Genomic DNA, 144,179 nt, shown 5'->3' on the forward strand with positions numbered 1-144,179 from the left:
ACATTGAGAGACAGTACTTCAGATTATCAAGTGCTCTTTATAACTAAGGAAGAGTTCTCACTTTTATCTGACAAAAAGAAAAAATTGTCTCAGCAACCATTGTATCATGTTATTGTCCTCAGACCATAATACAGGTCTTCAATTGTACGCAGTTTCAATAATGTTGTTACTCTATTTTCAACCCCTAGGATCTATTCCTTTCAGTGCCAAGCAAAGACCTGGTTTTTAATGTCCCACCTCCATATTGTGTATGCATTAATTAGTTTTATTTCTGCTATATTTGCATTCTTTGTTTGTGTTTTACTGATTGTTGTATAATTATTGTTTTTACAGGTTTGTATATGCGGATATTGTACATTAGCTTTTAGCTGAAGGAACATAATACATTTTATGAAAGAAATAAACAATAAGCATGGTATACCTCCATGGTATACCCAGTAATGGGCAGCCAATTTTTACTGCCACACTGTGGGTGTGGTTTATTTTCAGGTATGGCTTGATGGTCACGTGACTGTGTAGGAGTGGCTTGTCAGCCATGTGACCAGGTGGGAGTGGCTTGAATTATCATCATAATTCAAGTGAACTGTTAAGTCCTCGACTTACAACCTCACCAGTGTCGCTCTCTGGGGTGACAATTAGCTTCGCATTGCCCGCGCTCTCCTTCCTGGGTCATTCCCTGCCTCAGGCTGGGTAGCTAGGCGAATGGGTGCCAATCAGCCGTTGAGAAAAGACGGGGGAGGAAATGAGCCCCCTGCAACTCCTGCCGGTCTCCCTGTCGCTTTCCAATGAGGAGGAGGAGGATGGGAGGGGGGATGGTCAGCTGGAGCTGGGCACACAGCTTCATTTATGTTGTGAGCCACCCCGAGTCCTCGGAAAGGGGCGACATACAAATCCATTAAATAAATAAATAAATTTCCACTGGTGGAACTGTGTTCCATCCCGTCCTACCTGCTGCCCACCTCTAGGTATACCCCGCCACATACCTCCCAGAGACCAAGTAGATCACACAGGATTGCCCTTCTCCAGATCCCATTGACTAAGCAATGCCGGTTGGCGGGCCTGCGGAGGAGGGCCTTCTCTGTGGCTGTCCCAGCCCTGTTGAACCAACAACACACACACACACACACCGATGTCTGTACTGCTCTCACCCTACTGTCCTTCCGAAAGGACATGAAAACCTGGCTTTGCCGGCAGGTCTGGCAGCAGTGACTGTTAATATCTAGTCAAGACTGAATTGTGACTGACCTGGTCTGCATGTGTGTCTGACTGAATAGTTTGCTAAAGGTTTTTGAGTCTTAGTATAATTTTTACTGTTTTTACTATTTAATATTTGACTTTTTGTAACACTGTATTGTATTATTTATTGTTGTAAGCTGCCCTGAGTCCCATGGGATTGGGCGCATAGAAGTCAATTAAATTAAATTGTATCCATGGAGAATCTTAATATAGCATGTATCAACTCAGTTGATTCTTAACTGTGTGAGTTGACATTCATTTGTAAATGGGGAAATTTGAAAAGTTTGAAATAAATCTCTTTTCTTTTTAGGTAATACTGTATTTATAGGCATCAGCAGATATTAGAATTGGAAAATGTTCTCAGCAGCTTTACCTTCAAGCATTGGCTGCTATTCAGCTTCTCATATACTGGTTAGGCCTACGGAATTCATATAGTATTCCCATGGCATACTGGGTGAAGTGGCTTTGTTGGTTCGACAATGTTGCAGGACTTCTAGCATGGCTCCTGCTCCAGAGAAAACATTGCAGACAGTTTCATTGCATTTCCTCTTCTTCTGGGCAGGTAATTTCCCATTAGTAGCACTTCACATCTCACCCTGCCTAATCCTTCCTGGGATTCCCCTGCACTCTCAGCCATCTTCTAGTCCACAGTTGCTCCAAGTGCTGATTTTGCCATTCTTTCTGCCATTGGTTACTTGTGGTTTTTTTTTAAATTGCCCTGAAAAGAAACTAAAAGAAGAACAAGGGAGCAGAGCACTGAATATGTGGTGCTTTTAACATTCCTTAGTTAGCCATCTACAGAGAGAATTGTACAACCCATGAGAAGATGAGAGCATTATATGAGGAAATGGATGGTCTTCAAGATGCTTTACAATTTCTATATTATATAATTTGTTGAACACTGCAAAAATGTTGCCATGCAGTGCCCCAATTTCCCCCTTTGAAGGATGAGAGAGAAAAATATGGAACTCAGAAATACTTTGTACTGTATATTAAAATAAAAAGGCCCCAAATTAATTAATTGGGGAATAAACCTTCATATTGATTGATGAAGTATCCAATGAAGTCAGCAGACCTGATGCATACAATCTAAATATGGAGATAAATTATGATTGCCAAATACTTGTATACCACATTAGACTTTGAAGATAATAAAACTACTGGTGAATATTAAGAATTCAATCTGCATTTATAGTTTAGGAGTGGCAAAACTTATTTCAGTTAAAGAAGAAATGTTCACATTGCATGAATACTAGATTTTGAGCTGGTCTCTAGAGAAAAGTTTCCTCATGAACATATTTATTAATGACCCCCATATATTACACATACACATTATTCCTGAAACTTTCTAGGTGGCTGTGGTCCAATCACCATTTCTTTGATTATCTCAAGATGGTATTATGAGGACAAAACTGGGGAACATGTAGCTATGTATCACTTTGAATACTTTCATGAGATAAGGAGATATAATTTATGCACTTAAATGCACTCTATCTAGAGAAGTGCCTTATACCTATTTTCATGAGATATTATTGCAAAGTGTAATGCAACTAAAATCCACCCAACATTCCCTTGATTAAGAATTGTATAATTATACTGAATAGACAGAATATGTGGCCCCAATAATGTTCGCAGTCAAAAAATTAGTGTAGTTTATTTGAAACCTATACTTTGAGCAAAAAGTGAAGATTATCACAGTAAAAATATCAAAAGATATAGCTGTCTATTTTATCACCAATGCATTAACATACTGATGCTTGGCTTCTCTTGTTAGTAGGAATTGCTAAACAACTAATGAAAACTCCATATTTTGTTTAAAATGCAAGTAGGGAATCCTCTGGCTTATTAACCTCAAGCCAAAACTGAGAAATAAAAATAAACCATGGCTTTTAAAATTGGTTTCTTAGGAAGGAAAATGTCAGAAAAATCTTGTTTGCACATTGTAGTCCATAAACCAAAAAAGGCATTTCCACAGTTGTTCAACCCCCATTAACAGGAAGAAGGAAGCCATGTATGAAGTTTATCCACTTGATACAGGATTCTTAGTCATGCCAGCAGTGACTTGTGAACTATTAGGTGACATTGCCTACTGACATTGTAGCTTAATTACGGTACATACCTTCCCCAGTCTTGTACATTTCAGATGCACTGGGACTAAGGGATGTCTATATCTCCAGAGTTTTCCATTTCCACAATCCCTTAAAAGTAATTTGAAGACTGTTATGCTGAAAACAAAGAGCAATGAATAACTGCTCTTTCCCAAGCACTGCAGGTCCTGGATAATCAATTTTCCCCCCACTCCTGCTTCTTTTACAAAAGGGAAATAAAATAAATGGCTTGCAGCATCTCCAATGCCCTTATTTCAAGGTTGCTGGCAAAATAATTTGAGTGATTCTTATGAAGATATGGCTATCAGATTTGGGCTCCAAAATTCTAGATAACCACAAGATAGCAATCAATGGATATAACACTTTTAATTCTTTGCTACTATCTACCAGTAATCTATTTATTTTTAATAGCTCAGACGTTAAAGTCAAGGGAGCTGCAAATGCAGCTGAATTCCAAAAATCAAAGTATAGAAATAATTTCTGATGTGGAAATGGACTGTCCATATTGCCACAGAGTTTTAAAATTTTAACAAAGTATTAGATTTACTAAGCTTTCAAACACATTGTAAATCAGAAATAAATAATATGTGCATCTAAATACTGCTTATGTCATGGGATTACTCATATGTGAAGCTAGTTTTGAGCTGGTGCACAATTCTCTAATGGAACTGCTTATATATATATTTCCCAGAATTCCTATAAAATAATTTAATCAACTACCTTGTCCCACAGAATTCTAGCATCCTGGATATTTGATAGCTAACAGAAAAATATATGTGCATATATCTCTATATCTACCTACCTACCTACCTACCTCTCTATATCTATCTATCTATCTATCTATCTATCTATCTATCTATCTATCTATCTATCTATCTACAGTATCTATCTATCTATCTATCTATCTATCTATCTATCTATCTATCTATCTATCTATCTATCTATCTATCTATCTATCTATCTATCTATGGGGCGTACATAAGTGCACCAGAGTGCCTACCGTCCCGTCCTATTGTCTCTCCTATATCTTCTCTTCTATACCTATATTTTTTCTGCTATTCTCTCATAGTTATATTTCACTCCTTTATTTTCTCTATTCCCCCTTTAATACATTCTACCTGATTATATCCTCTATAACCCTCATTGTGTATTAATGTATATTGGACAAAACAAACAAACAAACAAACAAATAAATAAATAAATCTTCATGATTAAAACAGAAAGGCTGTTTCATATAACAACCACTAGACTCCCACCGATCCCTGTTGATGAATGTATATCCCTTGTGCCCTAAGTAGAAGTTGGGTTGGCTTTACTACTTCACACAGGTTAAAAAGTTGCCTGTGAGGAGTTCAAAGGACTGTAATAAGCATCTAAGAAACAGTGCTGTTATCTTGATATTCTATTACCTAGGTTCTCACTCTCCCTAAACAGAGAACTAATGGGGCTGCAGTAAATGTGTATTCTGCTCCAGGGAGCCTGAGCAAAGTAAAAGCGATCCTTAGGTTTAGCCCCTCCGATTAATGTGAACTGCCTTACATTTACCAATAGAGAGTTTAACTGCTTCTGGAAGTAGCAGCTCTCCTCTCTTCTATCATCTGAGCTGTTTTTGGCTCTGGCAAAGGAAGGAATGAAGAAGGAGTTACCGATGGGTGTTTAAGTATGAAGAATTAAGTATTTAAGTTTAAGTATGCAATCTAGCAGCAAAATAGCATAAAGATTATAAAACAAAAATAATTAAAATTATTCTACTATACACATTTATTACAGAGATGGAAGGTTGCACATGCTTCCCTTTGGTACAAAGTGTCTTTTAACATTGCTTACCTGTACGCTCATGTGCATATCAGATATAGCCCTTTCACACACAGAGGTTAATAGGTTAAGGTTAAGGTTAAGAGGTTAAGGTTAATAGGACCCCTGCCTGAACCTTACAATGTATAAACAGGATCCAATCTGGATTGGTCCCCGGGACCAGGGTTTAGTCTTCCAAACTTTCAGACTCATGCGGAGTCCACCCTCAGGGAACTTCTCCCCTCCTCCCATTCTGGTCACTTTAAACATAATTTAAATATTTACAAAAATTTAAATGTTAAATCAATTAAATACTACATGCATAGAATAGCCCAAAGCAGGAGGATGGGCTCCAGCACAAGTCTGAAAGCTAGGAAGAGTAAACCTGTGACCAACCCAGATTGGATCCTGAAACATTACCCTGAGATACATATATTTGCCTTCAATGTATATGCAGAGTATATATTATGTTTGTAATATTTTTCAAAATTGTGTTGAGCTATGGGAGAGTGGGAAGAGCAGGGTGGGGTGGGATTGGTAGTGGTGTTAGAGACAATGTATTTTTGTTGCCAAAAATGCTAAAAGCATGATCTCAGGCCAGGTGTTGCTCTAGTGATACTGACATTATCCAGCCTCCAGATCACTATTCATTTTAAATCTGCTATCCTATTTACATATTTTTGGGGATAAATGGAACATGCTGTTAATAGTAATTTTAATGTCTATGTGCTATAATAAATTTAATAATCCAATATGTTCTTTTAAAAATATATCACCATTATATCTGGTACAGTGTAAATTTTTAGAATAAGAAAAAATGGTAGATAGCAGAATAAAAGCATGTTCCTTTAAGCAAGGGAATAAATGGATATAATGAGAAAGATGCTATTCGTTTAAAAATGTTATCCATTTTCTTTATTTAATAACACTAAAATACATATCAACAGTAGAGATTTTTGTATGTAGCTTTCCATGCATGTTAAATATCAACAGGGTATGGGACATTTTGAAAGATAACATAAAACATTGGGGTCAATAAGCAAACCTCTGTTACATTTAAAATAAAACTTTGTATTTACGTTTCAATAGATTCTTGGAATACTTGTATGGACATTTAGAATAAAAATATCTGATTATTTTAGATTGATACTGTATTTCAGTAAGTAGGTTCTAAATCCCATCGCTACCGTTTCGTGTTTACGCTTGTGCGTGGTGCATGACACTTTTGCGTATGCGCAGAAGCATTCTGGGCGGGTGGGCGGAGCCTCCCACCACCAATACCGGTTTGCAGAATCGGGCCAAACTGGGAGCAACCCACCATTGGTCTATTTGCATGTGCTGTAATCATTACATATAGTGTTATCCACGTGTACTTTCTCCACATCTCCGTGCTATCAAACTGTCAGAAGCAATTGCAGAAAGATGAAATCTGTCTTGAGGCCTTATAGTAGTCAGACAATAAGGTGTGACTTCCCATGTCCCTACTGCAGTGTTTCCCAACCTTGACAATTTGAAGATATCTGGAGTTCAACTCCCAGAAGTCCCCAGCCAGCATTCGCTGGCTGGGGAATTCTGGGAGTTGAAGTCCAAATATCTTCAAGTTGCCAAGGTTGGGAAACACTGCCCTGCTGTATAGGAGTCTATGAAAGATTATGGGATGTGCAGAGTCTGCATCATTTGAAGGAGGAATAGAGATTCCTGGCAGGCTTTGCTAGAGTATTATGGGATAGGCTATTGGCCCTATGCCCCCAGTGGTTATTATGGTCTGTGTGTTCAGTAGGGGGATGGGGGTACATTTACAACACATTTGCCAAGTGGTTTGGGGGTGTTGCTCTCTGTAGGAAGGTGCTGGTCCAAAGGTGTCCCTGGGTGCCTTAAATTCTGGAGCAAGGTCTTCTTTTACCTGCTGCTTTTACTTGTGGGGGGGGGGGGAGAACAGTGTGGCAAGTGATTATTATGGGCTGCAGGGAAGGAGAGTGAGATGCAGTAAGTGCGAGCATTGTAGGCTGTGGTTAAGAGTTGCTGGTAGTATTATGGGATGTCTCACTGGCCAGAGACTATTATGGGATGCCTGGCTAAGGGGGAGGAGAGAGAGAGAGGTGAAAATCCGTTGGTATTATGGGATGTCCTGGGTGTGCCTATTATGGGATGCCATGGGGGCTCTCTGAATATTTCAGTGAGGCAGGGCTGGATGCAAAAGGGAGGGCTTGTTCTGGGATCCCAGACTTGGCAGCCAGCATGCACTTATTATGGGATATGCCAGGGAAGGAGTGAGTGGGGGGAGATTCCCGGGGGTGGGTGGGTTGGAAGAGCCAGACAAGGGGATGAGGAGGGTAGGTAGTGGGGAATATTATGGGATGTTCAGGGCAGTGAGACGGTGCCTGTGGGAGGAGGAGGGGGGGAGAGAAAGAAGAGAATGTGACTATTATGGGATGCCTCCATGGGGGGAAGGGTGGCTATTGTGGTGTGTATGAGTAAGGGCGAGTATTATGGGATGTTTCCGCATGGGGGGGAGCGTGTATTACTGGACGGTCACACACCCCCCCGCAGAGACTATTATGGGATGTTTTGGAAAGGGGGAGGGGGGAGTGGTTATTATGGGATGCAGAGCCGGGTTCCGAGCGGGTACTTTGGTGGGCAGAGAAGTATTATGGGATGTCTCAGTTGAGGGGGGGGTTATTGAGGTGACGGAGGTGGGACCCGTCTCCTAGGCACCGGGGGCATATTATGGGATGGAGGCGGGAGTGCGTGGGGGGGGAAACAGGGGGAGGAGCTTGGCTGGGGCTCTTTTTTTCCCCTTTAAGAGGCGGCGCTGGAGCCGGAGCCATTTTCCCTTCAGCGGCGTCGAGAAATAAGAAGCCGGGGCGCCCGGAGACGGGTGAGGGCGGGATGGAAAGAGAGGCCGGGGCGGGCGGGCCGGCGGGCGGGCGGACACCGTAGAGACGTGGGGGGGGGGGGAGAGCGCGGCAGCCGCTGCCCCCCCCACACTGGTCTGCCGCGCTTCCCCGGGCGACCGCCGCCCGGAGCGCCTGAGGGAGGCGGGGTGCCTCGCTTGCCCGCCCTTCCGCGAGCCCCCCTCGTGGCCCCGAGCCAGCCGTGGGGGCCCGCTGTCTACCGCGCGACCCCGGCCGGCGCACGTGTCCGGGGAGCGCTTTGGGGCGCCTCTGCTCCCCAGCCGCGCTTCCCCCTCCGCGTCCCGAGCCGGGAAAAGCGGCCTTTCCTCGCCATCTCCCAGACCCGGCCTACTCCCGTCCCCGCCTCCCTCCCTCCCGTCTCTCTCCCCCCTCCCCCGCTTGCCCTGCTTGATTTCTGCCTTCGTGCCCACCCCCATCTCCCAGGGGGAAGCAAGTTTGCCTTCCTTCCCTTTGAGCTGACTGTGCCTTTTGTTTGCTATTTTGCTTAAAACGATCCCTTGGTATATTTTCCCTGCAGCTGGACTAGTGGTCACAGCCGAAATGTAAATCTTAAGGAGCTCTTCTCTCTCTCTCTTTTTTAAGTTAGCAAGAAGGGAAGCCCTCAGATAGTTTATATCTTTTAGCAAGTATAAACCAGGTTATTCCAGACATTTCGCCTTTCCTGCCACAAGCTCCCATCCGAAAAGAACCTGGAAAACCCAAAAAGTCGAAGTTCCTGTCAATCTACTCAGAATGAAATAATTGCTGTGGATTAATTTAAGCAGTGCCCTCAGGACCACTTTGGATTGGTGCTTGGCCCAAGTTGTTGACTTCTTTGGCTTTCCCTGGTGCTGCCTTTTTTCCCCTTAATATTCTATGGAGTCAATTTGGGCCATCTGACAACTTAGTAGGAAAGGTGTTGGGACTTTGAAGTCTTATTGCTTGCTCTTCTTTCTCCATGTAGCACGTTACTGCCATTCTTAATAAGAAAGTGCCAAGATAGCACAAGCTGCTTGAATCCCAGAAGCCCTCTTAATCAGAGGGCATGGCGTCGGGCATAGGATCCCCATCGCCCTGCTCTGCTGGCAGTGATGAGGAGGAGATGGAGATCCTGTTGAACAACAGTATTCATCAACATCAAGGTACACAGGAATGCTGTGATAGATAGAAGGGTTTTAAGGCAAAGAGTAAAACAATATGTCTGTTAGCTATCTGAACCAGAACTAGATACAGAGTCATCTGTTTTATATGGGACTACAAACACCGCAACACTCCAGATTTATTATAGGGCTGACATAGAAGTAACAAGTTACCCTTCATCTAATATATAATGATAACTTTATGATAAAAACACTATAAGCAGAACATAGAAAGTAAAAGGTGAGGTTAACCCCACAGTATAAAAATTACATCAAACATCTATTTAGATTGCCGATGAAACTGTGGTTACAGCTACTGCTAATATTTTGTACGTCTTCCTTCTGTATCCATTGCTTCCTGCAGAAGTTGTGTTCTGCTGTGTTTGGGAAGAGCCTTTTGTAGATCTCAGTTATTTTGAATTAGTAATTTGTCATTTTTAAATGTATGTGAAAATGACAAAAAAAATTCAGAAGGTTTTGTTTTGTTTTGTTTTTGTCCATACATGTATTACAGAAAGTGTCTCTCAGGTGTCTGCATCCGTTTTCTAAAACCTATATGATTTATTTCATTTGTTGATGTGCAAAGGGTACCTTGTATAGATGAGACTGAAAGGTATGGATAATGATTCCTATCAAAACAAACATTTCACCCTGAAAGAGTGAATCTAAGGGACAAGTGCACGATTTTCTTTCTATTGTCCACTTGAAAGTTCAGTATTTCTGTATCCAAAGTGATCTTTGCTTTGGGTAATTGTATGACCCACTTTTGTTCCCAGCCACACCTAGCATAGTTTACTTTACAACTGTTCACCTTAGTCCTTTGGATTGAATATGGCCAGCATGATGCAGTGAATGAGCAAAAGATTTCGGTCACATTTAAATTGTTTTCAGAAAACTTTTTTTGTGTTTGAGATTTGTTATTTTCTGCAGCAACCATGTTTTTTTTAAAGAGTCATTGCCTTTGAAGTGCCTATCTTAGTTGGACCAATTGGATATTACCTCTTCTTCTTTTTTTACCTTAAGAGAGCCAGCTCTTCTTTTCTCTCTTCCAAAATTCAAGCGGGAAGTAGATTATGAATGTTATTTTGTGTTAATCATTTGAAAAGTGAGATAGCTATCTTTGTGGGTGTTAGTTTGCCTAGGATAAGGGGTGGAAAGAACACTTGGTCCAGAATACTTAGGTTTAGTTTAAGTTAAGAAATGTTTGTAGTAAGAAAGATTGGGAAGAAGGGGTGTAATAAAAAATATTTCTGGCACAAGATGTATTTTCTGGTTTGGGAATACGGGACTCCACCCAGAAGTTTCCCTCTGCTTCTTGTCCTTCGGTTGCAGCAACTGCTTTGACCTGTGGCTTCTTTCATCCTGCCCGGTGCCTGTGGTTAGGAGGCCATTTTCCTTGGAGGGAGAACTAGTGACTCTAGCTGCGTGTAATGGGCGGGGGTGGCTGATGAAGGGGGAGGGGAGAAAGAATGACTGGGTTACTGTGGATCCTGTCACAAAGGAAGCTGGTTACTGACCGTGTCCCTATGTGCGCTGGGGGGGAGTAGGAGATTGGAGGAACGGATGGGATTGTGGTATTTGGGAATGAGGAATGATGTGTTAATTAAAAAAAAAAAAAGAGTAAGGGAGAAAGAATGAGTTATAGCTTGCATTTACATTGAGAAGATGTGACTGAACTGGAAAAGTACCAGTATCCAAATGAACATCTAATGATTGAAATGGAGGTTATGTTTCTCCTTTTCTGACACTTGCTGAACTATTGAACAGCTAAGTGCTAGGCAGGGTGGTGGAGTTCATGCAGTTTCCTATCAAGTTTGCTGTGAGGGTAAAGGCTTCAAAGTAGAGGCAAGAACTATAATTTGGTAGCTGCTTCATATGATTTTTGTTTGTTTGTTTATGAAGGACTGTTCTTATGTAGAAAATGGATGCAGAAAGCCAATTGACTGTATTGTAGGGATTAATTCCCTGGAGATTTATAGGGAAGTTAGTATGTCCAGTTACATCAATTTGGCTTAGAAAAAATGAGTACTGTATAGAAATTCCTTCTTTTAATGAAAGCCTCATATGTGTAATTTTTAACAGTTGATTGCATCTGCCCATTTAAAAAAATCTTCACTGTTCTTTGAATATTACGTTTCATTTATGAAATATATTACTAATACAGGTAGTCCTTGACTTATGACTACAATTAAGTCCAAAGGTTACATTGCTAATTAAGTTGTTAAGTGAGTGGGTTCCAATTTTTTTATATTTTTTGCCACAGTCGTTAAATCAATCCTTGCAGTTGTTAAGTGAATCATGGAGTCATTAAGCGAATTTGGCTTCCCCCATTTACTTTGCTTATCAGAAGTCAGTTAGGAAGTTACAAATGATGATCATATGACCATAGGACAGTGCAACGGTCATAAATGCATGCCAGTTACTAAGAGCTCAGGTTTTGATCACATGACCATGGGAATGCTACAATCATTGTAACTGCAAACTGGTCATAAGTCATTTTTTTCAGTGTCATTATAACTTCTAGCAGTCACTAAACAAATGGTTGTAAGTTAAGTACTACCTACATTACATGGTAGGGAGAAACACAAACTAGAAAGAGTTTAGAAAAGACCAGAATTTAAAGATTAGAGAAGTTATTGCCTACATTGGTTTGTAAAAATGGTCAGGCAGCTTCAAGTAAGTATAGGTAGGAGGATGTAATTAGGAGCAGAATATGATGTCACATTTGACTTTTAGAAACTCTCTTGCTGGTTTTAATACTTATCTCAGAGCCTGAAGAAGAGCCAGAGGAAGAACTGTTATCTGAGGCAGAGTTGCCAAAAATCAAGAAAAAGAAGAAGCCCAAGAAACCGAAAGAACCTAAGATACCCAAGCTCAGTAAGCGCCAGAAAAAAGAGGTAAGAAAATAGAAAATCTTTGTATGTGTGGTGGCGATTGTAAGGGATTGAACATTTTTAAAATTAGCTTATAGAATAAAATACAAAAATACAAAAGCAAATACGAAAATACAATGGGAGAAGGAAGCAAGGGATTGAAGAGAGAAAAGCCTTTTTTCTGAATAGATGGGACTTCATGTTGATGGTAGAAAGTCTGGTGTTCTTTTTTAAAAGCACAAAGGTTTGATGCTCATTTTATCTTAATTTTTTCACCTGCCTCCATTCCAGCTTGGAGATAGCTCTGGTGAAGGAAATGAATTTGTAGAGGAAGAAGAGGTGCTGTTACGCTCAGACAGTGAGGGAAGTGACTATACTCCTGGCAAAAAGAAAAAGAAAAAACTTGGGGCTAAAAAAGAGAAGAAGAACAAAGCCAAGCGCAAGGAGGAAGAAGAGGAAGAAGATGAAGATGATGATTCCAAGGTGAATCTGAAACATTCTCATAAAGTTATTTCTTTAGTTTGAGAATATACTAGCATGGACTAATTACAGTTACAGTTATTGTTCTACTTACTGAACTTTGTAGACTTGGCTTCTATCTTGTACTTTTCCTTTAATCCATTTCTAAATCTCATTGATAAAATGCTCTTTTGGTACTGAAAAGAGTTTTCTAGTTGAGACTATCTCTGATAATACTAACTTCTGTATCCTTTTTTTATTAGGAACCTAAGTCCTCTGCCCAGCTTTTAGAAGACTGGGGTATGGAAGATATTGATCACGTTTTCACAGAAGAAGATTATCGCACACTAACAAATTACAAGGCTTTTAGTCAGTTTGTCAGGTATGAGTTTATTTATGTCTCAGTAATACTGCATTAAATTATGCATAACTAGTTTTAATAAAGCATGAACTGTGAACTGAAAATTAAATAGTTGTTAAACTGCTTTTTAAAAGGCTCAGCTACTTTTTCCATACCTCTGTACCTTATTTGCAAAGTAACTTAATAATAATTTTGAGCTGTAGTACAGGAAGCAAAACTGGTAACTTATATACCGTTATATTTTCCATACATTATTGCAATATCTTATGCCTGAGGATTTAATTTTTAGATGTTGAGTGCCCTACAAATTGGTTCAATATTGCCTATAAGAGTGCTAGAAACGTTTTTCCATTTTGATTATGTTAGTACTGTATCTCATTTTGGGGAGAACTTAGCCAATAAACAGAAAATGATCTTGTTTAGTGGAAAGTCTTCGGAGAGGGACGGCATACAAATCTAATAAATAATAATAATAGTAATAATATTACTGTTGTTGTTGTTGTTGCTATTATTATTATATGATGTGATTATTAAGTTTATTAGAGCTTAAATCCCATGTAGTCCAGTGTGACCTACTAGTGCTCTTTTTTCTCTTCTTCCCATAGGCCGCTTATTGCTGCAAAGAATCCTAAAATTGCTGTCTCAAAAATGATGATGGTTTTGGGGGCCAAATGGAGAGAGTTCAGCACAAATAATCCCTTCAAAGGGAGTTCTGGAGCATCAGTGGCAGCGGCTGCTGCTGCTGCGGTAGCTGTAGTGGAGAGCATGGTAACTAATGTGGACGCTGTTCTTCCTCAGCCCCCTGTTGAAGTGCCACTTCGAAAGGCCAAGACCAAAGAAGGAAAAGGTGAAGGGAAAATGTATCTATAGAGGTCCTTTTTTAAATATGTGTTTGGCAATCCTAATTTCCTTAAATATTGTTAATATACTGAATATATTTGAGTTCTAAGTGCTATTTAACTGGGTGGTGATATCTTCCAGGCCCTAATGCGCGGAAAAAACCCAAGGCTAGTCCTCGTGTCCCTGACATCAAAAAACCCAAAACCAAGAAGGTGGCACCTTTAAAAATCAAACTCGGAGGATTTGGCTCCAAGCGTAAAAGATCATCTGTGAGTTTTTTACTTTTCCCCCCCCTGGTACTTGGGTATAGAGAGTAGAATTTATTACTTCAGGCAGTAGCTTCCTTCAGCATTCATGAGATTGGGAAGAGGTGACTATTGTTACATTTGCCTATCTAATGTATTTGTTCTTCAGAGTGAGGAGGATGACATGGATGTTGAATCAGACTTTGATGATGCAAGTATCAATAGCTATTCTGTGTCAGATGGCTCTACCAGTCGCAGCAGCCGCAGCCGTAAAAAATTAAAAGCTGGAAAGAAGAAAAAGAAAGGTATTGAACTCTGATTAAAATGAGCTCCAAGGAGTTCCGGATTCAAGAATAGGATGGGTCTATGTGTTTGAGGTTGGAACCTGCCTCAAATCCATAAAAGGGAACTCTTGCTACTGTTGGTCTAGAGAAAGAATCAAACGGAAAGATTCTGGAATGAAGCCCTATTGAGAATACAAAGGAAATCTTAATTGTTGGTTGGGTCCTCTTAGTCTATACCTGTTTCATTGTTGTAGTCCTTGGAAATCACTGTTGGCATTCAAACTGCCATCTCTACAGCTGTTATTTGAATTTTCAATTGTAAATCTTTTAGATAGTTATCTACTATATGTCTGAAATGCATTTATTTTGCTTGAAGAACCTAACTAATTGATCACTTTTGAATGTTTCGAACACTTACCTCCATTAGGAGAAGAAGATGCAACTGCAACAGTGGATGGCTATGAGACAGATCATCAGGACTACTGTGAGGTCTGCCAGCAGGGGGGAGAGATCATCCTATGTGATACTTGTCCTCGTGCCTATCACATGGTTTGTCTGGATCCTGATATGGAGAAAGCACCAGAGGGCAAGTGGAGCTGCCCCCATTGTGTGAGTTTGTGTTGTAGAAGACAGGGAAAAGGGTGAATGTTGACTAGAACGTGCAGCACTTGGAGCTAACAGTTTGCCTCTCCTTTTAGGAAAAAGAAGGTATCCAGTGGGAGGCCAAAGAAGATAACTCTGAGGGGGAGGAAGCTATGGAGGATGTTGTAGGGGATGCAGAGGAAGAAGATGATCACCACATGGAGTTCTGTCGTGTCTGCAAAGATGGTGGAGAACTTCTCTGCTGTGATGCCTGCCCTTCATCTTATCACATACACTGTTTGAATCCCCCTTTGCCAGAAATCCCCAATGGAGAGTGGCTTTGTCCACGCTGTACTGTGAGTTCTTACAATAATCTGTAACTAGGGTAAAATGTTGTATACTGTTTTTTATGGAAGAGGTGCCTTTATGAGGTAAAAGGTGTCTTACTGAACATATATTCCTAAAGAGAAGTATGTGAGCGTGGTTTTGAATGATTCATTGTAGATCTTATATACACTGCTCAAAAAAATAAAGGGAACACTTAAACAATAGAATATAACTCCAAGTAAATCAAAGTTCTGTGAAATCAAACTGTCCCCTTAGGAAGCAACACTGATTGACAATCAGTTTCACATGCTGTTGTGCACATTCAACTTTGTACAGAACAAAGTATTCAATGAGAATATTTCATTCATTCAGATCTAGGATGTGTTCTTTGAGTGTTTCCTTTATTTTTTTAAGCAGTGTATTTTATTTTAAAAATGAGCAATGAATATCTTTGTGAACAAATTGATATTTGCTACTAGATCATGGAGTGGAAGGAGTTATAATAAAGATAATTAGACTTTGAAGCCAGAATTTTCAAGATGTCAGCAGAAAGTCTATTTGATAATGGAACTTTATCAAACCAAGAAATCTTAATGAGAATTTGGTTGCTTATAGAAATATCTGGACCACACAATATTAAAACAGAATGTATACTTGTTCATATGAACCACTCTTGTATTAACTAAAATGGTTCACTAGTTACAAGCTATCCCGATTTTTCTCCACTTGCTAATTTCTAATGGTCCAAATATTGAAATGCTGCTTTTATGCTGTACAAGACAAGTTGTTACGAAGTCTCCATCTTGAAACTGGCTAAAAAGATTTGTAAGCCATGCTACAATACCTACATATTAGATAATTGTTGTTCTTCTGTTCTGGTTATTGAAGATACCTAATATATTAAGTTTAATTCTGTGGTTCTCGTTGTTGTTCATTTTTTATTGTTAATCCTGAAAAGGAATATACAATGTTCTCCATAGTTTAAAACTTTCTAAAATAGAATATAGATGTGTAGATCTTGTTTTTCCAATAGTGATATAATGAAAGTATTTGGAAGCTTTAGCAAATGATAGAGGACCCAGAGCAAACATTTTCTAATGCCTTTACAAACCTTTAGTGCCCATCTCTGAAAGGCAAAGTGCAGAAAATCTTGACATGGAAGTGGGGACAGCCACCATTACCGACTCCAGTGCCACGCCCGGCTGATGCAGATCCAAATGCACCTTCTCCTAAGCCTCTGGAGGGAAGACCTGAGAGGCAGTTCTTTGTCAAGTGGCAGGGGATGTCCTACTGGCACTGTTCCTGGGTTTCTGAACTGCAGGTAAGTTAAAGCTGATTTTTCAAGTAATCGGGGAAGGGAAGCTGGCAGACCATGTTCAAACGATGTGTAATCTGCTTGTATCCCAGCTGGAACTGCATTGCCAAGTAATGTTCCGCAATTACCAACGTAAAAATGATATGGATGAGCCACCTTCAGGAGACTTTGGGGGAGAAGAAGAGAAGAGTCGTAAACGGAAGAACAAGGATCCCAAGTTTGCAGAGATGGAGGAACGGTTTTATCGATATGGGATTAAACCAGAATGGATGATGACTCATCGAATTCTCAATCATAGGTTAGGCAAATGAGGAACTATTATCTGGAAAACAAACCTGTACACGATTATTTTGAAAGTAGCAAAAAGTGAACATGCTTATTTGGCAGCCATTACTGCTGATATTCTTTTAGTAGGAAATCAATCTACTTTTGCAAAACTATCAAATTGTTTTCTTATCTTATGATTATGCACAAGGGATAAACTATTGGTGGATGCCTGTTGTTTTTCCATTCTTTAATTAGTGAGTTTCCAGGAAGGGGGGGGAAAGATGAAGCTTAATCTTCTGCTTATGTGGACTAGATTTATTTAGAAGGTTATGTTTTTCTTCCAGTGTGGATAAGAAAGGGAATGTTCATTATCTGATTAAATGGAGAGATCTACCATATGACCAAGCTTCTTGGGAAAATGAAGAGGCAGAGATACAGGATTATGATATCTACAAACAGTCATACTGGAACCACAGGTAAGAATATGAACATAACTGAACAGTAAATTTTTAAGGGAAAAAGGGAAGAATTGTTCTTATTAGATTGATATCATTAAGGAAACTATCTGGAATTTATCTAGCTTACTTTCTGAATGTATTGGAAAACCTGTTACGTTTATTGTCCATATACACTGCTCAAAAAAAAAATAAAGGGAACTCTTAAACAACAGAATATAACTCCAAAATAAATCAAACTTCTGTGAAATCAAACTATCCACTTAGGAAGCAACATTGATTGACAATCAATTTCACATGCTGTTGTGCAAATGGAATGGACAAAAGATGGATTTATTGGCAATTATCAAGACACACTCAATAAAGGAGTGGTTCAGGTGGGGACCACAGACCACATCTCAGTACCAATGCTTTCTGGTTGATGTTTTGGTCACTTTTGAATGTTGGTTGTGCTTTCACACTTGCGGTAGCATATAACCCACACAAATGGCTCAGGTAGTGTGGCTTATCTAGGATGGCACATCAATGCGAGCTTTGGCAAGAAGGTTTGCTGTGTCTGTCAGCATAGTGTCCAGAGGCTGGGGGCGCTATCACGAGACAGGCCAGTACACCAGGAGATGTGGAGGGGGCCGTAGGAAAGCAACAATCCAGCATCAGGACCGCTACCTCTGCCTTCATGCAAGGAGGAACAGGAGGAGCACTGCCAGAGCCCTGCAAAATGACTTCCAGCAGGCCACAAATGTGAATGTGTCTGCACAAACGGTTAGAAACCAACTCCATGAGGATGGTATGAGGGCCCGATGTCCACAGATGGGGATTGTGCTCAAGGTCCAACACTGTGCAGGACGCTTGGCATTTGCCACAGAACACCAGGATTGGCAAATTCGTCACTGGCGCCCTGTGCTCTTCACAGATGAAAGCAGGTTCACACTGAGCACATGTGACAGACGTGACAGTGTCTGGAGACGCTGTGGAGAGCAATGTGCTGCCTGCAATATCCTTCAGTATGACTAGTTTGGCAGTGGGTCAGTAATGGTGTGGGGTGGCATTTCTTTGGAGGGCCGCACAGCTCTCCATGTGCTCGCCAAAGGTAGCCTGACTGCCATTAGGTACTGAGATGAGATCCTCAGACCCCTTGTGAGACCTTATGCTGGTGCGGTTGGCCCTGGGTTTCTCCTAATGCAGGATAATGCCAGACCTCATGTGGCTGGAGTGTGTCAGCAGTTCCTGCAAGATGAAGGCATTGAAGCTATGGATTGGCCCGCCCTTTCCCCAGATCTGAATCCGATTGAGCACACCTGGGACATCATGTCTCGCTCCATCCACCAACGTCATGTTGCACTGCAGACTGTCCAGGAGTTGGCGGATGTTTTAGTCCAGGTCTGGGAGGATATCCCACAGTAGACCATCCGCAACCTCATCAGGAGCATGCCCAGGCGTTGTAGGGAGGTCATACAGACACATGGAAGCCACACACAATACTGAGCCTCATTTTGACTTGTTTTAAGGACAGTACATCAAAGTTGCATCCGCCTATAGTGTGTTTTACCACTTTTAACTTTGTGTATGACTCCAAATCAAGGCCTCCATTGGTTAATAAATTTGATTTCCATTGATGATTTCCATGTGATTTTGTTGTCAGCGTATTCAACTTTGTACAGAATATTCAATGAGAATATTTCATTCATTCAGATCTAGGATATGTTATTTGAGTCTTCCCTTTATGTTTTTGAGCAGTGTATTTTCTATAGCTCAATTTCTGTGGGTCTCTTTCTTAAACAGGGAATTGATGAGAGGTGAAGAAGGAAGACCAGGGAAAAAAATAAAGAAAGTGAAATTACGAAAATTAGAGAGACCACCAGAAACACCTACAGTGGATGTAAGTTAATGGATTGATGCAGCCTCATGACCATACCGTCTTCAGTTTGGGGGATAATATTTTTAGTAGGGTTTTGATATATATACTGTATTATGAAAATTCTTTTTATAGTTTCTGTGTTTTATGTGGCAGTTTTATAGTTTCTGTGTTTTATGTGGCAGTTTAGTACTATCAGAAGTACGTTAAACTAAGCAAAGCAGAATATTGTCTCTGATATGTTTTAGGTATCTAGCTATCGCCCTCCAAGCAGCAACCTCTTTTCCAAGGTTACTTAACTGTCTGCAACTGAAGTATGATATTGGGAAATGGCTTTCTTGGGTTTAAGGAGTTGCAAACAGATGCAGTGGATGTTTTCTAAAGTACCTTTATGCCTTTGAATCTGAAGCAGAACTCTAATAATACATAGGTTTGCTTTGAAGAGATGCTTCAGTAAAGTAACTCTATGCCTTGTTAAAGAAGTACCCTTCTGTTGGCCAAAGTTAAATTTTTTCTACCCTCAGCACTTCTGTGAGTCTCCACTCTGGTCATCAGACTATAATAATTATGTTGTGTGTTCTATACACAAAGAATCTTATTAGTTAAATTCAGGGATGAGTGTAATAGGTGATGTCTATGGTTTGTTAAGTAAGTGCAAATACCATTTTATACTGCTGTGATAAAATACTGTGCCTAGCTTTGGTCACAACACAAAAAAGATGTTGAGACTTTAGAAAGAGTGCAGAGAAGAGCAACAAAGATGATTAAGGGACTGGAGCTAAAACATACCATGAACAGTTGTGAGTCTATGGAGAGGGGCAGCATACAAATCTAATAAATAAATAAAATAAATAAATAAATATATCTAGTCTAACAGAAAAGGGCTAGAGATGACATGATAGCATATTTGAAGGCCTGTCATAGGGAAGAGGAGATCAATGTATTCTCCTTAGTTTCCGAGGGCAGGACAAGGAATGATGGGTTGAATTTGTTAGAAGGACATTCAACCTGGAACTAAGGATAAATTTCCTGACAGAACAGTTAATCAAGGGAACTGTCTGCTGCCCAGAGTTGTAGGTGTTCCAACACTGACGGTTTTTAAGAAAGGATTGTGTAACCATTTTGTCTGGGATGCTATAAGAACTTCTGCCTTGGGCAGCAGGTTGGACTAAAAGACCTTCAAGTCCCTTTCAACTCCTGTTCTGTAATTCAGCAAATGCAATTTGATACATTTTCACTTTGTCAAAAGTAAAACAATTATCACACCATCTTTTCCCTCCAAATGTCTTCATTTTCTTTTGTTATTTGTAATAAACCTGAAACTTGCACCTACTCTTAGAGCAACATTGTACAACCAACTGAATTAAGTACTACATGTAGTTCTAATTTTTTAAATAATTTAATTATTATGGAATTATCTTTCAATTGCTTTATTTCTAAAGGTGCTTTTTTAAAGAGGCAACTAGACTTTCTGGTTTTTCTTGCTTCTCAGATGTTTTGCTTCTTATCCAAGAAGCCTCTTCAGTTCTGATTGGATGGTGGAGAATGGAACTCCAGTTAGAGCTGAAGAAGATTCTTGGATGAGAAGCAAAACATCTTCTCATCAAAAAGTTGTCTCTTGAAAAAAGCACCTTTGGAACAACCATGATGACTGAGAATCTCCATAGACATTTGCTTTTTTTTAAAGATAAATTAGATATTTTAAAAACTGTATTAAATGCTATTAAGACTCCCTCAAGCTCCAAAGCTGTTTATGGTGGCAAATTTCAATAAAACAAACTTGTGATACTGAGCTTGAGCTAAAACACTAAACAGTTCCATTTTCTCTCCAACCTCTCTACAGCCTACAGTGAAATATGATAGACAACCAGATTATTTAGATGTAACTGGAGGAACCCTTCATCCTTATCAACTGGAAGGCCTAAACTGGCTGCGTTTCTCTTGGGCTCAAGGCACAGATACCATTCTGGCTGATGAAATGGGTCTAGGAAAAACTGTGCAAACTGCAGTGTTTTTGTATTCTCTTTACAAAGAGGTAAGGTTGCAGCATTCCATATATAATTCATAAAGATCATTCTAAAAATTTGTTTCCTGTTGCCTTTACATCAAGAGTTTATCTGACTCTAGGGCCATTCCAAAGGACCTTTCTTGGTGAGTGCTCCATTGTCCACCATCATCAACTGGGAGAGAGAATTTGAAATGTGGGCACCTGATATGTATGTTGTGACTTACGTTGGGGATAAAGACAGCCGGGCCATCATCCGTGAAAACGAATTTTCTTTTGAAGACAATGCTATACGTGGAGGGAAAAAGGCTTCCAGGATGAAGGTATTTGGGCAACTAATTTAACATTTTCGCCTGAAAATATTTCCACTTCTCTAGCAACTTAGAATTTCTACTAATGTTGAGTAGTATTTTTTTTAAAACAGTCAATACTTTCTTATCCTTGCAGAAAGAGGCGTCCGTGAAATTCCATGTATTGCTTACTTCTTATGAGTTGATCACTATTGATATGGCTATTCTGGGCTCTATTGACTGGGCTTGCCTTATAGTGGATGAAGCACATCGACTGAAGAATAATCAGTCCAAGGTAGGGATACATGGCTTTATTTCTATTTCTCCTATGATTCTTGCTCTATAGCCAAATTTTCTTAGAAGGGGAATTTTCTCATTTTTTTCTAAATGGTCATTTAAACAAGTTTTTCAATGGACTCTTGTCAGCTTCATTTGTCTTGTGCAGTATACATGCACATAAATGCCAAATTTTGATGTAGCTTATTCTTCGTAAAAGATCATATATATTCATATACAGTAGTACCTCTAGATACGAGCTGCTCCACATGCGAGTATTTCAAGTTACGAGCCACGACACGAGCAAAATTTCTGTTCGACACCTGAGCTCAAATTCGGGATACGAGCCGAGCTTCCACTAGGTGGCGCAAGAATCCTTGCTTCTGGTTATCTCAGTGCAAAAAACAAAGTCTAAAGGCATTCGTTCGAGATGCGAGTTGATCGACTTACAAGCTCGGGTCTGGAACTAATTAAACTCGTATGTCGAGGTACCACTGTATTGTATATTCTTTGAATTCTCGTTAGTTTTATGTACTATTATAAATACTTTGCAAAATAAATGTTTATAGTAATTATCATTTTTTTAAAAAAATAATTTTGGAACAGTTTTGTCTGACTCAGATTGGAACTGATTCTTTAAGATGTTATTTCACTGTTGCCAGTTTAGAAGTTTGCTGAAAAATTTCTTGGTGAATAGAGATGGCTTTTATTTTTTGGATCACACTTATGCATATTGTAAAATGTGTCATAATTTATGAAATTGTGCTTAATAGCTCTTTTCCTTTGGTATGCACCTTTCAGTTTTTCCGGGTCTTGAATGGCTATTCTCTTCAGCACAAACTGCTGCTCACAGGAACCCCTCTTCAAAATAATCTGGAGGAATTGTTTCACCTTCTTAACTTCTTGACACCAGAAAGATTTCAGTAAGTCCTGCAGTGCACCCTGAAGTATATATGTACGTATATATGTATTTATAAATAAATAAGCAAACAAATAAAGCAAATAAGCATCTATGCCACTCATGTCACTGAGGCGACCGAAGGTGGGTTATTTTCCTCTTAGCTTGAGGTTTTCATGTTTATTTGAATTCCTTTATAGTAATTTGGAAGGCTTCCTGGAAGAATTTGCAGACATTGCCAAGGAGGATCAAATCAAAAAGCTTCATGATATGTTAGGACCACACATGTTAAGACGTCTGAAAGCTGATGTATTCAAAAACATGCCTTCAAAGACAGAACTTATTGTGAGAGTGGAACTAAGCCCTATGCAAAAGTGAGTGTAACAGAACAGTCAGCTTCTCTTTATTTATTTATTAATGGTTAAGTATCATGAAGAAGAAGAAGAAGAATGGTTAAGTGCCCTAATAAGCATCCACTTGCTTTGTCTTAGGATATTGATTTAAAAATTCTGTCCGCCTGTCTGTCTCTATCTCTTTTTTTTGCCCAGTATCTTATTGCCAGTCTATTTCCTCTTACTACATTTAAGAGGTGGAGAATGGGAGGTAGAGGTAAATTTATTTTAAGAGGTACTCCTAAGATAGTTGCTTGATTTTAAGACAAGACATGTGAAAAGCAGAAACCAATAATGTGAGCATTAACATTTTACAGGAAGTACTACAAATACATCCTAACAAGAAATTTTGAGGCACTGAATGCACGAGGTGGCGGCAACCAAGTTTCTCTGCTCAATGTTGTTATGGATTTGAAGAAATGCTGCAACCATCCATATCTCTTCCCTGTGGCTGCCATGGTATGTTCTGGCTCTTTTAGGATCTTGATTAAAAAACCTAAAACAACCTATTGTTTTTATTGGTCTTTTGGATATTGAGGTTCTTGACTGTAGGTAACTAGCCAATCAATTTTTTCAGGTACAGGAGAAAACTGTTTTGATAAGCACCTCATATATAAATTTAGTAGGTCTACATATTTAATAATTGACCCAATGTTTGTCAGCTATGTTGACTTGGATTTAATAAAACTTCTCTCTCCAAGTGAACTGCTAAGGTTTTACAATGCTCTACGAATTGGCTCAATATTTCACATTTTTAAATTGATATACTTGTTCTTGGATACAGCAATTGAAACTCTTTCTTCGGGTAAAAGTACATGATTATGGCAGCTGTAAAAGAAGTCAGGGCAATAAAATAATAAGGATTACTTGAGCGAGATTAGCAATAAAAAGGGCATAGAAATATGTTCTAAATTCAATTGTAGGGTAATTGTAGCAAACCTGATCAAAGCCAAAGAAACTCAAGCTTTTAACCTCTCTTTTGGTCTCGCTTTCTTTCACACATACACAGGAAGCACCAAAGATGCCTAATGGGATGTATGATGGTAGTGCCCTAATCCGAGCTTCTGGGAAGCTACTTCTGCTTCAGAAAATGTTGAAGAATCTCAAGGAAGGGGGGCACAGGGTGCTGATATTCTCCCAGGTAACTGAAAGGAACAGTATTTTCCTCTTGATTAAGAGTAGTTTACATGTCACAGAAGCTATTCACTTGATTATGGATTAATAACATATTTTCTACTGATTCCATTTATTTCTTTGTACTTGATAGATGACTAAGATGTTGGATCTATTGGAAGACTTTCTGGAACATGAAGGGTATAAATATGAGAGAATTGATGGTGGGATCACAGGAAACATGCGTCAGGAAGCTATTGATCGTTTCAATGGTATGAATATGATGGGTGCATCCAACAAATTTCCTTACCTTGGCAAGAGCTGTGACTCTCCTTTGCATCTTCCTCCCCTCTACTAGCTAATATCTCTAAAGTTAATCTGGAACTGGTTAGACAAGCTTTGGAGGTGAAATGGATATTCCAAATTATTGACACTGATGACATCTTATTTCTTTTTTTTAGCTCCTGGTGCCCCGCAGTTTTGCTTTTTACTTTCCACTAGAGCTGGAGGCCTTGGTATTAACCTTGCCACTGCAGACACAGTAATAATCTATGACTCTGACTGGAATCCACACAATGACATCCAGGTGAATTTGAGTAGTAAAACAAAGATTTCCAAGGTTGAACCTTGGAAAACAATACATTTAGGCAGAATGCTGGATGAAATGGGTAAAAACGTGGTTTGTGAGACTATAGGCTGATTTAATGAATATCGGAAAGCCTATTTTCATCTCCCCTTTTTTTCCTGTCAGGCTTTTAGCCGTGCTCACCGAATTGGACAAAACAAAAAAGTGATGATTTATCGCTTTGTTACACGAGCTTCAGTAGAAGAGCGAATCACACAAGTGGCCAAGAAAAAAATGATGCTAACACATCTTGTGGTAAGACCAGGATTGGGTTCCAAGACTGGTTCTATGTCCAAACAAGAACTGGATGACATCCTTAAGTTTGGTACTGAAGAGCTTTTCAAAGATGAAGCTACCGAGGGTGGTAAGAATCTCTGCAGTGTAACACAAAGTGAGTACTTAATCTACTTTCCTTTATTTGCTTTTATGTTTTGTCTCTTTTTATCTAATAAATGATTCCTCTTCCAGGGGATATTAAGGAAGGTGAGGACAGCAGTGTCATCCATTATGATGAGAAGGCAATTGAACGACTTCTGGATAGGAACCAGGATGAGATAGAGGATGCAGAACTTCAGGGTATGAATGAATACCTGAGTTCCTTCAAAGTAGCCCAATATGTGGTGCGTGAAGAAGAAATGGGGGTAAGTGAATTGATTGACACTTGCTAGATGCTTTTTCCCCCAAAACGGTTCTTGATAAAAGGTTCACATTAAGTTGGCAATTAAATACTTCTTTACTAGGAAACATTGAAAACAGGGAGGCTGATAATACTGAGCTATTGTTACCTTTTGATGTTGTGGTAGGAGGAGGAAGAGGTTGAACGTGAGATTATCAAGCAAGAAGAATCAGTGGATCCAGACTATTGGGAAAAACTGCTTCGCCATCACTATGAGCAGCAGCAAGAAGGACTTGGCTAGGAATCTAGGCAAGGGCAAGCGCATTCGTAAACAAGTCAACTACAACGATGGCTCACAAGAAGATAGAGGTGTGTGACGAACAAGTGAGAGTGAACATTATGGTTTGAAAGCAGTCTTCTTCAGAGAAATTTCACAGCCTTTTTATTTTCCCCAGACTGGCAGGATGACCAATCAGATAATCAATCTGACTATTCTGTTGCCTCTGAGGAAGGTGATGAAGATTTTGATGAGAGGTCGGAAGGTAAATTTTTATGCAGATTTAGGCACTGCTTTCATTCAATTTGAGAAAAACTGTATAATTTTTAAAATTCCAGCCACAATCTAGATGTTTGGGAGATTTGTGAAATATTCATTTCTTAATCCTGAAGTTATACTTTGGCCTAAAATATCTGAGGGTGAAGATTAAAAAAGAGGGGCATGTGAATATGCTGCACAGTCCCTTCCTTGAAAAAAAAGTAGAGTACATATGGAACTAACATATTAAATAAGACACGCATTTCTGTCTTTGATAAAAATTATATATCATATTCTAGTCCTGTGGTTTAAATTGTGCTGTTAACTAACACCTCATTTTGTTTTGTCAGCTGCACGGCGACCTAGTCGCAAAGGCCTAAGGAATGACAAAGACAAGCCATTGCCCCCACTCCTTGCCCGTGTGGGAGGAAACATAGAGGTAATGTATATAATTATGAGAATGTTACAAAAAAGGATGGAGCTAATGGGACGATGAGGATAGATGAGGAACTCATCAAATTTGCAGATGACACCAAGCTAGCAGGAATAGCCAACACTCTAGGACAGGGGTAGGCAAAGTTGGCTCTTCTATGACTTGTGGACTTCAACTCCCAGAATTCCTGAGCCAATCATACTAGCTCAGGAATCCTGGGAGTTGAAGTCCACGTGTCATAGAAGAGCCAACTTTGCCTACCCTTGCTCTAGAAGATAGGTTTAAGATACAGAAGGATCTTGACAGACTTGAACATTGGGCGCTGTCTAACAAACTAAAATTCAATGGTGAAAAAAGTAAGGTTCTATATTTAGGCAAGAAAAACAAAATGCACAGGTACAGTATATGTGGTATCTCACTCAATAGTAGTAACTGAAAGAGATATTGAAGTCCTAGTGGCAGCGTTTTCCTGTAAGCTGCGCTCTTGCGCACAGCGCGCGCCCCAAAATACCCCCCCGCACACCCTTTCCCACGGGCGCGCGCTCCCCATCCCCCTGCCAGCCCGCGGGGGGGGGGAAGGCGCCGGCAGTAGAAGGAAAGGGAGCCGCGGGCGCCCCTGCCTCCCCACGGTGCCTCCGGCCCCCTCGCGCCCCTGGCCTCTCGGCCCTGCCCCCCGCCCGCCCCGATCCGCCTCCTCTCCTCCCCCGCCTCCTGCCTTGGGCCGTGACTTCTCCCGCAGCGGTGGCTGCGGCTTCTCCTCATCCGCGCTCCCAGCCAGGGGGCTGCGAGTGACAGTTTTTTTCCGCGCGCTTCGGGAATGCCCGCCCTGCCCCTCTCGCAGCCCCTTCCCTGGGAGCGCTTTCGTCCCGGATTTTCAGCAAGGGAGCTGCAGTAGAGGCAGGGCAGGCATTCCTGAAGCGCTTGGAGAAAGTGCTCTCGCAGCCCCCTCGCTGACAGAGGGAGAGAGAGAGCAACAGACAGAGCGAGAAAGAAAGAGAGAGGGAGAGAGAAAGTAAGTGAGAAAGAGAGAGAGAGATAGCAAGAGAGAGAGATAGCAAGAGAGAAGAGAAAGAAAGCAAGAGAGATAGAAAAAGAGTGAGAGGGAGAGAAAGCAATAGAGAGAGAAAGAGAGAGAGAGCAAGAGGGGGAGAGAGATAGAAAGAGAAGGAGAAGAGAAAGTGAGAAAAAAGAGAGAGAAAGAAAACGAGAGAGAGAGAAAGAGGGAGAAATGACTCTTGATTTAAAGCATATGGTAAAAAGCACCCAAATAATAACAGAAAAAAAAACCCAAGCCGTTTCTTTGTTTGTTTGTTTGTGTGTGTGTGTGTGTGTGAACTCTTGAACCATTTCCAATAGCTCACCTGTTATTGGAAATGGTTCAAGAGTTCACACACACACACACACAAGGGGGGAGGAGACAGGGATGGAAAAAGAGGAGAAGATAGTAATAATAGTAATAGATTTTGGTTTTGTTTTATTATTAATTTCTTTTAATAAAAAACAAGGGATTTTTTTTCTTATTTGTTTGTTTGTTTATTTATTTATTTATTTATTTATACTTCTATGCCGCCCAGTCCCAAAGGGACTGCCGCTCAGACACTATACTTTTCTGCCCACACCGGAAAAAAATTGGAGGGAACATTGCCTAGTGGACAAGCATTTAAATATGAGCCAGCAGTGTGCAGCAGCTGCCAAAAAAGCAACACAGTTCTAGGCTGCATAATTGGGGGGAATATATAATCAAGATTACATGAAGTATTAATGCCACCTTATAATGCAGCCAGTTTTGGTCGCCACAATGTAAAAAAGATATTGAGACTCTACAAAGAGTGCAGAGAAGGGGACTGGAGACTAAAACATGAATGGTTGCAGGAACTGGGTATGCCTAGTCTGATGAAAAGGGCTAGGAGAAACATGATAGCAGTGTTCCAATATCTCAGGGGCTGCCACAAACAAGAGGGAGTGAAGCTATTTTCCAAAGCACTTGATGGTAGGACAAGGGGTGGAAACCTATCAAGGAGAGAAGCAACTTAGAACTAAGAAATTTCCTGACAGAACAATTAACCAGTGGAACAACTTGCCTCCAGAAGTTATGAATGCTCCAACACTGGAAGTTTTTAAGAAGATATTGAATAACCATCTATCTGAAGTGGGTGTAGGGTTCTTGCCTAAGCAAGGGGTTGGATTAGAAGACCCCCAAGATCCTTTCCAAATCTGTTATTTGTTTTCTGTTAATGTAATGTGTTCTAAGAATACTAATACAACCCTACCTGGGATGCTTGAACATACAAATATGTTACCATTACATCTAAATCTTTTTTCCTGAACCTATTTCCTGTAATAGGTATTGGGCTTTAATGCTCGACAGCGGAAGGCCTTCCTTAATGCCATCATGCGCTATGGAATGCCACCACAGGATGCCTTTACCACCCAGTGGCTAGTCCGTGATCTCCGTGGCAAATCAGAAAAGGAGTTCAAGTGAGTTTGTGTAATAATAGAGAAATCTCTTTTAAAAGCTCAGGAGGAGGGAAAGCCAATGAATGTCAATTGTGCTTCTATGGAGATAAGAAAAGAGCAATATTAGAATTTGGCAAGTACTTCCCAATGAGCATATATAAGGATCAAGTTGATGTAAGCAGAATAGTGGTGCCTGCTGCTCAAGCTCTTCCATGTTAATTTCCAGGCCAATGTTGCAGAGTGATGATGATGATGATGATGATGATTATTATTATTATTATAAAGGTTTCTCCCCTTTGTATTTGACAGGGCCTATGTCTCTCTCTTCATGCGGCACTTGTGTGAACCAGGAGCAGATGGTGCAGAAACATTTGCTGATGGGGTCCCACGTGAGGGCTTATCTCGACAACATGTTCTCACACGAATAGGGGTCATGTCTCTCATACGCAAGAAGGTGAGCTCTAAAATGCTGTTTCTATCTATTCCACAGATTACAAGAAAATATTTTAAAAGGTTTTCTAATCCTTCATACATAAGTGATACATCGATTAGTGTATCTTTTTGCCTCTATTTACTCATTGGAGTTCAGGAACGCAGCTGCTAATATTCTTCATTTGTTTTGATTTTGAAAAGAGTAATATATTTTCTTATTTTTTCCACCTCAGGTACAAGAATTTGAACATGTGAATGGACGCTGGAGTATGCCAGAACTTGCAGAGATGGAGGAGAACAAAAAGCTTTTGCATCCAAGTTCGCCTTCCCCCAAAACCCCAACTCCTTCTACACCAGGAGATACTCAGCCTAATACTCCTGCACCTGTTCCTTCTTTAGGTGAGAGCCTTGAGTTAGTATCTTCAAGAGAAAGCAGTCCAGCTTTCAGTTTTTGCTCCTGCTGTCAAAACTCTGGCAGAGAGCTTGGGGCTGGACGTAAATAAAACACTCTTATCATAGGAGGGCTTCTTCAAGTGTTGAGCTGCCCTCAAAGGCACAAGAGAACATCCAGATAAATATTTATATCAGAATAAAATTATGTCAGGGTTGGGTGAGTAGAGAAACATTGGTCTCTTATGAGAGGTGGGAAGGGGAACTCTTCTAAAAAGTTTCTTTGCTTGTGCTGATTATAGAGGAGGGAGTGAAGGTAGAAGATGGAATCACTACCAAGGATCAAGTGGAACCCGTAGAATCAGAGAAGGAGATCAGTCCTGCGGTTGCTACTTCTGTTGAAAATGAAGTTCCAGTTGAGGTGAGCGTTTGCCAGAGGTTTATTTAGTATCATTAAAAAATATATCCTAATATTCTATTGCTATTAAAAATTATTTAACTACTGCTCAATTTGGTCATTATATCTCTAAATTTGAAGATGAGAAACTACATCTTTACCTAGGTTGCATAGGTATCATTTGCAGTAATAGCAGGGCTTTGCTTAATTTAGGAAGAGAACATCTATAAGTGTCCCTGCATCTTCTGAAGTAATTTTTGGCTTTGAATCCAAAGCTCTGCAAAACTCTATTAAAAAGCGAAATACACAGGCATTCTTTATTATATGCAATTAATTTTAAGATAATGTTTTATTTATTTATTTTAACTATTTATTTGTTTATTTATTTGTTTATTTATTTATTTATTTATTTATTTATTTATTTATTTATTTATTTATTTATTTATTTATTTATTTATTTATTTATTTATTTATTTATTGGATTTGTATGCCGCTCCTCTTCGTAGACTCGGGCGGGCTAACAACAGTGGTAAAAACAACATGCGATAATCCAATACTGAAACAGCTAAAAACCCTTATTTTAAAAACCAATCATACATACAAACATACCATACATAAATTGTAGAAGCCTAGGGGGAAAGAATATCTCAGTTCTGCCATGCCTGACAGCAGAGGTGGGTTTTAAGGAGCTTATGAAAGGCAAGAAGGGTGGGGGCTATTCTAATCTCTGGGGGGAGTTGGTTCCAGAGGGTCAGGGCCGCCACAGAGAAGGCTCTTCCCCTGGGTCCCGGCAAATGACATTGTTTAGTTGACGGGATCCGGAGAAGGCCCACTCTGTGGGACCCTAACTGGTCGCTGGGATTCAAAGGTGGTCCCGGAGATAATCTGGTCCGGTGCCATGAAGGCCTTTATAGGTCATAACCAACACTTTTAATTGTGACCGGAAACTGATTGGCAACCAATGCAGACTGCGGAGTGTTGGTGTAACATGGGCATACAGTATTTAGGGAAGCCCATGATTGCTCTCGCAGCTGCATTTTGCACGAATTTTGCCTTTACTAGATATGCTGTTAATTTTTTTAAAACAGGGACTGGTTTTACTTTCTTACACTCTTAACTGGCTAAATATTCTTACTCTTTTCCGATATAGCAGGCCCCTCCTTCAACAGAGACCAACACACAAGAGGTAAAATCTCCTATAAATACTGTAGAAGCTGAAGAGAAGAAACCAGATGACCTGGAAGTGAAAGAGGAGCCAATGGAAGCCGAAAGTAAAGGTATGGCTGTAGTTAGTTCCTTTGTGTTCTATTCCACAGATGAATGAAATTGTAGAGCATGGGAGTTCTTGGTGTAAATGCAAACTCCTAATGCTAACAGGGTTTAACCTGGATTGAGACTGTACAGTTTTGAGAAAAGCACCCAAGTCACCCATTTATGCAAATGTTTTTCTTTAGCTGATACAGAGAAAGTAGAAGAAAAGACACCAGCGGAGCCACCTGCTGAACCTCCCACAATTAATCTTGATGAGAAAGGCAAGAATTCTTTTTATTGTACATTTAATCCATTTGATAAAATAAGTTTTCTAAGCAGAGGCTGGGGATGTTTGGAATATTAAGATGGACTCCTTGGTAATTGTGGTCTAATTGTTTGTTTTCTTTTCAGAAGAGAAAAAGGAAGATGAGAAGAAAGATATAGTGATGCTGCAAAATGGGGAAACCCTTAAAGAGTCTGCTGATGATCGGCACAAGAAAGCCATAAAACAACGGTTCATGTTCAACATTGCAGATGGCGGCTTCACTGGTACTAACCCATATGAGGATAGATGTTTCCTAAGAGCTTTTTTCCTACTCAGTTGTAAACACTTTTGTCTTTTTACTTCCTTGCAGAGTTGCATTCCTTGTGGCAAAATGAAGAGCGAGCAGCTACGGTTACCAAGAAGACATATGAGATCTGGCACCGGCGCCATGACTATTGGCTCTTGGCAGGAATTATAAAGTATCCTTCCTCTATATCTATGGAGATTCTCAGTCATCCAGATCATGGTTGTTCCAAAGGCAACTGGGCTTTCTGGTTTTTCTTTGAAGACATTTTGCTTCTCATCCAAGAAGCTGCTTGGATCAGCTGAAGAAGTGTCTTGGATGAGAAGTGAAACGTCTTCAAAAAGTGGGGGGGACCCCAGAAAGTCCAGTTGCTGCTTGAAAAAGCACCTTTAGGATATTCTTCCTCTAGGAGCCAATATAGATTTGATTGAGAATTTGACATAGCAAAGACAAAACAGTATGATCTTGGGTTTAAAACAAGTCTGGTATTTGCATTCATATCTCTTAACAAGAATGGATCCTAAATTTGTATTATATTTGTATGCTTTCTTTAATAATAGAAATGCTTGTTTGCTTCTGGTGGGTTTTCAGATTTCCTGCTTTACTTCATTTTACATTTACTACTGCTCTCACCAATTTTTGGATATATACTCTGCCCTCTGACCCAGCATATCTTATTACTTATTGGGATTAAATAGATCTCTCTTTGCAAGGAGGGTCAGCTCTACTGAAGTTTTCAGCAGTGGCTTGGCAGATGAAGTAATAAGATGAGGAAACCTGACAGAGTGTTCAAAGAAAGGATTTTATCTGACATCTTCCCCGTGAATAAATTGGAATCCTACTATAATACATAAATTGAGTGTGATCCACACTACTCACTAATTCAAATAGACCGTAATTGTTACTGATTTGCCACCTTTTCCAGGTTATTTGTTTTTCTGAGCTTCTCCAATTACAGTCATGGTTATGCTCGATGGCAAGATATCCAGAACGATTCCCGTTACGCCATCCTCAATGAGCCTTTCAAGGGTGAAATGAACAGGGGCAACTTTCTAGAAATAAAGAATAAATTCTTGGCCAGGAGGTTTAAGGTGAGCATTCCTTTTAGGACACAATTTCTTTGTAAATGTGGTAAATGAATAGGTTAGAATTTTCTTCAAAAGCAAGTCAAATTTTTTTTTAGGATTGGTGGATGAGTTGAAAGTATCATTCCCTTCCTTGTTTGAAGGGTAAGGATGGGCTTTAAAGGCAAAATGAATGCCTCCTTACTTGATTTAAGGCACCCTTTTTGCGTTAAACGTTGGCATATAAAAACAAAGGGAAATTTCTCTGATTTTATGTGCAGTTAAGTCGGGGGGGGGGGATTTTACATTTTTAAAGATGTCTCAGGTTATGAGAGTATTGTTGAACATATAGTAAAGCTTATTAATTCAGCTCATAAAGAATGTGATTTTTAAGCAACACTCTTAAAATATTCTGTCAAGTTGTAGTTATCATAGGAATGATTCTTTTGTAACATTTTGACTTTGTATTAATAGTCCAGTTGTATTACTTTTATTTTAGTGGTTAGGTTTAAGATTCTGATCGGGGTCACTTTGGGGCAGCAGGACAAAGAATTATTATTATTATTATTATGCTGCTGCTCTTCTCTGAAGACTCGGGGCGCCTCACAGGACAAATACAAAAACAATATATATACAAATCTAATTAGTTAAAACTATCAGCTAAGATCCCGCTACATTAAAAAAGCAGTCAATTAACTCAGTCACATCCACACATAACATTTAATGGTCCGGGGGGGGGGGGGGGGAGAAAGCGAGGAGGGTGGGGGCAATGCAAATCTCTGGAGGGAGCTGATTTCAGAGGGTCGGGATGCCACAGAGAAGGCTCTTCCTCTGGGCCCCACCAGACGACATTGTCTGGCCGCTGGGACCCAGAGAAGGCCAACTCTGTGGGACCTAACCGGTCACTGGGATTCACTGGGTGGGGGCAATGCAAATCTCTGGAGGGAGCTGATTCCAGAGGGTCGGGATGCCACAGAGAAGGCTCTTCCTCTGGGCCCCACCAGACGACATTGTCTGGCCGCTGGGACCCAGAGAAGGCCAACTCTGTGGGACCTAACCGGTCACTGGGATTCATGTGGCAGAAGGCGGTCCCGTAAGTAATCTGGTCTGATGCCGTGTAGCTGTGCATTTGTATCACATGACCTTGCAATTAAAATTTAGTGATATCTTGTTAGACAATTCTGAATGCTTGCTGATAAGAACATTGAACACAGGAATTATAAGCAATATGAATCCTGTACCAAAAATTGAGAACCAACATTGGTTTTTATAGCTGCTGGAACAAGCCCTAGTGATTGAAGAGCAACTACGGAGAGCTGCATATCTAAACATGTCAGAAGATCCATCTCATCCCTCTATGGCTCTGAATACTCGTTTTGCTGAAGTGGAGTGCCTAGCTGAAAGCCATCAGCATCTATCCAAGGAATCCATGGCTGGGAATAAACCAGCCAATGCAGTACTTCACAAAGGTGAGGGCTGGGGAGATGTTATTTAATGAGAATAGGGGTTGACTTGCGTGCCACTTGACACATATTGTTCCACGCACCACTAAATATGTATCCTTTCCTTTTTCTCAAGGGAAGGAGGGCAGCTAGTACTTGGGGAAAGACCTTGTTTCAGTTCAGGAAAAACAGGTCAATTTTGAAATGAGTAGGAAAGCTCCCCAAACAACTGATGCATTTACAAATACAAAACCATATAAAAATTTGTTCCAGAAAATAGAGAAGATGAGATAGATTCAAGGTTAGCCTTTGTAAAAAAATTACCCTAGTATTTGTAATCTATCGGGGAGCATTTTCTCTCCAATAGATATGGTCCAAGAGTTTCTTACATAAGTTAATTTTTTCAATATTTTAGATTTGATGGCATTTCTAATTACGAAATAGTTTGCATAAAAAAATTCCTGGCTACATTTCCAAGAAGGTTTTTAGTAATTAGTTTAGGATAATTCATTGGTTTTTTTAAAAAACAGATCCAGAAGCTAAATTTACAATGGATATAGAAACACAATATATCCTCTTAATCCGGTTTTTGAGATATAAAATAATTAGAATCACTTCAGAATTTTTCCACCTTTAATATACAGTAACATATAAGCTGTCTAATTCAATTTAAAAAGAAACTAAAATCTTTTAGGGGGGAAAATAACAAAAAATTTAGAATAACATGGTTGCATAATGATTCACACCCTTATTAAACAAATGCTTTGTTGAAACACCTTTTGATCTTATGACAGCATCCAGTCTTTGGGGGAAGCATCCTATCTTGCTTTGGGAATCTGCCTACTCTTCCTTGCTAAAGTGCTCCAAGTCTGTCAAGATTGCAAGCTCTATAGGTCACCCCACAGATTTTCAATTGAATTCAGGCCTAGGCTCTGATTGGACCATTCCAAAACTTTGATCTTCTAGTGAAGGCAATTTTTTTTTGGAGATTCAACATTTTAGCAGAAGCCTGAAGGTTTTGTGCCAAAATTGGCTGGTATTTGGAACTGTTCATAATTTCTTCTACCTCGATTAAAGCCCTGGTTCTAGCTGAAGCCACCATCGTGCTTCACTGTGGATATGATGTATTTCAATGATGTGCTGTATTAGTGTTGCACCAAAGTTCATTTTGGAATTAATGTCCCAAAAGTTCAACTTTGGTCTCATGAAGCCATAACACATTTTCTCACATGAATTTGTCAGATATGATGTAGGGTTTGGCAAAATGTAGCTGGGCTTAGATTTTATTTTATTTTTTAAATTTTGGTAAGAAAAGGTTTCCATCTTGCTACCCTTCCCCACAGCCCAAACATACAAAGAATGCGGGAGATTGTTGTCACGTGTAGTATACAACCAGTACTTCACTGGAATTCCTGCAATGTTGCTGTGGCTTCTTAACAGCCTCTTGACTAGTTTTCTTCTTATTTTTTCTTCAATTTTGGAGGGACATCCAGTTTTTAGTAATGTCACTGTTTTCTCCATGTGTTGATAACTATCTTTAATGTGTTCCATGGCTTATCCAATGCCTTGGAAATTTGTTTAAACCCTTCTGACTGATACCTTTCAACAGTGAGATCCCTTTTATGCTGGGTAAGCTCTTTGCAAACCACGGCTTTTGCTGTAAGAGGCAACTGAGTAAATGTCAAACAATCCTACTACAACAGCTGAATTTTATAAGGGATTGATCAGAGTTACTTTAATTGATGGCATGTCTGTACTGATTACTATTTAATATCAGTTTGAATGAGATTGGTTAATTTTGAACACAACCACATCCCTGTGAGTGGTTAATTCTGAACACAGCCACAATCCTATTTATAAGTTAGTGTGAACAATGCAGCCGCATTGTTCTAGTTTTTTGTCATTTACACACACACCCTAAAAGATTTAAGTTTGTTTAATTTCACAGCTTATATGTTACCTTAAAGGTGGGCAAAAAATCTGAAGATATTTATCTTGGTCTGATTATTTTATATCTCAAAAATCTGGCATTTTAATGGGTATGTAGACTTGTTATATTCACTTTAAAATGTTCACACCCTTTTCTAAGTAGGGGTGTGGCTCTGTTCAGAATTCACCAATTACATTTAAACTGATGTTAAATAAAGTCCATTAATTAAAGTAACTTGATCAGTCCGACAAAAAATTCAGTTTTAGTAGGAACTTTCTGACATTTGCCTCTTAGAGCAAAACCCATGCATGGTCTGCAAAGAGCTTACAAAGCATCAGAGGGATCTCATTGTTGGAAGGTATCAGTCAGGAAAAGGGTACAAAAGAATTTCCAAGGCACTGGATATACCATGGAACACAGTGAAGACAGTCATCAACAAGTGGAGAAAATATGGCACAACAATAACATTACCAAGAATTGGATGTCCCTCCAAAATTGATGAAAAAATGAAAAGAAAACTGGTCCGAGAAGTTGCCAAGAGACCTACAGCAACATTAAAGAAACTGCAGGAGTTTCTGGCAAAAGCTGGTTGTGTACTACATGTGACAGCAATCTCCCGTATTCTTCATATGTCTGGGCTGTGGAATAGGGTGAAACACAAGCATTTTTTTTACAAAGAAAAACACCTAAGCCCAGTTACATTTTGCAAAAAGACATCATTTCTCTCAAATGTATGTGGGAAAATGTCTTATGGTGTGATGTGGCCAAAGTGGAACTTTTTGGCCATAATTCCCAAAAATATGTTTGGCAGTAAAACAATACTATGTGTCACCAAAAGTATATCGTACCCACAGTAAAGCATTATGCTTTGGGGTCTTCTTTTCTTCAGCTGGAACTGGGGCTTCAGTGAAGGTGACAGAAACTATGAATAGCTCCAGATACCAGTCAATTTTGCCACGAAACCTTCAGGCCTCTCCTAAAATGCTGAAGAGTAATTTCACCTTTCAACAACTCAAAATACCTCCAAGTCCAAAAAAGGATGGCTTCGCCAAAAGAAGATCAAAGGCTTGGAATGGCACAATCAGAGCCCAGGACTGAATCCTATTAAAAATCTGTGTGGTGACATGAAGAGGGCTGTGCACAGGGGATTCCCTCACAATCTGACAGACTTGGAGCACTTTTACAAAGAAGAATAGCCAGAGAGTCCCAAGGCAAGATGTGCCACGCTGACTGGCTCCTGCCCTGAAAAACTGAATGCTGTCATAAAATCAAAACATGTTTCAACAAAATAATTAGTTTAAAGTGTTTAGTTTACAATCACATTATTGTAAGTTTTTTATTGTAATCTCCCCCCCTTAAAAGATTTGTTTGTTTTTCAGTTAAATTGTACAGCTTAAATGTGATATTAAAGGTGGAAAAAATTCTGAAGTTATTTATCTTGCTCTAGTTTTTTTAAAAAAATCTCAAAAACCTGACATTTTAACAAGGGTATGTAGATTTTCTATACCTACTGTACTTCTTTTGTAGTAGATTCAGGCAACTTGAATATTTCTGCAACAAGAAGTGCATCCTTGAAAATTTTATTATGTACTGCCTAGAATTATCTGATGAGAGGACAACTACATAAATGAAATAAATAAATAAAAATTGGAACTTCTTTCCATAGGATTGAAAATTGTTATTTTCCCCATAATATTCAGAAAATTCCACATAATATTCCCCATAATATTCAGCAGAAATCAGGGAAGAACTTTCTCGAATTTCATTCGCCATTCATCCTTTTCTTCTTCCTCTTATAAGTACAGGCGGAAAGGAAGTATAGAGCAGTGATTTTCAACCTTTTTTGAGCCGCGGCACATTTTTTACATTTACAAAATCCTGGGGCACACCACCAACCAAAATGACACAAATTAAATAAATAAATAAATACATACATACATACATACATACATACATACATACATACATACATAACCCCCTCGTATATACAATCCCATGTAACATCCCCTTATAAATACAGTCAATCATCAATCATCCCTACTCAAATTTATATCTCATTTCTGGGTACTTCTCCTGTCTTTCCCCCTTTTCTCTCTCATGTTTGTCATTTCTCTCTCTTCCTCCCTTTTTCCCTCATTCCTTTTCCCTCTCACTTCTCCTCTTTTTCCATCCCTGTCTCTCTCCCCCCCTTATGTGTGTGTGTGTATACACACTGGAACCATTTCCAAAACCAGTTGAGGGCTGGGGTTTTTTCTCTTTTATTCTTTTCAAAAAGAGGTGTGGGCTGGGGGGCATTTCTTATTATTTGGGTGCTTTTTACCATATGCTTCAAGAATCACCCCTCTCTCTCTCTTTTGTTTCTCTCTCCTCTCATTCTCTGCCTCAATCATTTCTCCTTTTTTCTCCCCTTTTTGTTCTCATTTCTCTCTCTCCTTTCCTCTCCCTATCTGTCTCTCTTGCTTTCTCTCTCTCTTGCTATCTCTTTTTCTCTTATTTTCTCTCTCTCTCTCTCTCTTGTTCTCTCTTATTTTCTTTCTCTCTCTCTTGTTCTTTCTCTCTCTCTCTTTCTCTCTCCCTCCCTCTTTCTCTCTTTTTCTCACTTTCTCTCTTGTTTTCTCTCTCTCTCTTGCTTTCTCTCTCTTGTTTTCTTTCTCACACTCTTTCTCTCTCTTGTTCTCTCTCTTGCTATTTCTTTCTCTCTCCCCTTTCTCTCTCTTTCTCACTTTCTCTCTAACTTGCTGTCTGTTGCTGTCACTCACTCTCGTTCTCTCTCCGTTCTTCTCAGCGGAGGCCAGCGAAGGTGATATTCAATGTCGGGAGCGCGCGGGCGGTTGCGCGTGCTCCCTACCCCGCTGCTAGCCGCTCGGAATATTCAAAATAAGAAAAGCCTTCACCGGCGAAGGTTTTTCTTATTTTGAATATTCCGAGCGGCTAGCAGGGGGGTAGGGAGCGCGCGCAACCGCCCAAGCGCTCCCGACATTGAATATTACCTTCGCTGGCCTCCGCTGAGAACGGAGAGAGAACGAGAGTTGGGCCATTTTTTGTCTCCTGCGTTCCGGGTGCGGGAGGAGCCACGGCGAAAGGCAGGAAACAGCGGAGGAGGAGAGGGGGCGGGCGGGGAGCAGCGCCGAAAGGCCGAGGGGGCCGGAGGCACCGTGGGGAGGCAGGGGCGGCCGCGGCTCCCTTCCCTTCTGCTGCCGGCGCCTCCCCGCCCCCCGCGGGCTGGCAGGGAGATGAGGAGCGCGCTTTCGGGGAAGCGACGGTGCTTTGGGGAAGCGACGAAAAGCCATGGGCGCGAGGGGGCCGACTTTCAAAGCAACCTTTGCCGGCCTCCCGTGGGAGGGTGCCAATAGCGGCGGCGGCGGGGGGGCAATAGCAGGGGGGGCGAACTGCCTCGCGGCACACCTGACCATGTCTCGCGGCACACTAGTGTGCCGCGGCACACCGGTTGAAAAACACTGGTATAGAGCATGAGAATGTTGCTTTTTTCATGGATGCTATAGATCATACTATTATCACTATCTAAAAAAAAATCATGGGTTTGTGTATAAGGGTTAGTGCAGATTGTAAATAAAGGAAATAAATCCTCAAGTTATTGAATATGATAAGCATTACCTCAAAAATATCACTCTTGTCAATGCTTTCTTATATACTAATACAACACACAATTTTAAGGCTAACCTATTCTGAAAGTTATATTTCTAAGTTATACATTAAGAACATCTTTGGAACAGGAAGAGGGGAAAAGCATCATGGTTCTTTATTGGATTACAGATTCTTCAGGAACGTTCAGAAGTATGTAATAAATGATAAAATGTACCGCCTGTACTAAAATACGCCTTTGACTTCGGGACTCAGTTGGGAAGCCGCGCGGCTGTTTTAAAACGTCGCCGCCGGCATGTCCCGAAGCCAAACGAACCCGGGTGGCCGGGCGAGCAGCGAGCAAACGGTGGGTGGCCGGGCGAACGGCGGGCGAGCCGGGCGAACGGCGGGCGAAGGGCGGGTGGCCGGGCGAAGGGCGGCGGGCGAGCCGGGCGGGTGGGCGGGCGAACGGCGGGTGGGCGGGCGAACGGCGGGCGAACGGCGGGTGGCCGGGCGAAGGGCGGGCGAAGGGCGGGTGGCTGGGCGAAGGGCGGCGGGCGAGCCGGGCAGGTGGCCGGGCGAAGGGCGGGCGAACGGCGGGTGGCCGGGCAAACGGCGGGCGAGCAGGTGCTGGGGGGGGCTTCGCCCTCCCGCCAGCAAGAGGGGGAAGACCCAGGGAAGCCGCCCAGCAGCTGATCTGCCCGGCGCCATCTACGCATGCGTGCCCATAGAAAAAAAGGGCGCGCACGCGCAGATGGTGTTTTTACTTCCGGGTTCAAAAATCGCCATATAGCCATTTCGCAATGATCGGGCTCGCAATACCCGGGGGATCACTGTAATGTAATTTTTTCTTCATACAAGTTCTAAAATTAGGTAAAGAAAAGCCAACTTTTGGAGAAAATAATCGAAAGCTACATATTTGTGTGGGGCAAAAATATGTGAACTTTTAGGAATATTAGTTCATTTAAAGTAAAAATTAGGGTAATGTGTCTCAATCAATGAAATGATAATCAAGTATGAATGTAGGCCTGCCTTATTTAAAGAACAGAATTCTGAATTCATTGTCAAAGTCTGATCTTCCAACACAGTTATGTGGAGGAGCGGCATGGGCTGAACAATTTCTGAAGATCTTCAAAAAGCACCAGGCTGGAAAAGGTTACACAACTATTTCCAAAGCACATGGACTCCACAAATCCACTGACAGGCAATTAAAAACCATTGTTGCCCTCTCCAGTAGTGATCAACCAAACAAGGTCATACCAAGAGCAAGGCATGTGGTACTCCAGGAGCTCTCAAAGAAGTCTAAGGTAACATCTAAGGAACTGAAGACCTCTCTTGCATTGCTAAATATTGGTGTTCAAGAAACCACCATCAGGAGAACTGTGAATAACAATGGCGCACAAAAATACAAGGAAAAAGCCATTCATCTCCTAAATAGCATTGCTGCCTGTCTACAGTTTGCAACATAAATAAGTCAAAAAGCATTGGAAAAATGCTCTGTGGATAGAGGACATCAAAGTAGAAATGTTGGGGCTTGAATGAAAATTGTTATGCTTGACAGAGGGCCAAGATTGCATTCCAGCATAAACTTATCCCAGCTTTGAAATTTGGTGGTAGCAGTATCAAGGTTTGGGCCTGCTTTGCTGCTTCTGGATCAGGACGGCTTACCATCATTGATGAAACTATAAATTCTGAATTGAACCAGTAAATTCTACAGAAAAACCATCAGGGTTTCTGCTTATGAACTGAAGCTGAAGAGAAAATGGATGATGTCAGCAAGACAACAACCCAAAGCACACAAGTCATATGACCAAATAATTATTAAAGCAGAAGAAAATGTTTCGGAATGGCCTAATCAAAGTCCTGACCTTCATCCTATAGAAATGTTATTGAAGGATCTGAAGCGGGCAGTGCATATGAGGAAGCCCACCAACATCCATGAGTTGAAACTTGTGTAAGGAGGAATGAATTAAATTTCTTCCAAGCTGATGTGCAGATCAGTTGTTATCAGAGAAGTTGAATTGCAACTGTTGCTGCCCTGGTGGGGCCATACCGGTTACGGAACACAAAGGTTCAAGTACTTTTGCCACACAAATATGTAGCTTTGTATCATTTCAATAAATAAATGAAGTATGTTTTTGACATTTGTTTAATTGGTTTATCTAGTTTTAGGACTTGCGTGGAGAACATTCTAGGTCATATTTATGTAGAAATCAAAATTAAAAAGATCTCATAAACTTTAAAGCACTATTGTAGCTTATTGTATGTTTCCCCAGCTTTCTACAAGATTCTGCTAGTTAATACAGAAACAAACAAAAAAAGGACACACTTTTCATTCTAAAAAGAAACAAAACACTAGAACCAAACTTGGCAACTTTGAGACTTGTGAACTTCAACTCCCAGAATTCTCCAGCTGTGCTCGCTTAAAGTTGCCAAGTTTGGAGACCTCTGCACTTGATAGAAAGTCTGCAAGTCACTGTTTGTTTAAAGCAAATTCTGCATACAGAAATATCTGCATGATTTTTCCCCCCCCTCAGCGAGTGCTCTCTGAGCTTGTTTTCTTGCAGTCATTTCATTAACTCAAATTATTAACATAGTGCTGGAAAGGAGTGAATTTTGCTCTCATTTTATATATTTGCCTTGTCAGTGTTCATGAAAGTGGTCTTGGCAGTTGATGGGGATATTGTTTGCTTCTTGATTGTTAGTCTAATATTGATCTCAGTGTTAATCTCTGCTCCTCTGGGTGTTGCTTGCTAGTAAGGAGGTGTTTTTGTCTTTTTGTTGTCTTTTTTGTTTGTATGTAGATGTTGTTTATGTGTATATACTTGTTGATGGCTGATTTGTCAGAGTTACAGGCTTCCAGGAACTCCAACTTTTTCCCCCTCAGTCTCTATTTACAAATATAAATTGTTGTATTTTTTCACATTTATAAACCAGTATTACCACTGTGAACCAATATCTCGCCAGGTCCCTCATTAATGTTCATTTTTCCCTTGTGGGAGCAAGGATACTCTGTTTATTGGTTCAGTAATAATTACTAAAGATATTATTGCTATTTCTAATTATCTGCTTGATAATTTTGAGTTGGATTTTTTTTCAATCTAGGGGTTAACATGTCTATAAATCAAGTTTCCCCACCAATAGACAATTAGAAGCATATTAGTAACATATTTTAATTCTATCCCTGTTCCTGTGCTCAGCGAAGCTTCTAAGCATAATTCCATATATTTTTAAATATTTGTTCCATAAGAAAAGTGGTATTACAAGTCTTCTTGACTAAGTGCTTTATCTGAATTTAGCAATCACAGTACAAAATGAGCAAAACAAGTGTTAGTTTCAGTGGTTCAGGGAACTTCATCAGATATGATAAGGATCAGGAATAATACTTAGAGATGTTTGACCCAGTTAAGCCTTAGATCAAATACATTTTATACTGTAGCCATATGTATCCTGATAGAGCCCTACTAAACTACACTGAAAGCTCTTCCTTGAACAGTTGGAACACCGGAATAACACTTAATTCTTCCAAGTAGATATTTTTGATTATGTCATTGAATTCATGGATCTTTGCCATAGTAATACCATGCAATTCACCACAGTTCTTGCCACCTGTTTTACAGAAAATGTTCCTTAGGTTAATTCAAGATGCAAAGGGGGGAAGGAGTAATATACACAAAATGTCACTTTGTTCTTTCCATTATTTAAAAAATTATCCAAAATTATCCAAAGGTGGATATAATCTGCAGCAATTTAGATTAAGGGAAGGACCTGTAGTGCTTAAATGTATTTTTCTTTTGGCAACTAATTTCTACTTTTAAGTCTCCAAGATCAAATATCAAAAGATCAACAGCTAGTTATTTGGAAAACAGGGTAGGAGATCATCAATTCTCATGGATTTTTTTAGAACACCATTTTAATATTTTTTTAACATTCAGGTGGCACAAAGTCTTTATTGTCTAATAACAGCAAATTATTTTTTAAAATTGCTATTGTGACTGTCCTATTATTCTCTTGTTTATTCAGCAGCCCCATAATTTAGCTTTATTTCAAATCTGTTTTGTGAGCTGCTCATTCTTCTGCTCTGCCTGAATATGAATTCAGAGCTTTAGTTAAGTTTCCATCTGAACTAAAAAAAAGGGTCCCTCTTTGAAAGTTTGGTCTTCAAAAGTCAGTGTTCATTCTTTTATCTGTACGACAAAATATTCATTAACTCACTCTGAGATGAATTGTGCCTTATGTTGTTTGCTGACACATTTTCATAGATATAAAGATACTGATTACATGACAGCTTAACAGTAAAATTGAAAAAGATTTTCAAGCAACTATTCACAGGGAAATTGCATGCAGCTTTCTTAAATCACATTACCCGGCAAGCTCCCTTAGTTTAGTGTATGGATACATAACATTCTGTTTGTTCAGTTTACTTACTGCACAGATTTGGCTAACACAACTAATGGCTATAAAAGCCTTTGGAAATGCCAACCTGCTCCCAGTGTGCATCATTTTTTAACAGTCTGATAGCTGCCCTCTACCTTCACTTCTCCATTCTTGAAGGAGATTCTGAACTTAGTGAATTTTTATTCTTAAGAAAGGAGGGCAGTTGTGCCAATGTGTATAGTGAATTTTGCATGTCATGGCAAGGATATTTTTATTTAGGGCTGTACTCTACAGCCATTGCTTATAGTTATAGTTTAGACACTTTTGTACTGTTATTTATTTATTTATTTTATTTATTTATTAGATTTGTACTGTTAGCATTTGTGTTTAAGAAGCCAAGTGAACGTGCCCTCCTCCAGTTCAGATTTGTAGTTGCCCTTCTGGTCATGGGAGAGATCTTTCCCAAAATGAGCTGCCTTACAGAGAGAATTTCCTTTTTATTTCTTCCAGTGCTGAAGCAGCTGGAGGAGTTGCTGAGCGACATGAAGGCTGATGTGACACGGCTACCTGCCACAATTGCCCGCATTCCTCCAGTGGCTGTGCGTCTCCAGATGTCGGAGCGCAACATCCTCAGCCGCCTGGCAAATCGTAGCAGTGAACCTCCTCCACCACCACCAAACCAGCAGGTAAGCATCAAACCCTGCCATTCCCACCCTATCCTGGAGGGAGGGGCCCATGGCGACTGCCTTGGGATTGGGGAATGGGCTTTGCATAGAATATACTGTACTAAATGTTTCTCTCTCTCCCTCCCTCCCTCCTTAAACTTAGGTGGCTCAGCAGCAGTGAAATACCTGACTGGTGCCATCAATCCAGTAATTCAACTAAAGTGACACGTATACCCTTGTTTCAGTTCTGACCCCATCCCCATCCCCTCCGTCTGGCACTCCTGATCAGATGATGTCCTCTCAGATGGAGGATATGACTGGAGAAAGGAGGAAGTGCAATCTTCCATAAGCTGCCAGTTGCACTTAGATTGCACTTGGGTGAAAAGGAACATTGGATGGACTCTGTAAATAGTGACTGGAGGCTGCAGCGTCACATCTGTTACACAGACCTGGCTGCAATGCTCATCACCTTGGCCCACTCTTCCTTGATTTTAATTTTATTTTCAGTTCGTTTACCAAGATGAGTGCAAGCAAACGTCAGGACAGACACAGCTACCTCCATCAAGATCCTTTTAATACAAAAAACTGACTGGACTTGTCCTATGAAACAGCTGGAAAAAAGACAAATCTTGATAAAGTTAAAAATAAAGGTTTCCTTGTATTTTCTTTGCTTTGGGCAAAATATACGGGGGATGTAAAAGCTTCTTTATTAAAATTTTAATGTGACTTGTGATCTGATAGAAAAGTGTACATGTGCAAATAATATGTACACTTTCAGTTTAGCCCAAGATAAGGAGATTCCAGGCTGTCCTAGATACTTTTTCCAGTTGATAAACTTTAAAAGGCTTTGTAATAGAAAATAAAACGTGCTGCAATGTGCAATTACAGGCAGCACCTACATGACAGTATCACATTTTGTCTGAATTTATCTAAACTATAGGCTCAGCACATTTTAAATCTCTTCCTTTTATATCACAAATCATGGTTTTGTATCTTGAAATGTCACACAGTGCATACAAGCAACTTACAAGCTTATTCATGCAATTTGTTGGCCCATGAATTGGGTTACTGACTATCAGTGTTTGATTCATTACTTTATTGCTTAGCACAATGTGAGAACCCAGCCATTGTTACTCTATCCAACAACCTCACATGAGATTGTAAAAAGATTGCTAGCCAGAAAAATGTGGTTGATTTACATTGGGAGATGATGTTGACACTTTGTTTCTTACAAAAGCAGTATCCTGCAGAAGCAGTTGTCACAAGGGCTCTTGATAAATATTTTCATCTAATTTTTTCTATAAAAGACATGCCCTTCACGTGTCAATTTGCTTTTTGATAGGGCCTACATAATTCTCTGAAAATATTTTTCTACCTAGAAATTGTAAGTAGATTCAGCAAACATCTTTCATTCATGTGCAACTGACATTAAAAGCTATGTGATCAGATTTCATTAGTGCTTGCATAGGCTACCACCAGGAAGTCCCAGCACTGTAAGTATATTTGGAATGGTTGCATTGAATGATGGCATTTTAAAAGACTAGTAGAAATTGTGACTACCAAGTACATAGAATTGCCCTGAGTCACATGTCATCTCCCGATCCTGGAGATCCAACAGTGTTTTTTTGTAGATGCGGCAATGAAAAACACACAATCCAATTAATTACTTATGCTAAATGTTTCTCAAGTTCAACATAACTTATTCTGGGAGTTGAAAGTACACACATTGTTGTTGCCAGGATGGAACCAATGTTTCCAATCCTGGGTGCAGATCTTGTCTGTCTCAACACACTTTTGGAGAAATCATTTTCCAAGTCCAGTTGACAAAAGACCTGAGAAGGGATACACTTTTTAAACATTTCATAGCAAGTCAGAAGAGAAACACTTCAGATTGTAAAGCGCTCCTGGAATAAGCATGTCTGACTTTTCCTCTGAAAGCAGAAGAGAAAAAATATTGCTAATAAACTTCACCATCTAATACAGAGATCTTCAAATTTGGCAACTTTAAGATTTGTGGACTTCAACTCCCAGAAGTTGATTTGTGGACTTCAATTCTCCCAGGCTGGAAAATTCTGGGAGTTGAAGTCCACAAGCCTTAAAAGTTGCCAAGTTTGTGGATCCCTGGTAATAAAGAATTGGCAGAATTATGCGGAAGTCCGAGGCTTCAGGAAGATACAAGTATAGATTGCTTGAAGGGACATGGCTCTTATTTCCGCTTTTGGAGTCTTTTCCTCCAGGGTGGAAGCCTGGGCCCCTGTGGGAAATAACATTCACATTTTGGAGGTAGCTGTGATGGAGCAGAAGCTCCTCTCCCCAACTGGGAGGATGGCATTGAACATTAGTGGCTCTTGTACCTGGTTTCATTAATGTTTAAAAAAAACATTAAAAATGTAAAAACCATAAAATAAGAAAAAGTATAAAATAGGTGGTGATGAAAAAATTAAATTGGGTGGATAAACGAGATCCCGCTTTCGACTCCCCTCCCCCTATTTATTTCTACGGAGCAGCAACCCCCTATTGGCTTTTCTACATGTGGACTTCAACTGCCAGAATCCCTGGGCTAGCATGATTGGCTCAGGAATTCTGGGAGTTGAAGTCCACAAGTCATAGAAGACTTTGCCTACTCCTTGATACAGTATAAGATAAAAAAGGCACAAAAAAGCAACGATCCCCAGCAAAGCGTTCGCACTTACAAATCTATGACGCAAAGAAAGCGGCACTAACTAACTAATCAAAAGGCCGCACAAGTAAGCGGAGGCGGGGAGAAAGGAGCGGCCAATGACCTTTGTCCGGAAACGGAAGGAAGTCGGGCTGTTCGCATAGGGGGCGGAGCTTACCCACGTGTCCCACTCCAAGCCGAAGCTGAGTCCTCTGAGCCATGGGGCGCAAGTTGGACCCGAATCGGCCGGCAAAGCGGGGCCCGGGTCGGAAAGCCCGCAAGCAGCGTGGGGCGGAGGAGGAGCTCGCCCGCATTTTGCCGCCCGGTAAGTTACTCTGCCAGAACTTCGTGCTAGTGGACAAACCGAGCCGGCATTAGCCTAGGACAGGAGTAGGCAAAATTGGCTTTTCTGACATATGGACTTCAACTCCCAGAATTCTTGAGCCGATCATGCTAGCTCAGGAATTCTGGGAGTTGAAGTCCACATGTCACAGAAGAGCCAACTTTGCCCACCCCTGGCCTAGGATGGTACCTTTTCCGACTAAGCAATTTTATTGGAAGGCATATCAGCTTTGATGAAGTGCGATTCACCTCACCCACGCATGAAGTGGCTAGACTGGTATAGGGTTACAGTGGGAAATTGGGAGACGGAGATCGGCTAGTTATAAAAATGGGGGTTACAGGTAAAGCAGATTACAAGCATTTTAATGGATTAGCAATTGTATTGGGTTAAAACCCTTTGGATTTGTTGCAGCCTTCTGAGATAAATTAAAAGGCTCTGATATAGAGTCCTTGGTGCTCCCTGAGCTTACTTATTTTCTTGTAGACATTTTGTTACCCAGTCAGGTAACCTCTTCAAAGCACTTCCCATAATGGTGGCAGCATGGGTAACGAAACATCTCAAAGTCTCCACAGTTCAAACCTGAGCTACATAGATTCTCTCTGAAATGCCACACTCTGGGTGACGCATGCTTTTTAAAAACAGTCACTTTGAGATTTGTTGCAGAGGGACCTGGAAGCTGAGATACTCTGATATTAATTTGTCCTTGTTTGGAGTTGCAGTGTCTAAGAATTTAATAGGCACATATTTAAGATATCGGCTGAAAACAAGGACAAGTGGAATATCAAGCAGGCCATCTCCACCTCTCAGAACATCTACAGCAGGAGTCAAAGTTTCTATTTTGCAAAAAGCAAGACTTTAACTTCATTGTTTAGAAAAGAAAATGCTGAACTTATAGACATCAAATGTATATTTGGACATAAATTGTTTCCACTCCTACCCTCAAAAGGTCACCACAAGCGCTGCCTTCAAGCTCCATACAGGGCAGCCACAGGCGCCTCCGGCATTCTTCCCCCAGGCAAAAGACATAGCAGTGGAGGTTCTCAGGCACCCTCCTCTGCCTGGGTGAAGGATGCCAGAGGCGCCTGTGGCCACCCTGTATGGAGCTTGAAGGCAGTGCTTGTGGCTCCGTTCTCCCAACCCTGAGAGAAGAGCGCTGGGTCCTAAACGGAGGGAAAAGCGCTTTTGGAACGCAGGCTGAAATGGGGGGTCTGCGGGGTGGGGGTGGGGAGACGGGACTCCCAGACAGAGAATTGGTCATACAAGAGGCTTTGAAACTGGCACAGATGCCACTTGTGTTCTCCCTGATGCCAAAGCGAATGACAGAAGGAGTTCCGCCATCCCCCTTTGCAACCAGGGCTGGTATGCACAGAAAGCGGTGGGATGGCCTCAGATGGCAGCAGTGGTTGGCGAAGGGCACTCCAAATGAAGCTGCCTCCGCCAGGGAGAGGCCCCTGCCCGGTCCCTGCCACAGCTGCTCACCCAAGTCGCTTTTTGGCCTGCCAGGAGGGCACCTCGGCCAACGCCTGCTGGTCTCCTGTGAGGAGGGAAGCAGCCAAGGGCTGCTGGGTGGCCTCAGAGACAGCTGCCAAAGCACGGGAAGGCTGCCGCTGCTGACCACTGCCCAACTCCACGCAACATTTGATGTATAAGATGCACCCAGTTTTTGAGGCACCTTTTTTGAAGTAAAAAGGTGCATCTTATACACCGAAAAATACGGTAAATATTCAGAATTTTGCCTGTTGGTGTGCTTAGTCTGAGGTCAGATTCATGTTCTTGATATTGCTCCATACCTGTTAAGGATATACTTTATTTAAATATCAGATCTCTAGTGCGGAGTTGGCTTTGGGTAAGGCATTAAACTTCAAAGACTGTACTGTATTTCATGTAGTGAAGCAATATCTCTTTTTTTTCCTTTTTTGGCTATTACAATACTTGAAAATATTTGTTGACATGTTTCTATTGAGAATTAGGTAAACCTTCTGCTTGTTTTCTTTTGTATGTTTTCTCTTGAAGAAAAAGACCTAATTTTTGTTAATATAAAAAGAGAAAAAGGCCATTCAAAAAGTTATGAGGGAAAGTATTTTCTGTTGTATGTGTATATACGGTACTCAATTTTGTGTTTGGGAGTAAAGAGGTATGGAGATCAAACTATTATTTACCCATACCATATATCTTACTGACTCAGTAGCAAGATACAGTACAGTACTTCATTTTCTTGCTATAAACTTGGCTGAACCATTTGATGCATGCTTGTTGTTTTGTAAAAATCAGTTTTCAATATTTAATCAATTACACGACAACCGTACCAAATTGCAAACTACATATATCCTTCATTATAAAAAGTCCCAATATTTTGAATAGAAGAATGGAAGACAAAAAGGCAAAAGAATATCTGAGACTTTAGCAGATACTTTCAATTTTATGTGGAGGACTTGGGACAGTAGGATCTTTTGATTCTATCTTTCCATAGATTTGTATTTTGTAGTTTGACAGCTTTTTTAAAAAGTTTGTTGTTGTTGGCATTAAAAGTCTCACTTCTCTGTTCTGTCAAATTCAGATTGGTTTGTACCAGCTTTCTTATAAGATCTGAAAACTACTGCATTATCTACAAAAAGAAACTTTAAAGTCTTTAAATGTCATGAATGTTTTTGTATTTCTTACAAAGATTTTCTCTTCTTGAAATGATGTGGTTTTATTTTTTTTTCTCACAGCACTCGATGACAATGCAACAAAACTTTCCAGTCATGCTCGACGAAGGTTAGTTTAGATTAAAACATATTTCACAATGGTATCTTTTTTTAATATGCCCGTCTATCAGTAAAAATGTTTTCAGCTGATAATTGGATTTATTATACTGGTAATGCTTATTATTTTTAAATTGCCATATTGGGCATTAATGTCCTGAAATATTTGGCCCTCTAGATTCTCAGCTTCCCATGCTAAGTAATCACACTTAATCAACTTTTTCATGTGAAACCCATCAGTTCCTGCCACAAATTGTCTGCTTTATTCTTCATCACACAAATCAATTCTTAGTGGTTCACCATCTTTACATTTTTTTTTAAACTGTCAGGAAAGGGCTCCATACTTTGTCTCTTCAACCAACAATCCTTTCCACCTCTTTTGAGTCAAACAGATATCCACCTTTAATTTGGGGAAAAGGTGGAAGTCACATGCGCTAGTCTACTCTGTACAGCTGATAGAATAAGATGGTCAGCTTTAATTTTGCCATTGCCTCTTGGGTGGCTTATAAGGTCTAAGGCAGTGATGGTGAACCTTTCTTTCCTCGGGTGCCGAAGGAGCGTGGGCGTGTGCTTTCACGCATGCGCGAGTGCCCACACCCATAATTCAATGCCTGGGGAAGGCAGAAATAGCCTTCTCCCGCCCTCTGGAGGTCATGTGGAGGCCGGAAATGGCCCGTTTCCCAACTTCTGATGGGCCCAGTAGGCTCGTGTTTCGCTCTCCCCAGGCTCCAAAGGCTTTCCTGGAGCTGGGGAAGGGTAAAAACACCCTCCCCCAGAAGACTCTCTGGAAGCCAAAAACGCCCTTTTAGAGCCTTTGAGCAAGTCAAAAATCAGCTGGCCGGCACACACATACATGTTGCAGCTGAGCTAAGGCAACAGCTCGAGTGCCAGCAGATATGGCTCTGCCTGGTGCCATAGGTTTGCCATTATTGGTCTAAGGTTTATGTTGCAGCAAATCTTTTTTCTGCTTACAAATTATGCTTAATTGTTATTTCAAAGTGTTCAATATTGGCATTCTAGTTGATAGTAGCGCAGAGTTCAAGGAAATCAAAGTGATTATCATCAGAACCATGTGTTTTCCTGCCCATGCCTGAATTTTGAATTTTTTTCTTCAGATGAAGCATTTTGATTATATTCATTGACTAATGTTTCATTTCTGAATCATAATGATGAGCCCGTGTTTCATTGCATTCACAATTCCTCACAATGTGACAGCAATTGCAGAAAGAGTCTGCAATTCAGAGTCTGGGATAAGAATTGGTGGCAAATCTAAACCAATTTCTCACCAGCATGCACGGAACCCATCTTGCACAAACCTTTTGATATTGAAGAACATCATATAATGCGATCCAAACCTTTCTGTGAAATATCAAATTTAGCAGCAACTTCCCTTGGAGTGGTCTGCCTGTTCTTTATCAATTCATCAGCCTTTCTTGTGTAAAACCTGTTGGTTTCTATCACAAATCATCCCTTTTGTACTTGATCATACAAACCAGTTCTCTTTAGATCATCTTTAGATTTATTTACTTTTTTTGCCAATAATGCACAGTACTCGTGTTGGAATAATTATCATGATAAACAACCTGCATATAGTTGTGGAATTTTAGTTGGGCGACTTTTTTGGTAGTCAAAAATTCAATCATGATGCATTGCACTGTCAAGTATTCATTGCAGATTTCCATTTCACAAACAGCAGCCAGAAACAACTTCCCACCAAATGAAATGAAAGAATTGATGCTAAAAAAAACCTCACATCAGTGCTGCCATCTGTTGATGACCTATAATATTGGAGGTGTTGCTTTTCATTCAACCCAGTTTTCTTATTAGGCTTTTTAGCAACAGTTGACACAACTTTCCTGAAATAAGCACATCCGCCTATTTATAGTAAATGTGAAGAATTTAAAATGGCAATAAGGCATAACTAACATATTTTTTTTGTTCTCAAACTGCTGTTTTGCTAATTAGCTTATTTTGGGAGTATAAGACGCCTCTAAAAGAGGATGAAAATTGGAGTATGTCTTATACTCCGAATGTAGCTTTTACTAAGCTTTTTTTCAGCTTTAATGAGATACTAAGGTGACCTTCCTTGCTTTCCTAGCAATCATTCTTGCATCTTTATACTCAATCTGAGTATTATATTGGCAGTTCTGTGTTAGCAAAAACTTCAGAAGAAAAGGATCTAGGGGTAGTGATTTCTGACAGTCTCAAAATGGGTGAACAGTGCAGTCAGGCGGTAGGGAAAACAAGTAGGATGCTTGGCTGCATAGCTAGAGGTATAACAAGCAGGAAGAGGGAGATTGTGATCCTGCTATATAGAGCACTGGTGAGACTACATTTGGAATACTGTGTTCAGTTCTGGAGACCTCACCTGCAAAAAGATATTGACAAAATTGAATGGGTCCAAAGACGGGCTACAAGAATGGTGGAAGGTCTTAAGCATAAAACATATCAGGAAAGACTTAATGAACTCAATCTGTATAGTCTGGAGAACAGAAGGAAAAGGGGGGACATGATCAAAACATTTAAATATGTTAAGGGGTTAAATAAGGTCCAGGAGGGAAGTGTTTTTAATAGGAAAGTGGACACAAGAACAAGGGGACACAATCTGAAGTTAGTTGGGGGAAAGATAAAAGCAACATGAGAAAATATTATTTTACTGAAAGAGTAGTAGATCCTTGGAACAAACTTCCAGCAGACGTGGTAGATAAATCCACAGTAACTGAATTTAAACATGCCTGGGATAAACATATATCCATCCTAAGATAAAATACAGAAAATAGTATAAGGGCAGACTAGATGGACCATGAGATCTTTTTCTGCCATCAGACTTCTATGTTTCTATTCAGCCCTTACGAGGTCCTAATGACTGAAGCAATCTTCTGTGCTTTGCTAGCCAAGCTATCTTCCTTTTTCCTGCTTTTCTCATTGTGAACTGAAGTGTTTTAGGAACTGTTTTTTAATCCCAACCAGTGGATAAAAAGCAAGCATATGAGCTCAAAACCAGCAAACTAATGTACTGAAACTGACCAGACCAAGGACTAGGCAGATGAATACTTAATAGGCAGATAATTTTTTCCCCTATTTTCCTCCTCAACAACTAAGGGGCATCTTATACTCCAATAAATGTGGTAATCGTTTTAAATGTATTTACTCAAAGTGTTAAATTCATGTTCCTTGTTTTAACTGTCTTGGTCATAGTCACTTTCTATTCATTCTTCAATTTCTTTTTAGAGCTGCAAAAAGACGGATAAAATCTGAGCAACTGCAGGTGAAAAAGAATGTCCCCAATCACCAAAATGTGACAGGTACATTGGCAGAATCAAATATATATTTCATTAAGCTTATTTAGGCAGGTTAGTTGGAGCTGTTACTATTCAGGGTTTACGATTGATTGATGTAGAGCAGCAATGTGCTTCCCCAACTTTGTATGATCCAGATATATAGGCCTTTAGTTTCCATACTTACCAGTAGCACATGCTGACTATGCTAAAACATCTAGAATATTAAGCCACTGAGTAACTTTTCGTCATTTCTTCTCTCTTAATTCAGGAGACTAAGAAGGTTATTCCACTTCATTCACTGGCTAGAAGTCAGAAGCTGGGTTCTAGTGGGGCATTGTAGGCAGGATGAGGATTGGATCTGTTCTGACTAAAGGATATTTAGCAATTTTATTCAACTAATCAGTAGTGATGGGCGAACCCAACGGTGTTTGGGTTCGGCAAGTTTGGACGAACTTTACGCAAAATTCAGCCGAACCTGAACAGGGAATCCCACCAAGAGATTCCGGGGGCAGAGCTTTGACGTCACGTAAACATGTTTGTTTTTATGTGAAAGGTCCCCCCTTTGCTTTCAGCGCCGCTGCGGTGTCCTTTCACGTAAAAATAACAATGTTTATTTTTACATGAAGACCTCCCTTTGAAGGAGCTGGGGAATCCCTCCCATGAAGAGATTCCGGGGGTGGAGCCTTGACGTCACCGGCAGGTTGCTAAGGACGCCAAGGTGATCACTTCCTGGATACTATGAAATCCAGGAAATGATCACCTTGGCGTCCTTAGCAACCTGCCGGTGACATCAAAGCTCCGAATACCGAATGCGACCCCGAACTTTGCCCGAAGTTTCAAAATATTTCGGGTTCATATTCGGCATACCGAACACCGCAAAATTCGGTACGGACCCGAATTGTGCGGGTTCGGTTCGCCCATCACTACTAATCAGCAGAACTTTAGCAAGATTGATCACTTAACATATATAATTTTAGTGCAAATGTAAATTCTGTGACATACACTGTACATTGTGCAGGGCATAACAGTTGCTAGTTAAAGATGGATCAGGATTGCTCAGTTAATTATAAAAGACGAAATTAGGAATGGTTGAAAAGTAGTCAAATTGGATTCGGCTACTGTCCTGCTGGCAATGATTTTGATTTGCTTGGAAATGTGACCGCATCACATAGCAATGGCAATTCAAGTATTCTCTGTTTTTGTCGTTAACTGAATCCGACTGGTTATTACGCGAGGACCCACTTCAATCTTGGTCCTGGCTTGGTTGGGAAACACTGCTCTAAAGTATGCAGACAATTTGTTGCAGCGGTTTCACTGTGTTCTTTATTGCCCTCCTTGGCAGCTAAAAAGAAAACACTCAAGAATGCAAACAAGAGGGAAAGCTTCCGAGAGGACAGCCCAACTAAGTGTAGCACTGATGCGGCCATGCAGCTCGCTTCCCCTGCCTTAAGGAAGAAAAGGTCCAGGACCGAAGAGAGTAAAGAAGAAAGCATGGCTTTCAGTGATGAAGATGATCTAAGTGAGGATGATGAGATTATGGATGACTATGGAGTTGAATCCTCTGATGAAGAGGTAAGAATATTTGGCGATAATGCTTTTTGGTGGCTGTTACTCAGATAGACAGCAAAATTATTTCTTATTTATTACGGTGGAAATTCTCGTGTCATTGTCTCCTATTTGAAATTTGTATCTCTGCTCTGGGGAAGGGCCTTCTCTGTGGTAGCCCTGGCTTTCTGGAGATCCGCACTTTCCCCCACCCTCCTAGCTTTCCGGAAAGCTTAACATGGCTTTGCCGTGGAGCCATTGAGCTATAGCACTTGCTCCGGCCCAGAATATGATGACTGTTTTTGCATTGTATTTTATTTTTATTTATTAAATTTTTTTTAAAAATGTTGTGTGTTGTTTTTATCTTTGTACGCCACCCAGAGTCCGTCAGGAGGTGGATGGCTTATAAATCTAATAAAACCTAAACTTCTGACTTAGAACCTCCCATATTCTGTGTTGGGATGCATTGTAATGTAACATTTCAAAGCAGCTGGATTATCAATACAAACAGTATGCTAGGAGACATGTATATATATTTTATTTTTAATTTAGTTTACTAAGACCAGCTCTGGAGATCTGCCTCAATGACCAAGATAACCTGAAAGGCTGAAGAAGATCTTTGTCTCTTGCCTAGGTCTTGGTTACCGAGCAGAAACTTTGTCAGCTTCAAGTGTTGTGCAAGAGATGGCACGGTGGCTTTCCAAGGGTGGTGGGGAGTTAGTTTTATTTATTTGCCTCCTAGCTTTTCCAAAGGTTTGCTTTGAGCCTTGCTGAGTAATAATGAAAAATAAGGGTCACTTTAATCTTATCTCCCTTCACCTCCTCTCCCCCCCAATACATTTCCCCAAGTATTATAGTCCCAGGATAGCTGGTGGGTGGGGTGAAGCTCTTCCATTGAAGTAGGGTGGTAATTGCTGCAGCACCTTGAAGCAATTTCTTTTGAAGTTTAAATGAAATTATTTTTATAAGGATCTTCTCCTATTTTGTTTTGGGGAATTTTTTGTGACCGGTTCTATTCTGTTTCTAGTGCCGCCACTTAATGAGTACATATTAGCCGACAATTCTATCTGTATGTGTCACATGTTTTTTTGGGGTTTTTTTGCTGAATAAGGGAGACTAGGATAGATCTATTTCGGCCTTATTTTGGCCTCATCACCTAAAATATATATATTTTAAAAAACCACAAATGGGATTCTCCAAGGCAATAGTCCCCAACTATTTGGGGGCACCAGGGACCAGATCAATGGAAAATAATGTTTCCATGGACTTGAGGGTGTGAGTGTGTAGTTTCACGTGCTACCTGGATTCTGTGCATGTGCAGATGTAGCTTCCCTCACTTGTGTGGCTTGTTTCCTAATGGGCCGCAGCTTGGGCAGTTGGAGACCCCTGCTTTAAGACCGCCCAGAATCGGAAAGCCTTCTCGATTTAATTAAATGATGTTGATGTTAATATACTTTCCCTTCCCATTTCTTTATACTGTAGATCTGCATTATTCAGAGTGGGTGGGGGGAGGATGCTCCTGGACTTTGATTAAGTGGTTCTTTGTGTGCTTTTATATTCAGCTCCTGCCTATAGAACGAGCTGCTCGAAAGCAAAAGATGGAAGGGTGAGTAATGCAGAATATTTGATTTGGGGGGGGATCGCTGAGCCTTTCCCTCTTAACAATGGATCCAGTTTTTCTCCTACGCTATGAGTCCCCTTGCAAAATGTTTCCTTCTGGGTTGCAGGCAGGACATCAGTGAGGATGACAGTGAGGACAGTGAGACACCACAGTCAAAGCAGAGAGTGGAGCAAGAAGAAGAAAAGGACACAGACCTGCAGCTCAACATGGGGGCGGAGGAGTCCTTCGTGCTTCCCAGTGGGCAGGAGATAGAAAAAGAAGATATCCTTTACCCTGGTGGAGCCAGATAATATTAAGCGGTTGCTCTGTGCTGCCTCCTGAGTCTTTCCCTAGAGATCCCTTTCTATGGCACAGCTTTGTTATAGGCAAGGTTTCCCAACCTTGGCAACTTTAAAGCGCATGGACTTCAGCTCACAGAATTCCCCAGCATAGCTGGGTGGGGAGTTGAAGTCCACGTGTCAAAGTTGCCATAGTTAGGAAATTATTATAGGGTCTGCATGGTAAATTAATATAATAATCATAAACTCTTAAATACTCTGTTAAACTTTCCGTAAAAAGATGGCAATCCCGAATTGCTTTCTTGGAAGAAAGCTTAAGTATTAATGCCTCTCTGAAACATTTCGGTTCGTTTCCATTTTAGGATTGTTTTTAAATGAGCTAAATATGTAATAAGTAAATGAATGTGATGTGATTCCAGCGTGACACAGTTTCTCAACCAATTTGCATTTTGGGGTGGTAGAATATGAAGGTTCAAAGTGCAACTTAAGCTTCAAGCCCCTAATGTTGCCTTATTCGGATTCAAACTACTTTGTAACTTTTATATTTGTGCAAGGGGATCAAACTAAGTACAGTGATACCTTGTCTTACAAACTTAATTGGTTCCGGGATGAGGTTCTTAAGGTGAAAAGTTTGTAAGACGAAATAATGCTTCCCATAGGAATCAATGGGAAAGCGATTAATGCGTGCAAGCCCAAAACTCACCCCTTTTGCCAGCCAAAGCACCCGTTTTTGCGCTGCTGGGATTCTCCTGAGGCTCCCCTCCATGGGAAACCTCACCTCTGGACTTCTGTGTTTTTGCAATGCTGCAGGGGAATCCCAGCAGGGGAATCCCAGCATTGCAAAAACGAGCGCTTCGCTGGCAACGGAAGTCTGGAGGTGGGGTTTCCCAGCGAAGGGAGCATCAGTGAAATTGCAGCATTGCAAAAACACCGAAGTCTTCGAAACCCCACCTCCAGACCTCTGTGTTTTTGCGATGCTGCGATTTCACTGATGCTCCCTTCGCTGGGAAACCCCACCTCTGGACTTCCGTTGCCAGCGAAGCACCCGTTTTTGCGCTGCTGGGATTTCCCTGCAGCATCGCAAAAACACGGAAGTCCGGAGGTGGGGTTTCCCATGGAGGGGAGCCTCAGGGGAATCCCAACAGCGCAAAAATGGGTGCTTCGCTGGCAACAGAAGTCTGGAGGTGGGGCATCCCAGTGGCGGCAGTGGGTTTGTAAGGTGAAAATAGTTTGTAAGAAGAGGCAAAAAAATCTTGAACCCCGTGTTTATATCTCGAAAAGTTTGTATGACGAGCAGTGTTCCCTCTAATTTTTTTGGGGGGTGGGTGGAAAAGTATAGTGTCTGAGCGGCAGTCCCTTCGGGACTGGGCGGCACTCTTTCCCTCTCACTCTTTCCCTCTCGACTTCTGGGCAGGTTTGAAAAACTCTGATTTGATGATGATTTTTAAGTGAGCCATTGCTCACTGCTCAGCTTAGAGGGAACTATGATGACGAGGCATTTGTAAGACGAGGTATCACTGTACTGGGATTACCAAATCTGGGCTGATTTTTGCTGTCATAGTAGTGGTTTGGATTTGTGTAATCCTAAGCAGTGGTCCCTTATTTTGTAGGTTCCAGCTACTCTTTTGTGCCCCTGTTGTGAAGTTGCTGATAGAATCGATAATCTCTTGAGTCTGTACTGCAAAAGGCTGAATAAGCTATTAGTAAAATCAGTTATCTAACTTGGTATAAGACAGTTTCATCTGTGGTTGTTCCTTAATTCCTTTTCACCTGCTCAGCCTCCTGATCTCCAAATCATTCATCAGCGTATAAAAGATAATATGGAGGTGCTTCAGGATTTCAATTCAAAGCGAGAGAAAGGACGCTCAAGGCAGGAATATTTATCCCTTCTGCATCAGGATCTTGCCGCATATTATTCTTACAGTGATTTCTTAATCGGAAAGATGACAGAACTCTTCCCTCTCTCTGAGGTACTATTTTTATAGAAAGATTTTTAGTCAGAAACACAAAAATTGGGTAGCTGCAGTCAACTCAATACAATTCAATATCAACTTTATTTGATTAGTCAATCGACCATATCAAAGCGAGGAAAGGGACCACATCGGTCGTCATAAAACTGTGACTGGTTAAAATACAATAAAATTGGCTAAAATAGAGGGAAATTGAATAAATAATAAGTTAAAATGCAGTATAATATGCTAAAATTGAGTAGTAAAACATGAGAATATAACTCGTGCAAAGGATTATATTACACAAATCTAAGATACTGATATAAAATATTCTTAAGTAAGTTCATCTCCTTTGCATGCCACCCCAATATGTTCTATAAAACGTATTCTCATCTGAACAACCCTGAAGAAAATATGATAATTGTTTATTACAGTCCCAGTGTATGATTTTGTCAAGTAGGGGCTGTAAATACTGAGGTCTTACTGAGGAACTGAAATCTTGGCAGATAATTATTTTGATGCTAAAATTTTCTTGGTCTTCAATTTCTTTTGTTTGTAAGCTTCACTCTATTGACATGCAGATCAAAGTGAACACATATATTAGCGCAGATCTGTTTGCTGCAAGAACTCCAATATAATTGTAAATATTCTTTTTCTTCTGTGACATCAAAGCTTCTCCCCACATAATATTAGCTCCAGCTGACCAGACGCTTTTTGCCTTTAGATTATTTTTTTTTTAAATATACTTTATTAATTTATTAAGAGTGGGGAATGGGAATACAAAAAGAAAAATAGGAGGGGTATTCGTATTTACATAGTCTTATATTTATGAAATATAGTAGTTTAAGAATAAAGTAGTGCTTTGATATATGTATTAGTAGGTAGGTAATATAGTAAAGATTTTAGATGAGGTAGGAAAATGGGGGGTAGTACCTGGGAGATAGCAGGAGTATACATTGTGACAACTTAGTTTTGGTTATGTTTATTAATTTTGTGGATAAAGGATATTTGTGAGTTACATTGTTAGTATATTGTCAATAATTATCGGTTGGATTAAACTTTGCCTTTAGATTATTATTGGGAGACAAAGAACTGGTCTTGGTTTCTTGCATAGCAACAATTGACAAGAACAATTTTTTTTTTCAGTTTTGCCCCTATTCACCTCTTTAGAAAGATCAGTATTCTTTAAACCAAGTGCCACCTCAATTACGTCTAATGCATGGAAAAAATCAAGGTGTATATAAACATTGCTTCTTGATGAGGAAGAATTCCCATTCTTTCATTCTGCCTCCTTTTAGTTGATTGAATTCTTGGAAGCCAATGAGGTCTCTCGGCCAGTGACCCTGCGTACCAATACGCTGAAGACAAGACGCCGTGATCTAGCCCAGGTGTGTACCTGAGCATTCCCAGCCTTTCTCTCTCTCTCTTCTTTTTTTTTTTTTGTTGCCATGATTGGAAGAGCTAAATTGCCTCCTTTGTGTTGCAGGCTTTGATAAATCGTGGAGTGAATTTAGACCCATTAGGAAAGTGGTCAAAAACTGGGCTTGTTGTTTATGACTCCTCTGTGCCTATAGGTGGGTATTCCTCTTCTCTTTCTCCCCCAAATCCTGCCTTTATACATGCACTCTGCCATTGCTTTCCCTGTATTTATCCCTTTGGTTTTGCATTTTTCCCCCCGTTTTAGGTGCCACCCCAGAGTACTTAGCTGGACACTACATGCTGCAAGGTGCTTCCAGTCTTCTCCCTGTAATGGCTCTGGCCCCTCAGGAGAATGAGCGCATTCTGGACATGTGCTGTGCCCCAGGAGGCAAGACCAGTTACATAGGTACTCATGCTTGTTGGGGAGGAATGGGTTCAAATTCAAGGAGTCAACCTATTCTCCAAAGCACAAGAAGCAATGGGTGGAAACTAAACAAGGAGAGAAGCAACTTAGAACTAAGGAGAAATTTCCTGACAGTTAGAACAATTAATCCGTGGAACAGCTTGCCTCCAGAAGCTGTGAATGCCCCAACACAGGAAGTTTTTAAACAGCTGTTGGATAACCATCTGTCTGAAGTAGTGTAGGGTTTCCTGCCTAAGCAAGGGTTTGGACTAAAAGACCTCCAAGGTCCCTTCTAACTCTGTTGTTGTTGTTGCTGCTGCTGCTGCTGTTGTTGTTGTTGTTGTTATTAATTCCTCATTTGGGGGGCTACCTCTGTGCTCTCCATTAAAAGACAGGCTCCTTCTGAAGGCCCACTTCTCTTCTGAAGACAGAAATAGTCATTCTCTTCCTTCTGTAGGAACCGATGTAGGTTCCATATTGGTTTGGTTGACTTATTGCAACACAGCTCTCACTTGCAGGATGGCAGAGAGTTGAAAAGGTTTAAAAAACAAACAAACCAAGTAATAAGATCTGGGCTTTGTCCTCACACTCTGATTTCACATTCTCCCAGCAAGAAAGCCAGATGATGAAAACTAAAGTTGAAGTAAACCCGGGATATCCGGTTGTAAAACCTTCGCCAGAGTAAAGTATAGTTATGTGTTTCACTAGACTTCCATAGAGTACGGTTGTGGATTCCCCTCCTATACTTTTCCCCCATTTCTTCCTTGGGTTGTTAAGCTCAAGGGCAGGACCCAGCTATCGCAGGGGTAGCTGTAGGTGGAGAAATTAGAAGAGTAACACTTTGTTTCCCTGTGCAGCTACCATTTTGTTTTTTATTCTTGAGCGGGAATGTCGAAGATTCAGTGTGGACAGGGATTGTCTGAGTTGACACAAAAGAGGAAACCTGTTAATATTTCAGCCAGAATAGTAATTGAATACCTGCAATAAACACAGAAAGAATATTTCTGGTCTGTTCTGATTCCATTTCCCTAATTCCTAGCTTGAAAAGGAACTTTTTTACTTATTTGCTGGAATTTAGCAGAATTATCTTGGAGAATTGGACATTATCAAGGTATTTTAATATCAGACAGAAGATTTTTGAATTAGCATATTTTCTTCTCCAGTTGTTACTACTTCACATGACATGGCGGCGGTAGGGGGGGTAATTGTTTGTCCTCAGGTCATTGTTTGGTATGAACCAGGGCAATCAAGGTTTAAGTTCATCTCTTCAATTTCATCACGTTTGTCTGATTTGAAGACACTTGTCAGTCCCACTAAGGGAACCAGAACAGACAATCAACTTCATAGGAAATCTGAAACTACTTTGATTGAGATTGGCTATAATATTATATTATATATATTATATATATATTTATTAGATTTGTATGCCGCCCCTCTCCATAGACTAATTACAATGTCTTGCAAAGTCTCTGCTATAGTTACAGTGTTCCCTTGACTTTCACGGGGGATACGTTCCAAGACTGCCCGCAAAACTCAAATTTTCGCAAAATAGAGATGCTCCCTTTCTTTCCTTCCTTCCTTCCTTCCCCTCCCTCCTCCATTCGTGGTTTTACTTACCCCCAGAACCCACAGGGGCAACAGGGCGGCAAGCAGGGGGCTTTTCTGCGCTCGCTGCGGCGGTGGGAGGGGGCAGTAAGGCTCGGCTTCAATAGGAGCGTACCAATGTTCCAAGAATTAAAGGGGTGGGATCGGAAGGCTGGGGCGGAAATGGAGCTTTTATTTAAAGAAGCAGGACAGCTGAGGTGGAGGTGGGGGGAGGAGATGCACAGTATTGTACATCGGGCAGCCCCAGAAAACCCTTGGTGTGCAAAAAAACCCCACGGAGTATTTTTTTTAAATCATATTGTTTGAAAAACCGTGGTATAGACTTTTCACGAAGTTCGGACCCGTGAAAATCGAGGAAACACTGTACAGTGGTACCTCAAGATATGAACCCCTCGTCTTACGAACAACTCGTGATACGAACCCGGGGTTCAGAAAAATTTTGCCTCTTCTTACGAACTTTTTTCGAGTAACAAACCGGCGTTCGGAGACTGCTGGGAAGCCGCGTGGCTGTTTTAAAAGGTGACTTCCCAGAAGCCTCCCGAACGCTGGTTCATAACTCGAACAAAGTTCGTAAGAAGAGGCAAAAATTTTCTGAACCCCGGGTTCGGTTCGGGAGGTTGCTGGGAAGCCCCCCAGCCTGGCTTTCACCTTTTAAAACAGCCGCGCCGCTTCCCAGCTGTCTCCCGAAGCCGAACGCGGAAGTTCGGCTTTGCCGTTCGGCTTCAGGAGACAGATGGGAAGCGGCGCAGCTGTTTTAAAAGGTCGCAGCCAGCCTGGGGGGCTTCCCAGCACCCCCCCGAGCCCAGGTTCGGGGATCGGGGGGGTGCTGGGAAGCCCCCCAGGCCGGCTGTGACCTTTTAAAACAGCCGCACCGCTTCCCATCTGTCTCCTGAAGCCGAACGCGGAAGTTCGGCTTTGCCGTTCGGCTTCAGGAGACAGATGGGAAGCGGCGCGGCTGTTTTAAAAGGTCGCAGCCGGCCTGGGGGGCTTCCCAGCACCCCCCCAGCACTTTTGAATCCCGCCGCTTCTGCTGGATACGTGCGATGGGTGGGACGAGCGGCGCGGAAGCCGGAGCCCGGCCCCGTGGGCTCGGTTACATCTTCCGCTGCCAGCCAGGCAGCACAACGAAGAGAGGCATTCGCTTTCCTCCCGCCGGCCCCTCAATTGGGCCAGCAGGGAATAGAATGGAGCCTTCCACGGCGGCTGCCTGCTGGGCTGGTAAGGGGGGGGGGAGCCGAGCATTCGCTTTCCTCCCGCCCGCAGCCGACTGATCGTGGACGGCTTCCTGATCTCGGAGAGCTTCCTGGGCATGAAAGCTCGCGAATGCAACAAGGACGAAAGCCAGGAAGCTCTCCGAGATCGGGAAGGAGCCCACGGTCAGACGGCTGCGTGCGGGAGGAAAGTGAATGCCTCTCTTTGTTGCGCTTCCGCCAGCATGGCCTGGCTGGCAGCGGAAGATGTAACCGAGCCCACGGGGCTGGGCTCGGCTCCCCCTCTTACCAGCCCAGCAGGCAGCTGCCCTGGAAGGCTCCGTTCTGTTCCCTGCCGGCCACGGAGCCCGGCTCCATGGGCTCGGTTACATCTTCCGCTGCCAGCCAGGCAGCGCAACGAAGAGAGGCATTCGCTTTCTTCCCACCGGCCCCTCAATCGGGCCGGCAGGGAACAGAATGGAGCCAGCCCAGAAGCAAGAGACGCAGGATCGGGCCGGCGGCAGGCGAGGCAGCAGGTCTGCATCCTGGGCGGGCGGCGGGCGAGGAGGCGCGGCCGAGCGGCAACAGTGGCGGTTCTCCTCACTTCGGAGAGCTTCCTGGGCATGAAAGCTCGCGAATCCAACAAGAACGAAAGCCAGGAAGCTCTCCCTGGCGGAGACCGTCGGCCCCTCAATCGGGCCGGCAGGGAACAGAGCGGAGCCCACATGGCTGTGCTCTGTGACGGGGACCACTGGCTTGCCTAGCGGGCTGGGAGGGAGGAGGAATACGGGAGGAGGAGGAAGAGGAGGAGGAGGGAGGAAGGAGAGAGAGAGAGAGAGAGGGAAGCCGCCCGGCTGTGTTAAAAGGTGACAGCCGGGTGGCAGCGTTTTTTTTGCGGGGGGGGGGGTGTTGTTGCACGGATTAATTGACTTTACATTGTTTCCTATGGGAAACAATGTTTCGTCTTACGAACCTTTCGTCTTATGAACCTCCCCCTGGAACCAATTAAGTTCGTATCTTGAGGTTCCACTGTATTTACTTTATTTGTTATACTTATTTGCTACCTGTTTTGCTATGGAGCTACTCTTGAGTGGCTTACAATAATAAAAAGGAAAAAAGAGCAAAAACAGAGCAGAAATAAAATAATAGAACAATGAAATAAACAATAGGAATACAAAAGGATAATAACACATCAATACGATAACCAAAAAGGTGAGTGGGTGAAGAGCTGAGGGCAAGTGAGGAGGTGGAGTCTGCCATCAGTCCAGAAGCCTCCTCCGCATGGATCCACTTGCCCTCTGCTTACCCATTTGATCCCCAGGCCAACTGGCAGATTGATTTATTTATTTACTTTATTTATTGGATTTGTATGCCACCCCTCTCCGTAGACTCGGAGAGATCTTACGTCCTCTCCCTCCTTATGCTCCTGTGAAATAGAGAGATATCTAATTCCTTTCCAAATGTTACCTATCGTGGACTCATGACGTATTTCAACTCTTGTTGTTTTGGTAATGAAGACTGCATATCCTGGTCATCCTCCTTGTTCTCTGCATAGGAAGTAGGGTTAATTTGCCTTTCAATTTTGTTTACTAAATCAGAGTTTCTCAACTTCAACAACTTTTAAGCCATGTGCCTTCAGCTCCCAAAATTCCCCAGCCAGCCTTCAAATGCCATAAAAATACTGTTGCCAATCTTGTTGCCTTGGTTGTTGCTAAGTTGTTTCATAACTAGCAGCCCAGAGGGAACTTAAATGTCATATCTGGCTTTAGAGAGGAAATGGAGAAATCTTGTCCTCAGCTAGCTTTAAGACAGAGCTGTGCTGAGTAACCTTCAGAGAAGTCTCCCTTATAGGAAATGCAAGCAGTCTTCTCCATTTTGTACAGAGGGGAAGGATTTGCCTACGTAGCAATCTCCAAAACAGCATATTGTGTGGAAGGAACAAAAGGAAGCCCCTTGGGAGTTGCTGCATCAGTGCTGCAAAGTCCAACCCTGACGTGCATTTTTCTGTTCTGCCCGGCAGCTCAACTGATGAAGAACACAGGGGTGATACTAGCTAATGACAGCAATGCTGAGCGTTTGCACAGTGTGGTGGGAAATTTGCATCGCTTAGGAGTCACAAACACTGTTGTGAGCCAGTGTGACGGGCGCCAGTTTCCTAAGGTATGCCGCTCCTGAGGACATTGGCCCCACGTGTCTCCTGGGATGTGGGGGCACCTTTCCCTTCTTGAACGAACTGTCCGGGGCAAAGCTTCCTCAACACTTACCAGCCAGCTGCCTCAACCTCCCCCTGCTGAGCAGGACTCATACCCAGGTTGCTGAGGAGGGCAGGGACGACCAGGCATGGCTGGTTTGCCTTCTGCTCTGTGGGGAACAGTAGACTTCAGGATAAGAGTTTAGTCTTCAGCTATTAAGCTGATCAAATTAAGAGCAGATAGAATCTAGAGAGAAACTTCCTTCTAAGTCCATTTTTCTTCATCTTAAGGTACTGGGTGGATTTGACAGAGTCCTGCTTGACGCTCCCTGCAGTGGTACTGGTGTTATTTCAAAGGACCCCACAGTCAAAACTAATAAGGTAAATTTATTCATTCTCACTACATTAAGCACAGCAATATCGGAATGGGCATGCGGGGGCATCTCAGTGATACATCCATCCTTCTCATAAATTGCTACAAGCTCGACCGAGGTGCCTCTCTAAGGATATCTGAAAGAAGTGAGAGATTTCATCTGGTCAGAACTGTTCCTTGGAAGAATTGGTCATGGAACTGAACAGTGTGAAAGGTCAACACTGGGTTGGTTAAGGTCTGGCATATCAAAGAGAACTTCAATACAGTAGGACCTCATGATACGAACCCCTTGTCATACGAACTTTTTGAGATACGAACCTGGGGTTCGGAAAATTTTTTGTCTCTTCTTACGAACTTTTTTCGCCTTACGAACCCGCCACCCGAACGCCAAACCCGGAAGTTCGGCATTCGGATTTGTAAGGCCACCGAGAAGCACCGCCGCCCAGCTGTCGCCTTTTGAATCAGCCGGGGGGCTTCTCGGCGTTCCCCCGAACACCGAACCCAGAAGTTCAGCAAAAGTTCGGGTTCGTCGTTCGGGTATAAGATTTTTTTATTTTTCTCCACCATGAAATAAAACTATATATAGTTATAAACACAACAACAATGCTTAAAATCAATCATATACAAACTTTTATTTTCTCATTACTCGCTCAATGGAGAGTCTTATCTCTCCCCGTATAAAATCTCTTTTATCTAAATTTAATCTTATATCATATAATTAATTAAAAAAATTCTCTATATATGTATCTTTAGTAAAATAAACTATTCATAATATGTCATCTACATCGTAAAATAAAGTTCTGTATGATTAAATCTAAACAATAAGTAAATTTTGTGTTACAGTGATCCCTCGAGTTTCGCGATCTCGAGTTTCGCGAAACGCTATATCGCGAGTTTTCTACCCGGAAGTAACACCACCATCTGCACGCATGCGTAGATGGTGGAGTTTGCATTACCGCCGGGCAGATCAGCTGCTAGGCGGCCAAAGGAACCTTCCCTGGGTCTTCCCGCCGGCATGGGGGGCTTCCTAGCACCCCCCGAACCCCCAACCCGGGTTTGGGGGGGTGCTAGGAAGCCCCCCATGCCGGGGGAGACCTTTTAAAACACCCGTGCCGCTTCCCAGCTGAGTCCTGAAGCCAAGCGCAGAAGTTCGCCTTTGGCGCTTGGCTTCAGGACTCAGCTGGGAAGGGCGCGGCTGTTTGAAAAGGTGGCAGTCGGCCTGGGGGGCTTCCCAGTACCCCCCCCCAACCCTGTCTCCTGCCGCCGGTTTAGCCAGGAGAGGAGCGGCAAAGTGACTTGGAGGAATGGGAAACTCAAACCGCCCAGTTTCAGCTTTCCATTCCTCCACGTCACTTCGCCGCTCCTTCTGGCTGGTGGGGGGGGGGAGTTAGGAAGGTTCTACTTCTCCCCCCCAGCCAAAAACTCAAAGCCTGTCTCCTGCCACACAGTTTAGCCAGGAGAGCAGCGGCGAAGTGACTTGAAGGAATGGGAAACTCAAACCGCCCGGTTTCAGCTTTCCATTCCTCCACGTCACTTTGCCGGGGGAATCTGGGAGGGAAGATGACGCGCCGGCAGCACAGGGGCGAGGGGTGGGAGGCAAAGCTCTGCGGGTACAGCCCCTTTCGGCCAAGCCTCCCCCCCCCCGCCAAGCAGCCAGGGAAGCCGAGCCGGGCGTGGAACATCGGCGCGGGAGGCAGGAGACGATCGGGCGACCGGAGCAGCAGCGCCGCCGCCGCCACGCCCGGCTCGGCTTCCCTGGCTGCGTGGCCGGGGAGGCTTGGCTGAAAGTGGCTGGAGCCGCAGAGCTTTGCCTCCCCCCCCCCTGTGCCGCCCGCGCGTCATCTTCCCTCCCAGACAAAAAGGCCACCCTTCGGCTCTGCAGTTTCAGTGGGGTTTCCCCGTTGCCCAGGGATTCCTGAACACACCACAGCCACCTCCGTTCGGGCGAAGGAATCCCTGGGCAACGGGGAAACCCCACTGAAACCGGGCGGGTTAAGCCTCCTTCGGCGACTGCGGAACTGCTTGCTGTCAACTTTGCACTGGGCAAAGAACTCTTCACCTCCCGCCAGGCACGGACGAAAGGCGTGGAAGTCTATTGTAGCAGCTGCTACAGCGGAGACATTTTGGGGGGGAGGCAGGAGGCAGGAGATCTGGCCCTTCACTTGCCCTCCCAGCAAAAGGCAAAGCCGCGCAGCTCCCCAGCCGCCAAAGGAGGCTTAACCCCACCCCTCTGTCCCACCCATCGCCCGTGGCCGGCAGAAAAGCGGGGATAGGCAGGAGGAGGTTATGCCGACCACGGGCGATGAGTGGGACAGAGGGGTGGGGTAAAGCCTCCTTTGGCGGCTGGGGAGCTGCGCGGCTTTGCCTTTTGCTGGGAGGGCAAGTGAAGGGCCAGATCTCCTGCCTCCTGCCTCCCCCCCCCCAATGTCTCCGCTGTAGCAGCTGCTACAATAGACTTCCACGCCTTTCGTCCGTGCCTGGCGGGAGGTGAAGAGTTCTTTGCCCAGTGCAAAGTTGACAGCAAGCAGTTCCGCAGTCGCCGAAGGAGGCTTAACCCGCCCGGTTTCAGTGGGGTTTCCCCGTTGCCCAGGGATTCCTGAACACACCACAGCCACCTCCGTTCGGGCGAAGGAATCCCTGGGCAACGGGGAAACCCCACTGAAACCGGGCGGGTTAAGCCTCCTTCGGCGACTGCGGAACTGCTTGCTGTCAACTTTGCACTGGGCAAAGAACTCTTCACCTCCCGCCAGGCACGGACGAAAGGCGTGGAAGTCTATTGTAGCAGCTGCTACAGCGGAGACATTTTGGGGGGGAGGCAGGAGGCAGGAGATCTGGCCCTTCACTTGCCCTCCCAGCAAAAGGCAAAGCCGCGCAGCTCCCCAGCCGCCAAAGGAGGCTTAACCCCACCCCTCTGTCCCACCCATCGCCCGTGGCCGGCAGAAAAGCGGGGATAGGCAGGAGGAGGTTATGCCGACCACGGGCGATGAGTGGGACAGAGGGGTGGGGTAAAGCCTCCTTTGGCGGCTGGGGAGCTGCGCGGCTTTGCCTTTTGCTGGGAGGGCAAGTGAAGGGCCAGATCTCCTGCCTCCTGCCTCCCCCCCCCAATGTCTCCGCTGTAGCAGCTGCTACAATAGACTTCCACGCCTTTCGTCCGTGCCTGGCGGGAGGTGAAGAGTTCTTTGCCCAGTGCAAAGTTGACAGCAAGCAGTTCCGCAGTCGCCGAAGGAGGCTTAACCCGCCCGGTTTCAGTGGGGTTTCCCCGTTGCCCAGGGATTCCTGAACACACCACAGCCACCTCCGTTCGGGCGAAAGAATCCCTGGGCAACGGGGAAACCCCACTGAAACCGGGCGGGTTAAGCCTCCTTCGGCGACTGCGGAACTGCTTGCTGTCAACTTTGCACTGGGCAAAGAACTCTTCACCTCCCGCCAGGCACGGACGAAAGGCGTGGAAGTCTATTGTAGCAGCTGCTACAGCGGAGACATTTTGGGGGGGAGGCAGGAGGCAGGAGATCTGGCCCTTCACTTGCCCTCCCAGCAAAAGGCAAAGCCGCGCAGCTCCCCAGCCGCCAAAGGAGGCTTAACCCCACCCCTCTGTCCCACCCATCGCCCGTGGCCGGCAGAAAAGCGGGGATAGGCAGGAGGAGGTTATGCCGACCACGGGCGATGAGTGGGACAGAGGGGTGGGGTTAAGCCTCCTTTGGCGGCTGGGGAGCTGCGCGGCTTTGCCTTTTGCTGGGAGGGCAAGTGAAGGGCCGGATCTCCTGCCTCCTGCCTCCCCCCCCCCCCCAAATGTCTCCGCTGTAGCAGCTGCTACAATAGACTTCCACGCCTTTCGTCCGTGCCTGGCGGGAGGTGAAGAGTTCTTTGCCCAGTGCAAAGTTGACAGCAAGCAGTTCCGCAGTCGCCGAAGGAGGCTTAACCCGCCCGGTTTCAGTGGGGTTTCCCCGTTGCCCAGGGATTCCTGAACACACCACAGCCACCTCCGTTCGGGCGAAGGAATCCCTGGGCAACGGGGAAACCCCACTGAAACCGGGCGGTTTGGACTTTCCATTCCTCCAAGTCACTTCGCCGCTCGTGTCCTGGGTAAACCGGGCGGCAGGATACAGGCTTTGAGTTTTTGGCTGCAGGGGGAGGGAGTTAGGAAAATCCTACTTCTCCCCCCGCAGCCAAAAACTCGCAAGGTAAGGTTCGGGGCGGGGCGGGCGGGGCCCTTTTGTGCCAGTCGGGGAGGCGGCGGCGGCTGCAGCAGAGGCGGGCGGGGGAGGCCGGCCCGCCGGAGGGGCGATGCTGGCGGCGGAGACAGGCGAAGTCCCGCCCGCCCCCCGCCCGCTTGGCCCCGGGGGGCTGAAGGGAGCCAGGCGGGGGAGGGCGGGGGCTACTCGGTTCTTCCTCAGCCGGGGGTAGCCGGAGCGCCGGCCAGGCGGGGGCGGGCGAGGCGAGGGCTGCGGGGCGTGCCGGGCTCCAAGTTGCCGCGCTGCCTTTGTAAACCTGCCCGAGGGAGGCGAGGGAGCCCCTTTGTTGGCCGGCGGCCTGGCCGGCCCTTGGCGCGCGGTGCCCGCGGGGACTGCTGCGGCGGGGACTGCCCACTGCCTTCGCCCAGACCAGAGGCATCGCTCGGCTGGGTTTGCAGATCCGCGGAGGCATCGCCGAGGGCGGGCTGAGCGGCGCTGTGTTGGGAGCCCGTGCCGTGGGAGCGGGCGGCTTGGCCTCGCTGCGGCGGCGGCGGCTTTGCGGGTCCTCGCTGGCGGCCTCGCCGGGCGGAGGAGGCTGCGGGGCTTTCTAAAGGGAGGAAGAACTTGCTATCGAGCCTGCTAATGAAATCCAACCGGCGGAGGGTCTGAAATTCCACCCGAGGGGAAATGGGGGAAAAAAGCCCAGCCGGGAGCGCGGCGCCAGGCATTGTTCTCCGGACCCCTCCCGCAGCCTGGAGAGGGAAAGGGCCGCTGCGGGTTGGATTTCATTAGCAGGCTCGATAGCAAGTTCGATAGCGGCGGGCGAACGAGGCGAGCGGCGGGCGAACGAGGGGAGTGGGGGGCGAACGAGGGGAGCGGCGGGCGAACGAGGGGAATGGGGGGAGAACGAGGGGAGCGGCGGGCGAACGGGGCGAGCGGCGGGCGAACGGGGCGAGCGGCGGGCGAACGGGATGTGCGGCCGCCGAACGGGGCGAGCGGCAAACGGCGGGCGGGCATCAGCGAGGATCCGAGGCGGCGGGGAAGACCCAGGGAACGTTCCTTCGGCCGCCCAACAGCTGATCTGCTCGGTAGCGCGGCAGCAGCGAGGAGCCGAAGATGAGGTTTCCCCGTTGCCCAGGCAAAGGGGAAACCCCATCTTCGGCTCCTCGCTGCTGCCGCGCTACCGAGCAGATCAGCTGTTGGGCGGCTGAAGTAACCTTCCCTTGGTCTTCCCCACCGCCCACACGCAAACTTCACCATCTGCGCATGTGCGGCCATGAAAAAATGGCCGCACATGCGCAGATGGTGTTTTTACTTCCGCACCGCTATATCGCGAAAAATCGAGTTTCGCGAGGGGTCTTGGAACGGAACCCTCGCGAAACTCGAGGGATCACTGTATATCATTATATAGTGCTACCCACCATTTCTCATCTTTGCCACCTGGCTTGCAAAGCTTAAATCAAATTCTCTTGTTTCAATTTTTCCAAAATTAACCAATTACTAATACATACATAATGTATCTCTTAATTTTCTATCCAATCATAAAACTTCCCCCAAATTTTATAATAGATTTGTTTCTGTTAACATTCATCTTCCTTTTTTTCAGGATGAAAAGGACATTTTGCGCTGTGCTCACCTACAGAAGGAGTTGATCCTCAGTGCCATTGACTCTGTTAACGCAACCTCTGAGACCGGGGGATACGTTGTGTACTGCACATGTTCAGTCATGGTAGGTGTCTGCTTTATTGGCTGTCTCCACTTTTGTTCTGCTGGAGACGTTGACCAACCTGACTGCCTATGCTCTGTGGTGACAGGTGGAAGAGAACGAGTGGGTGGTGGATTATGCTCTGAAGAAGCGCAACGTCCGTTTGGTGCCAACGGGTCTGGACTTTGGCAAGGAAGGATTTACCCGGTTTGTATCTCTTAATTCTGAAAAAGTGGAGTGGGGCAGTGGATATTCGCTCAACGGCTTCGACTGTTGGAAATGCATCACTTTTTCTTTGCATTTATTTATCTAGGTTTAGGGAGCGTCGTTTCCACCCTTCCTTGAAATCCACACGCCGTTTCTATCCACACACCCACAATATGGATGGGTTTTTTGTGGCCAAATTGAAAAAGTTTTCCAACGCCATTCCTAAACCTCAGAAAGGTAATGAATATGAGAGCTTGCCTTTTTCAGAAACCTTGTTTTCCTAACAAACAACACCCACCAGGAATCATTAACCTGGAAATTCATTAACATCTTCAACCAGAAATCACTTCTTTGCTGGATTACCCTTCATCTTGCTATCCACAGAAACTATTTAGTTGAGTAATAAGCCTTCATTTTGAGGTGGATCTGAACAGTACTTAAATAATTGCTGGGGGAAGGGCTAAAGAATAGAAAGCAAAAAGAAAATCAAGTATATTGGGGAGAATATGAATCTCACTCCTCACTATTTCGTTAGATGTCACAAGTAGTTACTCTTCAGTTGATATTTGGGTTGAGATATGGAAACAGGCTGCTGTACATGTTTAAGTCAGACAAGTATTTTGCTGAGCCCATGAAGCTATCATGCAGGGCCAGAAAAAACTCCTTTGCATTGTAGGCCAAGGATGCCTTTTTCGATCCAAAGCCCTCTTTCCTTCATTAGACCCAAATAATAATAATAATAATAATAATAATAATAATAATAATAATAATAAGTGAAATACGAAGATCTAAAAATCTCTGGCATAAGCCAGTGAAAGTGGTCCCAGTGGTACTTGGCACGCTGGGCACAGTGTCAAAGTATCTCAGCAGACATTTGAAAACCATCGGAATTGACAAAATCTCCATCTGTCAATTGCAAAAGGCCGCTTTACTGGGATCGGCAAACATAATTCGCCGCTACTTCACGCAGTCCTAGGTGCTTGGGAAGCGCCCGACTGGTGATGAAATACGAAATCCAGCATAATGATCTTGTTTGCTGTGTTGTACTGACATAATAATAATAATAATAATAATAATAATTATTATTATTATTATTATTATTATTTATTAGATTTGTATGCCGCCCCTCTCCGAAGACCCAAATGCTGCACACCTTTATAATTTGTGTAAACAAATTTGACATTTTACAAATGTGTTCCTGTGAAGCTTTACTTTACTTTTAAAATAAATTAATCAACTGTAAATTATTGTGTGGTTTGAACATTCTAACACCTTGTTCTAATAGCTGTGAGGAAGGCGCAGTTTGAATGAAAATGAGAATTGGGTTTGTACCATCTCTTCTCGGAACCTTTAATAATAATTGGGAACCAGGAATTTCCTGTTAAAGATGTTAAAACCTGAAATTAATTAAAAACTGAAAACGTAATCTAGTGGCTGCTTCTAATCTAACTTTATTTTTTAACTTCTAGATGAAGTGCCCAGTGAGGAGGTAACAATGCAAACAATAAAAGATGGATCTGCTCCAACTCCCACTGAACCTCCACCTAAAAAGAAAAAAGGTCCAGAAATTAAAGTCAGTCCACAGCAGGCTTCAAAACAAGAGCTTTCAGCTGCAATCGCAGCCAGGAAGGAAGCTAAAGGAGAGTTGAAAGCTAAGAAAAAGAAAAAAACGCTTGCTACCTCCAAGCAAAACAATTTTCAGAAAAAGTCCAGACTCTTGAATGCTGCTTGGCCCTCTTCTGGAGGACTGAGGGCTAAGTCAACTCCCAGAAAAAAAGGTGGGGTACAACGAAACCCTCAGTAGAAGGAGGCCATTATGTTTGATACACCATGGAATAATTGCTGGCAATTCTGGGGTGACTGGTGGGAGATCTTGACTACCAAGATAACTTCTCCTGGCAAGATTTGTGCAGAAGGCACTTCCCCTTTGCGCTTCAGATGCTTCATTTATTTTTAGCCTGTTGAAGGGCAGAGACTATTTGTATGAGACCCCCTACCTGTCATTAAAATATTCCTTGATTTCATGATGTGTCTGGATAACACTTCCTTGTCATCTGCAGCCGAGTTCTCAACATTTGGGGCTATGCATTAATAAATAGGTTTCTTATCTGGGATTGGCAAAAGCTTTAAAATCCTTGGAAGAATTTTAGAGAAGGCTAATAATACACATTGCAAGCAAGCAGACACAACTTTATGCCACGTTTAATTTGGCTTCATTTAACCATAAACAAATTTCATTGGTTCCTAGTTGTTTCCTGAGTTGGTGGGTTTGGATTTTAAAAGTTTCAAATTACGTGTATGGAATTTAAAAAACAAAAGACTACTTTAAACTTAATTGCACCCAGGTGCAGCATGTTATAGTGTTACCATGTTGGAAAGGATTGAGGAGATCAGAGTCCCAAGTCCATACTTCCTCCCAGTCCAGCTTTTTTAACACGATCATGGGGAATAAAATAAAGGGGAAATTTTGTATAGGGTATCTGGAGCTCTTAGAGAAAGAGTGGGTGTAAATCTAACCACTAATGATAAAGCCCTGGTCTATCTTGTTGCTCTCCAAAAATCCAATAGATGTGTCTGTTTTCAGAAGTGGTCCTCAGATGATGGAGTTCCCTACCCTGGGCATCTTTAAAGCATTCTCATCTAACATGTGCTTAGTCAGAAGGTCTGGGGCTTGAAAACCTCCCAGATGTTTGCTGCTTATCTCCCGATGTAGTATGTGTCAGCGTTTTTTATGTGGGGAAGTAAAGCAAGTACCGTACATTTAATTTGAAGGAGTCCTAGGAATGCTGCACAATTGGTTGTTCCTGAAAAAAATAATAACAAAACTACAAAAAATGAGAGTGAATTTGACTTGCTCAATAAAACCTAGCAAATTTATATTGCTTGAGGCTATAGAATTTGAGTCTTTGATCCATACTTTTTTCGATTTTTTGTTAGTCTGAATTTTAATGCCTGCCCTAATAGCAGGGAATGAGTATGGACCAAGATGGGAGCTAAAATGGAACCAGGTATTTGGTAAGCTGGAGTACATTTGAGCAAAATTCCAAGGAAGCTGTTCCCCTTCAAGTAGAACTTAAACTGCTGAAACTGCAGAATGTTGTGTGAATTCTAGAATACAAAACGAGTGTGAACTGAGCAGCTGGAAAGAAGCAGGACACTTTACCTCTGACTGGTGGTAAATATACAGGGCCTCATTTTGTTCCAGATCATGCTGGTCTTTTAACCACTTTTAAGGAAAGCAATTCATTTTGTTTGGATATTTAAGAGTGGTTGAAATCTGTAATGATCAATATGCTTGTTAAGAACATGGAATAAACTGCAAAGAATATTTTTTTTCATCCAGTAGATATCTTTTGGGATCTTTTTCATGGAATTACACTATACTGAGCAAATTGGTGTTTCTTCCAAATGTGTATTCCACTGTTCACCCCCAGGTTCAGATAATCCGTGAACAGAAAACTGCTCTCTGCCCATTCTTAGGTGTCCTTAGGATTTTTATATACCGTATTAAATCGCCATCCAACTACTTACCGCTTATCTCTGCCCCAAAATGAGCCATCACAATTGCAGCTCTTAATGCCTGCTGATGCTGCTGTGATTTTTATGCCAAATCTCATACTCTGTTTGGAGAGCAAGATTCAGTTGCAGGGAATGATAAGAGATACATTTTAAAAAGTTTTTTTATTTTTTTATATACAAATACATAAATATACCATCTCTTAACCATTAATAAGCATTTATCTGTTCCAAAATTGATATATAAAATATATGATCAGCATTGCTCTTTTACCATTCCATATCCTTCCCTTGTTCCACAACTCTCTCTCCTTCTTTCCCCTCTTCTTCCCTACTTCCCCTTCCTTTCCTCCACTCCTCCCCTCTATCTCCCAACCCTCTCTCTTACTCTAAATTCCCCTCCCCTTCTTCCTTTCCTTTTCCCTTTATTCTTTCCTGCGCTCTCCTCCCCTCCTCCCTTCTAAACTCCACTCTCCATTCCCTCCTTTCCTAGAGATACATTGGAACAAATCAGTGGAATGTTAGGGGGTCCTTTTCTTTTCTTTCAGCTGAAAACAGCTTATGCAATGTAGGACTTGGCTGAAGCCAAACTTCCTTTACAGCCTACACAAACATATCTTTACCCCGCCAGTGGAAAACAAAGCCAGGAGCAGATTGTCAATAAAACAAAAGAAGTCCTCTGAAAAGCAACCACTTATTTCAATAGCTTTCTTTTCATTCATTCGCCTCTGAAATGCTAGGTTACTGATGTCAAAAAATGCAGAGAAGCTAATATTACATTTTAATATTAAAATGTTCCGTTTTGTATTGTCTGCTTTTCAACATGTGAATATAAATATAATTAATATTAAATAAATAAATAATTTAAATAAATAAATAAATGACTGCCGCTGGGTTTTTGGAGAGAGTCAGCAGTACGGTCCGTTCAGCACCCTCGGCCGCCATTTAGGGGGGTCTAAGCTGTCCAGCTTTCTGATCTCCAATAGCTCCGGTGTGAGGTGATGGGGATGATGCAAAACGACGCTAAAAAGGAAAAAAAAAAACCAGCCGGATCCTTCTGCTTTGTCTGCCGGGAATCGGGCAATTTATTCTCCTCACGCTCAGCGGGCCCTCTGTGTGGCAACCGCCGCCGCCTCAGAGCCGGCCCAGGCCGTCGGCGGGCCTCGGTGCGCTCGCCTCAACCCGCCGCCCGCCGCAGGACAGCCGCACCGTCCCCTGTCGTCCCGCGCCGCATCCCTCCCTCCGCAGCTCGGGCCTCCTTCCCGCCCCTCTTCCGCGGAGGGCGCCGGGGATTGGCTGGCTGGGCCGCGGCTCCCCGCCCAGCGCCCGCTTCCCCCTTCCCCTGCCTCGGCTGCGGGACGGCTGGCGGAGCCATGAACCCGTTATTCGGCCCCAACCTCTTCCTCCTGCAGCAGGAGCAGCAGGGCTTGGCGGGAGCCGCGGCGGGCCCCGAGCAGCAGCGCCAGCGCCAGCAGCTGCCCTCCCTCCTCTTCCTTCCCCAGCAGCCCCCGGGGGACGCGCTCGACGGGGACCTGGCCCCGCCGGCTTCCCTCGCCGCCGGGGCTTCTTTCCCGGCGCCACCGGCCGCCATGGCCCTCCGCAACGACCTGGGCTCCAACATCAACGTGCTGAAGACCCTCAACCTCCGCTTCCGATGCTTCCTGGCCAAGGTGCACGAGTTGGAGCGCCGCAACCGGCAGCTGGAAAAACAGCTCCAGCAGGCCCTGGAGGAAGCGGGAGCCCGTCGGGGCAGCCGACCCAGCCGGGACCAAGCCGTCCAGACCGGCTTCATCAGCCCCATCCGCCCGCTGGGACTCTCCCTCAGCAGCGGGGCTAGCGGCGGCGGGATCAGCCGGCCGGTGGGACTGGGCAGCGGCCCCTCGAGGGTGCTGATCTCCCCCAGCTGCCACCCCCACCCGGGAGCCCCGCTCACCCCGACGTCTAGCCAGTCTCCCTCCTTGCCCGGCGGCGCTTTCTCCGCATCCTCCCGCTTCCTGCCCGGGACCATCTGGTCGTTCTCCCAGGCCCGCCGCTTGGGGCCAGGCCTAGAGACCACCCTCGTCCAGGGGCCCGGGGTCTCCTGGATGCACCCGGATGGAGTCGGGGTTCAGATAGACACCATCACCCCTGAAATCCGGGCTCTCTACAACGTCCTGGCCAAGGTGAAGAGGGAACGGGATGAATACAAGCGCAGGTGAGGTGTGAAGAGGCAAGAGAAGGGCTGGCTGTGGTCCGGGGAACCTGGGAAAGTTTGGAAGGCTGCTTTGGGGGGCCTTCTGACACCCCTTAGAGTAATCACTCAGGGGGATCTCAGAGGGATCACTGCCATCAGGGAGGTCTCAGAGGGATCACTGCCATTAGGGGGTATCAGAGGGATCACTGCCATCAGGAGGATCTCAGAGTGATCATTGCCATTTGGGGGATCTCAGAGCGATTGCTGCCATCAGGGAGATCTCCAAATGATCACTGCCATCAAGGAAATCTCAGAAACCCGGCAATGGGGTCACTTTCTTCTCTGTGAACCCTCCTCCTCGAAATGCATAACCTAGCTAGCTTTAAAAAGTTTTTTTTTTAAAAAACAACAGGGGAGAGAACAGCTTGTTCCGTTATGGCCCTCATATAAACTTATTTGGTATGATGCTATTTTAGGGCAAAATCTAAGCTTTTGGAGACTTTTCATTGGAAGAGGGGAATGAAACATCACTTCTCCTCTTGAGCTCATTGGTCTCTTTCAGAGAGGAGAAAACAGTTGCACAGCCTCCGCTGGGCTGGTTTTTTTTCTTGGAGCCAAAAGAAACAACAACCCACCACTGGATAAGAAAAAAAGATGGGGCTTTGCTTTGCTTTTAAATCCTCCCCACTTGTGCCTTCTCCATTTCGTCTCCATTTTCTTGATGAAAGACCCACAAAGCTAGGACTCCCCTGTTATCTGCTACTACTTAACTGTTCTCCGGTCTCAGTCACATCTTTGCCAAGGTGCAGAAATTCTACTCTCAGCAAAATCTCGGCATGCAATATTACTGTTACAGGAGTACTGTATTATTTATATCCTAACTGCCGGCGCATGTAGCACGCAGGAGACGTGCACAGCTTCGATTTATTTATATTAGCGTTGGCTGAGTTTTTAATTTGAGGAACTTGTCACCTACATTTTGACAGGGAATGATAAGAGATACCCTACATTTGAACAAATCAGCTGGGTGTTAGTGGGTCCTCTGAGTTTTCCTTTTTGTTCAGTTGAAATCAGCTTCTGCAAGGTAGGACCTGCTGAAGCCTAAAATTATTTACAGACTACAAATACAGTGATCCCTCAATTTTTGCAGGGGATACATTCCGAGACCCCCTGCGAAAGTTGAATTTCCGCGAAGTAGAGATGAGGAAGTAAATACACCATTTTTGGCTGTGGACAGTATCACAAGCCATCCCTTAACACTTTAAAGCCCTAAATTACCATTTCCCATTCCCTTAACAACCATTTACTCACCATTATTATTGGTACTCACCATTGAATAAGACACTTAGTGATCCTGATATTTCTAAACATAATTATTTATTAAAAATAATTATTTTTTTTGTTATTTATTTGCAAAAATTATTAGTTTGGTGATGACATATGATGTCATCGGGCAGGAAAAACCGTGGTATAGAAAAAAACTTGTGAAGTATTTTTCAATTAATATATTTTTGAAAAACCATGGTATAGGCTATGAACCCACAAAAATCGAGGGAGCACTGTATATCTTTACCCCACAGGTAGAAAACAGCCCGGAGCAGATTTTCAACAAATAAGTCCCTGAAAGGCAAATATTAAATAGCATTCTATACCAGTCACTTCTGAAATGCTAGGCTAGTGACTTCAATAGAACCTAAGAACAAGTACAATCGAATATATGGCAGGCACACTTTGGGCTAAGGGTTGAAGGCAGAAAGGTCTTTAGGAGAAATTATTTATCAAAAATGTGTTCAGTTATTACAGTTACCTAGAGACGCTCTGCAGAGTATCTCCCGCTATCAGAAGTTTACTGCCATTAGAGGCAGTGGATGATCCAAGCAAAAGAACCTTCCTTTTTGGGTTAACCTCATGGTGGGGTGCCCACCTCAGCTTTTTTCTGCTAAGTCATTTTTTCCCTATTTTTTTTTTCAATCCAGTCTTTTTAATTTAGCTCTTCTTCAAATCTACATTTGTTATTGACTTTTTTTTATATTAGTACCTTTTCCACCACCCAAAAAAAACCCTTGGGATCTGAGCATTGCACAACCTAGTAAAACAAAGCATTATGTATTGCATTTTAAAAAGTGAATATCAATCTGAAACTGAAGAAATAAGGAGATATACAGGTCTTGCAATGTACACGGGTATTAAATGTACTGAAGTCATTCTTTGCTTATTAGACACTACTGTCAGGTTCAAATATTTGGTCAGCTTTGAATCTCTCTGGATATCCCTTACAAAACTGGTCAAGTAAGGTCTGTTGGCACAAGGAAATTAGCACAGTAAATTCATACAAAGCACTAAGTCATATGAGTTTATTTGTTTACAGTTAACATAATTATAATTTGTAATTAATATGATCCCAACCATTTTTGTTTTTAAGTCATCAGTTTTTTGGCTTTGCAAAATATGCAAACTTGTGTGAAGCTAGTTATGCACATTAGATGGAGACATTGCCCATCAGGGAATAAAAAGTGGTTTGCATTCTGCAGCTATATCCAAATACAGAATTAGGTATTAGATATGAGATTCTGGCCATACTATAATTTTTTCAGAAGCATTCAATATGCAGAAATGGAGACGAAGCTGGTTCCTAAGTGTTGGAAAGCTAGCCAGATTTCAAAGTCGTAGATATTTGTCTATAAAACAGAACTGGCAAAATTATAGAAAAAAAAAGAAACCCCAATGCTGATGTAAGCTGAGATATCTTCCACTTTCAGGAAAGAATAAAATGATCTCATTTGCTCTTTGTGGGCTTTTCTTCTTCCACCAATCAAATTAGTCAAAGCCGAAATATTATGCCCTCTGCGGTATGGCACACAGTCAGTGCAGCATAATGATACTGCTGTGGATAAGCAGTTCAATCTACTGTACATTTCTGAGATCTATCCTCCCTGCTCAGTCTCAAACCCCCCACCCCCCCGCCCTCCTTTGTTAGAGTTTAGATGTTTCATTGGAAGTCCATTCTGTTAAAGTACTAGAAGAGAGTCCTTGGCTCATCTTGTACTAATAAAAACACACTTCCCTATGGAAGAATCAAATTATGTCAGATCTGGTTTACCACTTTATCTGTATCACTGCTGGGTTTAGAACAGTTTGAAGTGGAATCAAGCAAAAAACATTAGATTTTTATTTGCAGAGATTTCTACTTCTACCTTCTACTTTGTAATTTCACTCATAGGAGTTTAGAACAGTTTGAAGTGGGATCAAGCAAAGAACATTAGGTTTTTATTTGCAGAGATTTGATTTGCCAGACCTCTACTTCATTGAGGTTTTGTGTTAACGCCTTAGCATTCCCAAATATTTTGTCATGTTCTTGGGCTCTTCTACACTACAGAGGTTCTTGCTGGCAGGCTTAGACACCTAACTTCAATGGCATTGACTGGGAGATCCAGTATTATTGCCCATCAAAACTGCTTATGCTCATGCTGAGATACTGAAATTGGATAAGTCACAAAACCGCTTTGCAATTGTCTCTCGCCTGAAGGTTGGAGCTAACCTTCCTTAAACAACTCAGCTCGACCCTAAACAGGCAATTGTGCATTTCTTACTAAATAATGTCCCAAAATTCTCAGAAAAGTGGCTGAATCCTGTGCTACACAATTATCGTTAAAATTCACTGGATCGGAATAAAAACCAGTTATGCTTAGTTTCGGTTATAAATATGATGCCTGTACTTTAATTATCTTTATGTCAATAAATAAATATAAGTCATCTTTCTGCACCAACCTTCTCTTGGCTGGCTGTCCTATATTTGGGTATTTGTGGCCAGTCCTGGATTAAAAGACCAAGATTATGATCTGTCATTATATGTATGCTTTTACCCAATCTAGCAAAATGTCCCTGCAACTAATTTCAATGTAATTGCTATCATTATCTTGTGTTTCATGATTCATTGCTCTTTCAAGACAATAATGAATCTTCACTTCTCCTATCCATATACTGTATTGCCTTTCTCAACAAGTTTTTAAATGAGAGGGAAAGAGATGATCATTCTTGGCAGTGTTTGAACACAGTTAAGTGCTTTGCTCAGATAGAAGCAAGTCCCTTCTGCTGAATCACCTTCCAGGAGCCCTGTTTAAAAGTCTAGGACACTTCATTAATACCACATTACTGGGTTCCACAAAGTAGAACTTTACAAATTGACTCCAGTGACAACTTTGGAGTTCAAACATGCATGCAAGAACCATGAATCATATTTCTGCTCTTAAACCTGTTACTTGGAATCCTTCTCCATGGGGTTTATAAGTGAGAATTAGGAAGCAGTTGAGGTTCTTGTTGTCACTTAGTCATGTCCAATTCTTTGGGACTCCATGGAGCACAGCATGCCAGCCCACCTCTGTCCTCCATTGTCTCCTGGAATTTGTCCAAATTCATGTTCATTACCTTGATGACACTGTATAACCATCTCACTCTCTACTGTCCCCTTCTTTTGCCCTCTATCTTTCCCAACATCAGGGTCTTTTCCAATGAGTGAGCAGATAAGGACCAAGCACCAACTTCACCTTCTTCTTTGTAATTTCACTCATAGGAGTTCATTTTTATACTGTAGGTAATTAACCTCAAAACTAACATACAAAACCTATAAATGTTTTGATATGTGGAAACAGGGTTGACCAGTTGGGATCTAAAGCAGCAAAATCAGTACAGTAGTTGATGATAGTTTAAACATTAAAAAGTGCTATAAATGTATCTGGAAAATAGTTTACAGTATTATATTTAAATTAAATAGTAATATTAGTATTATATAAATATTTCCAATGAGATTAAACTATAGGGACAAATATCCCAAAGATGCTTTTTTTCAAAGGGCAACTGGACTTTATTTTTCCTTCAGAATGTTTCACTTCTCCTCCAAGAGAAGGACAAATATTGTCAATTCATCTTATACTAATTGATACCTCTAATATAAACTGACACTATACTGTATTTGCCTAATCTGAAGAGGGATTATTGGATTAGGGAATATTTTATCACTCTAAATCCTCCTCCTTTGAATCTTGTTGAAAATAGTTGTTGTAAAGGTTCAGTAAGAAGAATAGACTTCCCCAACTCAGTTGGGTGAGTGGGAATTCAGATACTGTTTTATTTTCTTCATTTATATGACTACATTTCTACATGAAGTGAAGTCAAGGTCACTTTAAACAATGTATTTTGCCCAGAAAATTGGGTCTGTAGCTCTTTTATTGAGGTTTGGATAGATCATTGCATCATGTTAACCACAAGTTGGAGGAGAAAATAAACAATTGTTTTCTCTCTGTGTTTCTGCATCAGATTTCTAAAGCTGTCCTTATAAATCACTTCTGCAGTACCGCAATCCTCTAAATTAGAAACAGGAATGCTGTAGTTCTGTAGATGAATCACAACTCTCTGATGACATGGCAAAGGGTGACAGATGCTGCAACAACACCTACAGAATATTTTGTATTCTTTTTCCTCAGCTACAGTTTATGGTAGCATATTGTATGCCTTTTTTTATAGTTCCCATGCTTCTCTTTGACCCCACCTGCCTGGAGACTGCTAGATAGGAAAGGCTGCTTTTAGGACAGCTATAACTATGATGGACAAGGTATCTTTCTGCAGCTAGCTGTGTTCAGCCCTTTCCTTCAGCATCCAGATTTGGCATGTATGCACATATGCACAGACATTTGCCACCAGTCCAGACAACAAAGAAAACAACTTGATCTAGAGTTTTCTCCCCTGCCTTAAATGACAATCAAGAGAAAAACTGAGTCCATTTGCAGAAATCAGGGAATGAGTTGGAGTTTGAGATTCCAAATGCATATTGATTAATCTTTCAGTTTTGACAATTAGAAGTGCTAAGTGTAGACATGAGATGACTGTACACAGTTGATGTCTGCAGAAAGCACAGTTCTGAAGTTGGAAGGGATTTTTAAAAGGGTTGCAAAATATCTTTATCCTTAAACGTAGCAGATAATCATCTAGGCTAGGATCTAGATGACTATTTTATGAAGTAAAAATTTGACGACCTTTTCATATTTAATACTGTTCGTTTATTTAATATTATAATAAGAGGTTTACTTTACTTTATTTAATTGAGCTTTACTTTAGATATAGCAACATCACAGTGAACAAGAGCCTGATTCCCAATGGCTCTTCCTGCCATTTGCTAGCATTAAACAAATCACAAAAGCTAGTTTAAGACAGTATTGCATCTAAATTGGGATCTCTGCAGTGAGATGTAAGGATGTAATTGTTCCTAAATTTGACTAGAAGAGAGATAATTAATTGAAGTGGTTGTAAATTGAGAGAATATTTGCCTCCAGATCTCCTAACAAGCCAAAGTCAGGATTCAAAACATGTATTGATTCTAGCTTGCTATAGAGCAACAAGCCAGAGATTGTGATTTGGTGATACTAAAACAAGTCCTAGATTATGTTTGCTGGTTTGTTTAGATAAGAAGGATCCAAAACCAGATAACACACATAAGCAACATATTTGATTCTCTAGCAAACAGAATTCTGAATTCTACTAAATTGTGACCTAATTTAACAATTTATGTTATAAATTTGCTTTGATTTTGTACCTGCTCAACTCATGTGCCTGTTTCTCCAAAACCTTGGGAATTATAGTTTTATTATGGCAATGAGAATGCTTGGCATCTTTTTATCTCATATAGAATATAATAATGCCAAAAAAAATTCAGAAATTAGTCAACAAATTTATGGCTGCATTATAAATATGCTTTGAAATTATGATCCTTTTTTTTCTCGCTCCATTATGGGAGAATTGAGTGTATAGAGTAAATATCAAATGCTGAAGTCAGGGTGGGATACATTGTTTTCATGCTGCATTTGTGAGCTTTTCTGTGTTTTTAATTACAGTACACCAATATAGCAATGAGATTCTTCTATACATTTATACGCTGCTCAAAAAAATTAAGGGGACACTCAAAGAACACATCCTATATCTGAATGAATGAAATATTCTCATTGAATACTTTGTTCTGTACAAAGTTGAATGTGCACAACAGCATGTGAAATTGATTGTCAATCAGTGTTGCTTCCTAAGTGGACAGTTTGATTTCACAAAAGTTTGCTTTACTTGGAGTTATATTGTGTTGTTTAAGTGTTCCCTTTAATTTTTTTGAGCAGTATACATCTATGCAAAGAGGGAATATACAAGAGATTTGAGAAGGCTCACTCTAGTTATGGGCTGTAAGGGGCCATTAAATGTGGACCAAAACTAATCTTTAGAAACCTGGTACTCATAGAACCATCATACCTAACAGACTGAATCAGGGACTAGACATGCTTCTAGGCAAGTGATCTCCATGTCCCTATTTATAGAATTTAATATAGAACTTAATCATGGAATGTAAGGGTTGGACTTTGTTTGTTTGTTTGAGTTGGAAGGGACCTTGTAGGTCATCTAGGCCAAGCTTGAGCAGGAGACCTTATACAAATGGCAGTCCAATCTCCTCTTGAAAATCTCAAGTGTTGGAGCTCTCACAACCTCTGCAGGCAACCCGTTCCACTGGTTGATCTCTCTCACCATCAGAAAATTCCTCCTTATTTGAATCCCTCTTTGGTCAGCTTCCGTCCTTGTTCCTTGTCTGGCTTTCTGGTGCTTTGGAAAACAGCCTGACCCCTCCTCTCTATGGCAGCCCTTCAAGTATTGGAAGACTACTATCATGTCTCCCCTGGACCTCCTCTTTGCTAGACTATCCATGCCCAGTTCCTGCAACATCTCTTTGTATGTTTTAGTTTCCAGTCCCCTTATCATTCTGGTTGCTCTCTTCTGCACCTTCTCTAGAGTTTCAATGTCTTTTTGTAGCGTGGTGGCCAAAACTGGATGCAGTACTCTAGGTGTGGTCTAACTAGGCCTTTATAGAGTAGGAGTTTGGAGATCATATACTGCCACCCTCTTTGTAATCAGATCTATTATTTTCCCACTCCTTTCACCTATTTATTTCTATAAATCATTCATTTAGTAGAAAAGGTCAGATCAGTTGTACAGCACAGCCTATATGGGCATTTACAGTTATGTATTAAGTTATTGCAGTATAAATCTGGGGGCACAGGGAACAAAAAGTGGCTCCCCTACACTGGATTTTGGAGACTTATTAGAATTCCCATTTCCTGGTTTCTCTTTCTGCTGAGAATATGATGCCTTTGGAAAAATCGTACTTTGTTGCCTGGTGAAGAGAGCTCTGCTGGTAGATTGTTGTTCTTTCCGTTGCTTTGGTTCAAGTTGGCAATTGGTTTGCTCACACACACACCCATCTTTTTTGGGGGGGAGGGAAAGATGCTAGTGGTGAGGTCAGTCCAGGAAATGGTGTGCTGGATGCCCTCTGTTTGCTTGGGTTTGTGCAAAGTGGGATGGAGAGGCTGTTGCAGTAAGACTATTATTAGGCAATGGTGCATTGCAGATGCGAATGAAAACCTGGTGGGGAGGGCAAAGAGAAGTTGAGGCTGAACGTAGAAAAAGAAAGAAAAGAATGCTTGGCTTCTTCTACTGGTTTTAATGGCACACAGTCTGGTTGGTTTTGCTCTTTGATCCGTGTTCAGTCCATTTCCATCCGTTAATAAGACAGAAATGAAAAAGTTGAACACTGGCCATACCGATTTTGGGAGGGACCTAAAGTGTGTGTTCTCATTCCAGAAGACCAGGGAAGTAGAATGATTTATTAAAGGTAGAATTTGCAAACGATTTAAATCAAATTTGCTGTCTTTTTGTATGTATGAAAAGCCGGCATCTGACATTTTGTCACTCCTGATTTTAAAGGTAACGAAGAGAATCACTCTCTATAAGTATCAGCAGCCTCAGTTCCTCTTGTATCCATCTCTTTGTAGAGAAAGGTACTTGGCATACTAACATACCCTTGCCCTCTTGTACTCTTTCTACCACATAATATTTTTGTGTGGCTCTGTGTGTGTGTGTGTGTGTGTGTGTGTGTGTGTATATATATATATATATACAGTATATATATATATATACAGTATATATATATATATACAGTATATATATATATATATATATATATATATATATATATATATATATATATATATATGAGGGAGAAAAAGAGAGTGGGGGGGAGAGGGAGAGAGAGAGAGAGAGATTTCTTAATATTCCATCATGTTTTTTACCTGAGGAAATAAACTGTAAGCAAGATCTTGCAGAATCAGTAAGCACACTTTTCAGAAGCAAGAGTTGTGCAGGTTTTTTTATATTTCAAAGGAACAGCAAATTTGTTCAAGAGTTGCAGGTAATATAACATGACTTGGAGATTTTGTTGAAATACTGTACACAGCAGGATATTTGTAGGAGGGGGGTTGAGACTGGTATGCCTGTGCACCCACATTTTTTAATTGGACATATGATAATACTAGCCATTTGTTCCTCCTTAATATTTCCCACATTCTCATTTTGTGTGTGTGTGTGTGTGTGTTCACGTCCTTCTTCATATCCCCAACTTGAGTCATTCTTTTCTATATTCTGCTCAGTTCTTTGTGGTTCTTTCTCTGTGAGTAATCATCCATTTGTTTTGATTCTTTAGGGTGGGGTGAGTGGCAGATTTTTCTGGCCTACAGCCTACAGGATATTTGCCTTGGACTTTGCCAAAGGAAAAAAATTCCACTAAGCCCGACAAAGTGGCCTTTAGTTTTAGAAGAAAATGAATGGTTTAAAATGGGGTTAATTTTATGCGGGGTTTAAAAGAATGTTCAACGAGGGAGGGAAAAGAAACAGCGGCATATTCGCTTCATGCTGTATCTCCTGACCAAATATCTTTCCCTCTATTGAATTTCTGAGAATGGTGAGACAGCTTTGTTTATCCCTCGGTCAGTTATTGGGGCATTCATCTCTTGGCCTTGCAATGCAGATCAACCAATTCAAGCAGCACATATTTTCCATCATGCTTGTTGTGTTTATACCATTCCGCTTCTCTGTGGAGATCTAGTATGTGAATCATAAAATAGCTTTGTTGGTACTTAACGTCTTTTATATAACCGAATCACAAAATAACAGAATTGGAAGGGATCTTGGAGGTCTTCTTATCCAACCCCCTGCTCAAGCAGGAGACCCTGTGACACAGGGATGGTGTCTGATCCGTGAATCTGCCATTCTTCATTATTTACTTTATTGCTTTCTCTCCCGTGTATCTTACATCCTGCATACTATTTATTTATGCCCTTTTGCCTGGTGCCTAAGCACCCTGGGATTTTCATGCTTTTTTGGGAATGTAAGGGGAGGGAGTGCCATGTGGATTGCATCGCATTAAAGCCGGCCAAAGATGACCCTGAGAAACTTTTCTTATCACATTCTCAGAGCGGCTGGTATAGTAACATCAACATAACTGCGGACTGGTAGAATCCACATTGGACTGTTGGGAGGGGTTCCCAATTCCTTTTATTCTACCTGTATTGTCTGAGGGATCTCAGAGCCTACTTTTCTTTCATCCTGCTATCACCTCTGTTCAATAAAAGGTTCCTTTTGAAATGCCAAGTTTCAAGAGTCTTTACTTTCTTGAGTAAGGGGGAGAGGCCGGACTTTACAGATGGCTAACCTTTTTGTTGTTGCATGCTGAAAGCACAATGCCCTGTAGTGTATGCACATGTGAGTGCCCTGTGCTCTTCCCATCCCCTGCATATGTTCACATGACCCCTGCACTCCCCATGCCCCATTTTGGACCTCATAGGCCTCCCTGCAGACTCCTGGGAGAAAAAACTGGCCATAGGGTATATACTGCCCCCCCCTACCCTGTTTTGAACCTAATAGACCTGCTTGCACTTATAACCCATAATGCAATGTGTGCACCATTACCCCAGGCACATGCCCCAGCCCCGCACATGTGGGGCAGAATCCCCAAAATCAACTGGAGGTGTGCACACATGCACAGTAGAGCTGAGTGGGGGTGACAGCTCGTGTGCCCGCATAGAGGGCTCTGCATGCCACCTGTGCACACGTGCCATAGGTTCGCCATCATGGCTATATGAATGCCTAATCCTAGATGACTGCCCAATCCCTTTTTAAAAACTTTGAATAAACAAACACCCACAACTTCTGGGGACAAGTTGTTCCACTGATTAATTGTTCTCACTGTCAGGATATTTCTCCTTAATTCTAGGTTGGTTCTCTCCTTGATTAGTTTCCATCCGTTGCTTTTGTTCTGGCTTCAGGTGCTCTGGAGAATAGGTTTACCCCCAGAATAGAGAAAACATGGGCTCAGTCAAGAGATTCTGAGAAGCTACCATCACCATAAACTGCTTCCTTCAAAATTGCATGGCAAAGGAAACACCACCTCTGACTGGCCCCACCCCCATCTATTCTCGGCCCCCTGACTCCCAGATGATCAGGAGGAAATGGAGATTTTGCAGTGACCTTCCCCTGGAGTGGAGTGGGAATGGAGCTTTTGCAGTAGCCTTCCTTGGCCACACTCATCAGAGACTGGTAGTTTAAAAAAAATTGAAACCTACTACTGGCTGGGATAAAAATTTTAATTTCTGAAATTTTCAGATTCTGGTACTTCGCACTTGGGTTTTCCAAAATCTCTGATTGATTGATTGATTGATTGATTGATGGATTGATTGATTGATTTGATGGATTGGATTGGGTTTATATGCCGCTCCTTTCTGAGGACTCGGGGCGGCTCTCTTTCTGTTCTGCTCCCTTTCCCTTGTAGAGTTGCATTTGACTGCCATTTTCTTCTCAGTCCAAAGCTTTCTACTAATTCTGCCAGGGAATGTGCTGCAACTAGAATGGGATTGAATTGCTTCGATGTTGCAAACAAAGGCTCTTGTGGCGGATTTTAACACCCTTCAGAGATGAGAATGGCCCTGAAGCATTTGCTCTAGTTAGTTGGCATTGGAAAATTGATACTCCGTAGGCCAGAGACAGCTGAGTGCCAGGTATAGATGCGGGAGAAAGGAGAGGAAAACTCCTGCATTTAGACATGCCCATCGGCCTGATCCGGCATTGCAGGGATGAAAGGCGGGGGCCATCTGTCATGACTGTATATTCTGAGTGTGCAGCAGTTACTAAACATAGTTTGTGGTTACTCTCCTCAACGGAGCGGGGGAGAGTAGCCAGTGAACCCAGATCAAGATGAGATTAGTATGTGGGGTGAGACTCCCACCTGTCATAGGAACACATTCCAGTGGGGTAACTCTGCTTATTTGCAACACTTCTGTTCTCTAGATCTCCAACCATGGCAAACTTTAAACCTCGGCGGACTTCAACTCCCAGAATTCTCCAGCCAGCTTTGAGCCTACTGAGCTTTGAGCTTTGCTGGCTGGAGAATTCTGGGAGTTGAAGTCCGCCGAGGTTTAAAGTTGCCATGGTTGGAGAGCCCTGCTGTAGATGACATCCATTTAAAGTTCCTCTGCTGGGACCAGGTTGCGCCAGGGAGCAAGGAGTCAGGGAGGGTTGTTTTTACATCATGACACCCTCTGGGCTCAAATCCACTGTCATAGCCTTGTCCTATTCGACTTCTCAGGTGGGAAGAGGAGTACACGTTGCGGGTTCAGCTGCAGGACCAAGTGACTGAGCTACACGAGGTAAGGGCTACTTCCTCTTCTTCCCACTCTCTTGCCTCTGTCTCGGTCTTGGTTTCCATTTTCATCCGTACGTCTCCTCCGTTTCTCAACCAGGAAGCCCAAGAAGCAGAAGCATGTCAAGAGGAGCTGACCATGAAGGTGGAGAAGCTAAAAGCAGAGCTGGTCATTTTCAAAGGACTGATGAGTAATGTGAGCATGCTACTCCCTCTCCAGGCAGACCCCCTAAGCCAACTGATTCCTGATGGTGTTCCTGGCTCTTCTCCAAGGCTTTGGTCTAGTGATGGGAACCCTAAATGAGCCTCGGTGGTGCAGTGGTTAGAGTGCACTACTGCAACCTACTTCTGCTGATCATCGGCTGCCAGCAATTTGGCAGATCGAATCTCAGTAGGCTCAAAGTTGACTCAGCCTTCCATCCTTCCAAGGCCAGTAAAATGGGGACCCAGATTGTTGGGGGCAATATACTTACTCTCCCCACTTAGAGAGGGGTGTAAAGCACTGTGAAAGCGGTATATAAGTCTAAATGCCATTGCTATTATTGGGTAACATGAGATGTTTGTTTAGTGGTGTCTGGATTCACCATCTTCTCTAATGTTCAATGTCTCTATTTTGATTTCTATTTTTGGTACCTTGTTTTAATGTTTTGAGCCTCCCAGAGTCAATTGGAGTTACTCAGTGTCTTAAATCCAAAAATTGAAATTAAATATTAAACTTATTTCAGGGCTGGGAAGAGACAGCAAATGAATAATTACAGACTGCCACAATACTGGGAGAACAATCAAATGTCTGGCTATAAAGCATGATGCCCTTGTTCCCTTCCCTACCTCGTTCCCAAATGAGACCTCCAAACCAGAATAATTTGTGCTGGAGGCTGCAGAGGGAGATTGGCCTAATTATTCTCTCTTGTTTGTTTCTTCTGCCTTGTTAAGAATCTTAGTGACCTGGACACCAAGATCCAAGAGAAGGCCATGAAGGTAGACATGGACATTTGCCGACGTATCGACATCACAGCTAAATTGTGTGATGTAGCCCAACAGCGCAACTGCGAGGACATGATCAAGATGTTTCAGGTGAGAGGCGCCCAATTCCCTTCCCATCTGGAGCCAAAACATCTAAGGGCAAAAGTCCCCATCACTCTACCTTCATCCCATGTGTTCACCTCTGTCTATGGCAGAATCAGGCAGGCCTGTTTGAATTGGAGGGCAACTCCCACAAAGGGAGCTCCAGAACGTCTCTCCATCCAGTTTTGGTACGCCGTCTCTGGGGAAAAGTTGCCGGAGAGGGAGACATGGTACAAAGCATGTGTGTCTCTCTCTAACGCCGTCTCTCTCCTCTCCTCCCCACCCTCTTTTTCTTTCTTTCTTTGTCTTATTCACTTGCTCACTTTCTGGCACTACTTTGCACACATTCTTCTTTCTCTTCTTCCTTTACAGAAGCAGTTGGTTAGTTTTTATTTTCATTAAAGCTGGAAAAAAATATCTAAGTTAGAAGCTTTTTCTTTCAAATAAAACTTAACTGCAAATCCTGGCATTATTCTCCTTCTACGTATGTCTTGTTTTGTCTTCTTGCCTCCATCTCTGATGTGTGATTTGAGTTCCTTTATATGAACCCCCATCCGATTCCATCTTCAGCTGCTTAGCTTTTAATTTAAAAAAAAAATCAAAGTTCCTAATCTTGCACTTTAGTCATCATATCATCTTAACTTGGTCATAATAAGCTTCTCTCTCTCTCTTCCTTTGTCTTTCTACCTGCCTCTCTATCTATCTACCCTTTTCTCTCTCTCCCATCCCATTCCATCCCATTCCATTCCATCCCATCATCCTTTGCATCTCTTTTCACCCATCCACCTACGATCTCCAACCCAACTTCGTTCTGTAGTCTCTGCACTTATCTCCCATTAAGGTCCCAGCTACAGTGGGGCGGAAACGGGAGCGAAAGCTGGTCAGTGATGAAGACACCTCCATCTCTGAGAGCGAGGCCCCCAAAAAAGCAGAGGACGAAGAAGAGGATGAGACCACCGCGAGCATCAATGAAGAGATGCAGAGGATGCTGAATCAGCTGTGAGTGACGCCTGCCTGCAGCGGGATAGGGAAAGAGAGGCACCAAACTCAAGTTCAGGGTTGCCTGAGTGGTTTCTGAAAACAAGCTTTTTAAACAGCACTACTGAATTTTAATCTTGTTATTGTAAAAACAAGGGTCATTTAAAAATAAATAAATATAAGCGGCTCTTCCCTTATCCTGTAACTTTGTAAAATTGAATTTGTTCTGGAAAGGGGAATAGCCTCTTACCAGGGTCTCCAACTTTGGCTACTTTAAGACTTGCGGACTTCAACTCCCAGATTTCCTCAGCAAAGCAAAGCTGGCTGAGGAACTCTGGGAGTTGAAGTCCACAAGTCTTAAAATTGCCAAAGTTGGAGATCTCTGCTCTATACAGTTTGTGGGACCATTCAAGAATCATATAGAGTTGTGGCCCACCAGCAGCCCATAGCGGATCCTGTTCAAGAGCAGACTGACTTGGTGATGCACCAGCGATCTGTGCAGTTAGTACCCGAGTCAGACAATGAGGAGGCTGGCGAGGACTTGGTGCCAGAGGCAGAGGTACAACCAGGACCTTTGAAACCTCCAGCACTTCATAGCAGCGATGAGAAAGAAGAGGCTTCTTCTCTTCTTGATGCAAGAGCCCGCAGAACTGCCAAGAGACAGGAATGGTTATTCCAGAGGAGATCTCCTCAGGAGTAAGACTGGGGGCTAATTGGCCACTCCCCTAGCCTATTTAAGGACATCAGAGGCAGCTGAAAAGCTGCAGAGAACATTTAGAAAACAATCTGATCATAGTCTGCTCCATGTCTAAAGACTTCTGCTTTGTTTTCTCTGCTGCCATTTCTGTTATCAAGAACTACCTCTAGACATTTTGCCAGCTCTCCGAAGCTACATAAGATATCAGGACCTAAATTGCTCTGCTTACTCTTTCAACTGATACCAGCTATTAATGAAGATTAATTAGTAATTGGCTGCTTGCTAAAAAAGACTGCTCGTAGATTGATGTGTGCATATTTACTACTAATTTATTAGTAGTGGTGTTTGGATTAAATAAGTTCATACAAATTGGGGGTTGCGTTCTTTGTGGGGACAGAACACATAGATGTTTCCTTTTGAAGGAGTTGCTTGGAGAAAACAACTTCATGTTGGAAGCTTTCCATCTGTGTGTACTGGGAAAGAGGGACCGGTACCAAATTGCTGTAACTCCTGGATTGCACTTGCAAGAAACATCCATTCCAGAATTAGAGAGGGCTGGAAAGTTTCCCCCAAACCTGGAGTGTCTACTAGGACAGTGTTTCCCAACCAGTGTGCCGCGGCACACTAGTGTGCTGCGAGACATGGCCAGGTGTGCCGCAAAGAAGGAAGCTCAGCTTTTTGCTGAGACTGCGAAGAGCAAAAACTTGTGAGAGCTTCCTTCTTTGCGCCTTCCAAGTTTTCTAGCAGCTGCAGCGCCCCACCCAGCTGGAGCTTCCCTGGCGGCGGCAGCAGGTGAGCTTTGGGGCCCGGCGGGAGGGTGTCGGTAGTGGGAGGGCAGCGGCAGCAGAGGCACCAGGCAGTAGCCGTGGGGCGGCGGCAGGATGGTCAGCTGTGAGGCAGACCTCCGGAACGGAGGCACCGACGGCGGCGACTGGACATGTTGCTGTACGCCGTACATGCTGGCATTGCGTGGCTGGCACGAGAGATAGCAAGAGAGAGATAGCAAGAGAGAGATAGCGAGAGAGAGAGAGAAAGAGAAAGAAAGCAAGAGTGAGAGAGCAAGAGAGGGGGGAAGGAGGGAGAGAGAAAGACATATAGGGAAGGAAGGAGGGAGAGAGAAAGAGCAAAAAAGAGAGGAAGGAAGAGAGAAAGAAAGAGGGATGGAGAGAGAGAAAGAAGGGAAGGAAGGAAGAGAGAGAAAGAGGGAGGGAGAAATAGAGTGAAAGGGAGGAAGAGAAAGATTTTTTTGTCCAAACTGTTTTTAGCCCCGCCCCCCCCCAAAATGTTCCCCAGGATTTTGAAAATATGAATAATGTGCCGCGGCTCAAAAAAGGTTGGGAAATTGTTCTGTCTGGGTTTTCCCAGACCTCAACACCAACTGAAAAAACAGCCAGACACTCTGGTAAAAGCCAAAAGTATTTTATAGCTGGAAAAAATAAGCACAAAGGAAAACCTGTCTTCACAACAGACAGGCTATAATACGTTACAGCAGGGTCCTGATGTCCAGTCAATACCACAAGCTTCTTGCTGGCACCCCCCCCCCCCCAAAGTTTCAATAGTCCAAGGCACAAACCAGGATTGTAAGCCACCAAAGTTCACAAACAGGTCTCACGAATCTCCAAGATAAAACTCCACAAGCCAGGAAGGGTGGGTCCGCCTTTTATCCTTTCCCAAGAGCACCACACCCAAACTCAGCTGTGACCTCTAATGCTGGAAATACTTAGCCAATTGAGTCCGTCTCTGATTAGCTCTCCTTTGTCGCATATCTATGATGTCTTGAGCATTTTCCCCTAAGGAATCCAGGCTGCTTGCTGGGGAGAGCTCCCCCTGGTGGGACTCTGGCTGTCCTTCTTCTTCAGCCTGGGATTCCTCTTCCTCGTCAGTCTGCACCTCCTGTTCCTCAGCCTCTCCCTCTGAGCTGGAAACCGACAGAAGGTCAGCCATTCCCGGAGGGGTCCCAGACTGAACCACAACAGGAAATACTGTACTAGGAAATATGGAAGTCACTTATTTTGTTACAGCATTTTCTACTTGATCTCGCCACTGATTTACAATTTATCCTCAGGAGGGAATATGATTTTGAAGATGACTGTGACAGCCTCACTTGGGAGGAGACTGAAGAAACGCTGCTGTTGTGGGAAGATTTCTCTGGCTATGCTATTGCTGCTGCTGAGGCACAAGGAGAGGTAACATACAGCTTCTGTCTCCTAAGCAGTCCTTTTTGTCACCTCCAGATTCAGTCCCGTTCAGTTCTACATGACATCTCTCCTATTGTTTACTGGGCTCTTTGACTCATTTCTACACTGAGGGGGTTGGACCGTGGTGGCGCAGTGGTTAGAATGAAATATTACAGGCTAAGTCTGCTCACTGGCAGGAGTTCGATCTTGACCAGCTCACGGTTGAGTTAGCCTTCCGTCCTTCTGATGTTAGTAAAATGAAGTCCTAGATTTTGTTGGGGGAAATATGTTGACATTGTAAACCATCCAGAGAGTGCTGTAAAGCAGTGTTTCCCAACCTTGGCAACTTGAAGATATCTGGACTTCAACTCCCAGAATTCCCCAGCCAGCATTCGCTGTGCGTTTGGCACATGTTCACACGTGTATAGAAGACACATCAACTTTCTGACCAAGTTGTTTGAATAACTAGATGCCTTTGGTTTCAGATACATATTTGAATATCCTTTTTTTAAAAAGAGCAATGAGCTCATCAGGTTATTTAAAGTTGGATTGTCTGATCATTGGGAATCCCTTCATTATCAAGATTTTGCCCTTGCTTTGAGGTAAGATAAACTATGACCCGCAAAGAGCAGTAGGTTGCTCTCAATTTGGTCCAGTCCTAAGAACCAGTAGTGCCACCGGTGGGAGGCTCTGCCCACCTGCCCGGGAAGCTTTTGCGCATATGCAGAATTTTCTGTGCATGTGCAGTAGCATCATAGGCATGCACGTGAACCAGAAGCAAAGGGTTTTAGAAACTACTACTGCCCACAAAGTGTTCTGGATTCTGGTTAGAACTTTGGTTAAATTGGAAATAACGCTTAGTGAATGCAGGATTTCATAAACAAAAACTCCATCTTTACTTCTCCTCTCCTCCGTATTCAAAATGCATTACAGGCAGTCACATTCCTTCCTCTCTTATCTTAACAATTAGAGCACACCAAAGCACACCAAAGCACTCCAGGCCTCCTCCCTTATCTTAAGATTTATGTCTAGGCAGCGTAGTTCAAAGCACTAAGAACAGCTGTTAAATAGCAGAGAATAAACTAACTTACTTCATAGCCATACCAGCACATGTCCATGATGGATTTACAACATTGAAAACTCCACCCTTCTTCCCTGTTGGCACCCGGACGTGATGAATAAATCACTTCAGTAATTAACCCGTTCCTCCCCTTAATATCTCTTCCCTAACACTTGTTCCCTGCGCCTTTGCACCCTCCTGAAATGCGGATCTATTATCTGTCTCTTCTTCACTGGAGTCAGGACTCATAGCAACATCCTGTGGCTGGCCTCCCATCTGTTCTGACACCTGTAACCCAGGACCTGCCACTCATTCATAAACACTATCTGTATCAGAGTCAGCAACCTCTTCGCCATCCTCCAAGTGACCAGGAGTATATACAACACAAAGTAAGGAGAAAAACAGTCTCTTCTTGGAAAGTTTATTTATTTCAAATTCCATAACAACTCTGGGCAGCTTGTCAGATTTTGTAGATAAATTACAGCCCGCGTGAGCTATAATGAATCAAATCTGGAGGCGATGGATTAAGTTACAGAAACGGCTTTCAAACGAAGTTACTTTTATTAAGAAAACAAAGAAAATAGCTATGCCTGATCCCAGGCAATTTCTATGCGTCTTACATTGTTAAAGACTTAGAAAAAGATGGATTCTTCCCAAGAAGAAAGGAAGTGATGCTGGCAGTCCAGACAGGATTTTACATCATAATGGGCGGAGCTAAACTAACATAAACAGAGTTAACTACTTAATTACTGAATGTCTCTGAATGTCTCTAGGGCTGGCAATACACAACGTGACACAGCTGACAATATAATAAACAGAAAAATCCCCCACAATGCAAAGATGGGTTCCAGTTACTCTGTACAAAAACACAGACCAAGACACGTTTAGCTAGAGGTTCCATCCATTGCAACCTAAGGCTCAGGGGAAATACAGGTCTTCTAGGAACAGAAGTTCCTCAGTATGGGAAGAACATAGATTTCTGGAGCAATAACATTCCCCAGGAAAGGTACATATAATACAATGTTCTTTGTACACTCTGAACACTTAAGCACCCATTCTCTCGTATAATGAAAAGTTGCTATCTGTGTTGTGACCTGCCAGCAGCCCATGCAGCTGGCAGTGGATCCCTGCCGAGAAGAGGCCGATGTGGTGATGTGTCAGTGGCCTATGCAGCTGACACCCAAGTTGGATAGTGAGGAGACTGGTGAGGACTCGCTGCCAGAGGCTGAGGTTCAGCCAGGGCCTTCGGAATCTCCAGCACCTCACATCAGTGATGAGGAAGAAGGGGAGGAGCCTCTTCTTAATGCATGAGCACGGAAAGCTGCCAAAAGGCAGGAATGGCTACTCAGGAGGAGGTCTCCTTGGGAGTAAGGCTTGGGGCTAATTGGCCACTCCCCTAGCCTACTTAAGAGATGACTATGACAGCAAAAACTCTGCAGGAAACAATATTTGTTTGTTCAGATACCTTCGTGGTTTGAAAATGTCTGCTCAGTTTATTTGTTTTGGCATCCTTCCTGCGGACTGCTTCTGGGCATTTTGCCAATACTTTTAAGCTTCTTGAGATATCCAGGACTAATTGCTTAGACTTAATTTATGACTTTATGGACTTCTGCTAGCTGTTAATGCCATTTAATTAACAGCTCATTTTTCAATAAAAGACTGCTTTAACTTGTGTTTGTGTGTGTCAACTACTAAGCAAGTTTATTAGTAGCCGTTAATTGAGTAAACATAGGTTTGAACAAACTGCATGTGTGCTACATTCTTTCTGGTCCATAGCTGGGACAGAACAATCTAGTCACATATAAGTGAGCCCATCTATCTTCTAGTAGAGAAAGAAGACAATTATATGTACTTTGAAGTCTCTAAATTTATTTCTCTGATTTCTTGAAAGGGTGGCTAACAAAGTAATTTGTTGCTCATCTTGTACAATGTTTGGGTTGGAATTCTGTTATGAATAGTTCCAGGATTGCTTATATTTCTGAATGATGCGCTTGTCAGCTGATGCAGAAATAGGTTCTCAGACAACGATCCTGTGTATGTGAAGAGTATAAAGTTAGAAATGCCAGCATGTGACAGACTATAGCTTATTTTCTAAGACGTGAGACTCAGTCTTTGTACTGTGTTTGTAGAATTGTTTTGTCTTTGGAGACAGGACCATATCGCTGGGCCAAGCATTAGTAAGTAAGAAATAGATTATCAGTTGATGCACTCATTATGCAACTAAAAGCAATAAATTAATAATGAAACCTGATATAATATAAAAACAATTAAAATAGTATAAATTAGCTCTAACTGGAAGAAAAATCTGGCTGAAGAGGAAATTAATTTCCTGAGAAGTAAAGAGGTAAAAGTATTAAAAAATAACCCCAACAGAACCCCTTTTCCTATACACCTGACAAATGGATCTCAGAGAATGAAAATCTCTTTATAAGGTGTTGTTGTTGTTGTTGTTGTTGTTGTTGTTGTTACAGTTTATTGCTGATTTATTAATTAATTTATATCCCTATTTTCCTCCAGGAGGGGCTGAAGGTAGCATTAATAGATACCTCACCTCTTATTTTTTTACCACAACCCACAATGCTGGAAAGTTGGTTGGACTGAATGAGTGACTGGTTGAAAGTCATTCAACCAATCCAATCCAATCAATCAATCAATCCATAAATGCTTCTGTTGTGGTTAGCTCTGGCCCAGCTCCTGCCCCAAGGAATGTGCAGGTGGATGTGGGGGAGACATCCACATGCCGCAGGCCTGTTTTGCTTCCAGTAGAATCTGCCGACGAAGTCTCCTCTGACCAAGGAAGCGTGAGTGACAGGGAAGAGGGGAGTTTGGCAGACAGCCCAGGAGGAGATCAGTCATCTGTATCATCCCTGGATTCTGAACAAGAATGAATGACACATCCATGCATGCATACAGTGATGCATAGGAGACAACAACTGAAGGATTATTACAAGAGAAAATGAGGCCACCTGTGGTTGGATGGGGCTGCTGTAATTAGTGCTACAGATAAAAGTGCAGCCTGGTGTTTTAGCCTCATGGAAGTTTCCTTTCTGGAAACAACATAATAAATGATTTTTTAAAAGAGAAATAATGGTTATAAGATCTGCCATGTGATAAGAACGACTTCTCTAACTTTGGTTTCCATGAATGGCGTCTGTTCTCTCTCTCTCTTTCTTCAGCAATCAGATGACAGTTTGGAGAAGGTGATCAAGGACACAGAGTCACTCTTCAAAAGCAGAGAGAAGGAGTATCAGGAAACCATTGACCAAATTGAGGTGGGGAAAGAAAAATATCTGACAGGTTTGGAAGCAAGAGAAACACAAGTTGCCTTCACCTTGTCAAGTATAAAGCTGACAGGCTGGCATATTTATTATCATTGGCATAGCCCAGTGCCAATGTCATGGCTTAAAAAAGCTAAATGGCAATGGCAAAAAGAAAAATAATAATGAAAGAAAGCAATTAACTTTCTCTAGAAAAAGAAAAAAAGGTTATTGAAAAGGGGGGGAAACAAATGCATGTACCACTTAAATAAATTACCCATGGGAACTTGCCAATTGGTTTACATAATGCATAATGTGGTTTGATTTTGACCTAGAATTATGTATAAAGCAACTTCTGATTTGTTTGGCATATCTTGGTTAAAACAAAAACTGAATTGGTATAATGTCTGGACCATAGGTCTTCAAACTTGGCAACTTTAAGACTTGTGGACTTCAGCTCCCAGAATTCTCCAGCCAGCATGCTGGCTGGAGAATTCTGGGAGCTGAAGTCCACAAGTCTTAAAGTTGCCAAGTTTGAAGACCTATGGTCTGGACTTTCAAAATTCCAAAAGAATTTGTCTAAAAAGGAATATCCTTTAACACTGGGTGTCCAATTAGTTTTGGCCAAATGGCAACTCTCTAGAACATAGAGTAGCCTATTTCTTCGTCTCACTAGAGCATGGCTCTGATGAAAATCAGTTTTTATGTCCAAATGGAAGAAGCCTTTCAGTGAAGGACAATCACAAGGGAAATTATGTGTGTGTGTGTGTGTATATGCGACAAAGTTTAGATACAGCGTGGTATAAAGGAATATAACTAGCTTGACTAATTCAGAGAACCAGCAAATACCACCTCTGTCTAGCCCCAGAGTAGGATGGGAATGGAGATTTTGCAGTATCCTTCCCCTGCCATGCCCACCAAGCCTCACCCACAGAACTGGTAGTAAAAAAAATGGATTTCACCACTGGATTAAATTCCTTCCATAGCTGACATCCTGAAACCTACCTTGTGTCTTTAGGCTATATGGAGTTTAAGGCATATGTACTGCCCCTTCCCTCCTGGCCAGTGATGGGCTACCAAAGTTTTTACTACCACACTGTGGGCAAGGCTTATGCATTTTGTTTCAACATCTTTCAGTGCAAATTGGGTGCTCTGGGGTGGAGCTCCAAATTTTGCTACCGGAACTGCGTTCCTTACCGTTCCCGTAGGAGCCCATCACTGCTCCTGGCCTTTTGCAAAGCTTTGAAGAGGCATGGGGGCCATGAGTGCTGAGACCTAACTCCGGCCGATGCTATGAGTGATTAGATTAGATCAGTGTTTTTCAACCAGTGTGCCGTGGCACACTAATGTGCCGCAAGACATGGTCAGGTGTGCCGCGAAGCTCAGAGAGAGAAAGAAAACAAGAGAAAGAAAGAAAGCGAAAGAAAGAAAGAGCAGGAGAGAGAAAGAAAACGAGAAAGCAAGCAAGAGAGAGAAAGAAAGAAAGAGAGAGCAAGAGAGAGAAAGAAAGAGAGAGGGAGGGAGGGAAGGTGGGAGAGAGGAAGACATAGAGGGAGGTAGGGAGGGAGAGAAAGAGCAAAAAAGAGGAAAGAAGGAAGAGAGAAAGAAAGGGATGGAGAAAGAAATAAGAGGGAGAGAGAAATAGAGCGAAAGGAAGAGAATTTTTTTGTCCAAACTTTTTTTTAGCCGCCCCCCCCCCCTCAATGTGCCCCATGGTTTTGTAAATGTAAAAAATGTGCCGTGGCTCAAAAAAGGTTGAAAACCACTGGATTAGATGAATGTGGATGGTTGTTTTAGGATAAATGGGGTTCTGATTTTTTTTTTTAGTTATTGTAGTATTTTAATATTAGGTTCCTACTTGTATTTATTATGTTGTAAGCGGCCCTGAGAAGAGCGGCATAGAAACCTAACAAATGAATAAATGAATGAATATTTGCCTGGCCAATAATATAGGTGCAACCAGGCCTTTTGAGAACAGTAGGAGATAGCGTAATGACCCCAATATTGTCGGCAGAATGATCCCCTGTGTTGCTACCCTTTTATTTAGCTGGAATTAGCAACAGCAAAGAACGACATGAACCGGCATCTTCACGAATACATGGAGATGTGCAGCATGAAGCGTGGGTTAGACGTGCAGATGGAGACCTGTCGTCGCCTCATCACCCAGTCCGGAGATAGGTAAGTGAGCACGGGATGAGTGGCTATAGCACAGCCATGTTGTAATCCTTGATGGCGTAGGGAGCGGGGAGGGGTTAGATCACACGAGTTCTCCAGATAGCACCAAGAGGTGAGACCAGGCAACATGGACCTCTGGAGTTCCCTTCTCTGTTATGGGAGCACCTCAAAGGGGGGGTGATGGCAAACCTGAGCTGGATTCTGAGTGACTGGCTGTAACCCCCCCTTGCAGACTTGCAGGAGTTGTGTTTCGTGCCATGTGTCTCTAGAAGGTGATGCAGTTTTGTCAGATGCAATCGCTGTCGAACGACAACTCTCATCGGAAAAAAGAAGCACCACTGATCGGCCGGGCCTTTGCATTAGCTTGTGGGACAATGAATTCAATGCAGCACTGGGCTGGGGAAAACTCTTCTGACTTTCCCATCCAACTGTAATCCTAAGCTTAGCGAGCACCCAATGAAGCTCCCACCTGCCCACCTGAGTTTCCTCTCTTTGTGCTCTTCGACAGTGTCCGCTCTAGTTATGAAGCCACACTAACGCTTCAGCCGAGTCTCTCCATGCGACCTGTGCCCTGTCCTATGGCCTGATGCTTCTCGAGCCCTGTGTCTGACCCCTTTGGAGGCCTCTCTCCTCTCCTCCTCCTAGCCCTAGTGCCCGTGTGACCCCCCCGCCCTTTTTTTCTTTCAGAAAATCTCCTGCTTTTACTCCGGTACCGAACTGTGAATCGGCCCCAAACGAGGAAACAGAGGAGTCCGATCATGACCTCCCAAGTGATGCCTCAATAAGATAATGAGGGAGGCTTTGTCCCCTCTGCGTGTCCCCCTCCTGTCCCGGGAGTGTGGGGGAGATTTGTCCGAGCTAAAGCTCTGAGGGGCAGAAAGAGTCAAGAAGCTGCTCCTAGAATTCTGCCACTCATGCCCTCCCTACTTGAACATGGAGCCAACCAAGACGCCCAGGGCAAGGAGATGTCCCAGCTCTTTCCCACCCCTTCCTACTCCTTCCTTCTTGCCATTGCTTGTGTGGGGAGGCTCCCATCTAAATGTATCTGGCGCCCTGAAGATTTGCCTTATGAAGCCCCATCTTCCTTGCAGCCTCCAAACGTACGTGACTCTCCTCCCCCTGCTCCACGTATGCAAGCGGGGTCTGCCTCAGTTCAGCAAAACTGAACTTTCTCTTGGTGCCAAGTGAACCGGAGGCTGGGCTAGGAGAGCCCTCCCTCCAGGCCACAATGTACACAATAGTGACAGTCGGTTGTTGTGGAGACACAGAAAGAACCCAATCCCTCCACCTCCGCTCTGTCCTTGCCTTGCTTGGCTGTGGCCTTCTGGCGCAGAAGTCATATGTGATGTGTCATGTCTGGAAATAAGAACATTAAATGGTTACCTTCCTTTTTTCAACAGCTGTTGTTAGTGAGTTTGTTTCCGAAATGTGTTCATCTCACGGAGCCACGTTTTTTAAAAGATATGCAATGAAAGGGTGGGTTTTCAGATGATCCCAAATTATTCCCAAGGGTATTTGACAAACCACACAAACCTCCAGATAAGGTGAACGAGCAATAAAATTCCAGATGGGACAATGGTGAATGAGACATTGATGCAAAACCTCCTAAATTTAAATCCATGATACAAACAGGGAAATATCTCTTAAGAGGGGAACATACAGCGCATTGGATTTTCTAAGTTTGATAGACAGAGAATGTGACATCGTAAAGGTGGTAAACATTGAGTAGTAGCAAAATACTGTATTTCACATAGCAATAGGAAATTAAGGCAATCCAGTGAACGTTAATGGGAGATTTGGGGCCTTTATTTATCTATCTATCTATCTATCTATCTATCTATCTATCTATCTATCTATCTATCTATTTATTCGATTTTTATGCCGCCCTTCTCCTTAGACTCAGGGCGGCTTACAACATGTTAGCAATAGCACTTTTTTAAATGAGCTAGGCTATTGCCCCCACAATCCTGGTCCTCATTTTACCCACCTTGGAAGGATGGATGGCTGAGTCAACCTTGAGCCAGTGATGAGACCGGCCGCTCTGTTTAGGGTGACCCGCTCCCTTCTTAACCAGGGGGGAGTTGGGGAGCCCTTGCAGAGTAGTGCCGAGGAATTTAACACGTTTTTCGCTGATAAAATCACTCGGATCCGAGCGGACCTCGACTCCAATTTGAATACAGAGTCAACTGACAACGAGTCAGTCGAGGTGACTGGGGCACGTACTTGTCCACCTGTCTGGGAAGAGTTTGATCTGGTGACATCTGATGAAGTGGACAAGGCCATTGGAGCTGTGAGTTCCGCCACCTGTTTACTGGATCCGTGTCCCTCCTGGCTGGTTTCGGCCAGCAGGGAGGTGACACAGAGCGGGGTCCAGGAAATTGTCAATGCTTCTTTGGGGAGGGGGTCCTTTCCGGATCCCTACAAGGAGGCACTTGTGCGCCCCCTCCTCAAGAAACCTTCCCTGGACCCAGCCATTCTCAACAACTACCGACCAATCTCCAACCTTCCCTTTATGGGGAAGGTTGTTGAGAAGGTGGTGGCGCTCCAGCTCCAGCGGTCCTTGGAAGAAGCCAAGGCCCTCAACAGTCAGGATTCAGGCCTGGCTACAGCACGGAAACTGCTTTGGTCGCGCTGATGGATGATCTCTGGCGGGCCCGGGACAGAGGCTTGTCCTCTGTCCTGGTGCTTCTTGACCTCTCAGCGGCTTTCGATATCATCGACCATGGAATCCTTCTGTGCTGGCTGGAGGGGTTGGGAGTAGAAGGCACTGTTCTCCAGTGGTTCTCCTCCTACCTCTCTGGTCGGTCGCAGTCGGTGTTAGTGGGGGGTCAGAGGTCGACCTCTAGGTTTCTCCCGTGTGGGGTGCCTCAGGGGTCGGTCCTCTGCCCCCTGCTATTTAATATCTACATGAAACCGCTGGGTGAGATCATCCAAGGGCATGGGGTGAGGTATCATCAGTATGCAGATGATACCCAGTTGTACATCTCCACCCCATGTCCAGTCAATGAAGCAGTGGAAGTGATGTGCCGGTGCCTGGAGGCTGTTGGGGTCTGGATGGGTGTCAACAGACTCAAACTCAACCCGGATAAGACGGAGTGGCTGTGGGTCCTTTCCATCTGTCCGTCTATAACCCTGGGGGGGGGAATTATTGACCTCCGGGACCGCCTTCTGCCGCATGAATCCCAGCGACCGGTTAGGTCCCATAGAGTTGGCCTTCTCCGGGTCCCGTCAACTAAATAATGTCGTTTAGCGGGACCCAGGAGAAGAGTCTTCTCTGTGGCAGCCCCGACCCTCTGGAACCAGCTCCCCCCGGAGATTAGAACTGCCCACACCCTCCTTGCCTTTTGTAAAGTTCTTAAGACCCATCTCTGCCGTCAGGCATGGGGGAATTGACGCATCTCCCCCGGGCCTATACAGTTTATACATCAAATGTTTGTGTGTGTGTTTGCTTTTAATAATGGGGTTTTTAGTGTTTTTTTAATTATTAGATTTGTCTTTTACATTGTTCTTGTTATTGTTGTGAGCCGCCCCGAGTCTACGGAGAGGGGCGGCATATAAATAAATAAATAAATAAATAAATAAATAAATAAATAAATAAATAAATAAATAAATAAATAAATAAATAAATAAATTTGAACTGCTGACCTTCAGATCTACAAGTCAGCTTCAGTGGCCTGCAGTACAGCATTCTACCTGCTGCGCCACCCCGGCTCATAAATATAAATGTAGAGTCCTTCATTAATGAAGTTCACAGATATGAGATGTCCTTGGCCTCTGCTATAACTGGTATTCAGCACATTTCAATGGAAGTAAGTCTAACTTGGCTTCTCCAGTTAAAATAAAATGGAGAGGAAGGAGAAGAAAAACAGCCAGATGGTTACTCAGTCAAAACATTTTAAAAGAAAAAGCATATATACAAAAGATAGAAAGAGAACTAGCTTTTTTCCCAAAGAAAATACTAAGGAACAAACATCAACTCAAAATGTGTCAGATGCAATGAAAGCATATCTGAGAGGGCTGACAATTGCATATAGAGCAATGAAAAATAAAGAAAAAAGGAAAACATTGGAAATTTTGAATACAGAGCTCAAGGAACACGAATCATTAATGCAGAAAGAATCACTAAATAATAAATACAAAGGAAAGGAGAAAGAGGAAAGATTTAACTAAGCATAAGATTAATTTGGCAACCCAGGAGGAAATAAGCCATTATATCAAAGCCATGAAACAAAACTATTTTGAATATGCAAATAAATCTGGGAGATGGTTGGCCCATAAATTAAGGGGGGAAACCCCCCAAAAAGAAATATCCAACAACTAAAAGATGAAGATGGATAATTTCAACATTGACTGGAAGAAAAAAAAGATTATTATTCAAAACTTCTTTAAAATGCTGTATGGATCAAGGAACAGGACATCAAGAATTACTTGGATAACAAAAATTTGCCAATCTTGCCAGAGGATGCACAAAATAACATTTAGGGAGTTGAAAGAAGCCATCAAAAAACGAAAAACAACAAAATGCCAGGGCCGAATGGTCTACCAGCAGAGATAAATAAAAAAACTACAGAATGTACTGGAAGAAAGAATGTTAGAATTATACAATGAAGTACAGTATTAGAACACACCAAAATGCCAAAATCATGGGTAGAAGCATATATATAACATTAATACCAAAGGAAGATTTGGATAATTGCTCAATAAAAAATTACAGACCAATTTCACTTTTGAATTTGGGCTATAAAATTTTCATGACAATTATGGCAGAAAGATTAAAAACAATATTAAACCAAATTATTCATTTGGACCAAAATTGATTTCTTCCAAAACATCAAATTTGTAATAACACAATGATTATAAACATATTAGAATGTTATAAAGTTCATTCAGTCAAACAATTGGCTTTAATATTTGTGGATGTGCAAAAGGCATTCGATCATTTGAACTGGAAATTCTTTACGATGCAAATTCACCAAAACGATTGAAGCAATATATTCATTACAATTGGCTAAAATAATTATCAACAGTGATATGATGGAGAAAATAAGCATAATGAAAGATGTTAGAAAAGGATGCCTGCTGCCTCCCCTATTAGAGATATTGTTGAACCGGAAAGAGGAAATCAGGAAATAAAAGAACTTAAAATTTAAAACAAAAATATAAGGCACAAGCGTTCACAGATGACATTGGATTGATTATCAAAGAACCTCATATTTCAGGACCCAAATTACTGCAGGAAATAGACAAAGCTGCTGGTCTAAAGATAAACAAAGACAAAACAAAAATAATAACACAAAATCTCACACAATAACAGGTTAAGTAATTAGAGAAACTATTGGGAATTCAGTTAGCAAAAAAGGCAAATATCTAGGGATTTGGATGACAGCAAAATGCTCCTCAATAAAAGATAACTATTATACTAAATTGATACAAAAAATTCAAAAAAAATTGGAAAATGGGACTAAATTACAAAGTTCTTTAATTGTGAAAATAACCACTATAAAAGTGAATATAATGCCAAAAATTATTTATTTATTTCAAACTGCTCCAATAAAATTAGAGAAGCATTTTTATACATATTGAAATAAAACAATTTTGAAATTTATTTAGAATGGGAAGAAGGCTAGGATAAAAATAAAACTATTACAAGATAAAAGAAAAAAAATGAGATTTTGGACTACCAGACTGGGAACTATACCATCAGGCAGTGGTGGTAACATGGCTAAGGGAATGGATATTGCTTAGTAACAAAAGAATATTAAACATAGAGGGCCACAATTTGCAGGCAGGCTGCTGTGTAGAAACTTCCTGGTGAGTCAGTGGGGTAACATCTGGGGGCGTTGATGTAGCTGAGGTATGCTGATTAGTTAATGGTTGTAGATTAGCCGTGATATCCTGAGTAGTTGGAACTTGCAGGCTACTTGATTGTTTTACAATGTGTGTTCTGAGTCTGGTTTCTATGGCTGGGATACGTTTGAGGGCTGGTTTCCAGATGTCTGGTAAGCCGGAGGTATCATCCCGCTTGTTCATATTTTGGGAATGTTTTTCTATCTCGATGGCTTCCATGATTATTCTTTTGCTGTAGTGTCATCGAGATAGAAAAACATCCCCAAAATATGAACAAGCGGGATGATACCTCCGGCTTAGCAGACATCTGGAAACCAGCCCTCAAACATATCCCAGCCATAGAAACCAGACTCAGAACACACATTGTAAAACAATCAAGTAGCCTGCAAGTTCCAACTACTCAGGATATCACGCCTAATCTACAACCATTAACTAATCAGCATACCTCAGCTACATCAATGACCCCAGATGTTACCCCACTGACTCACCAGGAAGTTTCTACACAGCAGGCAATTGCTGAGCCATCAGACCACACCCAGCCACCAGTATTTATAGAAGGAAGGCAGCTCAGGTCTCGCAGTGTTCGTCTTAGAACAAGGACAGAAACACCAGCCTGAAGATGACGAGTGAGACCTCGTCGAAACGTCGCCAGAAATTTCCAAATCCTACACGGGAAGAAACCCGAATATACCAAGGCCGTCATACCTGTACCCGTGAAAATCTACGAAAACAAATATATATATACATATACATATACATATACATACAGTATACATATACATATACATAAATACATACATACATACATACATACATACATACATACATACATACATACATGTATATATAGCACCTATCTCTGGCAGGATTGGCGAAAATGTCTCCAAATATAACAGGTAAATGTTGGAAATGTAAGCATGATCAGGGGACATACTACCAAAAGGGGTGGACCTGACCAGAGGCAAATAAATATTGGAAAAAGTTTCAAAGGTGAATAGAGGAAAATATAGAACAAAAAATAGAACTAAAATCAGAACTGTTTTTGTTAGGGATTATAAAAGGGAAGATAAATAAAAATAATCAATATCTTATACTGCATATAACAACAGCAGCTACAATTATTTACACCCAACATTGGAAATCAGAAACAGCCCCTTCAAACACAATGGTAATTAAAAAAATATTAAAATGTGCTGAAATTAATAAATTAACTATGGAAATACACGACAGAGAGGAAATGGAATTTTATAAAATATGGAACAAATGGTATAATTAGCTGGAACGTTTTACTTTTAAAATTAATAGATAATGGTAAGACAATAAATAAAACAGTTATAGATATTTGTATTTATGTACATAGACACATGAAAACAAGGTAATAGATGGATATAGTTAGATGAGATGTTAGATATTAAAAATAAATTATATGTAGGATTTGAGAAATATATGAATAAATATAAATTAAAGCATAAGATGTATAAAATCATAGTATGTACACCAATATGGTACACTGTAAAATTAATTTTTTACTATATGATGTTAGTTATGGGGTTTTTTTTGAATGTGTGGTTTGTGTTTAATGTTGTTTTTAAAACTGCTTAACAAAAACTATTTTAAAAAATAATAGCAATAGCACTTAGACTTACCCGTATATAGAGCTTCCTAGTGCTTTTACAACCATCTCTAAGCTGTTTACAGAATCAGCATATCAGCCCCAACAATCTGGGTCCTAATTTTACCCACCTCACAAGGATGGAAGGCTGAGTCAACCTTGAGCCGGTGGTGAGATTTGAACTGCTGAACTGCAGTATAACTAGCAGTGCTGCTAGTTATAAGTGGCCTGCAGTGCTGCAATAATACTATTGTCTTAGTATTTGATTGAATAAATTCCTTGGCAGTTTATAAGGATACTCTAGTATACTTTTAGCAAGTATACTAAGTGTCCATGATATTTTTATTAGAAAGTTTGTTACCTATAGTTAAATGGCTCATCTTGAAAACTATATTTAAAGTATTCTTATGAGTGAGTCCTCATCAAACTGGAGTATAGTAAGATATAAAGGCAGGTAGTCCTTGACTTATGACCACAACTGAGTCCTGTTAAGTCATACATTTGTTAAGTGAGTTTTGTCCCATTTTATGACCTTTCTTGCCACAGTTGTTAAGTGAAACACTGCAGTTGATAAGTTAGTAACATGGTTGCTAAGTGAATCTGGCTTCCCCTTTGATTTTGCTTGTGAGAAAGTTGCATAAAGGTGATCGCATGACCCTGGGACACAGCCAGAGGTGGGCTGCTAAGGTGGAACGGTGACGCTCCGGTAGCTCTGAGTGCTAGCGGAGTCCAGCGCAATTCTGCTACTGCGCCTGGCCATGCAGTAGCAGAATTGTGCTGAACTCTGCTAGCACTTAGAGCTACCGGGACTAGCACACCTTAGCAGCTCACCTCTGGACACAGCAACCATCACAAATATGAGGCAGTTGCCAAGCATTTGAATTTTGAACCACATGGGTTGCTACTACAAAGGTTGTAAGTGTGAAAAATGGTCACAAGTCAGTTTTTTCGGTGCTAGTGCAACTTTGAATGGTCACTAAATGAACTGTTGTAAGTTGAGAACTTTTTGTAGCCACAGAGTTCTGCCTTGGGTCTGATACTACTGGTAACTTTAATTAATGGAGTAGATGAAGATGACACAATGCTTATCAAAAATTTGTAGACGACAGGTTTCATTAGAATAGCAAACAAACTAAAAATGGAAACGTTCAAACTATTTATAGGTTAGAGAAACGGGCCCGAAATAACATCGCATTAGCAAGAAATGGAAAGTTCTTTACTTAGGGGAAGCAAAACAAATCAAGAGACAGGATGAGGAATGTCTGGGTCAGTAACAATATGCATGATAAAGACCTTGGCAACTAAAAGGGCAAATACAGTTTTAAGCAGCATCAGTAGAAATATAGTTTCCAAATTTTTGTAAGAAGATATTTTGTAGATTGACTTACCCAAGCTTCTCCCCAGCTAAGAACTATGCCCTCCTCCTTTATGAAGAGAGAGCAAGTCAGGTAAGAACCTGAACCCCACAAGAAAGGCAGGTAAGAACCTGAACCCCACAAGAAAGGCAGGTAAGAACCTGAACCCCACAAGAAAGGCAGGTAAGAACCTGATCCCCACGTGCGAATGTGAGAAAAGGGTGGAGGGAATGAACTGTGTAAGAGGAGAGAAGGATTGTCCTGAGAACTTCAGACTAACCAACTGAAAACATATTTATTTTATTTATTTATTAGTTGGACTTATATGCCACCCCTCTCTGTGGACTTGGGGTGGCTCACAACATCTCAATAACAAAAATACAACATGTAAAAATTTCTAGGTCCAATTAATAGTGATAATGAATTTAAAATTATTAAAAAATTAAACTTTTAAAAATCAAGCATTCACATCCAATACATATTACATGGAAACATGCAAAAGGTCAGGAATTGCCAGGCAGGAAATATCAGGTCCACTCCACCTGAAAGTCCAATTAAACTGATGTATTGCTACCCATTCCTATGCATAGGAATAGTCTGAACTAATGGTCAGCACCATTTTGGTACAAGATAATGGTCACTGGAATTCAAGGGGGGGTGGGATTTAGTTCTCTTGTGGCTATGTAGAGATTCCAAGCTGATCCCTCTTTTAACTCTGCCCCCAGGTTCTGCCACTCGTCCTCCTACAGGAGTGGCGCAGAATGCTTATGCTGACTCATGCTGCATCTATTCGCTGTAGTAGCCCATTGTTTTAAAGGTGCAGGAAGCTTTCCAAGGACAGCACTAATTCCACTAAATTAATTGGTCAGGCTTCACCTGGGGAACCCTTTCTAATTCTGAGCATTAAACTCTAAAAAGATTTTGAGATACAGAAGGATGGAAAGTTAATTCAAAGGATGGAAGCTAAGCCTGAAGAGAAGAGACTAAGTGATCTAGGTGTGCTTGGTTGGTCCTAAACAATAAGAGTAAGGAGACAAGCCTGAAGAAAGGTTGCAGATTTCCAGCGCTGCAGAGCATAAGCCACAAAATCAAGTCTTCTGTTTCCAGATGAACACTGAGAGGAAGAACATTATCAGAGCAAGGACATGTTGACAGTGTAGCCTGTACCCAATGAAATAGTTGCTCATCTTTAGATGAGTTCAGTTAGAACAGTGGTTGTCAACCTTTCTAATGCCGCGACTCCTTAATACAGTTCCTCATGTTGTGGTGACACCCAACCATAAGTCTAGAGCCAATTCTCCCAACAGAGCTTTAAGCTGATTGGCAGGAAGGTCAGAGGGTCACCCCCACTGTAAATGCCTGATTGGTCGGATTGTAAACATATGTCCAAGGTACCAGAATAGAAGCTTTAGTTCTTAACACTATGAAAAATTTGTCTTAGGCAACCCCTGTGAAATGGTCATTTGACACCCCCCCAGTGGGGTCCCAACCCCCAGGTTGAGAACCACTGAGTTAGAAGATGCGCTGTCCAAATGGCTTTTTTCCCCACATCTCTGGAGTGCTGAAACATCTTTTCACCCTCAGCTCTCATTTGCTATCAGATTGGTTGGAATGTCTTTATTTTCTATTTGCATTTGCCCTTAGCAGAACTTTCTTTTTTAACAGGTTGGAAGGAAGCCATGTTGCAGATACAGATTGGCATTTGCTGAAGCAGCCAAGAGCTTTTTGCCAGATTTTTATTACTAATCCCATTTGTTACTGTTCTGCCGGCGTGTCTCAACCGCCCGTAATTATAGGGTAATTAGTCCAGGAAGACACACACCACACGATAAAAGGAAAACCCAAAAGTTTTTATAAACAGAAAAACAGAAACAGCTCCCTTTTTAAATGTCAAAGGGATTTTCTGGTACACACAAGGCACAGGTTAAATGCAATCCATTTGCTCACCCAATAACTGGGAAATTGAGTCCAATTCTAAAGTCCAGAGAGTCCACACACACAATCCTGAACAGCAAAAACCACGATCTTGATGAAACAATGAATCAGATAAACTGCCATGAGGCTAAAACACCAGACTGCACTTTTATCTGTAGCATTAATTACTGGAGCCCCACCAAACCACAGGTGGCCTCATTTTCTCTTGTAATAATCCTTCAGTTGTTGTCTCCTATGCATCACTCTACGCATGAGTGGATGTGTCATTAATTCTTGTTCAGAATCCAGGGATGATACAGATGACTGATCTCCTCCTGGGCTGTCTGCCAAACTCCCCTCTTCCCTGTCACTCACACTTCTTTGGTCAGAGGAGACTTCGTCGGCAGATTCTACTGGAAGCAAAACAGGCCTGCAACATGTGGATGTCTCCCCCACATCCACCTCCACATTCCTTGGGGCAGGAGCTGGGCTAGAGCTAACCACAACAGTTACTGGGAGACCTCACTGGTCTCCATAATTCATAGTTAGCTTTGTTCAAATGTCCAAATGTCAATTGTTGCTTGTGGCGCCTTGTGCCAGAAAGCATAGTTACATTTAAAATGGTTAACTTGGTTTTACTTAGGTTCCCACCCACCCCAAATCATATTTAAAATATTTTTCACAATAGTTAAATCTTCACTGAGAATCAGTTGTTCTTCTTAGGCCTGTTCAATGATTAAAAAGGAGAAACTAGTTCAGTTCATACCTCTAAGGAGTTTATTTAAAATCTTCTAATGCATCTAACAAGCTCTCGTGTTTCTTAAAAGCAATAGAATCTACACTTGTAAGATTCCACTTCATACTATACCAGGGGTAGGCAAAGTTGGCTCTTCTATGACTTGTGGCCTTCAACTCCCAGAATTCCCAAGCCAATCATACTAGCTCAAGAATTCTGGGAGTTGAAGTCCACATGTCATAGAAGAGCCAACTTTGCCTACCTCTGTACTATATCCATCTTTACCTCACAATCGAAAGCATGCTGCAAATAGTGTCTGGTCACTTAAGGGTGTCCCAAAAGGTGCTTTTTTTTCTTGAGACAACTTGACTGACTTATTTTTTCTTTGAACACATTTCACTTCTCATCCAAGAAGCTTCTTCAGCTCTGACTGGATGGTGGGGAATGGAGGGATTCACTTTAGGGCATAAATGCTGATTTTAAAAAATAATGTCCTAAGATGAGCCTGCATTTCCTTTCTTTGCAGCCATCTCTGCTCTACGTTTCTCCCTCTCCCAGCCAAAACTCATGCAGAACTTCGCACATTCAACATGCTGCTGCAACATTCACTGGGCTGGGAAATGCCATTGCTAGAGGCAAATCTGGTTTGGAGGCATAAATGACGTGCCTTTCCTTTATTTACAGGGTGGGGTGCAGGTAGGGATATATATATTTTGCAGAAAACAGAAAACTCCAGGAACACTGGATTCCCCCAGACTTGCAATAACTGCCAACATATTAAATCACATTTTATTGCCCTGGAGAGCCATCTAGAGGATTTTCAGCTGAAGCTAAAGGAACTCGGTGGAGTTCAATGCTTACATTCCATTAAAAATTGCTAAATGGAGTAGAGATGTGCTGGCTTTGTAGGCTAGCACTGTGACTGCTTTCAAGGTTTGGAGCACAGTGATGATAACTTTACTGTCTCCCAAATGGGTAGCCAGTTATTTCCTAACCAGTTAATTTAATACCTGCATTTGTACACTGCTTTATCATGTCTCTTTTCCAAAGGGGCAGATGCCTCTTACTGCTATTTGTATAACATTTCTTGCATTCTTACAGTTCAATTCAACTGCGTTATCTTACAAGCAAGGGCTAAGAGAGGAGGGAAGGGTGATACCATACGCCATAGAATTTACCATTTTAAGCTTTTTGCTTATAGAAATTTTTAGAGGTTTAATCTTCAATAAATCGCAAGCTAGACAAAATGCCAGCTCACAAGATCACATGGCTGAGAAAAAACAGGACAAGACCAAAAATAAAAAATAAAGAGTTAACCTCCATGGTGGTAGGCATATCAATGTCATAGCTAAAAAATTTCAGACATTCAGAAAGAAATTGTAATGAAGGCCTGGTATTACTTGAAAAATATGAACAGGTTATTTACATATGGAGATCAAGTATGATTACAAAGGTGTGTTGGATATGTTTGCTACCTTGAGTTATTTGTAAAAATAAAAAAGGTGGGAATAAATAAAAATATATCATTGAAACAAAAAGTGCCTTCTTAAATCATGACATAACTCTTTACTAGGGCTGGAAATATAGTAGGAAAAACTCATAAATACAACAGAGGAATTATAGATGAAAATGATAGCACTATCAGAGATGGCGAAATTAGTTTACTTAAAGATCAGGGTATGTTTTAGTGACTAGAAACATCTTGTGGAACTTTTTGCCAAAAGAAGGAAAAATGTATTGGAGATTTATGGATTTGATGATTAGGAAGAGATCATGGAAATATGTTGCAAACTTAGAGAAGGTAAAATGTAATACCATATAACTGCTGTTAAGATCGGAAGTACCTTTATTATTATTTCTGTTTTTCTTTTTCCATTCTCAAAATTTAAATTGCTTTTATTCTATTGAACTCTTATTTAATTAAAATGTGTTTTATTTTATTTATGAAAATTGCAAGGTAATGTCCAGGCAGTAACTAGGGGTCAACACAACACTGACTTCAAAGCAAAGATACCGGACGATGAAAAAAAGCTGAAATCATTTTTCCTTTTTGGGGGGGCAGAAATGACCAAGGCAATTAAATTCTGCATTAGAATGCATTCCATATTTGTCAATTATTTAGCCCCCCCCCATTTATAACTGGGGGGGGGGAGGATGTCTGGAAGGAAGTATGGAATTTCAAAACTTTCTCACGATTTTATGATATCACATTGATATTCATTTATTATTCATGAATATGTAACAAATCTTCGTGTTTTCACTTCCGGATTCCAAATGCTCACTTTGTAACCCCAGGGACTCCAGATAAACAGGCAAGTTTTTCTCCTTTGTTCATCTTTATGGATCATATTCAAAGTTTGCAGGTTGTGCAGACTGGGGATGCCCATCTCACATGAGTAGATAAGAAGTAGCAGGAAAACCAAATGTAGTATGTTCACTCTTCCAGAACAGATGTTAGCAGCAAAAATATCAACTAACCAATAACCAGCAGCTTTGTTATGTAACTGGGCAAGACACAGGGCTAGGGTTACAGCTAGGAAATTCAAGGCCTTTCTCACCACCCACCCTTCACTGACAGGTCAAAATTCCCCCCACAAGGATTTCCCGCCATAAAATGTGTCACCCTTGAAAATGCATATATCATTAAATCCACTGCTACAGGAAGCTTATAGCAGTTTCAGCTTGCCCAAGTTCACGTAGTAAGAGTAGCATTTGCATTTCCTAATTCCATACAGTTCTGCAGGAACAGAAATCATTTGTCATCCCAAATATCTTTAGTTCAGTCCAAAGAAGTTTTTTAGCTACAGGTATAAAACCACTTATTCATGCATAGCTATTCAGGATTGTGGAAGGGAGCAAGCCTGTACAAGTTTCAGCTATTTTAATACTTTAGCCGAGTTTAAGAATCACCAGTCTATGTCCAAACTGGGTGATGAAAACTATTCATATACTTTAGAGGAACATAACACTAAAATATTGGGTACATTTATGCAAGTTGAAATGGATTTCTGAAATGGATTCTAGGAGGGATAAAATGAAGGCCTGTGCTAAATGTATTTCTCTAATGAAGCCAATGAACTCCAGGATTAAAAAAGAATTGTTCATAATTGTAATGCTATGGCAGCTGCACCCTGGAGCCTGAAAATATGTTGTGGGTGTATTGCAAAATGTAAGCTAGATCTTAACCTTAGGAAAGCCGCCTTTTGTATTTACAACCTCAATATTGCCACACAAGAGAAGAAATTGTTTTGAGACAGTGATTACTTTATTAAGAGGGGAGATGTTACTGAAACATTCACGTTTCTTCCAGCCTCTCTACTTCCTCAGAGGCAGATGGAACAAAGTGCCTCTAACTGCAAGACACAGAGCCAAGTTGCAAGAAAAAGAAAACTGTACAGTCTTTACTCCTTAGATGCCATATGAACCATCAGGTCTACCACACGACTGCTGTATCCAAATTCATTATCATACCTAAGAAAAAAAGGAGTGTTTCTTTTAGTCTTCAGAAAAATAGCAGTAGTAAAAACAGCGGCATGAAGCCATTGCTTGCCACCACATACACCTCTGCTGCTCTGCAGAATATTAAATGTTGCACATTCAACTCTTCCCAAATCCAATAAGCCAACAGCCATAATTTACCCCCTTCCATCTCTTACCAGGAGATCAGCTTGACAAAATGATCGTTGAGAGCAATGCCAGCAGCTGCATCAAAGATGGAAGAGTGGGTATCACCGTTGAAGTCAGAAGAGACCACCTGGGGGAGAAGAAGTAGATGTTACAATCCATGAAGATAATAAGCATTGAAGAGCAAAGTCTCGAAATTAGGCCTCCTTGTATATGAGCCAAATCAAATGAATCTAGATTGGCTGTACTGGATGGCCACATTTTACATGTTGCAGGCAGTGTAGAAAAAGCATATTTTACGACTACAGTCAGTCATGTCTACAATACCTAAAAACTATTGCCAAATTTCTAATCACGTTACCAAAATTGTTACAAAGCACTCCAATGGACTGTTATTTTTGTATCATCAAAAATTTCAACTTTACCTGCTCCTCTGTGTATCCCAGAATACCCTTCATTGGGCCTTCGGAAGCTGCCTTTATAACTTTCTTAATATCATCATACTTCGCCTAAGAAAGCAAGCGAGGGAGACAGAAGTATTAAGCAATTGAATTCTGTCCTGATTTCCTATTGTGTAGCAAGCTGATGGCCAATTCATCCTCACCAATATCTGCTACCATTCAAACAGCCTTAGCAAAAAAAAACATGTTCAAGATCTTGAGGGCCACAAGTTCCTCACTTGTAACTTAAATTAAGCCAGAAAGAACTTGATTGCAATACATTTAGAACAGCATTTCCCAATCTGGCAAACCCCACCCCCATAACTGACTTTGAACAAATTCCCCAAATCCTAGAAAAGTAAGGACTATATCAGAGTTGGATTGCTAAACACTGGTTAACCATTACATGAGTTTTCTGAATCTCTTTGTTGATCTAGATTTTTGAACCTTAGTCTTGGTACAAGCAGTAAAGCAGGCTCAGAACTACTGTAGGAATACTCACTGGTTTCTCTAAGCGGCATGTTAAGTCCACAACAGAAACATTTGGAGTTGGGACACGGAAAGCCATTCCTGTGAGCTTCCTGTGAATGTAGGGGGAAAAGATCCAGGTTAAGATACACATAGTCCTTGTTTTGGCCTATGATGCAATCATTTGCACTTTGTGCTCAGGAAGGAAGAAGGCTTACCCATTCAGCTCAGGAATGACTTTGCCTACAGCCTTGGCTGCACCTGTGGATGCTGGGATGATATTTTGAGCTGCTCCTCTGCCATCTCTCCACAGCTTCCCAGAGGGGCCATCCACAGTCTTCTGTGTGGCTGTGATGGCATGAACTGTGGTCTGGAATAGGAGAAGAAGCAGGATAGACCATTTATATCACCTGAAGTTAAAATTTTATTCCAAGTACCACAGGAAGGAATTTGCACACACGATCACCATTCCCCTTTAACATTTCACCACCATTATGAAACATAATTCTGATTTCTTTTTAGGTGTTGGAGAAACAGAGGAATTTAGGGCTTGTGCAATTCACATACCATAAGACCTTCCACAATGCCATAGTTGTCATTGATGACCTTGGCCAGTGGTGCCAGGCAGTTGGTAGTACAAGAAGCATTGCTAGGGAAAAAAGGAGGATGAGGAAGCACTCAATGGATGAACATGCACCATTTTGGAAAACCCAGGTTATTCTGGCAATACAGCCTTGCTTCCCCGCTCCCTTTGCTTTCCCCTATAGTCACCTGACAACTTTCAAAGATTTGTCGTATTTCTCATGATTGACACCCATTACAAACATAGGAGCATCAGCTGATGGGGCAGATATTATAACACGTTTAGCACCACCCTTCAAGTGAGCCTATAAAGGGAAAAAAGAGTAACATTTTACATCGTATTTTTAAAAATGCAAATAATCCAAGACTGGACAGCCAGCCTAGTCACATATTACTATGTAAATTCTTTTTTTCTGGATTTCTCATATAGTGGATATGTTTGATTGTTTATTATTTATAAAAAAATTATTTGCCACCTATCTCACAGTTCAGGGGGCTAAGCAGATAATTTAAAGTGGTCATGTCCAAATGCCAAAAATATTGTTTCACTCATAGCACCTCATCAATGGATCTCCTTCCTCCTCAGGGTATAGTGTTTTGAGCACATGTACATAACACATTAAAATTCTAAAAAAAAGTTAATGGAATTTTGTTGTTCAGTTGCATAGTCACGTCCCACTCTTCGCAACCCTCATAAAAATAGAATACAAAACACTTATTAATCCAGAGGGCATCCAAATTTTCCGTCAGTATCAGAACTGTATACCTCTTCTTGCAGCAGAAATTTGTACAGTGCTCCTTCCTCCTATAACAGATACTTACACTAGCTTTCTCTGTGGTGGTGAAAACACCAGTTGATTCCACAACATATTCGGCACCAGCCTCACCCCACTTAATGTTTGCAGGATCACGCCTGGCAAGAAGAGAGAAACACCAGCTTAAGATTCTGCAAGCAAGAAATAGACTACACACGTAAAGAAAACCTGAATGGAAGGGATGTCACTCACTCTTGGAAAACAGTGACGGCATGTCCGTTGATGACAAGTTTTCCATTCTCAGCAGCGACATTGCCATGGAAGCGGCCATGAGTAGAGTCATATTTAAACATGTACATCTGAAATTAAGACGCACAACATGAACTCAGTCTAGCTTACTGGGACAAGTTTCTAGAACATTGGAGGGGAGTGTTATTTTTTGACATTTTTATGTTCATGTGTAACTTGTTTTGCCTTAAAAAAGCAGACAAACTCAGGCCCCGTGAAGAACAACAGAGGGTTATTACCATGTAGTTCAGGTCAATGAATGGGTCATTGATGGCGACGATTTCGACTTTATTATTTGAGACTGCTGCTCTGGTGACCAGACGGCCAATACGGCCAAAACTAAAGGAAGAAAAATATAAAAAGCAACTGTGATCTCCAGAATGGGTGAAAACATGGGTGTTAAGCTCGCAGCTTCACATTGCCATCACATGACATATCACAATGTTTTTTCCCTTTGCGGACCTGGGGTGGGCGTTGCCTGCCCAGGACACCATCTGGCCGACGGGCTGCCAGTTTGACATCCCTGGGTTAAGAGAACTAATTCAGCACAACATGCAGAAGAGAGTGGAAAAGCAGTTTGAGGAAACATCAAGGACCTCCTTTTTGGATAGGAAAAGAAACAGACTGAAGTAGCTACCTAATCAGGTGGCTTATAAATATTGAGTGGCAAATAGTAGCCAAATTAACATGGTGTCCTGCAGAAGATCTGAACCATTAACATAGTTTATTAGCAGTGGCTATGCAAAATAAGGATGAAATTTATATTACAAAACATTTAAGATATAAACCCTATAACCATTTATGATTTATTCCCTAAACTTTGATCTAGTTTTGGGCAAAGGGAACTTATTCAGGTTAGACTTTCCACTTTAGCACTGAAATGTCTATTTGAGCCTTCTCTCTGGTATTTTAAATTGCAGCAAAACTTCCCTGCAGAGAAATAACACTCATTGAAATACATACAGCAGAGTTCCATGTTTGGTTAGTTCTACTCTTAGCGAATTACAGAATTCAAATGAAGACAGTCACTCGGCTTATAGAGCAATCATCTACCAGTACCAGAATAAAAACTGATAGGATACAGCTCTGAAAATTCTTCTCAATTTTTTTGCAGAGGTAAGGGGTCAATGACAAAATGGAGGATGGGAGGAGGGCAGGGATGTCACTCTGCCAGTTACAGAAACATACTTCAAAGCCTTAAAACTGTATGTGACTTTAGAGGACCATGTGACCAGTTTGTATTTGAAACGAAGAGCATCCTTGCAGGAAACTGAATGACTCCCCCTCCCTCCCCCAAACTTGTGGCCATCCTCCTTCAAAACCCACCTTTATTCCTCTGCAAAAGAATGCAGCATTAACACATATTAAAATTATCGCACAGGTTGCAGTTTGGAAAGGATTTCACTCTTAAATCAGTAAGATTGCTCTAAAATGTTTGCAGAGTGAATGTGCTCTCAAAATTACAGATTTTTATGACTACCAAAAGAATAAAGGGGAACTGAAGCTATTTACAATTTTACAGCTGCACAAGGCTGCCTTATGAAAAGTCGGAAAGAGCTATCCAACTGGCAAGAATGCTTCAGGGTTTCAAGTCTACAGGGTTTTCAGGGAACACACCCAAATCTCTGCCAAGAAATATTTTATGCTGTCTGTCAAGCTCTAAACAGGATCTGCTGTTCCTGTTATTTCATTATCAGTCTTTATACACAAGTATCTTGGGCAGAATTTGAGTTGCATCTTCCCATTTGTCTTTCCTAGGCACTGCTACTTGAAACTCCCTTCTTTACACCCCCGTCATCTATTGAAAGGTCAGACACTAACTTTAGAGCCAGCCCTGTCAGATACCCAGCTAGGAGTTATCTGGTTACAGTATTTGGCTGCTAAAGAAGAGCAAAAGGAGGCCACATTCTTAATAGGCCCTTCAAGACCGACATTGCCGACATTATAAAGATGCTCTGCATTTCACCACATAAAGATATCAGAGTGGGGAAAGTATATAGAATTAAAAGCAATATAACCAGAGAACTATTGCAGCTTCCTGGTGGGGAATGACTCAGCAATTAATATTTAGGAAAATGAGTCAGTCGGGGTTTCCTGTAGCCAGCATGGCCATGAGTACTGCTCCATGTGCTTCAGCTGTCCTAGAACACGTTGAAATTATATAAGAAAAGGCAGATGGCAGCTTTAAAAATTTAACACCGGGTGCCACTTGAGCGAGAGAGAGTGTATGCGCCAAGAAAGACACAAGCAGATCCTGTTGGAGAGAAACAGCTGCAGGAAAGGGGGAGGGCTGGGATGACTTCTAGATGTCCTTGGAAAGGAAAGAAATGCTGGGCTGCAGTGATTCCCCAAGGTCTGAAAGCCAGCTTCAGGCTGGACAGCAATACTGGCCATCCCCAGACCACAGTCCCCCTATTGGACCGGATAGGTTATTCAAGCTCCCATGGAAGTTGCCCCTCCTTCCCCTCCCTGCCATTCACAGGCAGACTGGCTGCACGTCCGCGCCGCCCCACCAAACTCACCCGTTGATTCCGATTTTCACCATCTTCTCTGCTGGAAAAACCGTTTCTAGAGAAAAGAGGAGGGAAACTTCATTAGCCGGCTTTCCAGAAATTTCAAACCCCCCCCCCCCCCCCAACCTCACGATTCACTTACAGCAGAGGGTGATTCCTTGGCAACTTTGAAGCCTGGTGGACTTCAACTCCCAGAATTCTCCAGCCAGCTATGCTGGCTGGAGAATTCTGGGAGTTGAAGTCCACCAGGCTTCAAAGTTGCCAAGGTTGGGGACCCCCGAGTTAGAAAAACTTCTCTTTCACCCTTTGGTAAGGGGTGGGGGAATAAAACATTGGATAGAATGGACGCATTTGGGGCAGAACGTTTAAGGAAGATACAGCTTCCCTTCTCTGCCCGCGAACCCTTTCCCCCCTTCCGAAAGAGCCCCGCCGCCTCACGGGCAGGAGGCGAATTAAGAAGGGAAAGGAAACCGCAGACTTGGGACGGGCGGCCTTTGAAGCTTTTCACACCTGCGAGAGTTTGGGGGGGGCGCAGTTGCCTTTCCGGAATATTCTTTCCCCCCCCCCCCCCCGCACAAACACACCTGTAAGCTTCCTCAAAATTTTGTTCTCGCCCTCAACGAGAGCCGAGAACGCGGCCCCCGAGTCGCCGCGCATCCTGGTCCCGCGGCTGCGGGCCTCCCACCCCTCCAACAATGCAAGGGTCTCGCCCGGGCACCGACTACGGTCTATAAAAGCCCCCCCTCTCCACAGCGTCGAGGCTCAAACCGGGTCTTTTGCACGGTAGCCAGCCGGAGAACCCCCCCTCCCCTCACCGTCTTTCAAACGGTCCCAGCCCGGCAATAATCCCAGGAGCTTGCTTCCACACCCCCGCCTGGGTTCGAAGGGACCACTTACCCGATAGCTCTTGACCTTACTCAGCTCCGCAGTGCAGCGAGGAGGTGAGGAGGCAGGCCCCTTCGGCTCTGCCTTTTATACAGCTCGGCATGGTAATGACAAGGCCCGACCTCCGGCGTCGGCGCCGAATCAGAGCGCGAGGGGGCGGCTGAGGGAAGGCTAATGGAGATTTTCCACAAGCCCGGCGCCATTTCCAGTCCGCCCGCCCTGCTCAGAGAAATATTCTTTGTTCTCCCCCGGCCACGACTCCTCAGACTTCGCTCGGGGGCCTCCTCAAACTCCTAAAAAAAAGAAGCTTTTGTTTCACACACACACACACACACGAATCGCCATGCCCAAAATGGATCGCTTTTGCTATGGCGGCAGGTGATTTGATCAGTCAGTTAACTTTCCAAGTTTGGCACCTGCGGCATTTTTGCAATCTCCACAAAGTACTTTGGAACGAAAGCCGCTTCCTACGCCAAGCTCAAAGGGTGAATCGTGTTATCCCCAGGGTTCGTGCAACACGTGAAGTCGTGGTTTGAGTTTACTCTATATAGTAAGTACTGTGTAACCTGCTGCAAATTGGGTTAACATGATATAGTAACCCCTCCAAAAAAAACCATTACAGCCAAAGCTTGTTCTGTGAGTAGGTTTTAGGAACACTAGCATGAAAGGAATTGCATTCCTTCATGCTCTGCTTGTTCAAAGATAGTCACTGAACCATGGTTGAGAGAATGCTAGAATTAGAAAAAACATTGTTCTCATGTAAATACTTCTAATCCCTCTTATTAGTTGTGATCATAAAACAGAACCCACATATTCAGAAGCAGTTTAAATGCCGGAATCGGAAGCTATCTCCCCTACAATCTAGGACACACAAGATGCTTCTAGAATAAAGAGGAGGGAAACTTCATTAGCCGGCTTTCCAGAAATTTCAAACATCCCCCCCCCCCACTCCAACCTCAAGGTTCAGGTGTTTAAATAATTGCAGCAATAACGGGTCACTTTTATGGTTTATGGTTTGATGTGTATCATTCCCCCCCCTCAAAAAAAAAGATTCATGAAACAAAACAATGAAATAAACCGTATAGATCAAAAGACTGAATCGATTCTAGCTTGCCATCTTTAGCAGCCAACATGTTGGAGCTTCTTCCAAAATTCCTGAATCCCAGGAAAGTTTAGACAACTTGAAAGATGCAGTAGCATTGGAAATGGATGCTTCAACACTTATTTTAAAGTACAGTATAAGGACAATACAGTATCTCAAAACACAGAATGGCTGAGTTCACACAGCCCATATTTAAATTGTTTTTAATGTCTGTGTTCAAAGGATAGGCTTAAGCTAAATCATGTGCTTTGCTTATACCACACAAACCTATCTCTTGATTGCTCTAGACCTGAGTATCATGTGCAGAAAAATCTGTGCAAAAATCTGATTCTGTAATTTTACCAACATAATTTAGCTTTGTTGGATCATAATTACTGCCTTGTAACCCTGCACAATTCTGTAAAAAATTACTTGCACTGATATTAGGAGAAACCACAAAATTACTGCAATTGTAACTCTTTTCCTTTTCTTCCGCCCTGCCCAAAGAGGAAATGATTGTGCCATAATTGAAATAGTAACAGAGTTAGAGGTGAAACATAGCCTTCCGAGAGAGACCCATTGTAACTGGGGGGAAAAAATAGCCTTCCCTCCAACTCTCTCCCCCCCCCCCCCCAGCAAACAAAAGAATTTCCCTGGCTTTACAAGTCAAGGCATAATCTGTTATCAGAGGGAGATTCTTACAACTCCAGGCTACATCTCAGAAGAGGAGATATATTTATAACTGCTAAAAATTACTTCTGCACAAAGCACTCTTAAAAAGCAGTCGAATGCAGAAGCATTGGGTAAGTGTCCCATGTAACTGCACAAGGGTTGCATTATTAAGCAAATTAGGGTAACAACTTTGTGTCAGACCATCTGCTACATTTGGCTTCATTTGTTTCCTAAGCACACCTAAATGCCACTCAGTCATGAAATACAAAGTTAGTGTGTTTAGAAGCAAATGTGTAGTATAGTTGAAAGAGCCCTTGGGAGAATAGCTCAACCCATATAAATCCTAGATACTGTATATCTATGAGTTGCAGATTAATTCTGGTCCTACTTCTACTCATGTTAATTCAGGAGGGCAACTCTCTCCCTCCCCCAACTGAGGCCTAGTTTTCTGCATTCCTCCAGCAAAGGCTACTCGGATTGCTCATTGACCCAACAAAGTCCCTCCCTTCTCCAGCCTTTTCTCTACTTAATTGCAATTGCAAGCAGCATGTCTAATAAGGAGAAAAAAACTGAAGTTCCTCCTAGAATACTACAGGAGGAACGTGAGGGTGGAAATCCCGCCTTCTCCTTACATTGAGCTGCGCGGATCAATTGAATCTACAATCTTGCCCCCTTTACACAATACAATTGGGAGTTGGCTACAAAGGCCATGGATATTGCCTTAGCAGCCTCTGGCAGGCCACAGCCCAAGGAGGTATATTGTTGTGATAGAAATCGCACTATGCGGGGGATGCAGGCATGTTTTATGTTAAGCATATTTTATGCTAAGCAAGGTAGGAATATCACTCCAGCAGATCACCAGAAATTATGCCTCAAAGCAAACAAGCAAATTGAGTAGAAGACAACATTTCTCCAGGTAAAACATTACTATTTATTACATTTTCATTAAAAAAAAATTAAGAAAAGGAAAAAGAAACTTACATGTAGAGAATACATGGGGAACTTAGAAACACTGTAGAATTAGGTTACAATTTTCAATACAATTTTAACCACAGTAATAATTACCACAATGTAAACCTTAAAATAATATTAAAAAGTGACAGTAAATTCTATTCAAAAGATCTACTATGATTTAAACAATATTTACTGAAGAATGTTAAGATTTATGTTAAGAGAAACCCATCTTTCATCTATGGTGCAAGGTCATATATAGCATTGTAAATTACCAGGTTTACTTTTGAAATGCAAAATTATTTTGGACACTGAATTGTACTTCCTACAACTTCATTCGCCATTCTTCCCTCAGATCAAGTGGTGTGCATAGAGCAGTGATAGCAAGCCTTTTTCTGGTCGCGTGCCAAAAGTGTGTGTATGCCCCATAGCACCTGTGCGTCCCAGCACCCACAATGCAATGCGTCTTCCCACCTGGTCCCCCCCAGTATATGCCCTGCACTACGCATGCACACACATCCCCACACATGCCCCCTGGGCCATTTTGGGCCTGGAACGCTTCCTGCACCAAACTTTGCCAGCACAAACGGTCTGCTGCTACCACCGTTCCTCCTCCTGCTGCCAGCCTTGTGCTCTGGGCAGGGAAACACCAGCCCGCTGTTCCTGCCCCCTCAGCCCCTCGCGCTTGGTGGTGGCTGTTCTCGCATTGCCCTTCATGGCATCGGACCAGAATATCTCCGGGACCGCCTTCTGCTGCACGAATCCCAGTGACCAGTTAGGTCCCACAGAGTTGGCCTTCTCTGGGTCCCATTGACTAAACAATGTCGTCTGGCAGGACCCAGGGGAAGAGCCTTCTCTGTGGCGGCCCCGACCCTCTGGAACCAGCTCCCCCCCGGAGATTAGGATTGCCCCCACCCTCCTTGCCTTTCGCAAACTCCTTAAAACCCATCTCTGCGGTCAGGCATGGGGGAATTGAGACATCAATGAGGCCTATATAGTTTATGTATGGTATGTTGTGTGCATGTTTTTTAAATTATGGGTTTTTAGTTTTTTAAATATTAGATTTGTATTTTATATTGTTTTTTACTATTGCTATGAGCCACCCCGAGTCTGCGGAGAGGGGCGGCATACAAATTTAATAAATAAATAAATAAATTCCCGTTTCCACGGCGGCTGCAGGTACAGCAGACTGGGGTTTCCCTCCCTCCCCGCTGAAGGCTTGGGACCACAGCAGGAGCCCGTTTGGGTGGGGAGACAGGGAAGCCCTGGCCCACCCATCCTTGCAGCCGGCAACCACTCGCCCCTGGCGGTGGGACTTCCCTGGCAATGGCAGGAGCAGTTGGCGGGGCAGAGAGTGCAGGGGCAATGTGCAGAATCACAGGGAATCTTGGAGAGTTGCGGGAAAGGGGGCATTGTGGGGCAGGTGGAGAATTGCCTGTCTCGTTACCTGCCCCGTGCAGTGCATATTTTCACTCCAACTCCTGCAAGGTTCAAAAGCGCTCTCCACTGGAGGAAGCCCCATTCCCAATCCTCCTCTCCCTGAGAAACCCCCAAATTTCATTTCACTTTGCTTCCCTTCATGCCTTTTCAACCCCCTCTGCCCCCCCCTCTCGGGAACCCTTTGGCTTGTTTGGATATTTTTCATGGAATTGCTTAATCCATCAGCTTTTACATTCCAACTTTTGACCCAGGTAGCCTCAGACAAAGGGCATCCCTTCCAATAAATGAAATATTGCAAATGGCCTCTGAATATATGGGAGTCCAAAAACGTTTTCACTTCATAGTGTGTTTCCCACTGTATCATCACAGGGGGAGGGGGTGGTTCTGTGTGAGGCCTAATATTGGACCCGATTACCGGTTTAAGCAAGCTACAATGAAATACAGGGTGGATTTTCCCTAGGATTCCAGGCAATGCAAGCTGCACAGTAACCGGGTTTATCACTTTCACTATTGGAAAAGGACCCAAAAATTTTGGTCCTAGCCTTTTGCTAGGCATTCTCAATCTAATGTATTTGGTTGATATGAAAACCGTATCCCCCTCTCTAAACGGGGGTTGGAGTGACCTATGTTTGTTGGCTTGTTTCTTGTAGGCTTCTGCTGCTTCAGCAAGTGCTTTCTTGGTGTTCTCCCACACTTTCTTTAGAGACGGCCTCAGAGGGCGCACCGGTAGCGCCGAAGATGACAGTCCTCTGCTGGTTAGTCTCGTGCTGCTATGGACAGAGTTGTTATAAGCCACTTCTACGAAAGGCAGTAACTCCTCCCAATTATCCTGTTGATAGTCCACATAACAGCTGAGATACTATTCCGCTAGGGCAGTGATGGCATATCTATGGCACGTGTGCCACAGGTGGCACGCGGAGCCATGTCTGTTGGCACGTGAGCTGTTGCTCTAGCTCAGCTCCAATGTGCATATGTGTGCCGGCTGATTTTTGGCTCACACTGAAGCTCTGGGAGGGTGTTTTTGGTTTCCAAGGAGCCTCCGGGGGAATGGGGGAGAGCTCAGGGAAGCCTTTGGAGCCTGCGGAGGATGAAACATGAGCTGAATGGTCCCACCAGAAGTTGGGAAACAGGCTGTTTCCAGCCTCCAGAGGGCCTCCGGGGGGATGGGGAAAGCTGTTTTTCCCCTCCCCAGGCATTGAATTATGGGTGTGGGCACTCGTGCATGTGTAATAACATGCTCGCACACTCTTTTGGCACCCAAGGAAAAAAAGATTTGCCATCACTACTCTAGGGCGTTAGCTTTTTCAGCTGCCCCATTAGTGGAAGGGTGGAAAGTTGAACTAAGTCCTTGTGTGGACCCAATGGCCTGAATAAATTCCCTCCAGAGTTTGGCCATGAACTGGACTCCCCCCCCCCCCCGATCTGAAATGACTCTGTGGTGAACTCCATGCAGTTGGTAAATATGTTTCAGGAACAACTTGGCCAGATGTCTAGCAGACAGTAATCTGGAACAAGCGATTAAATGAGCTTGTTTGGAGAACAAATCAATGACAGTCCAAATAACTCTGTTCCCTTTGCTCTCGGGGAGTTTCACTATGAAGTCCATCACTTTTTCCTCCCAAGGTCTTTATTTTATTTATTTATTTATTAGATTTGTATGCCACCCCTCTCCTCAGACTCGGGGCGACTCTTCTGGAGTTGGTGACTTGCTGCAGCAGCCCAGGAGGTTTAGAAGGGGGGAGGGATTCTTCTCCTATTGCTATTCGGTAGGCTTGTGCACGCATGCACATCAGTAACCAGGACGTTAGCTGGCTGCTGCACATGCGTGCACCAGAGACCCAGAAGAGGAATGGGCGACACCGTCACGGGCAGAGTATCCTGGAAGTAGTTGCCATATGCAATGCTAGTTCAAAATAATTAATTTAATATTTGCAATGTTTAATTAAATATTACTAATAATTCAAAATTAAATATTAGTAATGTTTAATTTTTAAAAATAGTGATACATTGCTCCTTGTAAAAGGAGCACAACTAAATGGGTTTGCAGATTAGAGATCTGTGACCTATATAGGATCTGTTTGGGCCATATTATAACTTTGATTTCAAATTGGTACTTAGCAGTTCTCAGGAAAAAAATCAAATGGGATTTATTTCCAACTGGACTATTTACTTACTCTCTGGGTACTTTGATAAATGTCTGCACTGCAGATCAGATGTCATCTTAACTGTATAAGGATTCAGCTATTTGATACTTACCGAGGCCAATGAGCATTGACAAAATGTGAAATGGTATATTTTAGACTTGGAATCTTTAAGATGCACAGAGATAATGTTGTTCAGTTTTTATATATGTAATGTGGATGCAGCAATGCCTGTGTTCATTGATCTGAATCATAGCCATTTATAACCTCTCTTTAAAAGAATACTACACTTGAAAATGATTATGTAGTAATGGTTTTGTTTAGTGTTGTCTTTTGAGAATTCTAAATAATCAAATTGATCATTAAACAAAACCCCTAATAACAAGAAATAAGGCCTTCATTTAAAAAAATATCTGGTCACACAAAACTCAGTCAATTTCTTACTTATTTACGTGCTTATATTTTCAAGACGGATTCTGAGCAATGGGTGAATAAGATGAAAGGTCTTTTTAGAAAAGATTATTTGAATATTTTAGCCATAATAATGGAAACTCAATTTTTTTCTTGTGCTATATGGAAAATAGAGTGAAAACAGCTGAAGAGCCACAGAGGAGAAGCAGATGGAGGGTAGATTCCAAGGGATTCTGGAGAAAGCTTATCTGTCTCAGAATGTAAGTTGATTCCTATCACCCAACCAGTATTCCCTGTATTGCAGAACAACCAAGGGACTAAGTTTAGCCCGGCTGAGTTTATAACCTTTATCAAAAGGTCAAATGGCTAGTTTATGATTTGATGCTCACAAAATGCCAAGGGGTTGATGGGCCCTATTACCATAATCTGCATAGGATAATTTCTTGCATTGGAAATTGCTCTTTAAGCAACCAAGCAGCACAACCTGTCACCCACCAGTGTCTGTATAAGAATAACTTTATCGTCACTTCGAATGTACACTAATTGGCATACATTGAAATGAAATTTTGCTGCATACAGGAAAAAAATCGAATGGGATTTATTTCCAACTGGACTATTTATTCACTCTCTGGGTACTTTGATAAATGTCTGCACTGCAGATCAAAGCTCTGCAAGCTCTCAAAGGGTCACCACCTCCCATATATACTACAAAAACTTGGCAGAATAAATAAATAATAAATACAAAATTAAGCATATGCCCAGAGGTGGGCTGCTAAGGTGGACTGGTGACGTGTGCTCACCCCTGTGGTTCTGAGTGCTAGTGGAGTCCAGCGCAATCATGCTACTCCACCTGGGCAGGTAGCGAAATCATGTGCCCCTGCATGTCCACGCATGATTTTGCTACCTGCCCAGGTGTAGTATAATTGCACTGGAGTCCGCTAGCACTCAGAGCCACGGGGACGAGCACATGTCACCGTTCCACCTTAGCAGCCCACTTCTGCATATGCCCACATACACTATATGAAATGGCATAGGGCAGTGATTTTCCACCTTTTTTGAGCCACGGCGCATTTTTTACATTTACAAAATCCTGGGGCACACCACCAACCAAAATGACACAAAATGACACTCTAACCCAGTACATATTATACATATAGATAACATTGTGATGCATTGTATATCACCCTCTGCAGGGGGCTCTTATAAAAAGAAAAAGTTCAAATATATGTATGTATGTATGTATGTATGTATGTATGTTTTGGTTTTTTTTTTTTTTAATGTCGGATCACCCTGGTATATTGAAGGAACGTCACAGCTCCTTTTTGCCTCTAGGCCCAACCCAGGACCATTTCAAGGCAGTTAATGTATTCATAGCCGACAACTATATTCTGTATGTATCAAATGTTTTTAGCTGGAATTTTAAAATTAAGGGTTCGGGTTTTGCCCTGTATAATATTTTGAGTGTCTATGCGACGTTCCAACCATTGCGAACAGGGTACTTCGCTATTTTTCAACCCGGAAGTCAAAATACCATCTACGCATGCGTGCCCGTTTTTTCTATGGGCACGCATGCGTAGATGGCAACCGGCTTCCCTGGGTCTTCCCCCTCTTGCTGGCGTCAGCGAGGAGTTTCCCCACCGCCCACGCAAACTCCTCGCTGCCGCCCGCCCTTCGCCCGCCCACGCGGTTCATTCTCGCCGCTTTCGAGCTGAGTCCTGAAGCGAATTCGCTCCAGGACTCAGCTCGAAAGCGCGGAGAGCCAGCGTGGACAAGCCGTTCGCTAGCGCTGGCTATCGGCGCTTTTGAGCTGAGTCCGGAAGAGAATTCGCTCCCGGACTCAGCTCGAAAGCGCCGATAGCCAGCGCGGAGGAGCCGTTCACTAGCGCTGGCTATCGGCGCTTTTGAGCTGAGTCCGGAAGAGAATTCGCTCCCGGACTCAGCTCGAAAGCGCCGAGAGCCAGCGCGGAGGAGCCGAAGATTGGGGGCGGCGCGGCTATTTTAAAATGTCGCCGCCGGCATGGGGGGCTTGCCAGCACCCCCCGGACCCCCAACCCGGGTTTGGGGGGCTGCTAGGAAGCCCCCCATGCCGGAGGCAAACAGCCGCGCCGCCCCCAATCTTCGGTTCCTCGCTAGCGCTGTGGGAGTAAAAACACCATCTGCACATGCGCAGATGGTGTTTTTACTTCCGCAGCGCTACTTCGCGAAAACCCGCTCGTTGCGGGGGGTCCTGGAACGGAACCCTCGCAACGAGCGGGGGATCACTGTGTATATATATATATATATATATATATATATATATATATATATATATATATAATATATATAATATATATATATCAATATATATATCAGGATAGACATAACCGGCTGAGGCTGAGGCTTCATCTAGTGGTGGCAACATTTACCTCCAGTCCTGACCAGGATTAGAAATCGGGACCATGGGGAGGAGTAGCAGCTTCAACTACTCGCGGCCTCACAATGACAAGTGCGCGGCAGCCCAAGCGGGGAACTTCCTGGGTGTGGATGAGAGGTGGCCTGCTATTGGTTTATCACTAGTAGTCGGGATGAATCCTAGAAGGTGATTGGTCAGTGAGAGTTCCCTGTGCCTCCACTCTTCCTGTCACTGATAGCTGGAGGGATTGTAAGGGGAATGTTTATGTTTGGATGGAGGCGGCTGGCCACGGGCCGGATAAATGGCCTCCACGGGCCGCATCCGGCACCCATGTTTAATTTCCCCACGGCACACCTGACTATGTCTCATGGCACATTAGTGTGCCATGGCACCCTGGTTGAAAAACACTGGCATAGGGAATAAAATAGCATAGGGAAGAAAGCTGTTCAGAATCTGATAGTCTTGTTAGAAATACTTCAAAACCTCCTCCCACAGGGGAGCAACAGAAATAGACCATGAAGTGGGTGTGGGGTCTCTAATAATGCTTTGAGCTCTAAACACATAGCACTTATCCTTATTATTAAACAGTATCCTGAATAACAGCAAGTGAGCTTCCTATAATCGTCTCGGCTATCCTTACCATTCTCTGAATGAAATTTCTCTCTGAGGCACTACAGCCACCAACAGTGATGCACTTTATTAAAACACTCTGAATCGTGCCTCTGTAAAAAGTGGTCAGGACAGAAACTTGGCTTGAAACTCAACATTAAGAAAACAAAGATCATGGCATCCAACTCTCTCAATTCCTGGCAAATAGATGGGGAAGAAATGGAGGTAGTGACAGATTTTATTTTCCCGGGTTCCATGGTCACTGCAAATGAGGACTTCAGCCAAGACATTAAAAGACGCTTACTCCTGGGGAGGAACGCTATGGCAAATCTAGACAGCACACTAAAATACAGAGACATCACCCTGCCAAAAAAAGTGCGTACAGTCAAGACTGTGGTTTTCCCAGTTGCAATGTATGGCTGTGAAAGTTGGAGCATAAGGAAGGCTGAGTGCCAAAGAATTGAGGCCTTTGGACTATGGTGCTGGAGAAGACTCCTGTGAGTCCCTTGGACTGCAAGGCGATCAAAGTCCTAAATCAATACTGACAACACTTTAGAAAAGTGGTCACCAACTGGTAGCCTGTGAACCACTGTTGGTCCACAAGAAAATGTTGATGGTCTGCAGAAAAATTATTTGCATTTTTTATATTGCACTAAATCAGAGGTCCTCAAAACTACAGCCCCTGGGCTGGATACATACAATGAATGCTTGTGATACGTTTTATGCTTAAGACCTTCCACCATTCTTGTAGCCCGTCTTTGGACCCGTTCAATTTTGTCAATATCTTTGTGTAGGTGAGGTCTCCAGAACTGAACACAGTATTCCATTTCACTTTTTTCTCAAATGGCCACCAAATGAAGCTTTTCTAGATTGCAACCAGCCTTCTTACTCTAGAAAGGGCATGGAGAATTCACACGGAAGTTTTTGGAGCATTTACACAATCACTGCCTTTTGTTTGTTGAGCAAACAGTTGCCAGTGATGACTTGTGCAGGGGCAGAAGACAAATTACAGGGGAACATCCAATGTTAGAATTCCTTTGTTTATGCTGTCACTAGCATTAGAAAACTAACCTATCCTTTTGTCATAGAACTATCAGGAAGTAAATACAAAAAAAAAAGGATGAAAACTCCTTTGGTTTGAATTTCACCCACTGATGAAAAATACGATGAAAATAAGCTTTATACAGAATCAATCAATTGGTCGGTTCATTGATTACTGGATTGTATGTGATCTGAATGCCAGGCAGTGGCTGTCTGTAGGGTTTTGGCAGATGCTTCCCAAGGCTTGGCAAATATGCTGCTTTGAGTCTGCTTTGAGTCTGCGATTTCTGAGCAAACTTCAGAAAGAAGAAGCAGATATAATCTGCCTGCAAGAAATGCACATTAGAGCCCAAGACCAGAACCTACTTCAAAATAAAAAACTAGGAAAATTATTTACGGCGCTAGCAGAAACAAAAAAAAGAGGAATAGCAATTTACATAAGAGAGAGACTGCAACCGGAATTAATTTACGCAGATCCAGACGGAAGAATTCTTAATCTGAAAATTAAAATTGGACAAAAACCTGCAATCTTGATGGTGATATATGCCCCAAACATAAGCCAACCAGAATTTTATCAAAAAATATATGACCAAATAACACAACTAGAAGGAAATAATATTTGTTTGATAGGAGACTTTAATGCAATTCATACCATACAAAAGAATTATAAAACTGTAAAGAGAAAAACTCAGGACAGGAAAACCTTACCAAACAATTTTTTTTAAATGACAAGAGAGTTTAATCTATTAGACTTATGGAGAGAAAGACACCTGGGAAAAATGGAATACAGTGATCCCCCGGTTATTGCGTTCCCGACCATTGCGAACAGGCTAATTTGCGATTTTTCAACCCGGAAGTCAAAACACCATCTGCGCATGTGTGCCCTTTTTTCTATGGGCACGCATGCGTAGATGGCGCCGGGCAGATCAGCTGCTGGGCGGCTTCCCTAGGTCTTCCCCCTCTTGCTGGCGGGAGGGCGAGCGGCGGGCATCAGCGAGGAGTTTCCCCACCGCCCACGCAAACTCCTCGCTGCCGCCCGCTCGCGCATCGCCCGCCCATGCCGTTCATTCTCGCCGCTTCCCAGCTGAGACCTGAAGCGAATTCGCTTCAGGACTCAGCTGCGAAGCGGCGAGAATGAACGGCGTGGGCGGGCGATGCGCGAGCGGGCGGCGGACAAGCTGAGTCCCCTTCCCAGGAACCCCAATCTTCGGCTCCTCGCTAGCGCAGCGCTGCGGAAGTAAAAACACCATCTGCGCACGCGCAGATGGTGTTTTTACTTCCGCAGCGCTACTTCGCAAAAACCCGATCATTGCTAGGGGTCCTGGAATGGAACCCTCGCAATGATCGGGGGATCACTGTATACCTTTTTTTCAACCCCACAACAATCGTGGTCGAGGATAGATATGGCTTGGGGAGATCTGGATATGGACAAGTGTATAGAACAAGTGAAGATCGGACCCAATATATGGTCAGATCACCACCCAATTATAATTAAAATAAAAGAACCCAAAAAAGATTTTCTAAAATGGTCCCTAAATCAGCTACTACTTAAAGAAAAAGACTATACTGATTATGTAAAAAAGGAATTAATTTTTTTCCTTAAAGACAATTGGAATGAAGAGACCTCTACACAAAACCTATGGGATACCTTAAAAGCATACATAAGGGGGATTACCATGTCACATTCTGCCAAAGTAAAAAAAAATTAATAATCAAAGAATTAAAGATTAATTTATTAATTAATTAAACAATTAGAAACAGATCTGCAATAAGACATTTCAAATGAAAAACTAAAAGAGGAAAAAGATAAACTAAAACATCAAATTAATCTAATAATCCAAGATGATATAACATGGAAATTAAAGAGGGCTAAGCAAGACCATTTTGAAAATGCAAAAAACCTGGCAGATGGTTAGTCTACAAACTTAAAAAAGAAGAAAAAGAACGATATATCCAATCTCTAGAGGACAATAAAGGAGATAGATACACCACGATAGAAGAAAAAAAACAAATTGCCACTAATTATTATAAAGGGCTATATAAAGTAGAAACTAAATCATTAGAGGAACAAAAGGCGTACATAATAAAATCTGAAATGGGAGAATTGATGGACAGCACCGTTCCCCGAAAGCTGCGCTCACGTGCGCCTGCGCCCCCCAAAATACACCCCCGCGCAGCCTTTTTCACAGCCGCGCGCTCCCCATCCCCATGCCAGCCGTGGGGGGGGGGCAGGGAGGCGCCGGCAGCAGAAGGGAAGGGAGCCGCGGCCGCCCCTGCCACCCCATAGTTCCTCTGGCCCCTCGGCCTTTTGGCGCTGCCCCCTGCCCGCCCCCTCTGCTCCTCCGTTGCCTCCTGCCTTTCGGCACGGCTCCTCCCGCACCCGGAACACACACCCTGCCCGTCTCACCTTTGCCGAGAGCACTTTCGTCCCGGGCTCTCGGCAAGGGGATTGCAGGAGAGGCAGAGCAGGCATTCTGTCAGCGGAGGCCGGCGAAGGTGATATTCAATGTCGGGGGCGCGCGAGCGGTTGCGCGCGCTCCCTATCCCCCTGCTAGCCCGCTCGGAATATTCAAAATAAGAAAAGCCTTCGCCGGCAAAGGCTTTTCTTATTTTGAATGTTCCGGGGGGCTAGCAGGGGGATTTGGAGCGCGCGCAAACGCCCGCGCCCCCCGACATTGAATATCACCTTTGCCGGCCTCCGCTGAGAAGAACGGAGAGAGAACGAGAGAGTGAGAGCAACAGACAGCAAGATAGAAAGTGAGAAAGAGAGAGAGAGAGAGAAAGGGGAGAGAGAAAGAGATAGCAAGAGAGAGAGAACAAGAGAGAGAAAGAGTGTGAGAAAGAAAACAAGAGAGAAAGAGTGAGTGAGAGAGAAAGAAAACGAGAGGGAAGGTGAGAAAAAGAGAGAGAAAGAGGGGGGAGAGAGGGAAAGAGAGAGAGAGAGAAAGCAATAGAGAGATGAGTGGAAGGAAGAGAGAGAGAAGAGTGGAAGGAAGAGATAGAGCGAAATGATAGAAAAAGGGGAGAAAAGAGAAATGAGAAAATGATTGAGGCAGAGAATGACAGGAAAGAGAAAAACAGAGAGAAGTGACTCTTGATTTAAAGCATGTGGTAAAAGCACTTAAATAATAATAGAAAAAAAACCCAGCCCTCACCTGTTTTTATTAATAGTTATGTTTTTGGTTTTGCTGGTTGATTTAGTTTTAATAGTAATGGATTTTGGTTTTTTTAAATTATTAATTTCTTTTAATAAAAAAGAAGGGATTTTTTTCTTATTTATTTATTTATTTATTTATTTATTTATTTATTTATTCTTCTATGCCGCCCAGTCCCAAAGGGACTGTCGCTCAGACACTATACTTTTCCGCCCACACCGAAAAAAAATTAGAGGGTACATTGACGGACGGTGAAAGAAAAATGTTAAATAAAGAAATTACGATGGCAGAACTGGAGGAAACAATAAAAAACTTGAAAAATAACAAATCCCCAGGCCCTGATGGTATTCCTTGTGAATTCTATAAAGAATTCTCTATTGATTTAGGTGATCTCCTACTAATACTATACAATGAAATCTTAGAAAAAGATCTAATACCCAATTCCTGGACGGAGGCAATCATGAGTCTAATATCTAAAAACGAATCAGAGAAACATAAAATTCAAAATTACAGACCTATATCTCTGCTGAATGTGGACTACAAAATTTTTATGAGTATCATGGCAAGCAGATTAAAAGTAATTCTAAACAACAGAATACATTCTGATCAAAACGGATTCCTACCTGGCAGATACATCAGAAATAATACAAGGATAATATTGGACGTCTTAGAATTTTATGAAAATCATTCGGATAAGCAATTGGCTCTTATTTTTATAGACGCCCAAAAAGCATTCGATAATCTAAATTGGAGTTTCATAACGGAATTAACAAAACAAATGAAATTTGGCTCCAAATTTATCACAATGATTGAGAGAATTTATCATAAACAATGCACTAGAATTTCAATCAACGGGGACATAACGGATAAATTTCAAATTGAAAAAGGGGTTCACCAAGGCTGCCCACTATCTCCTTTACTGTACATCCTTGCTACCGAGACCATGTTAAGGCAGATTAGATCCAATGCAAAAATAAGAGGGCTGAAAAGCAAAGGTCAAGAGTTTAAACTGCAGGCATATGCAGACGACTTGGTCTTCATATTGGAAAACCCATTGGAATCAGGGGTACACATAATGGGAGAAGTGGAGGATTTCGGCAAAGTAGCAGGTCTAAAAATAAATACTCAAAAAACCAAAATTATAACGAAAAATATGAACAAAGAACAAGAAAAGACCCTGGAAGAAATCTTGAAAATTAAAATTGCCAAAACAGTGAAATACTCAGGGATTTCACTAACAAAAAAATGTAGTACTGTACTACTAAAGAAGACAATTATGAAACATTATTGAAAACAACTGAGAAACAATTAAATGATTGGAACAAATTGTAAATCTCGTTATTGGGTAGAATAGCGACGATTAATATGTCAATGTTGCCGAAATTCTTATACCTTTTCCAAACAATCCCGATAAAATTAGACAACCACTTTTTAAACAAATTAAATAAAGCCATCTCCAAATTTATATAGAATAACAAAAGACCCAGAATAAGATTGAAATGGTTACAGGATAAAATAAAACAAGGAGGTTTAGGTCTACCTGATTTTAAAATTTACTACTACGCAACCAATCTCCTCTGGATCAAAGAGATCAAAGCCGAGAGATTATTAGCACTCTGGATCAAAGAGATCAAAGCCAAGAGATTATTAGCACTAGAAGGCCACGATATGTTATCTGGGTGGCACAACATTTTATGGAACCAATATCAAAAAATTCCATCATATTTCAAAATCCACATGATTAGAGATGCTTTAATAACTACATGGCTAAAAATAAAAAAAGATCATTATACAAATATACCCAGGTGGTACTCCAGCCTGGAAGCTCATACTCACCCGAACATCACAGATTTTAAAAAGATGATAACCTATAACCAATTGTTAAATACAGAAGGTAGTATTAAAACAAGAGAAGAGCTAGCAGAACAAAATATAAACATTGATTGGTGGCCATATAGGTTAGTACAGAGGTCCCCAACCTTTTTAGCACCAGGGACCGGCTTTAAGTTAGACGAGTTTTCTACGGCCCGGTGGGGGGGGCTTTGGTCATATGGGGGTGGGGTTATGGAGGGGTGGAGCTTAGTGACGCAGCCCTCCACACTTCTCCACAGGGCAGGGAGAATGAGGAGGCTCCTTTGGCGGCTGGGGGCTGCCTGGCTTTGTGATTTTGACTGGGGGGGGAACTTAGGAAGGTCCTACTTCTCCCCCCCCAGCCAAAAACTCAAAGCCTATCTGCTCCAGAAACTTGGCGATCGCGCCCCACCGCCGCCGCCTCCTCCGTTTCCCCCAACGGCAAGCAATCTAAACGCGGGAAGGGCATTCCGGCGCTTCCCTTCAGCCTCAGAAGCCCCCTCGACGCTGGAGGGATGGTTATGAGGGGAGCGAGCGAGGAGAAGAAGACGTCCCACTCATCGCTCCTGAGGGAACGGGCGAGGGCGTCGGAGACCCAAAGCCCATCCTGTGTGGAGGGAGACGGAGCCAAGCGGGGCCACCCGGAGACCTTTTCCCGTCTTCTTCTCCTCGCTCGCTCCCCTCACAGCCAGCAGCCCCGCTCGCGGGGGGATGCCCGTTCGTAGCTACCAGCCCGCCAAGCGTCGAGGGGGCTTCCGAGGCTGAAGGGAAGAGCCGGAATGCCCTTCCCGGGTTTAGATTGCTTGCTGTTGGGGAAAACGGAGGAGGCGGCGGTTCTTTTCTCCTCGCTCCAGAAAGTAGGCGATCGCGCCCCACCGCCGCCGCCGCCTCCTCCGTTTTCCCCAACAGCAAGCAATCTAAACCCGGGAAGGGCATTCCGGCTCTTCCCTTCAGCCTCGGAAGCCCCCTCGACGCTTGGCGGGCTGGTAGCTACGAACGGGCATCCCCCCGCGAGCGGGGCTGCTGGCTATGAGGGGAGCGAGCGAGGAGAAGAAGACGGGAAAAGGTCTCCGGGTGGCCCCGCTTGGCTCCGTCTTCCTCCACGCAGGATGGGCTTTGGGTCTCCGACGCCCTCGCCCGTTCCCTCAGGAGCGATGAGTGGGACGTCTTCTTCTCCTCGCTCGCTCCCCTCATAACCATCCCTCCAGCGTCGAGGGGGCTTCCGAGGCTGAAGGGAAGAGCCGGAATGCCCTTCCCGGGTTTAGATTGCTTGCTGTTGGGGAAAACGGAGGAGGCGGCGGTTCTTTTCTCCTCGCTCCAGAAAGTAGGCGATCGCGCCCCACCGCCGCCGCCGCCTCCTCCGTTTCCCCCAACAGCAAGCAATCTAAACCCGGGAAGGGCATTCCGGCTCTTCCCTTCAGCCTCGGAAGCCCCCTCGACGCTTGGCGGGCTGGTAGCTACGAACGGGCATCCCCCCGCGAGCGGGGCTGCTGGCTATGAGGGGAGCGAGCGAGGAGAAGAAGACGGGAAAAGGTCTCCGGGTGGCCCCGCTTGGCTCCGTCTTCCTCCACATGGGCTTTGGGTCTCCGACGCCGCGGACCGGCTGGAAAACCCCAACGGCCCGGTCCCGGTCCGCGGACCGGCGGTTGGGGACCTCTGGGTTAGTACACTCAAAGTGGCAAAGAGATATTAAAAACGAAGGAACACTGACAAAGGACACAATTTTAGATAAATTAATATTAGGAGGGGAATAAAACTTTATAACAAAAATATATAATTATTTCATAAACTATAAAATGGAAACGGAAATAGTAAAGGGACCAATGACCAGTTGGGCAAGAAATTTTGGATACAATATTTATATCGAACAATGGGAGACAATTTGGAAAAAAGAACTATAAAATAACTAAATCAGTAGCATATAAGGAAAACACCATAAAAATGTTCTACAGGTGGCATATGTCACCATCAAGACTAGCTCAAATCTTCCCTAACACTAAGCCAAACTGCTGGAGATGCGCAAACACGAACGGAACATTTTTTCATATGTGGTGGACATGTCAAAAAATAAAAACATTATGGATCAAAATCAGAAGCTGGATCTATGAAATCACGAAAATTAACCTTCTACTCAAACCAGAGACTTTCCTATTAGGGATAATAGACGTAAAACTCAAGAAAAAAGAATACTGTACCACCTAATACAACATATTATAACAGCATGTAGAATTACTATAGCCCAATGCTGGAAAAAAGAAGTACCAACAGATAGAGATCTAATTAAGAAAATGCTAGACTGTCCTGAATTTGACTCTTTAACGCAAAAATTGAAAAATAATATGAAAATGCAAGACACAGATATATGGGACAATTTCTACAACTGGATTAACGATAGGGGGAGAGAGAGGAAATAACCCGATTGAATAAAGAATTAACAAACATACAAAACACAACCAAATAAACAAATTTGGATACACAAAAACATCACAAATAGAGAAAAAGCAATATTTTATTTGTTCGCTGATTCCTTTTCAAACGAAGTAACATTATTATCTCAACAAATACATTAAAAAAAAATAGTGATTAATATTAATTATAATTACAACTATAACAAAACCAACTACAACACTTAGAATAGAAATACTGAGATATGTAACTGTTTAAATCTACAGATATAAGATTTCGCTGATATATACCACCGAGAAAATAAAGTATAGCTGCAAGCTGGCAGCGGGGATAGGGAGGGGGGATTGTGGGTGTATGTAGATGTGACTGAGAAACGATGATTGTATCCACACCCTATGAACACTCTGATCTGTCAATGTATTGTCTTTTGTATTTGTAAATATTTAATAAACATTATTTTAAAAAACAAAATTCCTACTTGCCGTCTGCTTCAGCCTTCTTGTGCGGGGTTTGGCCGAAGGCTGGAGGGAAGCACCGCTGGTGGCAAAGAGCCAGAGGGCTTCATTCCAGTGGGACTGCACCATGGTACTGGCTGACTATCTCATCCCGCTAAGCCTCCAGGTGCAGTACCTGGTCTTGCACTGCTTCAGGGCTTCCTTCAGCTTGGAAAGCCTATGCTTGTAGCGAGGTGCTTCTGCTGAGCCTCCTTCTCAGATGCAATTTGAACTGAGCCAGCTGTTTGTTTTATTTATTTATTTATTTATTTATTTATTTGCTTGCTTACTTACTTACTTACTTACTTACTTACTTACTTATTTATTAGATTTGTATGCCGCCCCTCTCCGTAGACTCGGGGCGGCTCACAACAGAATAAAACAGTTCATAACAAATCTAATAATTTACATTTAAAATATTTTAAAAACCCCATTATTAAACAGACATACGTACAAATATACCATACATAAATTGTATAGGCCCGGGGGAGATATCTCAGTTCCCCCATACCTGACGGCAAAGGTGGGTTTTGAGGAGTTTACCAAAGGTGAGGAGGGTGGGGGCAGTTGTAATCTCTGGGGGGAGTTGGTTCCAGAGAGTCGGGGCCACCACAGAGAAGGCTCTTCCCCTGGGGCCCGCCAACCGACATTGTTTAGTTGACGGGACCTGGAGAAAGCCAACTCTGTGGGACCTAATCGGTCGCTGGGATTCGTGCAGCAGAAGGCGGTTCCTGAGATAATCTGGTCTGGTGCCATGAAGGGCTTTACAGGTCATAACCAACACTTTGAATTGTGACCGGAAATTGATCGGCAACCAATGCAGACTACGGAGTGTTGGTGTAACATGGGCATACCTTTTGCCAACTCTTTCTTGTGGTGGCTGCTTAGCTCCAACAACTGCTTCCTGTTTGGTCCCTCAGGAGCTCAGTTGGGCAGGCGAAGAGTGGCTGGGAGGGAATGGGCGAGTAGAGGCCAGCGAGGTGCCTCTCAATGTGAGTGACATCAAGTTGACCATGCCCACTCAGTCACATGATTACCTAGCTATGCCCATCCAACCAGTCATTAGACAGATCATATTAGTGGTCCATGGGATTTAGAATTATGAATTTAGTGATCCCTGAAATCCAAAAGGTTGGGGACCTCTGCCAGATCCTGAAGATGAAACTCAGATACTTTGGCCACCCAATGAGAAGGAAGGACTCACTGGAGAAGAGCCTAATGCTGGGAAAGATTGAGGACAAAAGAAGAAGGGAATGATAATGAGGTGGCTGGATGGAGTTACTGAAGCAGTCGGCATGAGATTAAATGGACTAGGTAGAAGACAGGAGGCCTGAAGAAACATTGTCCATGGGGTTGCAATGGGTCAGACATGACTTCACAACTAATAACAACAACAGAAAGAGAAATACAGATATGTGCTCTCCTCTTCTAATGTAGGGAATGCAGATGCTGGTTTGCGTGCTTCACTAAGGATGACGTGTGAAGGGACAAGTTCAAAATGTTAATTATCTACACCCCCAGATACTTAATACTGTTGACCACCTCTACAGCTGCATCCTTGATACTGAGTGGAGTATGACCATGTCGTCTCTTTCTAAAATCTACAATGATCTCCTTTATCTTATTAACATTTAGAACCAGGTTACTTTTATTGCACCAGTCTACCAGAGCCTTCAACCTCTTCCCTATAAGCATCTTCATTGATGTCCTGGATAAACTCCTTAAAACCCATCTTTGCCGTCAGGTATGGGGGAATTGAATCATCTCTCCCGGGCCTATACAATTTAAGTATGGTATGTCTGTGTGTAGTATGTTTTAATAATGGGGATTTTAATGTTTTCTTTTTAATCGTTAAAATTATTAGATTTATTATGAACTGTTTTCTATTGTTGTTGTGAGCCGCCCCGAGTCTACGGAGAGGGGCGGCATACAAATCTAATAAATAAACAAAGAAACAAACAAACAAACAAATTTGCATGCTCCACAATATGATTTGTAGCAGATTTGACAGAAGCGTCATGGATCATCAAGGTGAACAGTAGTGGATTCAAGATGCAGCCCTGTGGGGAATCTGTACTCAAGGAGCGGGAGTTGGAGACTTTTCTTCCAACGCCACAAACAAAATGTACTGTGTGGCCTACCAAGCATAGAAACATAGAAACATAGAAGTCTGACGGCAGAAAAAGTCCTCATGGTCCATCTAGTCTGCCCTTATACTATTTTCTGTATTTTATCTTAGGATGGATATATGTTTATCCCAGGCATGTTTAAATTCAGTTACTGTGGATTTACCAACCACGTCTGCTAGAAGTTTGTTCCGAGGATCTACTACTCTTTCAATAAAATAACATTTTCTCATGTTGCTCTTGATCTTTCCCCCAACTAACTTCAGATTGTGTCCCCTTGT

General features: G+C 42.7%; 4 protein-coding genes and 1 non-coding gene across 6 annotated transcripts; 4 read left to right on the forward strand and 1 right to left on the reverse strand.

Moving 5' to 3' along the window:
- Positions 1-7,917: 7,917 nt before the first annotated feature.
- CHD4 (chromodomain helicase DNA binding protein 4) lies at positions 7,918-45,434 on the forward strand. Its single transcript, XM_070742095.1, is given in 41 exon segments — positions 7,918-8,016; positions 8,997-9,174; positions 11,941-12,068; positions 12,336-12,527; positions 12,767-12,885; positions 13,470-13,711; positions 13,846-13,973; positions 14,119-14,254; positions 14,661-14,842; positions 14,932-15,171; positions 16,260-16,463; positions 16,550-16,755; positions 17,069-17,200; positions 18,962-19,058; positions 20,878-21,069; positions 21,162-21,362; positions 21,487-21,624; positions 22,407-22,528; positions 22,704-22,877; positions 23,213-23,354; positions 23,905-24,036; positions 24,163-24,280; positions 24,470-24,594; positions 24,760-25,024; positions 25,102-25,274; positions 25,437-25,538; positions 25,540-25,618; positions 25,705-25,791; positions 26,135-26,223; positions 28,562-28,695; positions 28,984-29,128; positions 29,340-29,505; positions 29,799-29,917; positions 31,044-31,170; positions 31,348-31,425; positions 31,556-31,693; positions 31,780-31,888; positions 32,672-32,804; positions 34,051-34,246; positions 44,619-44,794; positions 44,937-45,434. Coding segments are annotated over 40 exon segments (5,781 nt in total). The 5' UTR covers positions 7,918-8,016; positions 8,997-9,077; the 3' UTR covers positions 44,955-45,434.
- Positions 29,540-29,674, forward strand: LOC139163279 (small Cajal body-specific RNA 11). Its single transcript, XR_011558444.1, has one exon. It is a non-coding gene; the product is annotated as a small Cajal body-specific RNA 11 (non-coding RNA).
- A 2,098-nt stretch (positions 45,435-47,532) lies between the features above and the next one.
- Positions 47,533-74,482, forward strand: NOP2 (NOP2 nucleolar protein). Its single transcript, XM_070742097.1, has 16 exons — positions 47,533-47,757; positions 50,487-50,532; positions 53,751-53,824; positions 55,143-55,372; positions 56,908-56,951; positions 57,073-57,227; positions 59,015-59,214; positions 60,492-60,581; positions 60,680-60,767; positions 60,878-61,018; positions 65,831-65,970; positions 66,293-66,382; positions 72,153-72,275; positions 72,361-72,458; positions 72,565-72,695; positions 73,928-74,482. Exons 1-16 carry the CDS (start codon positions 47,652-47,654, stop codon positions 74,260-74,262), a joined length of 2,091 nt encoding a protein of 696 aa, XP_070598198.1. The 5' UTR covers positions 47,533-47,651; the 3' UTR covers positions 74,263-74,482.
- A 2,803-nt stretch (positions 74,483-77,285) lies between these two features.
- Positions 77,286-103,506, forward strand: IFFO1 (intermediate filament family orphan 1). Of its 2 annotated transcripts, none has more exons than XM_070742099.1 (9): positions 77,286-78,168; positions 90,647-90,707; positions 90,801-90,896; positions 91,634-91,774; positions 92,607-92,764; positions 95,506-95,626; positions 99,854-99,949; positions 101,982-102,112; positions 102,797-103,506. In XM_070742099.1, exons 1-9 carry the CDS (start codon positions 77,348-77,350, stop codon positions 102,897-102,899), a joined length of 1,728 nt encoding a protein of 575 aa, XP_070598200.1. In that variant the 5' UTR covers positions 77,286-77,347; the 3' UTR covers positions 102,900-103,506. The 2 variants fall into 2 exon arrangements, with proteins under 2 accessions (XP_070598200.1, XP_070598199.1); XM_070742098.1 differs by having other exon boundaries at positions 77,287-78,168; positions 92,583-92,764.
- Positions 103,507-116,816: 13,310 nt separating this feature from the next.
- Positions 116,817-124,075, reverse strand: GAPDH (glyceraldehyde-3-phosphate dehydrogenase). Its single transcript, XM_070742101.1, has 12 exons — positions 123,141-124,075; positions 122,253-122,298; positions 119,970-120,069; positions 119,695-119,801; positions 119,510-119,600; positions 118,877-118,992; positions 118,673-118,754; positions 118,324-118,475; positions 118,140-118,218; positions 117,623-117,706; positions 117,230-117,327; positions 116,817-117,044 (listed from the first exon to the last, which is right to left on the reverse strand). The coding sequence occupies exons 2-12, from the start codon at positions 122,273-122,275 to the stop codon at positions 116,975-116,977; spliced, it is 1,002 nt and encodes a 333-aa protein (XP_070598202.1). The 5' UTR covers positions 122,276-122,298; positions 123,141-124,075; the 3' UTR covers positions 116,817-116,974.
- Positions 124,076-144,179: the final 20,104 nt, after the last annotated feature.

Source organism: Erythrolamprus reginae, chromosome 2, assembly GCF_031021105.1.
Source record: "Erythrolamprus reginae isolate rEryReg1 chromosome 2, rEryReg1.hap1, whole genome shotgun sequence".
NCBI lineage: Eukaryota > Metazoa > Chordata > Lepidosauria > Squamata > Dipsadidae > Erythrolamprus > Erythrolamprus reginae.

Bases quoted from the DNA above. Each gene is read 5' to 3' on its own strand.
- NOP2 (XM_070742097.1), top strand. From the start codon at position 47,652: ATGGGGCGCAAGTTGGACCCGAATCGGCCGGCAAAGCGGGGCCCGGGT. The intron at 56,952-57,072 runs GTGAGTAATGCA...TCTGGGTTGCAG, and splicing joins CGAAAGCAAAAGATGGAAGG to GCAGGACATCAGTGAGGATG. The intron at 72,459-72,564 runs GTTTGTATCTCT...TTATTTATCTAG, and splicing joins GGCAAGGAAGGATTTACCCG to GTTTAGGGAGCGTCGTTTCC.
- IFFO1 (XM_070742098.1), top strand. From the start codon at position 77,348: ATGAACCCGTTATTCGGCCCCAACCTCTTCCTCCTGCAGCAGGAGCAG. The intron at 90,897-91,633 runs GTGAGCATGCTA...TGCCTTGTTAAG, and splicing joins TCAAAGGACTGATGAGTAAT to AATCTTAGTGACCTGGACAC. The intron at 99,950-101,981 runs GTGGGGAAAGAA...CCTTTTATTTAG, and splicing joins AAACCATTGACCAAATTGAG to CTGGAATTAGCAACAGCAAA.
- GAPDH (XM_070742101.1), bottom strand. From the start codon at position 122,275: ATGGTGAAAATCGGAATCAACGG. The intron at 118,755-118,876 runs GTGACTATAGGG...TTTTTTCCCTAG, and splicing joins AAATCTTTGAAAGTTGTCAG to CAATGCTTCTTGTACTACCA. The intron at 117,045-117,229 runs GTAAGAGATGGA...TTTTTTTCTTAG, and splicing joins TTTGTCAAGCTGATCTCCTG to GTATGATAATGAATTTGGAT.